Raw genomic sequence first — 144,179 nt, forward strand, 5'->3', positions numbered from 1 at the left:
GCTGTGGGATGCAGGGAGGATATTTGTGGACACTGTAGGGTAGCATTGTCATAAGGAGTTAACAAAAGTATTTCAGCAAAGTCTACAGAGGATTTAAAGTTCTGATGTTTATTTGTGTCCCAGCCAAGATCAGGACCCCATTGTGCTAGATGCTGTGCACATCCAGAGGAAGAGACAGCCCCAAAATTTAAAGCAGCAACAGTTACACTATATGGGTATTTCTCAGGCTGCAGGGTGCCGCCCACATGTAGGGAATGCAGGGGTGCACAGCAGGCAGCCACATGCCTGATGGGCACTTGGCCCCAGGGGCAGGGGACAGAAGAAGAAACTACTCACACCCTCACTGCTCCTGCCGCACCCCCAAATCAGTGCTGGTCCAGCTCTTCGTCTGTCCCTGTCTCCCCTCCACATCACCACAGGGATCTATCTGTCCACACCGAACCGTGTGCAGGCTCAGGGCCTATATTGCTACATCCTGGAAATCACAGGAACGTGGATTTGTGGAAGATAGCCACTGATGGACCTATTAGACAGGATGGGCAGGAATGGTGTCCCTAGCCTCTGTTTGCCAGAAGCTGGGATTGGGTGACAGGGCATGGATCACTTGAGGATCACCTGTTCTGTTCATTCCCTTTTTTGGTACCTGCCATTGGCCACTGTCAGAGGACAGGATACTGGGCTTGATGGACCTTTGGTCTGACCTAGTATGGCTGTTCTTATGTGAAAGGGAAATGCTGGATCACGGTGGGCTGAAATCAGATCGGTTTCTTTACAAAATTTGCACCATTATTTAGTTGCTTTCCCCCAGTCCTGGCAAACAATGTTGTAATGACTTTAAAATAAGCAGCACTACAGACTGAAACCTTGCAACAAATGAGTGTGAAGGGAAATCATTCACGTACACAAAACAATTTCATTTTGAAGCTTCCTGCAGTTTATAACTACCAATCTTTTCTTTAAATTATGGAATATTCCTTCAAAGTGCCTCGGTAAATTATACATTAGATTATTTTAAATTTCTTTATGATGTATTTGCTTCCATGCATGGAACAACTTCCTATTTCCTGCTACCAGTTTTGTCTTTGTTTGCGGGGTGGGAGGGAGGGGAAGGAGAGGGGGCAGGACGGGTTGTGCGTGTGGTAACTGGAAATGTTCATTTAAATTGATTTAGAAATGGTGAGATTACATAACATGGCGTGCAACATTTTCTCAAATACGACAAAAACTGCACATTTAAATATATTTAAATTTTCCATTAAAAATAAAAAGGTAAGATAACCTACATCCCTCACCAGGTGTGCCTACTCTGGTATTTGTATTGCAGCAACATCTAGCAGCCCATCATGGACCAGGCCCGTTTTGAGCTAGGTGCTGTACAAACACAGAACAAAAAGACAGCCCCGTCCCCAAGGAGTTTTTAGTTCGAACTACCTTGTCTGCATAAACTTACTGTGGGTGTTTGCTGCTTACCTTGTGCTGTCTTCTCTGCATGATCTGCACATTGGATTGCAGCTATCCTGTGTACCCACACTCTGCTATAAACTTTATCAACTGTATGTCAGCATCAACTCTTTCCTCCTGGCTGGTAGTGTTTACTCTGCGGAGAACAGAGGAGAGAACCTGCTGTAGAGAACAGAGCTGACAAACTCAGAATGTTCAGTTTGTGGAAAATGTCTACATTTCAAAATTTGGCTTCAGTCTGATTCAGAACTAAACCGATTTTTTTCCAGATTTCCCAGGTTTGCAGGTTGCCAGCTAAAGCTGGCTCTCCCTGGCTTTTATGACTCCTGGCTATGTGGCAGGGAGCCTGGAAGCCCCAGCATGGCTGGGCTGCCCCAGAGCCTTGGGCCCCTGACTCTCAAGCAGTCTGTATTACAGGGAGCAGGCCAGGGACTGGGCCCCAAACAGGCCTGAGAGCCAGTAGAACCCTGGGACCCTCCTTCCAGCCTGAAGCTGGCTCTCCACCCTGAGTCTCAATACCTCCCCTCGCTCCCCCTCCTATCACTCCACCTTGCAGTCGCTGAGAGCTTCTGCCCTTCTGCTTTGTGAGTGGTCACTCCAGGTGTTCTCTTGCACCTGGTGTCTGTGAACAGCTGCATCCAATAATCCTGACAGGCAGTAGCCCTCTTGTTCTGTTGTAGCAGCGTCTGCCTCTCCAGGTCTGTGAAGTCCCCCACCCACCCACTCTGCCCCAACACAACGAAGACAAGCAATTGGCTTCTAACAATAATTTCAGTTTTGTTCTTCAAATCCACTCATGGGGAAACCCAAACTGAATGCTGTGCAACAGACCAAACATGTTTTGTTTGCTTTACAATCTAAAATCCAGTGCTCTCATTTAACAAGGTTTATCACCTGAGTAAGTGTTAGCATGCTGTGGGGTCACATGGGGCCAGATTCTGCTGCCCTTACTCATACGGAGCGGCTCCTCACCCTGCGAGGCTTTCCACTGAAAATGCAGTGCCCTGAAAATGATTTCCAGCCTCCCCTGTACTAAGACAGCAATGGTCAGGTCACTAAGCAAGAAAAGTTGGTCCATGGATAAACTCTTGATTGGCTCCAGGCAATCAAAGCTTTTATTTAAATGAGGTGAGAGTGTTAATGTCCATGACCTGTCCAGGGACTGGAATCCTCTCTCCAGGAAGAGAGGCAGCCCAAAAGCAGCCGTGCAACCTTCCCTATGCTGCTCCTTCCTATGGGCAAAAGGATATATTGGTCTCCATGTCCATAGGTCGACAGAAAGGAGCCACTTTTGATGATTTTTGCCTTTTCTTGTACCTGGCAAAAGCAGCTCTACCCTGTCTGGATGGAATTTGCAAAAGCACTCAGCATTGGCCCAACTCTGCCTCCACCGACATCAACGGTACAACTATCATTCACTTCAATTGGGGTCAGTTAGTCTAGCGCTGATCGCTTTTGGAAATTCCACTCTGCTTTCTTTCAGTTCATGCTGTGCCACAATGCCTCTGTGGCGATGAGACCACGGCTGGAGTACTGTGCCCACTTCCGGTGTCCACACTTTGAAAAGGATGTTGGAATTGGGAGAGGTTCAGAAAAGAGCTACAGGAGTGATTTAAGCTCTAGAAAGCACCTTTTATAGTGAGAGGCTAAAGTAGCTCAAGCTACATAGCTAACTGAAGGGACATTTAAGAGGTGAACTTGAACATGGTCTACAGGTTCCTACATGGGGAGAAGACAGTTGGTAACAGATGGCTCTTTAGTCTAGGTGACAAAGGAGAAAAAGATGCAATGGCTGGAGGTTTGGACTAGAAAAATTCAAGCTGTCCCATTTTTAACACTGAGGTAATTAATCATTGGAACTACTTACCTAGGGACTTGGTAAATTCTTTGTCATTGGGAGACTTTAAATCAAGATTTAAGTCTGAAAGATATTTTAGCCAACCACAAGTTATGGGTTTTATACAAGCCTCACTGGGTGAAATTCTCTAACCTGTGTTACACAGGAGGTTTATAATGGCCCCATCTGCCCCTAACATCTAAGAACATTTGTCAGTCTGTGTCACGTTTTAGTTGACTATTTAACATCCCTGACGTGGTCAGAATGGAAAAAATGTGGCTTTGGCTTGAGGCTATTGAATAAGCTCCACCCACAATGTCAAACTGTGCTCACAGTTCTGAAGGCCTTTCTGATAAAATGATCAGCAGTAAAATAGTCATACTGGCTTCTATATTATTCGGGATCAGAAGTAAGACCCCGCTGAGATGGATGGTGGTATTTTACACCTGTATTAGGCCAGGTCCAACTAAGTGCTTAAGCACAATGGGATTGCACATGTGCCTAACATTAGGCATATGCTTTGGTGTTTTGCTGGATTGGGGCCTTATCCCTCTGGTTTGTTTGTATCTACATACTAGGGAGCATTGCATCAGGTTACACTTACAAGAGGTTATCTATGCATCTGTCAGGGCGAGAAACTTCACTTGTTTTTGTAAATGAGTATTCACATTTCCCAGGGCCCAGCAAAGTAGTGGATGGTGTACCACTGATAACCAGGATAACCTTACCCCTGCTTCTATCAACAGCATATTTCGACTTGCCGGCATTAACAAAAACCCAACGACTCCCCGCCCTGACCTTCCGAGTGTCTCCTGTCTATTCTCTGTCTCTCTTGGATTGTAAGGAATTTGGGGATGGAACTATCTGCAATGTGTTTTGTACAGCATCAGGTGCCCTAGAACTTTAAATAATAATCAGTGTCAATTACAGTACCTACTTTTCGCCATCCTTCTGCTTTGCCAATGGGTGCTCATCTGAATAACAGGTAGGGTACTTAAACGTAGGAGATTCCTGCTCAGACAGTACTACTACCACTGTCAATTTCAATATCCTGTTTGTTCATGAGAATGCAGCAGGCAGGCCGTGGGGGTGGAGGGTGGGGAAATGTGCTTTGTCTGTGAAGAAATATAGCACCTACGCTGGTTACTGAAAGCGGTAGAAGATGCGAATGATGATTTCCCCCCTCCAATATTGCAGCCCTTGAGCTGAATCAGTAGACATGCCCAGACTATAAGGGCAGTTAAAAAAAAAGTGTTCTTTTAAAGAAAGGCCTAGTTGTCCTTGTAAGTGTCCTTTTAATAATACAAAATAGGAGCAGGGAACTGTAACCAGGTTATTTGACATTAGGACAACTTCCTGTGGCACTGGGATTCAGAGTCAACAAGAGGCTCTTTGACACAGTTACATCATCTGAATTCTCATTATGCGGTTCTCTTGTTAGTATGGCAACATCCCCATTGGACAATATTTAATATTAGTATGCATATCAGTGCAAGCGCTGGTATTCAAACAATTTCTGACTAGACAGAACTGACTAGACAAAAACACAACCCCATCGAATTCATAGACATATTTTACCAAATTCTAGCAAAATCATCTCCAGAGTGATTTTCCCTTTCCTTCTTCCCTGCTTGCTTTTCTACACTCCCCCAGACATGGGAGAGAAATGGCTGGAACAGGCATATCTTCAGGGGCTTTTCCACAGCAGGGTTTGCTATTACTCAGAGAAACGGTTCTCGACCCCCCAGAGCTGAACATGGTGCTCTCTGCAGCACACAACCACAGAGGGGAACGCCTGATCCATCAAGCGGCCACAGCATTCCTGGGTGATATTTCACATGCTCTAAGCCACTCATTCTAGGGTGCACACAGTGATTTTAATGATATTTGGGCAAAACCAAAGAAACCTCAACACAGCTTAAGCTTAGAACTGTGTGCGAGATTTCTAGAGAGTTAAGGCAGAGGAAGGTAAGATCTTTTATCGGACCAACTTCTGTTGGTGAGAGAAACCAGCTTTAGAGCTACAGAGAGCTCTCCTTCAGGGCTGGGAAATGGACTCTGAGTGTCACAGTTAAATGCAAGATGGAACAGATTGTTTAGCATAAGTCATTTGCACATATTTTAAGGGACCATTCTAGGTGAAGTGGCCTGTTATAGGGCAAAAAAGGGGAGTCAGTGGGTTACAAATTGCTGTAATAAGCCATAAATCCAGTGTCTTTATTAAAACCACGATTTTTAGTGTCTAGCAAAGTTATGAATTTAAGGTCCCAGGCTCGTCTTTTGAAGGTGTTGAGCAGGTTTCCTTTGAGGACAAGGCCTGAGAGGTCAGATAGAGGGTGATCGATTTGTGAAAAGTGTTCGTCCACGAGTGACAGGGTGTTTTTGTCTTTTATCACTTTCCTGTGTGAGTTCATTGGAGAGTGCAGTGATTGTCTAGTTTCACTCACACCATTGTTATTGGGAGCATTTAGTACACTGGATGAGGTACACTGCATGTTGTGATAGGCTTGTGTGGGACCCATGGATTTGAAAGGTGTGTTGTGTGGGGTGTTGATCATTGTAGCAGTGAAAATATGTCTACAGGGTTTACATCTGTTTTTCTGGCAGGGTCTGGTGCTGCTTTAAGTTGCTGTGTCCTGGTCTTTGGGGAGCTTGCTTCTGATGATGAGCTTAGTAAGGGGTTGTTTGAAGGCCAGATTTTTGTCTGAAGAAAGTATGTACATCTGAGCTGCAAAGGCCTAAAAAAGGCCTACAAAGGAACATAATGGAAAGGTCATAATTACATTTACATTACCACGTGGGTCTGGTCCGGCTTTCAAGTGGAGCCTAAAGACTGAGAACACAGGAGGCAAATCATAAAGCACTCCAAATGTATTATTTTTTTGAAAATCTCATGATTTTAAGGCAATCTCATGATTTTGGTGGCCCTGACTTGTGATTTTTGTACAGCTGGGGTGGCGATACTGTTAACTTTACATACAGGAGTGATCAGAAAGGGACAATTCACGTGAATAAAACTGAACTTAAAGATGGTGCTGAAAATTATACTTTCACATCCTTTTCCAAGCATGAAGTTTAAATATATAAAAATGCTCTATAGAAATCATACACTTTACTATTTCGCTTTTATAACAATTTCATTCCAAGAGCAATACACTCAAAAGCTGCCTAAACTTCTTGAACTTTTTACAACTGTTAATGTTCACTTTGAAATATTGCCATGTATATAAAAACATGCAATTAAACATTTTTAAATATTCAAATCTTTGCAGAACTGTGAGGAAGGAATTATTAAAAAAAAGACTGAAATAAGATCTGGTTGTCAACAGCCAGATGCTTTTTCTATTTTCTTCTTGTAGCTCATTTTGGTTTCTGTGTGGGTGGCTCATGTGAACAGAAAGGTTATTGGGTAAATGTTTTGAGACTAAAGCAGGTTGTCCTTTAAAAACCTAAATTTAAGGCTGCATCTTACATGTATTGTCAAGGGTAAAACTTGTCTGTTTCTTACGATTGCTAGATAGTACCTGACCACGTTTTGCCTTGAAATAGCAGCGAGGAGATATTTAAGGCCCCGTTCTTAACTAAAGAGGTTATTCCCATGCAAGGGAATGAAAACTCTGCAATCTGAAGTTCTCCTGGGCGGTTGGTTTGCCGTGCCTCGCCCTCTCCCACAGTGAATGCCAAAGACCCTCCCTTATTAGGACCTCCCAAGATTTGCAGTGTACTCAGGGGGATCTGCTGGAGGAAAGACCCTTGCTGCCTCTTCACTGCCTCCCAGCCCCCAGCTCCCTGCAGTCACTGGCCCCTATCGGAATCATCATGCTCCCCCCAGCCGTGGCTGCCCCTGGAGTATTCTCAAGGAAGGGTGGAGAGGACACCTGCAAATTGCTGAAGACTCTACCTACAGCAGTTTTCTCCTACTGGCCCCTTGGATTTTGGTGGGGAGAATATTAAGGAACATGTCCAGGTCCCAACCCGTCCAGCACCCAACAAATCTGGTTTCTTGCAGTGCTTTGGTGGAAGGGCTTCTGTGGGGCCAGGACTTGGGGACATAGGGGAACATGTAACTGAGCCTAATCTTCCCACTTCCCTCCTCTCCCAGCCGTTTGCAGTACTGGAGAGGAGCCCGGAGGGTGAAAATCACTCCTGTGCAGAGGGCCAGCACAATGACTATGTCCCACTAAGCGCTGAGCGGGACGTAGGGCTTGTGCGGTCCCCCTGCAAAGGGGAGAATTTCACTCCAGCCAAAGTTTAAAAAGCACAAACTGTCAGACAGTTTCAGTGACATTTTTCTCACATCTGCAGCCTGTTTGTAATGAGTTCAGATAATCATCTGTTTAAACTTCCCATTCTCAAATCACATTCTTCCTTGGTGAATCACAGTAACTGTTCTCTTGGAACAAATCTGTTTCGACTTTGTCCTCATCTCCATTGTTGTAAACTATTTCAGCTATTAAGTTATATTTATTTTGAAGCTGCATTTCAAAGGTCATATGACTTACACCATTGAGTTTGGACCAATCCAGCACACTGCTTGTCAATAAGCAAAAAAAAAGAAGCCCTCACTGACTCTGCGGTGGATCTGAAAGCACGAGTCTCTGCTGGCTGAGTGAAAGGAACAGTCCCATTAGGATGGAGACAGTGTGTGTTTAACTTCCATTGACATTAATCTTTCATGTGCATCGAAGGCTGAACACATCCCACATGACAGCACGTCTTTATCACTATCAGCACTATAATTCTGAACTTGGTATTCCCCTGTTTATGAGTCAAAGGACCGCACTAGCTCTGTTAGCTACAACATAGGGCATTGGGAGCTTATGTTTAGCTAGTTATCAACCATGACCCCAAGTCCTTTTCAGTCACTGCGTTCCAGGGCACAATCCCATCTGGAAAGCATGGGCTATATTCTTTGATCCTAGATGGATAACCTTGTATTTGGCTATCCTAAATGTATGTTGTATAGTTGTGTCCATCTTACCAAGTGATCCAGATCTCTCAGTGACCTGTCTTCATCATTATTTGCCAGCTCGCCAACCTTTCTGTCATCTGCAAACTTTATCAGCAATGATTTTATATTTTCTTTAAGGTCTTTGATATAATATTAAATAGTGATGAGCCAGAAACCAACCTGTATAAGAACCCGTTAGAAACACCCCAACTAGGTGCTAATTCAACATTAGCTAGCACATTTTGAGGCCTAACACGTAGCCAGCTTTTAATCCATTTAAGTGGCGCTATATTGACTTTGTATAGTGCTAATATTTTGATTAGAATGTTTTGGGGAATTGTGACAGGCTGTCCACCCCACACAGAACTGAGCAAGGTTAAGGTGGCTGAGTAGGCCAATTAACTCCACAGGCTGCACCGGGAGCAGGAGACAGGGAGCAGGAGATTGATTAGGAACAGGCTCACCTGTGCAGGAACAGGCTGGGTCTATAAAGCCAAGTAGCAGGCTACAGACTGGGCTGCAGGAAGGCAAGCAGCAGTCACTCCCTGGGAAGAGGGAGAAGGGTTCTGGGAACCGGTATACCCAGAGAGAGAAGGGGAACCAGGGAGTAGGAAGCAGTCCAGGGAAGGAGCAGGGCAAGCAGAAAGAGGAAGCCCAGAACTGCTGAGCTGAGTGTCCCTGGAGTAGAGGGTTCCCACACCAGTGACTGAGGGAGTGGCACTAGGGCAGTGAATGGGCAGGCTGCCTAGGACAGCTGATGGACTGTACCCCAGAAGGGGGAATGCTGGAGGGCTATGTCATGAAGAGGACATGGTGGATCCCAGAGTGAGAGGTGCTGCAAACCAGAATCAGAGTGATGGTGTGTGAACTGCAGATGGGGGCATCGGCCTCAAGAGCTAATCCCCAGAATGACCAGGAGGAGGCACTAGACCAGTGGTGAGTGGTCAGCCCCTGACAGGTTGTGCCTTATCCAAAGCCCACTGAAGTAAACGAAGGACTCCCACTGACTTCAATAGCCTTTGCATCCAGCTGCTCCCTTGGACAACATGAGTCACAAGGATTTCTGCTTATCCTCCTTGCACGTGGGGTGGGCTCAGCCAATGAGGGAACCAGAACAATACCATGTGACTCTTGCCCAACCTTAACCAACCAACCCAAGCAATGTGACGCCTCAAACCAAGTGAGAAGGCAGCAGATGGAGAGAGCACAGGGTAGGTTGGTCTGCATGAGAGTGGCACTGAGTTAGGCTCTAAATTTAACTGTGAAGCATGTGGTAGACTGAGGAATTATAACCTCTATAATCATAAAACCTTTCTCCTGAACAGTTAATAGACCACAGAAAGAGTTAAACCCATCCCGACTCAGAGTTAAAACCCAGTCTGTCTATGCACATTGGAGACCAGCTGCAGACCAACCTGGGTGGATGCTACCCAGTTGATTGCACACAGTGCAGAATGTCTGACACCAGACCTCACAGGCACATGATACAAGCCTCCCCCCTGTGCCAGCAGCATATGGCCCTCAGAGCCCATGGGCAGCATCTTGAGGCCAGAGCTGCTGAACTGGAGGAGCAAAGAGGCAGAATTGTTTATAAACACAGCACATAAAGGATATTGTGGAGCAGGCCCTACCTTAAAACAGACTTCCTTGATCCTTGCATTGAGGAAGCCAGTCTCCTGCTAGATGGGGATGTAGGGGGCCTGGAGGGAACACCGTCTCAGATGGGATCTCCTTCTAACTGCGGGGGTCAAGACTGACAATTCATCCACCACTGAGGAGGCAGTGGCTCCGGGAGATGGAATTACAGTAGGGAGGAAGAGACAGGCTGTGGTGACAGCGGATTTGATCATCAGGAGTGAGAAGAGTTGGAGAGAACCGCCTGGTGCCTTGCCTGCCAGGTGCCTAGGGGGCAGATATCACAAGCCTGCTAGACAGACTTCTGGGGAGTGCTGGAGAGGAGCCCATGGTCGTGGTACACATTGATACCAATGATGTGAGGAGATGTAGGAGAGAGGTCCTGGAAGTTAAATTCAGATGGCGAGGCAGAAGGCTTTGGTCCAGGGCCTCAGTGGTCACATTCTCTGAAATGCTTCCAGTTCTGCACATATGTGCAGCGAGACAGAAGAAACTTCAGGGTCTCAATGCATGGGTGAGAAGATGGTATGAAGAAGAGTTTATTAGGCATCAGGCAACATGTGGGGGAAAGAGAAGCCCCCACAGAGGTGACAGGCTTCTCCTTAATCAAAATGGAACCACCATGCTGGCTTGTAACTTGAAGAAGATGTTGGAGGAATATTTAACCTAAGCCCAAGGGAAAGGCAGCAGAAGCAATGGAGGAGCACACAACTCAGACAGACACCTGTTAACGATGTTGGTGATACAACAGAATCTGTGTATCCAGCTATGTATACGATGCAAATTACAACAGAACTAGAACAAGGACATGGTAAGAGCACAGAGATAAATTCTGTTAAAAAAAAAAAAAAAAAACAAAAAACAAAAAGGATGTCAGATGAAGGAGTTAAATAAAAACAGACACTTGGTCAAGAATAAAAGTGATCAATGTCCATGTGCAAATGCAAAAAAAGTTGTTTTTTTACCACAGGGGGCAGGACAAATGGCAGTGGGTTCAAACTCTAGCATAGCAGATTTAGATTAAACCTCAGGAAACACTTCCTAACGGTAAGAACAGTAGGACAGTGGAACAGACGCCTTGGGAGGTTGTGGAAACTCCTTCCCTGGAGGTTTTCAAAAGAAGGCTGAGTCGCCCTCTGTCTTGGATGTTTTAGACACAACAAATCCTGCATCTTGGCAGGGCGTTAGACTAGATGACCCTGGCAGTCCCTCCTAACCCTATGGTTCTGTGATTCTAACATACTTAGCCTTCCATAAGGCGTTTGACAATCACACAACATTTTGATTAAAAAAACTAGAATGATATAAAATTACCATGGAACACATTAAATGGATTAGAAGTTGATTAACTAATAGGTCTCAAAAAGTAATCGTAAATGGAGAATTGTCATTGAGCAGGTCTTTTTCCAGTGAGGTCCTGCAAAGATCAATTCTTGGACATATGCTATTTAACATTTTTATCAATGACCTGGAAGAAAAATAAAATCATCACTGATAAAATCTGCAAACGACACAAAAATTGGAAGTCGTAAATAACAAAGAGGACAGGTCATTGACTAGATCCCACGGTAAACTGGGTGCAAGTGAATAATGTACATTTTAATATGGCTAAATGTAAATGTATACATCTAGGAGCAAAGAACCCAAGCCATACTTACAGGATGAGGGACTCTATCCTGGGAAGCAGTGACTCTGAAAAAGATTTGGGGGGTCATGGTGAATAATCAGCTGAACATGAGCTCCCCGTGTGACACTGTAGCCATAAGAACTAATGTGATCTTGGAATACATAAACCGAAGAATCTCGAGTAGGAGCAGAGAGGTTATTTTACCTTTATATTTGGCACGGGTGCGACTGCTCCTGGAATACTACGTCCAGGTCTGGTGCCCACAATACAACAAGGGTGTTGATAATCTGGAGAGGGGTCAGAGAAGAGTCACGACAATGATTAAAGGATTAGAAAACCTGCTTTAGAGTGAGACTCAAACCTGCTTTAGAGTGAGACTATTTATCTTAACAAAGAGAAGGTTAAGGAATGAATTGATTATAGTCCATATGTACCTACCTGGGGAACAAATATTTAACATTGGGCTCTTCAGTCTAGCAGGCAAAGGTCTAACGTGATCCAATGGCTGGAAGTTGATGCTGGACAAATTCAGACTGGAAATAAGATGTAAATTTTTTACTGTGAGGGGTAATTAACCACTGGAACAATTTACCAGGAGGCCTGGTGGATTCTCTATCCCTGACCATTTTTAAATAAAGATTACATGTTTTCCTAAAAGCTCTGCTCTAGGACTTATTTTGGAGAAAGTCTCTGGCCTATGCTGTACAGGAGGTCAGTCTAGATGATCACAGTGGTTCTTTCTGGCCTTGGAATCTATAAACCTATGACTCTAGGATTGCACTCCCAGCCTCTGGATCAAGAAAAGAAAATTGAGTGCAAAATGTTGAGACGGGTCAAAGCAGCAGCAAAAGTCAACAAAAGGGTAATAATGGGGGACTTTAGCTACCCACCTAGAAAATGGACTAATGGCCCAACGGGGCAGAGCTGAGAGAAACAATTGCTCAAGACTTTCAATGCGTGGTTCTTGGTACGCTAGTTCTAGAACGCGCAGGAGGAGAAGCTGTTCTGGACGTAGGCCACATCTACATTCGAAGCACCGTAGTGCTTCTTTTGAAGTCACTCGAAGCCGATGGGAGAGAGTTTTCATGTCTGCTTAATTACTCTACCTCCCATGAGAGGTGGTAGGTATGTCAGGGAGAGAAGCGCTCCTGCCAACATACCGTTGTGTACACTGGTGCTTAGGTCAGTGTAACGTACTTCACTCAGGGGGGTGGGTTATTCACATCCCATGGCGATGTAAGTAAGTTCTACTGTCAACAAGGTTTGAGTCTTTGGAAGTGCACAGGCACTAATTCAAGAAGTGACAGTAGTTGAGCCAGTAAGTAATAGTGACCTCAGTATAATTAGGTTCAACATCCAAAAATCAGGTAGGGTACCAAAAAGTGACACAGTGACACTAAACGTTAGAAAAGGAGAGTTAAATAAAATAAGAGATTTAATAAAAAAGGCCCAAAGTTAAAGTAAAGGAAGCTAACCACCTAGAGGAAGAAAGTCACTCTCCCTGTGCCTCAGTGCTCCCATTTGTGAAATGGGGATAAGGATACTGATTCCTTTGTAAGACATTTTGTGATCTACTGATAAAAACTGTTATGTCAGAGCTAGGTATTATTAGAAGTGACTTGGATGCTTCTTGATAAAACAATAGACTCTCAGAAGACATGTGTACCACTTAACAAAAAGGGAACCAGGCAGGCAACGAGTAAACCAATAGAGCTAAATGACAAAGTTCAAGAGTCTATTGAGCCAAACAGAAATCCTTCAATATTTGGAAATCTGACCCTAATGAAACCAATAAACAGGGGTTTAAATAACAGCAGGCAGCAAGTAAGTGGGAATTTAGAAAGGCCAAAATGGAGTTTGAAGTGCAGCTAGCTAAAGGGTATAAAAACAAACAATAGATTCTTTGGTATGTCAGAAGCAGAACAGCTGAAAAAGAATTCTTGTGTCCACTGGATAACCAGGGGTTAAAGGGAGCGAAGGACTTTGCTGAGAAGCTAAGTGATTTCTTTGCATTAGTCCTCACTGCAGAGGATGTTTGAGTTTCCTAACCCAGACCTGTTCTTTCCTGGTAACACAGACAAGGTGCTCTGAGAGACTGAAGTGACAGGAGAAGAGATGCTGGAAGAAACTGATTATCTAAAATGCAGTAAGTCACCAGGTCCAGACGGCGCATCCAAGTGTTCTGAAGAAACTCAAGTATGAAGGAGCTCAGTTGTTAGTAAAGACGCGCACACTCATTGGAAACAACCGCTGTTCCGGATGATTGCATGCTACAGATGTTGCACCTAGGGGTTACCCAGGGAATTATAGACCTGTGAGTCTTACATCTATACCTAGCAAGTGCTTGAAATGATCATTAAAATTAGAACAACACACCTGGAAGATTGTGATATGATAGGGTCTAACCAGCATGGATTCTACAAAGGAAAACTGCATCTCACTAATCACCAAGTTCTTTGAATGTATCAATGAAGTAATGGATAAGGGAGAATGGGATGTTGTAGTTTGTTTAGACTTGCTAAAGGCCTTTGACAAGGTCCTGCACAAGAGGCTACTGAAGAAGCAAAGCAGAGAGAGGGTGGGAGGCAAAGTATTGTCCTGGGTCCAAACCTGGCTCGGAGACAGAAAGCAAAGAGTAGGATTAAATGGTCAATTGACATCATGGCAAAAGGTGAACAGCAGGGCCTCAAGGAACCACACTAGGTCCCATGTTGTTTGATATGGTTTTTTATTAATGATCTGGAAAGGGGAGGGAGCAGTGAGGTACCAAAATTTGCAGATGAGACAAAGTTATTTAGGTAGTCAGGACCAGAGAGAACTGTGAGGAATTTCAAAAAGACCTAAAGAAGCTAGGAGAATGGGCAACATAGTGGCAAATGAAATCCAACGTTGATAAATGTGAAGTAATGCACACTGCAGCGGAAAATGTAGATCACTCACACACCATACAGTGTTTTAAGTTAACTGTATCAACTCCAGAAAGGGACCTGCATGTCATTATGGACAGCTCCATTAAGAGTTCTGTTCAATGTGTAGCTACAATCAAAAAAGCAAACAAGATGTTGAGATGCATAAGAAATGAGATGGTGAATACTACAGAGATTATTCTAATACCTTATATAAATCAATGCGGCAGCCTTACTGTGATAAAGTGTGCAGCATGGATCACCTCATCTCAAAAAGGATATTGCAGAACCAGAGGGAGCTCAGAGAAGAGCGACAAGAATGATTAGGGGTCCAGTAAACTCTCAGATGGAGAGAGATTGAAAAGATTGTTACCTGTGAAAAGAGATGAATAAGAGGGGATGTGATAAAACTGTATAACACAATGAATTCTCTAGAAAAGGTAGATGAGAAACTTCTGTTTTCCCTTTCTCATTACATAAGAACAAGGGGACATTCAATGGCGTTGAAAGGTGAGAAATTCAAACCCAATAAAAGGAAACACTTTTTCACATAACATGTAATTAGACTGTGGAACTTACTGCCACAGGAAGTCACTGGGGCCAAGAATTTAACAAGATACAAAAAGAGATTGGATGATTATATGGAAAACAAGAATATCCAGAGTTATAATGAATGATGACAAATTCTGGACGGGATAGTAAACCTCATGCTTCAGGGTTAAGCCCATCTCCAGCTATTAGAGATCAGGATGAGACCTTACTAGGGGCAAATGATCTACATCTGCTATTGCAGGGTTATTACACCTTCCTCTGAAGCACCTGGCTCTGGTCACTATCAGAGACAGGATACGGGGCTAGATGGATCTTGGGCCTGTTCCAGTTTGGCAATTTGTATGTTCCCAACCCAACTAAAAAATAAAACCTAGTGCTGAAAACTGACCACAAACTGTCTGTAGACAGCTCTTCTAGGATGTCAGCCTTCTCCTGTTAGCCATAACATCAGCATAACCCCGGTGACAGCAGAAGGGGGAGCGGATCATTTCTGTCATGGTTAGCTGAAGTTCTGGGACCTACCATGTCATCAGTTAAAAATGACTAGGGAAGGAGGGAAGCGCTGGGCACCTGGGGGATGGCCCTGAAATACGCACAGACGGCAGTTTGTCAAGAACTCCATTCTGCAGCTTTCTGTACATCATCTGCTGGGACTGACCTGAGCCTGGCCACCACAGCTGCTCCAGAGCTTTGCCTGAGTGAGCCTTGACATGGCCATCACACTCTGAGGCCTACGTCTCTATTTCTTGTGCTAACAGCCAATTAGAAGTGTTGCCTTTGGCCACAGACTTACCTGAGTTCTTGTCAAATGAAATATAACAAGCTCGGGTTGTTCTCTAAGGGTTTTCTTCTCTCTGAACAGAGACTTATGGACCTTTTCATGTTCAGTTTGTCGAGTCAGGTTTGGCTGGGAGGCTGGAAGGAAATTACGGCTGAGCTGACTGAATGGGGAGGACAGAACTCCAGCTTTTAGAAGGGAACTTCAGAGAAGTGCATAAAGGACACCACTGTAACACTAGCAAAGGAAGGCGCTATCGCTAGAAGTCCTTGATCTCACACACACAAACACGTACACATTAAAAGCGACGGCCTGCTAAAATCTGTGGTCAGTCTGAATTTATGAGCGTCTCCCGTACACACACCCGTTTTATGTATGTAACTCAGCCATTATTTGGTTTACCACATGCCTTCTGCATAACAACTAGATCAACTGTTACATCACACTTGCAACTTTCTAACGTTTTTCCTTCTGTTGTCCCATTGAAGCTGTGAGCTTGGTTTCTCTGACCAGGGTGAATTCTCTTCCAGGGTAAGAATGCTGGCTTGAGTCTGTCACAGGGGACTGCACGTGACATTGAGCATAAGGATCTGTGTTCTAAGTCAGTAAGGGAGGTATCATTAAGGGCAGGCAGCTCTGTGTGTCCCCATGGCTCATTAGAATCTCAGAACCAGGTAGGAGGCAGGAGAGGGCCTGCAGGGAATATGCCTTCCAGAAAGTTTTGTGGCAGGAGAGAATAAGAAACTGTCAATTAGTGGGGAGCCTTGAGACCATGTTGCAGGGGTAAGGAAGCAGATGCCTAGCGCTCTAAGGAAAGGGTTTCATGTGTGTGTCATCGTGATACCAGCAGTGCCAGAGGGCATACAGGCATTGACTGATCAGTGTCCCGGCCATCGGACTAGCAGGCAGTTGTCCCAACCTGCACTGTTGTGGTGTATGTGTGTGTATTTACAAGCGTACCTCCACTAAGGAAAACTGTTCTAGATAGCCAGGCCGAATCAATCTAACTTCCTCAGGATTTGTGGGCCATTGCTCACATACTGTGTGGGCACAGATGGTGTCATTATGCGATGCTGACATTATGCAATGTTGAAGTCTTAGATTGGGGCCTGTAACGGGGTCTGCTACTTGCTACTCGGCAGCACCTCCTCATGGCACATCTGGAGAGTTAGCTCATCACTGTCTGTTGCCTCAGTCACATGCTCTGCAGCCCCTCTTTCGCTCGTGTCCTTCGTGGCTTAGCCCTCCGGCCAAGACACATTTAGCCTCCCCTGCCGGGGCCCCATCAGTGTCTCTTTCCATAAAGTCTTAGGCAGTCTCCATCTCCACTGCACTGACTGCACCACTCCCACAGTGTCTGGTCGGGGAACCTGGGCCCACCCTCTTCTGCAGGTTCCAGTCCAGGGTCCCTCACACCAGCAGTTCAGGTCTATGCTCCCTTAGGCTTTACTGCTCCGACCCTGCCGTTTTTCAGTCTCCTGCGCTCTCCCTTGGATCAGGGAGTGTGACTGCAGGCTCATCTCACTGCCACCTCTTCTAGCCGCACTCCTTGGTTTTACAGAAGCTCCTGCGTGGGTGAGTGTCATTCTCAATTCGTATCATCGTCCCTTAACTGCCCAGCAGGTGCAGCCTATGGCTAATCGGCCTCTCCGGCTACTTTAACCGCTTCATAGGGCCAACGACAGATAATCCTGTTCGGCTCCTCAGTCAGATATGGGTGTTGTGGCGGAGAAATCCTGCAAGCCTCAAGACGACCCATGCTGATGTCCACACAAGTCAGGCTTGTTCATTCTGAAGGCACTGACGGAGCTGCGTTACGCACTTAAAGCGAGGATTATTAGAGAAACACCTGTCAGGGAAGGTCTAGATAATACTTAGTCCTGCCTTGGGTGCAGGTGACTGGACTAGGCGACCTCTCAAGGGCCCTTCCAGTCCGACGAGTCTATGATTAAAAGTCTCTCGTACATGAATAATACAGTGGAGCCTCCAGACACATTGTTCCACCACAGGAGTAAATTCTAAGTAATCAACCTGTTAGTTTAAGAGTCTAAAAACAGCAACAGGCCCTTTCCTGCCTCACTGTTCTTCCCCCCCCCCCCCACCCCGCCCCAGCAAAGGAATGGCATGTTCTTAACCCTTCAGACTCTGCCTTGGAGTTAAAACTGATTGAAAACTATTGGACGAGCTACATGGGGGTGGGGGGAATTGTAATTAAGCTAAGTTCTTGAAGACTGTATCTAATTCTAAATAGTTGCAAAGTCCTTTTGCTGGGTAACAAAAACCCAGGCACAAGTGGCCTGGTGGTCTCCGTTCTGTCCCTATCCCCCCCAATCCGCCCCCAGCCTCATTCCATCTCCATAGCCTGTCTCTGAATCCCCTCCCCAGCAGCCTGTGGCTAGCACACTTCCGCACCCCCCCCCAGCTTCTCTCTGCCCCTAATCCCCTCCCGTTTCCCCACAGCCTGTCCCCCGCATGCACCCCCACTCCTCATCACTCTGCTTTGCAGTCAGGCCACTCCCTCTCCTCCCTGCAACCTTGGTGCTAGCAGGAGAACACAGAGACCTTTCTCAGTTCCCACGCCCAGCTCTGCTGCGGCCAGTGGCAGCCAGGAGCAGCAATAGCTGAGGAAGTCCCGCTAATGCCCTGCAGTCCTGGGCTGCCGTACGCTCAGTTGCTCGGTCAGGATGGCATGCACACGGTCTGGTTACCCGTAGGAACTGGGAGGGGCTGGAGCATGCTCCATGCAGATGGACTCTTTGGAGAACTTAGCTGCCAAACTAAAATCTCTCGGCTGAGCATGTGCCAACGGAGATTTTTCAGAGGCTTATGATTTGGCTCAGTTTGGGCAGATTTTCAGTGAGATGCCAAAAAGTATCTCCCTGGCACCCGAGTGACTCCAGCGTCAAATTGCAAGTCCCTGCTCCAAAGCGTGGAGGCGCTTGAGCTTCTCAGTGAAACTGTTGTCAGGGGTTTTTAAGGTGGGCAAAACAATGGATTTTCCTTAACCTCACTCTCAGAAACGGCTGAGCCATTTTTTTTGCTGAAACTTTCAGTAAAATTCACCCTGCGGCAGACACCCAAAATGGGAAATTTCAGCCTAAATAGTTCAAGTTTGGTGCAGGTTCATAGATTCCCAGGCCAGAAGGGACCACTGTCATCTTCTAGCCTGACCTCCTGCATAGCACAGGCCAGAGAACTGCCCCAGAGCAATTCCTGTTTGAACTACAGCAGATCTTGATTTTAAAATTGCCAGAGACGGAGAATCTACCACAACTCTTGGCAAAGGGTTCCAACGGTTAATTACATTCACTGTTTAAAATTACACCTTATTTCCAGTCTGAATTTATCTAGCTTCAACTTCCAACCATCGGATCATTTTATATCATTGTCTGGTAGACTGGAGAGACCATTGTTAAATATATGTTCCCCTGAAGGTACTTACAGACTGTGATCAAGTCACCCCTTAACCTTCTCTTTGCTAAGCTAAATTGAGCTCCTTGTGTCTATTGCTATACGGCATGTTTTCTAATCCTTTAGTCATTCTTGTGGTTCTTCTCTGAATCCTCTCCAGTGTTTCAACATTCTTCTTGACTATGTGGACACTAGAACTGGACGCAGTATTCCAGCAACGGTCGTACAGGTGCCAAATAGGTAAAATAACTTCTGTTCCTACTTGAGATTCCCCTGCTTCTGAAACCTAGGATTGCATTAGACCTTTTGGCCACAGTATCACTCTGGGAACTCATGTTCACAACCCCTAAATCGTTTTCACAAGCCAGGCTTCCCAGGCTCATGTCCTCTGTCCTGTAAAAACACCCTTCGTGACCTTAACAGCCCCTCAGTGCAAACTGGTAAAGGGCTCACTATTCTGTAACACAAACTCCTTTCTGACAGGCCTAGCAAACTCATTATACTCAACACAATGCTTTCATTGTATTTATCCAAAGAGGGTCAAGTGAGGTATCTAATAAAAGCTTATGTCATACTGGTCCTCAGTCATTGTGAGATGTATCTACAGATATTTAAAGAGTTGTATATATGTACTGAAAAGATGTTTTAAAATCTGTACCCCAGGCAGGGTGAACAAACAGGTTCTGCTAGACAAAGGGATGTCAATTCACCTGTCTGCCTTGGGTTATATGTAAATTAGGCATTGCAAACCAACACTATGGAAGACCCATTTTGAACACGGAGTCAGCACAAGGATGAGTAGCAACCTGGAGCCAGCACACCAGGAAGGGACCCTTGGGGGTCACCCTGACTCTGGGAACACAAACAATGAGTTTGGGGCATATAAGGAGAAGCAAGGAGACATTTTGTTACCCTTCACCAATGGAGCAAAAAGGAAAACATGTTTTGCATTCATGCAAGGTGGATCCCAGCCAGGGTTGGTAACGCTGGGCATTTGCTTTAGGTGAAACACTGCTTCAGACCAGGAGGTTAGCCAGTTAAAGCTAAGTTTAGAGCAGGGGTTCTCAAACTGGGGGTTGGGATGCCTCAGGGAGTCACAAGCTTATTACGTGGGGGGTCGCGAGCTGTCAGCCTCCACCCCAAACCCCGCTTTGCCTCCAGCATTTATAATGGTGTTAAATAAAAAAGTGTTTTTAATTTATAAGGGGGGGTTGCATTCAGAGGATTGCTATGTGAAAGGGGTCACCGGTACAAAAGTTTGAGAATCACTGGTTTAGATTCTAAAGCCTTGTCTACACTTACCGCGGGTTCAACATGCGGCAATCGATGCATCGGTGGTCGGTTTAGTGGGTCTACAGAAGACCCACTAAATTGACTGCCGATCTCTCTCCCCTCGACTCCTGTACTCCACCTGAACGAGAAGCACAAGGGAAGTCGACGCGAGAGCATCTCTTGTTGACATAGTGTAGTGTGGACCGAGCGATAAGTATGTTGACTTCAGCTATATTATTCACGTAGCTGAAGTTGTGTAACTTAGATTGATCTCCCCCTGTAGTGTAGACAAGACCTAAGAAATGTGTTACAGTTTTGTTTCATATGTAACTATTTCAGTTTCCATTAGCTGAATTCACTCTCTCTTAAACCTCAGCCTTTGATAATAAACATTGGATTATTTTCACTATATTTCAGTGATGAGATGTTATAAAGGACCTGATCCTCAGTCAAGCGGTGTGTATGCTGTTCCCTTGGGGACAGCAAACCTAGTATGTTCTGTGAGTGTTCAGGGGCAGGGGCTGGATATGACAGGGGATGCTTTCAGAGGGGTTGGCTTTCACCGACTGTTAATCTGCACGGCAAATAAAGGCTAGAGCCCAGAAGAGACAGTTTGGGTGACTGAGAGACTGGTGGTGTCAGGAAACTGACATCCAGGTAAGCACAAGCAAATCTTCCTCTAGCTGGAGGCAGGGGGTAACAAGGTGACTCATCATTCTGGGCACCCCATGAAAGTACCACAACCTACACCCTTTGTTCCTAGATGTACATGTTTACCTTTAGCTGTATTAGAACGCATATTGTTTGCCTGCGCCTATCTTACAGAGCAATCTGGATTGCTTGATATCAGTGACCTGTTCTCTTCATTATTTACCACTCCAGGTTGTGTGTCATCTGCAAACTTTATCTATAATGATTTCATGTTTTCTTCCAGGTCCTTGATAACAACCACTCCAGGTTGTGTGTCATCTGCAAACAATCTATAATGATTTCATGTTTTCTTCCAGGTCCTTGATAACAATGTTTAAACAGTGTAGTGTCAAGAGCCGATCCCTGCAGGACCCCACTGGAAACACGCCAGCTCAATGATGACTTCCTGTTTACAATTACATTTTGAGGCCTGTCAGTTACCCGGTTTTTAATCCATTTATGTGTGCCCTGTGAGTTTTGAATTGTTCTAGTTTTTTAATTAAAATATCATGTACCACCAAGTCAAATGCCTGATAGAATCCTAAACGTATTTCATCAACACTCTCACCTTCATCAGCCAAATCTGTAATCTCATCAAAAAAAGCTATCAAGTTAGTTGGACAGGGTCTATTTTCCATAATCCCGTGTTGATTGGCATGAATTGTGTTATGCGCCTTTAATTCTTTATGGAGTCCCATATCATCTCAGCTGCTCCATGATCCTGCCTGAAATCAATGATTGCCTGGGTCATCGCATTTACCCTTTTTAAATGTTGACACATCAGTTTACTTCTAGGCTTCTGGAATATGCCCAGTGTTCCAAGATTTACTGAAAATCAACATCAATGATCCAGTGAGCTCCTCAGCCAGATCTTGTAAAACCTTTTATATGCAACTGAAAGCAGGCTCTTAATCATAGGAAGTGTCAGGCAACCATAACCAGAGGCATTGCTACCAGCCCTGTCTATATAACAAAGTCACAGTTCCACACTCAATGTAAAAAGCTATGTTGATGAGGATTAAAGAACTTTATCAAACTCTGTGTTGCTGGAGTTGGCCCATCACCACCTTAATCAATGACTCTCCCTAAGATGTAGGAGAGGATTATTTTCCTCAAAAATCACTAAATATATCCCAAACTTCATTTCGTGTATATGGGGGGAGAATGAGCATGACCGGGAGGCTGTGGACTCTATTGAGCTTGCCAACTTTTTGGCCCCCACTTTGCCCTGGGCCGAGCTGTGCTTGTTCCTGGAGGCTGTACGCAGCCCTGGGAGAAAAGTGCAGCTTGCTCCCGATCAGTGGTGGGATTATGATCTTATCCTCAACTCTGTGAAGGCCTTTCTTGGGGAGGGCAACGTAAGCACTGCCAGCGGGCTTGCACCTTCCTTAGTGCTCTACTCAAATACAGGGCGGAGGGGGGCTGTTGCATGGCATTGCTGATGCGGGGGATGCCACCGTCTGTTAGTATCCTCAACCTCCTCTCTAACGAAGGGAACCGTCTTTGCCTCATTGAACATCCACAGCTGTAAAGTGAGTCACTGCACGTGCCAGATCCTCTCCTACCTTTGTTCTGTGATTTCCTGCAGGATACTCACATGGACCTGATGCTAAAGCCAGCTGGCGGCTAGCATGGGGTAACAGTGTATTTCAGTCATCTCATGACGTCATTGGGTGGGGTGCGACCCTGTTATCCCCAGACCTACTGTCAGTACCAGTATATAAACCAGGAAGCCATGATGGGGAGCTGTCTGAGCCATACCACAGACTGCCTGCTTGTCTCTGCTCCAGACCCAGCTGGTTTGTCCTTATCTTCACTATTCGATTGCTGTCTGCAACCTGGCACCCAACCCCAATCTCCTTGTAACCTGACCCTGCCTGCCTCCTCACACCCGGCTCTCAGTTGCCCTATCCTGTCTTGGACTCTCTTCTCCTGGTACCTCCCTGGGCCTGACACCTAACTCCTGCTCCAATCACTAGGTCCAATCGCCCATGTCCTGATTGTGACAGAAAGACACAGCTATGGAGCAGCTGGAGTGGAAGGTTATGGAGGTGGAGAGGTGTCAAGAATCCATCCCTCTGCAGAAAGTGTCGGGAAAAGCGGGATGAGCTCTGGGCCCTTTACAACCATCAGGTCTGGGGCACATTTCTTAGGTCACATATCCAACTCCTTCAGGGGATGGATTCTGGCTCCTGCTTCTCATAGGCTGTGGAGAAGAGGAGGAATGCCAAAAGAAATATCTCCTACCTCCTGGTGGAGGATGGCACCCCCCTTGCGGATCCGGAGCACATGTGAGAAAGGGTGAGGGCTTTCTACACTGACCTCTTCTCTCCAGATCCCACTGATGCCAATGCTTGTGAGGCCCTGTGGGATGGACTCCTGATGGTCAGTGCTAGCAACCAGGACCAGCTGGAGTTCCTCTCACTCTGGCTGAGTGCTTGGAAGCCCTCCATCTGATGCCCTCTAACAAATCTCCAAGCATCGACAGGCTGACCATGGAGTTCTACTGCAAGTCCTGGGGCATCCTCGGCCCAGACCTCGCCATTTCTCTGGGCTGAGTCCCCGGGAGCAGGGTGCTCCCTTGCCATGCAGGCAGGCTGTGCTTGCTCTGCTGCCAAAAAAGGGGAGGATGGGGCTTTCACGGTGCCTTTCCCTTCAGGGGAGGGTGCTGGTTGTTAAACAGCTGGTTCTGTCCATATTCAGGCACCTGTTCAACACCCTTAATTCACCCCCAGGCACCCTGGCCAAGCTCTAGAGGAAGGTCCTGGAGTTCTTCTGGCCAGGGAAGCACTGGGTCTCTGCAGGTGTCCTGAGCCTCTCTGGAAGAAGAGCGCAGGGCCTGGTATGCATTCACAGCCTGGTCCATACTTTGTCTTCAGGCTCTGTGTAGTTTAGTGTAGACAAGACCTAGAAGAAGCTGAAGATTCATTAACTACTTTCTCAACATTACTTTCTATATAAGCAATTCCTGTTTACAACCCTGATGAGAGAATGAGCCCCACCTGAGGGGAATTGGGCAATATCCTATAAAGAGCAGAAGATGGCTGCAGGAAAGGGGAAAGGCAGGAGGCTGTAGTGAGACTGCAGAGAGTGAGAGAGGGTCCTGCAGGGAAGACCCTGCAAGCAGGGTAGGTGTTCCAGCTAGGAAGGGCTGGGAGTAGCCTGACCAAATTCGGGGAGTGGAGGCTGTACCCAGAAGTGGAGAAGTGGAGGCTGTACCCAGCGGAAGGCTGGAGGGAAGACGCTTGTGTTTAGTTCTGAACTTTAAGTTAACCAATGAAAGCTGTTGTGATTGGACTGGAAAAACCCTGTGTGGAGTTTAGGTGGGAAACAGAGGCGAGGGGCTGCATATAAGGGCGCCCATTAGGCAGCCACTCCTCTACCCTGTTGTTGCCGCAGGGATGTTCTGTGATTTCCCTCTTCAGTTTCCATGCTGTGAAAATGTTTGAGAACTCCTGCCACAGGGACCAGAGGACAGAAAACAATTCTGCGCACTGCTGCTCAAAACAAAAATCACCACCTACAAGTCACGTTCACTGACTGTGACAAGGCCCTCAAACTCCAGTCACTAATAAGGCTCATATGTATGCACAACACAGAATGCTTCTCTCCCCTCACTCCACCCTCTTCTGGGTTTCTCTCCCAAAGGAGATAAACTCCTGAAAAGATGAGCACATAGCATGCTTCCTGTCTGAGGACATGACTGTACCAGTCTACCTTGGAGGAATCATAGAGTCAGACCACTAGGACTGGAAGGGACCTCGAGAGGTCACCTAGTCCAGTCCCCTGCACTGAGGCAGGACTATTATCTAGACCATCCTTAACAGGTGTTTGTCTAACCTGTTCTTAAAAAATCTCCAATAATGGAGATTCCACAACCTCCTGAGGTAATTTATTCCAGTGCTTAACCACCCTGACAGTTAGGAAATTTTTCTTAATGTCCAACCTAAGCCGTCCTTGCTGCAATTGAAGCCTATTGTTTCTTGTTCTGTCCTCAATGGTCAAGGAGAACCATTTATCTCCCTCCTCTTTATAAAAACCTCTTACATACTTGAAGACTGTTGTCATGTTCCCCCTCACTCTTCTCTTCTCCAGACTGAACAAAACCATTTTTTTCCAATCTTTCCTTACATGTCAGGTTTTCTAGACCTTTAATAATTTTTGTTGCTCTCCTCTGGACTTTCTCCAATTTGTCCACATCTTTCCCAAAGCATGGTGCCCAGAAACTGAACACAATACTCCAGTTGAGGTCTTATCAGTGCTGTGTAAACTGGAAGAATTACTCCTCCTGTTTTGTTTACAACGTTCCTGCTAATACATCCCAGAATGAGGTTTGCTTTTTTTTGCAACAGTGTTACACCGTTGACTCATATTTCGTTTATGACCCACTAAACCCCCCAGAATATTAAGTTAGCTTCTGAGGATGAAGAAAGCAGCTCAGTGGTAGAAGCACTAACCTTTTGTCATCTCTTGCCATCCTCACTGAGGCATGGTTCATTGTTTAAGCTGAGTTTCTACTGGCAACTTGGTCTAGCATAACTATGCCTGTTACTAAAGTCAGATGACCTGGATAGCATGCAGGCAAAATTTATCCTCCTTTACCAAAACTTTTCAGGCAAGAAGTCAGCTGTCTGCCAAGGGAGTACAATATGAGGAAATTTCATTTCAACCATCTATATCATTATCCAATCAGTAGTTAGATACGAAACAGATGAATATAGTTTACAAAGCTACTTAACCATTACCTTCCACAACCTATTCCCCCCCACCCCCTGAATAAACCCTGTGACAACATACTATCGTATCTCAGACTGTGGCCACTGAATCTCTCTGACAGCCACTAAATATTCGATTGTCCTAAACAACTGGGTGGTTTGCCTGTATGGCACAACTAGCCCCTGAAGCAGCACCTTCTCCACCAGGGCATATGCCAGTTGTGCATATCTGCAAGTTTCCCTTCCAGTGGGATCATCTGGCATGCGATCTCCTTCATTTCCATAGACAAAGCACCTGGTTATGGAGGGGACCTATATGCAGGAGCCTCCACAGAAGTTCATTTCCTTTACAGGAAAGAATAACTTTTACATGGCTAACTCAGACAGAGTGTTTGTGATTCTTCCCCTCAAGCTCTCACTTGCAGAGGTGTTCCATTCTAAACATGCAGGGAGAAATCTTGATCCCATTATAGTCAATAGCAGGTTTGCCATTTAAATCAACGGGGCCAGGATTTCCCCCATGTAGCCCCAAAACTGACGTTCCATTAAACTATTAAAAATTAATTGTAATATACAATTCATTGCACCAACCTACACATTCTCACAACCAACACTTCCTTTATGCTAAATCAACCCACAAAAAGCCATACTATCTGTACTTTGACTAACAAAAAGCAAGTGTTTCCCTCCTTTTAAAACCTCAAAGTCTTGGCTTCAGCTCTGTTATCTGTCACAAGATATAACATTTGATAAATATCAAAGACATTGCATATGTTCTAAAGTGTGTGTCTGCCTTCAAATTTGGCAAGATTTCTACCAACATGCATACATAAGGCATTTCAAAAACTCCAGGCTCAACGTCTATTGCCAATAATTCTCCCCAAATGAAATATAATGTTATCATTGCAATAGAATATTAGGGGAAATATATATGTGACCTTTTACATTAAAGATAACAACTGAAAAGTCTGACAGCCAGTTAAATTTTTTACCAGAAATCAAGGGTGTGTCAGGAAATTAATGTATGTTTATCTGTCTGGCCCAGATTCTGCTTTTAAATACTGGAATCCTTTGCTTTGTTTTTTGGAATGCACTCAGTTTGGAAATACATAAACTTGAAAATCAAACCCAAGTCCCATACAATACACAGGAGTTACCATATAATGCAATTGTGCCTCTGTGAAACTGGCTGCACGATTTACGCATTTTGCCAAAAGGTTCAACCGCTCGACACTTCCAGATTTTACAGGACCCCAGTCTCTGCTATTGGAGTGCCAGAAGATACTGCCTGGATGATTCGAGCTGATGACTCTGGAGTTGAAAGTTCTAGCTCATCACAGAGTGGCCACTGGATTCCTTTGATGGAGAGCACACAGCAGTCATAGACTTTCAGTGTAATGCCAAGGGATGCTCTCTCCAGCAAGCCTCATCACAGTGCTGCCAAGAAAGCAGATGGAGCTGAAGGCACAGTGCTGCCCTCTAGAATCCTAGGGTTGTGGACAAATAGGTGTTTGAGACGTACACATCCCCCTTCGCCCCCCATCTGGCAGACTAGCAGAGCGGTCAGGGATGCTTAACTGCATTGGCCAGCTCGCGGGTGCAAGGAGCATTCCTTAGCTTGATCCATGGCTCCAGTGCTGTCCTGTCTTTCTTTGGTGGCCATAGATACTTCTCCTCCGCCCAGCCAAGGCACAGCCTCTGCAGAGGAGCTGGCCCACCCAGTCCACTTGCTAGTATACGGCACCCTCTCTGGCGCTGCTGACCACAGTCCTTAACCATCAAAGGAGACTGCCATGCAGTGGGGCTGCAGCACCATCCTCTCCAAATCACTCTACCGGCTGGATCTGCCAGGGAGGGGAAGAACAGCTAGAGAAACAAGACATAAAGACCATCTGCCTACCAGGACTGGAAAGCCGTATGCCTCCCAGAGGCTCTGAGAGTACAACGCAAGCTAGGCACACAGGCAGAGGATACTGTCACTGGACTTAGCTAGGGAGAGGTAGGGTCCCCCAAAACTCTTCACCTCTGTTAGCCCAGCTGGCCATGACCAGCCCAACAGGGTGTTCCACACTCACAGTGGGACTGCACAGAAGAACAATGCTCTGTGTGAAGAAAAGCATTTGCATTCACCCCAACCAGCAGAAAAAGCATGGAAGCCCCTGCAAGGCTGTTTAGATGACTTCTGGGAGGTGACTCCTGCTTAGATTTAGCAGCTGGGACAGACCCAGTGATCCCCTTCTTAAGCCATTGAGGGGCTCATTCAATGCCTTGCCTCCTGGGAGCACTGAGGAACCTATTCCTCACAGCCAGACTTGGGAAGAGCCTGATCCCCATCCATGCGCTTCTCTCCCCTTCACACCAGCTGGGCTGGCTGGTTTTGCCTCTCAACTCCAGAGGCTGCTACAGATCCTGCCTTGCTCTGCTGCTGCTGCTGCTTTGGCAAGAGCCTCTGCCACTGAGGGTGAGCTGCTCTCCCCAGCAGGGGAGCTGAAGGGACCGGCTGGCTTTGCTGGCCCTGGCTCTAGAAATCGCCTCACCTACTGTCTTGCTCCACTGAAGCAGTGAAGTCGTCTCTCGGGGAAGCAGCAACACTTACAGCCCCTTAGGGAAGCACTGCTGAGCAATTGCCCCCCATTAGCCTGTCGTGGCCAGGGGCCTTGTGTGTTACTCTGACCAAGGCAGTATTGAACTAGAGAAGCACTGCAAAGTGGGAAAATCCTGGATGGTGACTGGTCCTCATCCCGCCTGTCAGAGTGCTGGCACAGATCCAGCCCCAGACACAAAGTTTTATAACTCACAACACTTGAAAAACACCTCCCTTAAAAATCACCTTTATGTAGATCTCATTCTTAGCTACCTAAATTCAGGTCTGGAAAAAGGGTTCTGCTTCTCAAACCCATTGTGACAACACCAACATTTCACTAGAGTCTATCTGCGCAGATAAAATCAGTTTAAGCCACACGTCTTAAACAGGAGGTTTTAACTGATTCACTTTTGAAACTTGACCTTTATTGTAGTGCAGCAGAGCAACACAGTTTAAGACAAATACTGTACCTTTTAACATGCAAGGGTATAAAGAAATACACAAATCTTCATGAATCATCTGAAATGCCTTAAGGATATCGCAGGAGCAAATACGAGTGTAAAAAAAAAAGAAAGGAGATTGTTATCTGAAAGGAGGGCATTTTTCTGACAAGTTTAAAGATGGGAGTGCTTTAGAAACTGAGAAAACTAAACGTGTGTGTGTGTGTGTACACACTTCCCACAGCAGCAGTCTGATGCAACAGTGCTTTTACTATACTCCATAACCAAACAAAGTCAGCTGAAATCATAGGAAAAGCACACATGTTTAAAATGTCTACTTGCTGCTTTTGGATGTTCTCGTTAAAAACACCCTCCACCTAAACTTTCTGGTTAATATCCTCTTCACAGTTGAGTACAGATGTGGCTAACAGCACCTTGTGAAATACATGTTCAGCTGCAGGCCTCCACCACAAAGCACAGACACCTGCAGATGACATCACCCATTATCTAGCTGACACCAGAGGTTGATTAACATGCTGGAACAGGTGCCACAAACCCCAAAACTCTTAGAAAGCGTACGCTACCTCTCCTTAATAAAATGATTTAGACAGTTGATATTGATTCTGCAGGCCACTGTCTCCTTGACAGAATTTTAACTGTCACTATTATATTAGCAAAAAATTTAGAAAATCTCCTTACTGAGCCCTCTGGGGGTTATTTCTATGTAAAATGTGTGTGCAAATTTATATGTACATGTATGTACACAGGTGGGCCTGAGTCTTACCCACTGCTCTGGAAGTAAATTCCATTTACACCCATTTTGAGGCCCCCTTTACATTGCCAGAACTGTGTAAATGGGAACCAGACCCATAGGTGTACAGCAGAGGTAAAGATGGAGGTAGTATCTGCCTTTCTGATTCTTCTTAGCGTATGCAAAAGTGTCTCAGGTGGCACGGGACCAGGATTCTTCACTGAATTTGGTCTGCTAGTTGGATCACTAGCTTCCCCGGCCCAGGCCGGTACTGATGGGGAGTGTGATATGAATGCTGATCCATGCCCCCAGCCTCTCTGATTGAGATGGGTGTCTGTCTTTGGTATCAGCATACCACAACTTAGGGGTGATTTTAAAACACAAACACACACACACACACAGAGCCACTGTTAGACTCTAGGATCTGCGCTGGCTTATTGGTCTCCAGGTGGCATTTACGGTGTTGGTTATGACCTAGAAATCCCTAAATGGCCTGGGATGGGCGTACCTGCAGGATCACCTGTTTCTCTGGGCCACAGCTATGGTCAGCAGAGGGATGTGGGCTAGATCCCCTTTCTTATCAAAGAGAAGGGATAGAAGGTCTCTGTGAGGGCTCCAGGACTCTGGGGCTTGCTGCCACCTTTGGTCTGAAATAGCCTGATTTTGATGAATTTCCAGGCACGGCACTATCTATTTGATATGGTTTTAGGGGAAGGGACTATATGTTCCACATGGGGTGGAGCGTGATAAGAGTTTCTCTGTTGCTTTGATTTACTGAGGGGTTCAATTAATTTGTCACTGTTTCAGGCTGCAGGCTGGGTGAATTTATTTGTTATCTCTATATGATTATGTAATGCTGCTGTTGTCTATGTTAATGTGTTACCTGTAAAGAAGAATTCAGTGCTGATAAGTGCTCATTGCTATGTTGTTGTAAGTCTAATAAATTGTTAGGGTGCGTACGGCTTTTAGAATAGGCATTTTGTATTATTGCTTATCTCTAAATAATTCATACATATGGAATCCATTAGGGTGAGGAAGAAAGAGTTGATTGGCTAGCAAGACTTCGGGATGTGTAAATTTTTCACTAGTGGCGAAGCTACAAATGAGTTACACAAATGAGTTCAACTATACCTTACTTATCACAGTATACCACTATACAGACACAGTGTTACAGCAAACTACTAAAAAATGTGTAAACTTTGGCTTTGTGAAAAAAAGAGACACCTACGCACCAGGAAATCTCTCCTCACTGTGTAGGTGGTGGAGGCCCCGAGATAAGTTATCTCTAAAGGGCGACTCTGGGGATACCTAGATATCTTCACCAATGTGGATTCAGCTCACACAGAGAGATGGAAATTTTATTCTCTGCCAATTTATTTTAAAATGATTTAACAAAAAGAAATAAATATGAGACAAAAAGAATGGCCTCTCTGTTGTTCTGTTCCCAAAAAGTAGCAATTCTATCAAGCCCCACACATACTGGGACATGCAATATGCAGTTGATTTTACCCACAAGTCACTCTTGCTTCCCCAAGAACCATATTTATTGTTTTTAAAGAACAACAAACTCACATGACCCCTGCTTACCACTTAACTGTTCACGATCATTTGACTATTGACTATTTGACTATTATTGTGCGCTCCCCCAACCCACCTGTTGTCTCTCCTTCATACTTAGACTGCATCTGTGGCAGGAGCTGTCTTTGTGTTCTGTATTTGTACGGGGCTTAGCACAACAGGGCCCTGACCCCTGATTGGGTCCTTCAGTGCAGTCATCACACACACAAACACAAACACAAACACACACACACACACACACCCCACAGCATTAGGTTACAGCCAAATACACAAAACCAATTAGTTAAATTAAACTCCACTCTAGGCAAACCAGATAATTAGCAAATACATAATCCACACACTGGGCCAGAGTTTTAAAACATAGATGCTAAAATTGCCTCCCGCCTCCACAGTGAATAATAGGCCACAATAATGCACAGTTACTCTAAACTGCTACAATTCACTGCTGACCACCAATTAGAATTTTCTTCTACCCTTTCACTCCATTATATTGCCATTAAGAACTTCCCCATCCAACTATCTCCCATCCCTGCACCCATGCCTGAGGAAAGTGTTAGCCTCTCGATGTGTGTGGAAGGTTAACCTCTCCAGGCTCTGGCCCATCCCATGGTCAGGGCCTCATGGAGAAGGCCCTGCCTGCAAAACTCACCAGAGCTCAAGCTTGGGCTTCTCTGCTCACTTTAACCCAAGGAGTAAGGAATGAGGTGTGGGTCAATCTCTCAACTGACCTGGACCCATTCCTTTTAGGGCCTGATCCAAAGCCAACGGAAGTCAATGAGAGTTTTTCCATTGATATGATTAGGCTTTGGATCAAGCCCTCAGGGCTTCGAAACATCACCTTGGATTCTCTTTGGAAACCAACAAGACAAGCACAGTTGCTCATAAAACACTAGTGCTCAAAACAAGAAGTTACACCTAAAGATGCGCTGACTTTAACATGCCGTTTTGTCCAAATATTGTAGCATATAAAATTGCCCAATTTTTCCAGTGAACTTTGCATAGGGTGACCAGACAGCAAGTGTTAAAAATCAGGACTGGGGTGAGGGGTTAATAGGTGCCTATATAAGAAAAAGCCCCCAAAATCGGGACTGTCCCTATAAAATTGGGACATCTGGTCCCCCTAACTTTGCATCACAGGCACAAAACAGGCCTGTTCTCATCATTATTTACCATTGTATTCAATCTTTGTGACCTGCAAAGCTGTAAAGTTCATTAGCAATGCATGTGTATTTTCTACTAGGTCACCAATAACCAATGCCTGTGGGACCCACTTTAAACAGCCCCACTTGATGGTGACTTCCCATTAACAAAACCATTTTGAAATCTATCCGTTATCTGTGCACCTTTGAAAAATGCTTTAAGATATAAAGGCAAAGTATGATTTATTATTAGTATGATTATTAAAGTGGCATGAAAGCCTGAATTCCCCTCTCACTCCTAGGCTATACTTTCACTTCACAGTTAACCCTGGTGACTGGCACTCAGGTCTGAGCACCGAGGTTAGCCTAGAGGGGGTGTGAACATCTCCACTACAAAGCCCAACTGGTGTTACTGTGCCCTCACCATTTTTGCCCTGGCCCATGTGTGTTTGGGGGCATAACCAATGGTTCCTTAGGCTGAGACATCCTAGGATTATTTCCCAGTCAATTGCAGGAGAACTTGTCTATCCTTGGGGGGAACTGTGGGAAGGCACTGGAGGACTATCAGCACTTGGAGAGTGGTCAGTTTGGATGAGCTATTACCAGCAGGAGAGTGAGTTTGTGTGTGTATGGGGGTGGGTTTTTGGAGGGGGGTGAGGGAGTGAGAGAACCTGGATTTGTGCAGGAAATGGCCTAACTTGATTATCATGCACATTGTGTAAAGAGTTGTCACTTTGGATGGGCTATCACCAGCAGGAGAGTGAATTTGTGTGGGGGGGTGGAGGGTGAGAAAACCTGGATTTGTGCTGGAAATGGCCTAACCTGTTGATCGCTTTAGATAAGCTATTACCAGCAGGACAGTGGGGTGGGAGGAGGTATTGTTTCATATTCTCTGTGTATATATAAAGTCTGCTGCAGTTTCCACGGTATGCATCCGATGAAGTGAGCTATAGCTCACGAAAGCTCATGCTCAAATAAATTGGTTAGTCTCTAAGGTGCCACAAGTACTCCTTTTCTATCAGCACTTGAGTGATTTAGTCTGTGTCCTTATTGCAAAGCAGTTGGGTTCCAGTCTAATTTTAAATGGAGCCGGGGCTCTAACCCACATCCCCAGCTGGGTAAGCTAGCCCAGAGTTAAAGCACCTCCAAACTCATGTCAAAGGTTTTTCTGTAAGGACAGAAGGGCGGGTGGGCGTGAGCAAGAAAGGATTGGGCTAAAAGCTGGGGAAAAACCCAGGTTAATTGTCAGTGAAGACACCCCCGCAGATGCAGTCCCTACCAGGTAAGGATTGGTGCAGCAGTGTGTGGAAGCTTGTACTGCCACTATCTGCTCTACCTGATCTGTGTATAACAAATACAGGATCAGCATTTGGGATTGTCAAGTTGGCACCAGTTAAAAGACTTAGACCTGGATCCTGTGTGTGCTTAACATCATGCAACGTGAGCAGTCCCATTGACATCAACACTTACAACAAGACGACTATTCGCAGTGCGTAAAGTTAAGCATGTTTGTAAGTCTTGGCAGGACTGGGGTCTTTCTCAGTATTTTTACTTTTTCTTACTCAGTGGGTATATGAAGTTGTGTTATGATTGAGGCAGTATGTGCTGAGTAACCAGTATGGCAAATATACTCTGCCTGGCAGACATTTTTGGCTGGATGAGGCACAGCTGGCTTTAGCTCAATTCATATGAGAAAATTGAACTAAGAAAGAGAAAAACACTGAAGTTAATGTTTGCATTTCCACCAGCTACAAAAAGGTTTCTCCGGCTGATCTACCTCACAGTGCAACTTGGTGCAGCTGACTTGTTAACCAGATGTTTTACATCAAGTCTGAAGGCTTTCCATATGACACAGAAAGCTTAGACAACAGGCAAACCTGACTGCATTAAAGAGTAATCTGAGAGTAATTTGTCATAAAAACATCCAGAAGAGCCCCAGCTGCAGTTAGATGCTTCCTACAAATCACAGCATAGGCTTCATGGTTCTTTAAAAAAAAAAATACTGCCTTAAGTTATCCTAAAAGTAAGGCAATAGTAATACACTGCTACTTTGTTTATAGTAGGCTGAGAACGTGTTGGCTGGATTTCCTGCACTACCAGCCAGGCCTACATTCAAATGCAAAGCCAAAACATATCACACCGCTTCCTATTGGAGGAGATTCATCTTTGTCAAGGTTTGCTATCAAGAAGCGAGTGGACATAAGTGGAGAGAGCAAATATCTTGGAAGTGGCAGAGTCTTAGTTTTAATTTCATGGAATCATAGCAACTGATAGTAAAGTAACGGTATTTCACTTCGATCCGAGAAGCAATGTGCCAAGCCAAATGATAACAACTTGCCATTCCCATTTAGATTCCATGAATTTTTCCTCTGCCTCCAAAATCTTACCTATAAAGCATTATTTGAATAAAATAACTCTGAAAGTGGCATAGGCACAAACAAGTGGTTTAAGGATGAAGTTTACCTCAAAACTTAACTCTGTTGCTTTTAAGGTGTTAAAGCTACATCCTTCATATTATTTTAGAATCCTGTGGATTTCAAAGTGAAGGTTTATTTGGCTTCTTAACAACAATTATACAGTGAAGTTTTCAAAATAAGGACATATTGATCTGAGAAATCGTTCTGGGAATCTGAATGTCAGGGTGATGAAGAGACCAGTCTTGATCATTGTATTTGCTGTTAGATAGACTGAGAGCGAGGGGGCCCAACTTACACACTCCTCCTTTTCTTCCCTTTTGAGGAATAAGATTTTTGCCACTGCCACATTGCTCATCCTATCATTCGCCGTAGGGGTGGTATTGGGTGTCTGAAGATAAATGCTTCCGGCTAAGATTTTCAAAAACGCGTAGCTATAGCTAGGCTCCCAAACACCTGTACAAATATTAGCACATGAGACTGAGGGCTGTACATGATAAATATACTAGGCTAGCCGGAAAGTCCAGAGAATAATACATGCTCCTCCATCAAGCACAACACAAAAGCTCCATACACCTCTGCTGTACAATCTGTATCTAAACTAGACACAAACATTTCCATAGCTGACAAAACTGACAACACCCTGCATGACCTTTCTTCTAAACACAAAAAGAACAGTAGCAGGCACAGAGGTGCTTTGAAAATCTGTTGTTTGCTACCCTCTTGTGGATAAATGCACAATTCAACTTTCTGAATTGGGAGATCTGTTGGCTCAGGAGACTGGTAGAGGGATGAGGCCCAGGGTCCTAGATGAAGCTTATGGTAATAGTGATTGATAGGCTTTGCCATCCCTTGGGTATTTGGTAGCCATGTGAAAGGAGCTGATGAGGCTGTTGGGGAAAGCATAGAGAAAATGCCTATGCTCTATTTTATATAGAGGAATAAATTCTCCAGGATTGTCAATTTGAATTGAATGATTTCATGAGCACTAAAAGAAAAGGAGTACTTGTGGCACCTTAGAGACTAACCAATTTATTTGAGCATAAGCTTTCATGAGCTACAGCTCACTTCATCGGATTCATCTGTGTGGCATGGATTTACAGGATCTGTGCTACCCCTGGCCTTGAAACAGCCTCAATACCTGTCTCCTAGCACCCGTTTCTCACATTGAGCTCTGCCCCGAGAGTACCACTAAAGGGGGGAGGAATAGCTTAGTGGTTTGAGCATTGGCCTGCTAAACCCAGGATTGTGAGTTCAATCCCTGAGGGGGCCATTTAGGGATCTGGGGCAAAAACTGGGGATTGGCCTTGCTTTGAGCAGGGGGTTGGACTAGATGACCTCCTGAGGTCCCTTCCAACCCTGATATCCTATGATTAAAGGAGACTCCTGCTTAGAGACTTTTATTCCCTTCAGGGATCAATTTTCAGAGTAGCAGCCGTGTTAGTCTGTATTCGCAAAAAGAAAAGGAATACTTGAGGCACCTTAGAGACTAACCAATTTATCTGAGCATAAGCTTTCGTGAGCTACAACTCACTTCATCGGATGCATCCTTTTCTTTTCAGGGATCAATGCACTTCAGCAAGTATCTGCAGCAACTCCATGCAGCCTTTTCAAAACAGAGCAGGGTTTATTAGTCAGCTGGATCACAGAGTTGGGAAAACCTCAGGTTAACATAGAGAAGCAATACACACAGGTCTTTCCCTTCCTCTGTTGTTTCCAACTGATGAGACTCAGCTTATAGCAAAAATTAGTCCCTATGTGCATAACACTACATTTTATAGCATTACATTTCATCTCATTTCTATACTCCAGTTCTTACTGCATAATATTGATCCTCCACTGTATTGACAATGCCCCCCAACTGAGTCATCAGCAGATTTCATTAGCACTCTCCTAATTTGTGCCAAGGTAATTAATGAAAATATTAAATAAGATTGGTCCAAGCCATATCCTTGAGGAACTCCACTAGTAACCTCCATCCAGTCCAGTAGTTCTCCTTTCAGAACAACCCACTGTTATCTCCCCTTTAGCCAGTTCCTTATGAGTCTTACAATTCTTGTACAAATCCCCATCTTCCCCAGTTTAACTAATAATTTCCCATGTGGTACAATGTCAAATGTCTTACTGAAGTCTAGATATATTAGATTTACTGCATTTCCTTTGCCACAGTGCAGATGCAGGGACTTCCAAACCATCACCACATTGTGAAGAAGGGCCTCATTTCATTCCCAGGAGGTATAGCAAAGCTACACTCTGCACGTCTTGAAACCCTCAAATGGATTTCAAACCTTTTGATTAACTTGTGAATGTTGATATTTCCACACAACAGAAAGCAGGCACAATCTACCTGTGGTAAATTCAGGTTGCCTTTTCTCCCATTTGCTGTTTACCTCCACGTCATTTATAATGCTTTCCTTGAGACCTTGTTCTAAACCCTTGGATGTTATTGAGGTCTTTGTAGTCTGGTGGCCCTGTCTACCAGCCTGGGGACAAAACAGTCAGCCACATCCAAGCTCTGTTTTAGCCTTCAGGCCAGACTCTTTTAGTCTTCAGCCACACAAAGGCAAGAAATAAAAGGGATAGTCCTGACGTGGGCTGGTACTGCAGTGGCCTCTGCCCCCCAGGGGCTCAAGGGTCCCTTAGCCTCACGGGGACCATAGGGCCTACAGGCCTTGTTGCAGCCTTCTACCATTGCTCAGAAAAGTATTTGTCTCTCCCAGCCTCCCCACCATTATAGCAGTGGGTCCTTACTTGTATCTTCCAGCTTGGAATCAGAGCCAATCATTAGCTGCTGCTTAGCTGGACCGGCTGGTTCCCTACACACGCCTGCTGGGCTTCTCCTTAGGCCAGGACTTGCTGCTCCCTGGCTCTGTGGGACTTTAAAGGGTCTGACCGCCCTAATCCAAGGTCAAATTAACAGGTCTATAGTTGCCAAGATCACTCGTTTCCCCTTTCTCACAGATAGGTACTATGCTTGCTATTCTCCAGTGACACAGGACTCCCCAGTTTGATAGATTTAGTAAAAATCCTTGCTAGTAGACTTGCAATGCCATACAGCACTTCTTTCAGAATTCCGGAATAGAGATTATCCCGCTCTCTCTGATCTGAGCACATTAAACTCTTAAGTTTTGCTTCCACCATGGATGTGGTCACTTAGATTTCTAGATACTCATTTCTATCAGCCATCCTGCCTTCATTCCCCTCATTGAAAACTGAGGCAAAGTATTCATTTAGGTTTTGGGTCATACATCGATTATCCTTAATCTCTACCCCATTCTCACTGCATAGGAGCCCTACTTCTTTTCTTCTTCATGCGACTATTTGTTCTAATTTCCTTTGCAAAGTCTAACTCAATTCTCACTTCCAAGAGGTAGCATTCTTTGTTGATCAGTCCCTTTTTCCATTCCTTGTAGGCTCTCTGCTTGCTCCAGACATCCTTTCTGAGGTAGTTATTAACCAAATTAGGTCTGGAGCACCTTCTCTACAAGTATTTTTCCCCCTTGCTTGGATGTGAATTTCAGATCATTTTTTTCCTCCTCTGACTTAAAGAACTTCCAAGTCTTCTCCACATTTAAGACCTTGAACTCTTCAGTCCAGTTGACTTCACTAACTAGTTCCCTTAATTTCTCAAAGTCTGCCCTTTCGAAATCAAAAACTTTAGTTGATGACCGGGTTTTGTTTATCATTCCATTTAATTTAAACTCAATTCATGATCACTTGATCCAAGGTTATTTCCTATGACTAGCTCTTTTATAATGTCCTCATAATTTACCAAAAACAAGTGTAAAACAGCATCACCTCTTGTTGGTTCAGTGACTCTCTGATGCAGAACTCTGTCAGTTATTACATCCAAGAATAATTTATCCCTACCCTTATTAGTGTCATCTGTTCTCCAATCTATACCTGGAAAGTTAAAGTTTCCCATAATGACACAATTCTGATAGAATTTCTCTTTCTAATGTAATCCACAGACCTCTTGGGGATTTTAAAGACAGTGTAACTCTGGAATGGAGTGGGGGGTGGGAACTCTAGACGATCAGGCTGGAAGGCAGGTCCCTAACACATAAACACCGTCTGTGGGATGGGTTTGCCATAAGGGAGCCCTTTGGTACACTCCAGTACTGCCTCCCCATGGTCTTCATTGTCTTGTCAGTCCTCCAGCCCACTCCTCTAGCAACAGAAGAATTCCACCAAGATCACCTGATCTATTCTTTGAGCATCTTCCCCACCCAGTGCAGTTGTTCACAGTGTGTTCCAGTGGGAATCTGACAGCGTCATCTGTCCCAACATGAAGGATAATCAGTGGATTTTTCACTCTCCCCATGAGGATTCTTTTCAGTCTCAGGTCAACATCTCGTATCCTCATTCATGGTAGACAGTGCACTCCCTGTCCTCTCAATTCTTAGCGTGGAGTCCCCAGTCACACAGACCTGCCTCTTTCTGATGTTGATGTGATCCTCAGGTTCCCCCTCTCTGTTCTTCCTTCTGTCTGCAGACCATTCTCTCACAGTCCCCTGTATATTATCCTCCTTCCTAGGGCTCCAGGTCCATCGTCTCTTCCTCTTTTCTGCAAGGACTGGCTTTCCTTTTCTTTTTTCTTGCCACCCCATTTTCTACCTACTTTTCCTCCCTGTTCTCCAGTGCAGCACACCCATTCCCTCAACTCTGTTCCTTCTCCATTAGCTGATCTCTTCCTCTGCCTTGCCCTTATGGTCATGTTCTTCCATGGTTCCCCTCCTTGTCTAACCGTCTGCCGTCCAGGTCCTCTTTGTTGGCAGGTGTCTGCAAATTGTGAGTTGTCTGTGCAGCCTCTTCTCTCTTCTCCTGCATCAGACTGTCAAATCCCTGACTGAACTCCGCCATTGACACCAGCTAGTCCTTGGATCTTCTCTGCCAGAAACTCTACCAGGAAATATTTCATTCATAAGTGTGCTGCCCCTCACTACGTGCAGCTGGCACAGTCCAGCCCATAGTCTTGGGTTGACAGGAACAAACATCACAGCTGAAGCTGGGTGGCCTGGTTTACTAAGTAGCTCATGTTTTTAAAAGGAGTTAAAGTTCTGCTGGGGTTTTTTGGTTTGGGGGCAGGCCAAAAAGCAAGATCAGTAAGGGGTTAAGTGAAGCTGGCACATTCAGTCTACAGAAAAGGGAGATGTAAGCAGTTGCACTTGCTGCCATAGCACCCTCTGGTGTGGGAGTATGGCACTGCGGGGACCTTCACCTCTAGGACCCTCCATTGACTGCCACTTTGGCCCAGCAATTACCTGGTTCTCTCCACCACTTAGTCAAAGGCTAAGTCACATATTGCTCAGGACACCTTCCAGGGTAGCAATGGTCCAATTAGAAGCCCAAACACGCAAAGCTTCTGCCTCTCAGGGGCTACTCTCCAACCCCATCCTCTAAGCTCAGTCCTGAGTCCAACAATGGGCTCAATAGTCCTTGTGTTGGGGCTTTAGGCCCCTTCCTTGAGGCTAGTAAGGGAACCTTGACCCACCCTCTGATCAGGGGTCCTCTGACCCTTTAGCTGTGCTGTTGTTTCCCAAGGCCATTTCCTACCTCCAAGCCCCTTGTGCTGTTTCCCATAAGCCTGTGGTTAGTACAGCCTCTCCTCTGGATCCCAGACTCCTCCCTTGGCCCTCCCAGCTCCTTGCTCCAGCCCTGGGTCACTGAGCCACAGGACTGCCTTTTCCAGTTCAACGTGAAGTGGCCCTTGAAATACGTGTTAACTTCTTATGCTAAAGAATTTGTTCCACACTGTATTTAGCTGTGACACTCTGAGTAACATTTCCAAGATATGAAGAAGAGCGCCACATAGCCCAAGAGCTTGTCTCTCTCACCAGTAGAAGTTGGTCCAATAAAAGATATTACCTCACCCACCTTGTGTCTCTAATATTACTTATTAGTATGTACGGCTACAACAACGCTATTTATTAAAATAAAATTTTTGCCAGAAATGGAGTTTGTGGGGAAGTTGGTGGCTGCCTTGTGCTACAGAAGCCTTCTCTCCCATTTCAGGCATTGCAGATTTTGGAGGCCACATCCGTTCTTGTGGTGCCGGATTGGCAAAGAGAGATGTCATTCCAAGCTGCCGATGGGAAACCAGGCATGTATGTCACAGAAGTTTCTGAATGTATGGTGACTAAACAGTACATCTTACAAGTGGAGTGGTTTGGTGAGCTAACAAGGTGGCCCTGAAATAGATGCCCTTCCCCGAAACGTGACAAATAAATCTGGAGTTCCTGCTACAGAAAAAGTTTGCAGTAATTGGCATCTGGGATTGGGTCAGAATAAATAAGGGAATCAACAGGATGTTGCGTTAGCGTCCACATGGGTTAGTGCTTCTGCATGGCTTCCAACAGAGCCTGCATGCAAACATGAATAACCCCACTGCCAGCCCCCTTCTCCCTCTGGCAAATTTCTGGGCTGAATTCAAATTCCCAGTCATAGTTGTGACTGATTTTGTCACCCATGGAATGCATGGATGACATTTAACAGAAATGAACTACATTTGAACCTCTTCCCCCTCCCCACCCCACATTGTTCAGTCTTTTCAGGCAGCTCCTTACCCAGGGGATTTGTACCATATGTAACGGGACTGTTGCCCCCTTACTAACATTCAGTGGGGGTGTTTTGGTTAGCTAGCTCCCGGTACTAAAAGGGGAAGGGTCTATGGGAAACCAGGACCCTGAGACTGATAGTCCCCAGGAACAATGGGGACAGGCCGATGCTTCAGGTCAGCCTGAATGACAGGGTGGGCAGGCTAATCAGAGAGTCAGGAGGTCAGGGAGGTCCCGTCCTCCGTGTGAGCTGGATTTGCCTGGGTCAGACAGAGTGGGGTTGAGCTAAGGAGAAAGCAGGGGACCAACCTAAGCTGGGGAGCAGAGCTGTGCCAGATCCAGAGGGACCAGAAAAGCAGCCCAGAGAGAGCAGACCCTGTCCTGGGAGCAGAGCTGCAGCCCCAAAGCTAGAGGCACAGCCCAGAGAGAGCAGACTTGCCCTGGGAGCAGAGCTGCAGCAACCAGAGCCAGAGGGGCCAGAAAAGCGGCTGGGTGCGATGAGCAGCTGGGGAGACCGAGGGGGACCCTGGGCAGCAGGCCTAGCACAGGGAGACACCTCAATGAAGAGGCTCTGCAGGCCAGGCTTGGATCATAACTCCTACCACTTAGAGCGTGTGGCCACCACCAGAGCGAGTGTCCAACCCGCAGCATCCCTGCGGCACAGCCAGGGCCTGAGCAGGAGGCCTGGGACTTTACAAGGAGCAGACTGTGAACTGCCCGGATGTTCCAGAGACACTGTTTGTGATGTTCCCTGCCACAGAGCGGGGTGATGTGTTTCCTTTAACCTTTCCCATTTTTCCTTATTCTGTTTAAAATTAATTATTGATTAAATAACTTGCCTTTGCTTTAACTTGTATGTAATGGTCAGTGGGTCAGAGACGTGCCCAGTGCAGAGAGAGTACCCTGGAGTGGGGACACCCTAGCCCCTGTCCTAGGTGACCACAGCAGGGTTGGGGGTCGAGCCCCCCAGGAATCCTGGGCCCAGCCTTGTTGGGGTTATGAGGACTCTGCCAGACAGGAGAGTGGAAGGGGAGTCCTCAAGGGCAGGGAGGTCACTCGGTAAAGGAAGTGGGAGCGAGGACTCAGATCCTTTCGCTAGCCCACTTCACCAGGGTAGTGCAGAAGCCAGGAAAGTTCCCCACAATAGCGGGACTATTCGCCTGCTTACACATACATACAGGGAAGATAATATAAGGTTCTGATTTTAACAAACTGGTCTGTACTAGCAAAATGTAAGCCTTCCCAGGCTTGTAGATGCCTGTTTACCTATTGCATTTCCTTGTCTCCATTTTGAAATCCACATTGCGGTGGGAGGTGACATGAAGGCACTGGGATTCACTCCACCATTACTGGATACACGCTGCTAGCCGGGACTTGTAATAACTTTTGCATTGGTTCATAGAGCAGAAATCCCTCCCATTCTTATATGAATAAACATAAAAATTGAGCCAGAAACTTACCAGGCTCTGGGACAGCTTCTTCCTCTTTTGTCTCCGCTGCCAGTTCCGTGGTGGGCTGTTCCCCCGGGGGATGGGACATCCAAAAGCTCCTCCTGAGTATGGCCCCAGGATGTGCTGCAGCTGCTCCTGTGGCAAAGCCTCCTCTAGGACCAGTTTCAGCAGCAGAGTCACTTCATTTGCCTCATTCGGCACCTGCTGCTGGCTCCCATCGATTTCCATGCTGTCTTCTGGGGCCAGCAGGGCATCAGCCGAGCTGACCAGGTCATCATGTACCACTGGTGGCTTCATGCTTGGTGCATTCCCCAGCACTCAGTCGAACTCATCATAAAATAAGCATGATGTTGGCGAGTTGCCAGAGGTGTGGTGGTGGTCACTGGTTGTCCAGTACTCGGTCTTGAGCCTCTTAATCTGTTCCCTGCACTGGTCACCGGGCTGCTACATTTCATAACACCACTAGCTTCTTCGCTATTTGCTGATATGCGTGGTCATACCTGGTACTCTTACTAAAATCAGTTGTTTTGCTGGCCTTGCACCTGAGATTAACCAAAAGCTGGCTGTGCCCCCATGACCACGGTGCAGTGCGCTTTGTAAAGGACTTCTGGTCGATATCTAGTGCAAATGCCAAAGGTTCTCCTCAGATGTGTTTGCAGCTCTGCAGTCAGAATAAAATGGAAGGGTTAAACACCAAGCTGCTGTAGCAGAACAAGGTGAAGGGGGGTGCGTCAGTTTCCTGAAAATTGTTTGGAGAGTCTTGGGAGAGAGAGGACAAAGGAAGTCGGCCTGTAGCACTGCGGGATACTTTTAGTGGACTCCAAGTACCCAAGTCTGGGGGCGGGAGGGACTGCTTCTACACTGTAAAACGATAGGGCTTAAACCCTGGGTCCTGGCTTGACTCGGGCTCTGATCCTCCACTATCTGAGCCCAAGTCCAAAAATATTTTGTATAGATGGAAACCAGGTTAGGGCTTAAGCTTGAGTCTCAGCCTGGGCTTACAATGCAATGCAGATATAACCTGAGGCTCATCTGATTGGTATAAGAACTGCTAGTCCGGCACTAAATATGGCACATTTCCTTGTCATGGGTGAATGATACTGTTCATCTGGAGCAACAGAGCCAAAAGTGAAAGGAAAAAAATAAAGATCAATTTTATTGGTCAACGCAATGCAAGTTGGTTGGTTGGTTTTTATTTTTTGGTTATAGTTGCTTAGACCCTAGGTCTGCTCAGCTGCTAAAACTGACCTATGTGAGTAGACCCACCGCAGCATTACAGAAGACTAATTTAAAAAATCTTGTTATTTCTTGTAGTGGGCAAAATTGAGAATTCCCAGCAGATAAAAGGTCAATGAGCCTAGTCATAAACCTAAAGTTAAACACACGCATAAGTCTACAGAACAGAGCCTTGATCTGGAATGTTTACACCCAATTTCAGAGTGCATATTCCTATAAAAATAAAATACATGGATTATTTTCATTTATGAAGAAATCCTATTTTTGTATTATGAGTAGATTGAGTTGGCTGGATCTGACCACTTTTGTTATGTGTTGGGTTGGAGTGTTTATAACTTTGCAAACTATGTTAATAAGCTATTACAGAAGGTTTTTCCTAAATGTGAATGTTGCAGCCATGCACACTGGGGTTTCCAGTCACAGTAATTTTAATAATACTGGTTCTGATCTTTGGACAAGACCCTACCAAATCTCAGAGAGCTAACTGGAAACGCTTTAAAAAGTTGAAATTCCACTAAATTGTATGTATTTTTTTAAATAAAAGATTAAATGATAGTAGGAACTTTGGAGTAGGAACCAAGTATTTTGTGGGGGGAATCATTATGTATTGAGCATGATCAACAGATGTGCACAAACAACCTGATCAACAAAAAAGCAAGCACATATCATCCACCTGGCTTGCACCTGGAGCCAGGCAGGCAAGCCAGCAACACCTACCAGTACAATTCTCAGCAACAATCTAAGTGTTATTGTTACTTAAAAAGTCTCTGATATCATATCTTATGTTGTAATAGCAAGTTGGCAACAGCTATTACAAATTCTTTATCTCTAAAACACTTCTCACTCTTTAATGTTTCAAGGAATAAGAGCGCACTTTGTCTCAAGGCACTCTTAGGAATATGGTCCCTACTATTTCCAGTGTTTGATTTGACTGAGACTAGTTGAAAACATCAAAAGCAATTGCTTAAAGTTATTGTTTGAGGCTCTCTTACATCAATTCACTTGGACTTACCTGGTCGTACAAAAGAGAAGTATGCTGTGATGGGTGTACCAGGCCTTCCTGGCCTCCTGCTAAAGGTCCTGCAGTCCTGCTAAACCCTCCCCAGGAAAGGAAGTTGGGTCCTCCAGGACTGCCTAGAGAGGCCTTGTGGAAGCAGCCCATCAGAGACCAGCAGTCTTAGCTAAAAGGAGCTGCTGGGACTGGGTTCCTCTTCCTGCCTCACAGGAGCTCAAGGACTAACCAGAGTTTGGCTCTGGCTGCAATTACTTAAGCTGGCGGAGAGAGGATCTGAGAACTGTAACCCTGAGCTAAGGGGTGAAGATAAAGGGGCCAGGTGGCAAGAGACCCAGGGAAGTAGCAGTAGGGAATTGATGTGAGCAGTAGGTGACTGCTGTTTTCGGGTCCCTGGGTTGGAACCTGGAGCAGTGGGCAGGTCCAGGTTCCCCCCCATGCAAAGTGGTGTAAACCCTGAGAAGGTGACAAGGTCCGTTTGGAAGCCTAAGAGAAGGACTGAATTTAAAGGACCCAGAACTGGGGCTGTCGACTGATGAGGGCAGATAAACAGTTTGGTGGGATTCCTGTTACTTTGGAAGGGGTTTGTTTTGAGTGTGTGACTTGGCTGAAGGGGCAAGCTATTGAAAACCCACCAAGTGAAGCTGACACCCTATGGCATGCCAGGAGGGGGAAAAGGCCTGCAGTACTGCAAATAGCAGCAGGGGGTGCTCAAGAGATGAGTTCCCCCATCATATGCTTATACCATTATTTAATTGACAATATGGTTCCTTGAAGTCTCACTAGGTAACTTACTGTTACGGATTATAGAGAACAAAGAGAAAAACAATCCTTGAGATGAAATCTCACCACTTCTTTTCAGCCCTGATAACCTTGGGATAAGGGTGAGCTGTCCAAGAGTGTGATAGCTCTTCTAGATTCCACAGGTTCCCTCGCATGCTCAGCAAACTCTGAGGTCTCATGTGAAGACTTCAGGCCTTATACACTGTTTTCAGTGATCACTGGAAGGCGACACTTAGGGCTTGTCTACACTGGCACTTTACAGCGCTCCAACTTTCTCGCTCAGGGGTGTGAAAAAACACTCCCCTGAGCGCTGCAAGCTTCAGCGCTGTAAAGTGCCCGCGTAGACAGTGCAGCAGCGCTGGGCGCCGCACTCCCTGCCCTGGTAGCTACGCCCCTCGTGGAGGTGGGTTTTTCAGAGTGCCGGGACAAGAGCTCTCTCCCGGCGCTGTGCCGCGGCTACACAAGAGGCAGCATCAGTGGTTTGAGCATTGGCCTACTAAACCCAGGGTTGAGAGTTCAATCCTTGAGGGGGCCATTTAGGGATCTGGGGAAAAATTGGGGTTTGGTCCTGCTTTGAGCAGGGGGTTGGACTAGATGACCTCCTGAGGTCCCTTCCAACCCTATGATTCTATGATCTCTTGGAAGACTTTAATGTTGCCAATGAAGACGCGCCCTTAGATGCTTGCCAAGGGGATCTCAGATTCTTTGCTGCTTCTGTCACTATCCAGTAGGTGGAAGTAGTGTATAGCAAATGTTGTTGATCCATAGAAGCAGAAGCTTTTTGTATTTTATTAATTTAATAGTTGTTTCTTATTTACCTGGACTATTAATTGGAATTCTCCCTCTTTTAAGCAATTTCTCTTAATATTTCAAAGTCATACACTGGTTAGGTGTATCTTTCACTATTCGTTTTCCTTCCTGTGCCATACAATTATGTCTCTTTTAGAATGCAATAATCACTTAAAAAGAAAGAAATCCTTTTGGTAGTTTCCCTGCATTTAGTGGACATGGGCCCAGAGTCACAAATGATTTAGGTGTTGCAGTGCTGGGCATTGCAGGACCTAACTTTTAGGCACCTAGAAAATTACAAGAACAATACTTGTATGCAGTGTCTGCTGTAGTTGTGTTGGTCCTGTGATATTAGAAATAGGGTGGGTGAGGTAATATCTGTTGTTGGACCAACTTCACTTTGTGAAACAGAGAAGCTTTTGAGCTTACACAGGAACAACACTGTGATCCACAAAGCTGAGCTCTGGGAGGACCCAGGTTCCCTATACAATGAATGGGGAAAGGTAGGTGTCTAAGAAGGGGTGCCACAAAAGGCAGGCCCTAGATAGGGAGCAGCCTAAAGTAGCCAATGGGAGATGGGAACAACAGAGGTGTGTGCTAACTCTTGCCCCTTTCTGCATGATGGATGGGTGTCTAAGTCCTGACTGGAGTGAGGCATTTATTTCTACAAATGGGAACCTGCAGTCAGGCAGCTTAGGCCATGTCCACACTACAAGAACAGTGCAACTTACATTGGCATAGAGCCGCTGGAGCTTGTATACACCTGGGGGCGTGCATGGCCGGCGGCTTGTGCTGGCGCTGCATGGAGCCACTAGGCATGCTGGTGTCGATGCAGAGTGTGGTGCACCTGGGTGGGTAGCCCAGCGTGTCACCTGCTGGTGTCTGGGGCCCACTTCAGGGGGAGAGCCCAGGCATGAAGCCCCCCTGTGAGGAGGAGTCAGTTCTGTGGGGTGGGGCCGGGTGGGTGGGTGCCAGGCCCAGGGAGGGAGACTGGGCCCTGGGGGGGGCGGTCTGGGCGGGAGCTAAATCACGGGGGCGGGAGTGGAGGGCTAGGCCCTTGGGGGGGTGGGTCTGGGTGGGAGCTAAATCACGGGGCTGAGCTCTGGGGGGTTGCCAGTCCCAGGGGCGGGGGGCTGGGCTCTGCGGGGGGGGGTGCCAGACCCGGGGGAGGGGGTGGGGGGGGCTGGGCTCTGGGGGGGGTGCCAGACCCGGTGGCGGGGGCGGGGGTGGCAGGCTGGGCTATGGGGGGGTGCCAGACCCAGGGGGGGCGGCCTGGGCCCTGAGGGGGTCAGGCCCAGGGGTGGGGCTAGGCAAGGGGGAGGGGCTGGCAGCGAGGGGGCGGGGCCCGCGCGCTCCCGCACTGCCCGGCGCGCTCGGAGTTCCGCCTCCCAGGTGTTGAGGTTGCCATGGGAGCACTGACCCCGCCCCCTCTCCTCGGCCATCCGCTCAGGCTTTCCAGGGCGCTCCCTGGGATTGGCTGCCCGGCTGCAGGAGCCCAGCCAATCGGAAGGCGCCTTGGGCGGCACTGCGCCGGCGCGGGGGATTTGAATCGGCCGGCCCGGGCCGTTGGCGCCTGAGCTGGGGAGCGGCTCTCGCTGGCTGTCCCGGGCGGCCATGGAGCTGGCGGCTCGCGCGCGGTGAGGGGCTGGCGGGGCCGCGCCCGGGGCCGGCGCTCCCGGAGGGGCTGGAGCGGAGCTGCTGCCCGCCGGACTCGGCCCCGCTGATGGGGGGGAGCGGGCCCGCCCGGGGGGCCGGCGGGGGCGGGGGCGGGGGAGGGGGCTGTCACGTCCCTTTGTGGCGTCGGTGCCTGGCCCCCGGGTCTTGACTAACTTTTGTGTGTGTCGCAGGATGTTTGAAGCCCAGATACAGCGCTACCAAGGAGACGACCCCCTCGATCCCTGGGACAGGTTGGCCTTTGCACCGCTTCCCTCATAGCGCGTGTCCTACGGGGCCGCAGGTGCCACCTCGGTGACCTGTTCCTCTCGTTCCAGATACCTGCGGTGGGTGGAAGGCGCTTTCCCGCCTCAGGGCGGGCAGCCACGCTATTCCGCCTCCTTAGAGCAGCTGGTGAGCGTCTTCATCGGGGAGGAGAGGTACCACCAGGATCCGAGATTCCTGAAGTACTGCATTAAACTGGTAGGGACGCTTAGATAGGTAACTAAGTGGTGAAAATATGTGGGGCGTTTACCAGCGTCAGAAATAATTTGAAAATCAAGGCTGTCAATTAATTGCAAAAAGAACCGGGAGGACTTGTGGCACCTTAGAGACTAACACGTTTATTAGAGCATAAGCTTTCCTGGGCTACAGCCCACTTCATCGGATGCATAGAATGGAACATATATGAAGTGAGCTGTAGCTCAGGAAAGCTCATGCTCTAATTGGTTAGTCTCTAAGGTGCCACAAGGCCTCCTGTTCTTTTTGCGGATACAGACTAACACGGCTGCTACTCTGAAACCTGGAAAAAAAATTGGAATTAAAAAAATTAATCATGATTAATCTCAGTTTTAATTGCACTGTTAAACAATAGACTACCAATTAAAATGTATTAAATATTTTGGATGTTTCTCTTCATGTCTGTCTCTCTCTCTGTCTTTGTGTGTGTATGTATAAATTTCTTTTGTTGTTTTTACAGTGCAAATATTTGTAATAAAAATACTTTGATTTCAATTACAACCCAGAATACAATAAAATATAAGTATATATTTTTTATTACAAATATTTGCACTGTAAAATTGATAAAAGAAATAGTATTTTTCAATTCACCTCCTACGAGGACTGTAGTGCAAACTCTGTTGTGAAAGTACAACTTACTAATGTAGGTTGTTGTTGTTACAGGGTTTTGTTTTTGAGTGCAGTTATGTAAGACTTCAGAGCCTACAAGTCTACTCAGTACTACTTCTGTTCAGCCACTTGCTAAGACAAATAAGTTTGTTTACATTTACAGGAGAAAATGCTGCCTGCTTCTTATTTAATAAAAACAAAACAAAGAGCATGAGTTAAGTGAGTTCAAGGACATAAAGATAGAAAGGATTACAAGTAAAACGAAATATGCTTTCTAATAACTAAGACTTAACAAGCTACTATCTTGGTTCAAAGTAAAATCCTTATCACATGCTTCCTGCAAGATGACTCAAAATGGCTAACCATACTTTTTGGCCAGGACCTCTTCCTAGAAGAACAAAGGGTTCGCTTCCTATGTCTCCCCAAGCAAAAGATCTTAGGTGCTCTCTTTCCCTTACTCTATAGTCCAGTTCTCAGAGACTCCAACTGTCCCCATGGTTGGGTTCAAGGACCCATCTTTCTCAGCTTGCAAAGCACTTCCCTTCTGCATTTGTCCAGTGATGGATGCCTAAAATGGCTCTCCGTCCTTGCTTATCTCCCAAAGTTTGATGACCTTGCTTTAGGGGGCAGGAACCCCTCCTGTGTACTCAGCTTCCTCATGGACACAGCAAGCTGAACTCATGCTGTTCTTCTCTTACTGTGGGCTTCCCATCCCCCTGTATGTAAATGGAGCTTCCATTATTTTGATTCTACCATGATTAATTTACATAGGAGACCAGTAAATAGCTACCCACAATCCTGTCTGCATGGGAATTGTTCCTTTCTGTGTCTGGCACACACAAATTTTAAAACGGAATATCAATGAGTATTAATGTCATTGTACAATGTATGCGTTAATAACCAGTGTTACTGGCATTCGTAAAAGACCTTACATGATTATAACAATAGTGAGCTGGGGTACACTGGGCTAGTAAGGCCAGCTGAAACTCACTGCTAGATATCAGGGTGCCCTCTGCCCTTGAGCTGTTCTTAATGTCACACTAACATCACATTTTTAAATTCTAGTGTAGACAAGGCCAATGGGGGGGGGGGGGGAGGGAGGAGTCCATACTACCACACTGACTTCAAATGTTAATCTGTCTTAATGAAGCTTGAAAGGGCTTTTCAGTCTTGTTCCATTAATATGAGTGGAGAAATAACCTTTCTACCCACTAAGTGCTTGAGAGGTGGGCTTCTGGGGAGCAAGGCTTACTTCCTCCTTCCTCCCAAGTTTCCCTCTGCATCAGAAAAGTGGTTCAACTGTGCTACTAGAAAAAAGGATAGTCTTTCATGTGTAATGTACAGGATTTCTATGTATGCCATAGACATCAGAATCAATCAGTTTTATAATGCAGAATGTTGGACAGCCTTAAAAAAAAAATCACTACTTCTGTCTGTAAATCCTTTTTGTCTTTTAATGTGCCGATGGGTATGTATGTTATGTTCTGTAGGCAGAATTCATCAGTGCTCCTAGTCAATTTTTTGACTATATCTACAGCCAAGGAGTTGGTACTAGGTCATCTGCTTTGTACATTGCTTGGGCCCAACAGCTTGAAACTGAAGGGAATATACAGCATGCCGGTGCTGTTCTTCAAAAGGGTATTCATAACCAGGCAGAACCAATGGAAAATCTGCAAGAACAATACAGGTAGGGTTTTTTATTTGCTTTTTCTTGGCACACACATCTTCAAAATGTGGTATTCAGTGAAGTACTGAACCTGCCTAAATATACATCTTCCAGCAGGGATAAACACATCTGAATTTCCTGTAAGAGGTTCACACAAGTTAAACATCAACACTTCCTCACTGTTCAATATGTCTAGACTTGTGGGTTACTTTTTTCTACTGACACTAAAGAGTTGGACTGCAGTGTCTTATTTGTGAAGATACAATGGGTCCAGAACTTAAGAACATAAGAATGGCCGTACTGGGTCAGACCAAAGATCCATCTAGCCCAGTATCCTGTCTTCCAACAGTGCCCAATGCCAGGTACCCCAGAGGGAATGATCAGGTAATCATCAAGTGATCCATTCCCTTTAGTTCATTCCCAGCTTCTGGCAAACATAGGCTAGGGACGCCATTGATGGACCTATCCTCCATGAATTTATCTAGTTGTAGTCTTGGCCTTCGCAACATCCTCTGGTAAAGAGTTCCACAGTTAACAGTGGATTGTGTGAAGAAATACTTCTGTTTGTTTTACAGCTGCTGCCTATTAATTTCATTTGGTGACCCCTGGCTCTTGTGTTATGAGAAGGAGTGAATAACACTTCCTTATTTACTTTCTCCACCCCAGTCATGATTTTATAGACCTCAATCATATCCCCCCTTCGTCGTCTCTTTTCCAAGCTGAACAGTCCCAATCTTATTAATCTCTCCTCAAACGGAAGCTGTTCTATACTCCTAATAATTTTTGTTGCCCTTTTTTTAATCTTTTCCAATTCCAATATAACTTGTCAAGGTTTTTTTTCTTGTATGGTCGGCGTGTGGCTGATCCAATGGTCTGCTCTGTACGGTGTCATTTTTACTGCATAGGTCCATTTTAAAGAATAAAATAGCCTGGTCCATGTCAATTAACATGCTTTGGAAGTACTCTGTAGGACATTTCAGTTATAATGGAGATTCAAGCAATTGGTTATCCTAGTGACACTTGAATTATCATGCTGTTACAGTCCAGCTTCTCCTTTATCATGATCTTGCCATGAAGGGCCTAATTCATCACTACTATAAGCAGAGATACCTCTTGTGTAATCAAAGGTGTGGCGTCCACTTATGCCAGTGATGAATTTGGCCATTCATCTTTGATTTGTGGTCTGTTGGAACCACAGTATTAAGTCAACCTTAACTAACTTCCATCTCTCTTCAATCTAGACTGTTTCAGAGTCGTATTTCTCAAAGTCATCCGCTGACGCAAGGTGAGGCTAATGCTGATCTACCCATGAACTACACTCACTCAAATAGAATATCTTGCCATAGTGTTTTTAATGTAGGTTTGGGTAAACTCCAAGATTTAGCTTTTTGGAACTAGAAGGCTTATTTCCCTTCTAAGATACTGCATAAGATGTGTAGCCATGTTTGTGGCTTCTGCTGCTTCCTCCCCTAATTGTTTCATAATCTTAAGGAGTTTTGCTCCCTTCCCCACTCCCCCAAAAAAGTGTTTGTGTGGAGGGGGGGGAATTACTAGTGGCTTCCTTAGTACTAGCTCAGCTGCACCAGACATGCTACAAGCCAATGAGAGAGAGAGCTCTCCCGTCTGCTTAATAACCACCTCCGCAAGAGGCGGTAGGTATGTTGGTGAGAGAAGTGCTCCCCCCTTGACCTAGTGTTGTCTACATGAGTGGGTTGAGGTTGGTATAACTGTCACTCATGGAAAAATCCACTTTCCTGAGCGACTTAGTAATGCCAAACTAAGTATGTAGCGTAGACCGGGGTCGGCAACCTTTTAGAAGTGGTGTGCCGAGTCTTCATTTATTCACTTTAAGGTTTCGCATGCCAATAATACATTTTAACATTTTTTAGAAGGTGTCTCTCTATATATTATATAACTGAACTATTGTTGTATGTAAACAAGGTTTTCAAAATGTTTAAGACGCTTCATTTAAAATTAAATTAAAATGCTGATCTTACACTGCTGGCCCGCTCAGCCCGCTGCCGGTCTGGGGTTCTGTTCACCTAGGCCGGCAGAGGGCTGAGTGGGGCCTGCGGCCGGGACCCCGGCTGGCAAGGAGCCGGCAACCAGAACCCCAGACCGGCAGTGGGCTGAGCGGCTCAGCCCGCTGCCAGTCTGGGGTCCCGGCCCTGTCCACATAGAGTAGGTACCTACCTTCTCCCTGGTTCTAGCCGTTCTCTTCCTCTCTCTCTGCACTGAGAAGAGGGTGGGAGTGTGCTGAGAACAGGGCTGGGGGTGAAGGAGCAGGTTGAGGTGCAGGGTCTGGCCAGGAGCTAGAATGAGGGAGGGGGCTCAGGGTTGGGGCAGGAGGTTTGGGTGTGGAGCCCTTACCTGGGCAGTTCCCATTTGGTGTGAGCGGTGCAGGTGGGAAGTGTGTGTGTGCGGGGGGGTTGGGAAGGTGCAGGAGCTCCTGTTTGGTGCTCAGGGTGGGGCTGGGGTTGTGGGGGGGGTGTAGGACAGGAGGCTGGGGTGGGGGGCAGGGCACCGGGCTGGGTGTGTGTGAGGAGGGGGCAGGGGTCATGTGTGTGCTCCCAGCCCCCTGACCTGAGCGGCTCAGGACAGGGGGCTGGAGGGGATATGCCCTGATTCCACCCTCCTTCTCCAAGATCCCTGGAGCAGAGAGCACGCTGTGGCTCCGCTTTTCCCTCTCCCCCTCTGTAGCAAGGGCTGCCAGCTGATCGGCAGGGAGGGAGAGAAGGAGGGGCAGGAACCCAGCATGCTGGGGGAAGAGGCAGGGGGAGGGGAAAGCTTGCCTGCCCTGCAAGGAGAAAGTGGTGGGGGGTGGAGAAGAGCAGGCCGGGCAGGATTTTTAATGGCAGGCTGCTATCTGCCAGGGTCAGCAGACTGGGGGCTTGATTTTTGCTATTGTTAATGGACAGCAAAGGCGCACTTTTTTTTTTGGTAGCTTAGTAATGTCCTTAAATTGTATCTACGTTGTCTGTTCTAGTTGCTGCCTCAAAACAACTTCACAATTCCCAGACTCCAAATCAAATGGCTCCTAGAAAAGATGTCTCAGAATCTGGTGACCCAGCCTGTCTCTCCAAAAATCAGGTATCTCAAAACTTCTAAAATCAAAGACTTGAGAAAAGAGCATCTTAGTAACTATTTTAGAGGCCTACAGGATAAATTCAAAATGGTGAAATCTGAGTAAACAGACCACCCGCTTCCACCTCCAACAAACATGGTATTTAGGGTACATGGGCATTTAGATTACATTATGCCTTAACATAAATGTACAGACAAGCTAGTATCAGGACACAATTCCTAGCCACCTTCACCCCACAAATTTCCATATATTAGAAGCAAAGCATGATCTAGCTAGTATACTTCAGTAGTAGGGTAGGTTATATAAATTGCAACAAACAGCTACACAAATTTTGATTCTTAGTATAAAGATTAAATAAAAGTAATTCCATCTATTTCAAATATAAAACTTCTGACAGGGTTAAGAAAATAGCTACAAGAATGATTTAAGATCTCGAAAACCTGCCTTTCAGTGAGATTAAAGTAGTACATAAGAATGGCCATACTGGGTCAGACCAAAGGTCCATCTAGCCCAGTATTTCTAGCAAACAGAAGCTAGGGACACCATCCCTGCCCATCCTGGCTAATAGCCATTGGTGGACCTATCCTCCATGAATTTATTTAGTTCTTTTTTGAACCCTGTTATAGTCTTGACCTTCACAGCATCCTCTGGCAAGGAGTTTCACAGGTTGACTGTGCGTTGTGTGAAGAAATACTTCCTTTTTTTTGTTTTTAAACCTGCTACTAATTAATTTCATTTGGTGACCCCTTAGTTCTTGTAAAGTAAAATCTAATTTATCCAATAAATGGTTGAGTCACCTCAACCATGTTCTACAAGTACCTGTGTGGGAAGAAGACTTGTGATAGCAGAAGACTCTTTAATCTATCAGAGAAAGGCATAATAAGACCTGATGGCTGGAAACTGAAACTAGACAACTCTTGTCTAGAAACAAGGTGTTATGAGGGCTTGTCTACGCTTACCGGGGGATTGACGCACGGCGATCAATGCATCGACCGCAGATCACTCCCATCAACTCCTGTACTCCACCGGATCGAGAAGGGTAAGGGAAGTAGATGGGAGAGCATCTCCCGTCAACATCGCGTAGTGTGGACCCTGTGGTAAGTAGATCTAAGCTACGTCGACTTGAGTTACGCAATTCACATAACTCAAATTGCGTAGCTTAGATTGACTTTTCCCTGTAGTGTAGACAAGGCCTTAGAAGTGGTGGATCATCACCACCACTTGGAGTCTTTAAATCAAGATTGGATGTCTTTCTACAAGATGCTGTAGCTTACCCACTAGGTATGGGCTTGATGCAGGGGTCACTAAATGAGATTCTGTGGGCTGGCTTTGAAGGTCAGACTAGAAACGTGATCATAATGCCCTTAGACTTGCAACCTACCTACCTAACCCAGTAGTCAAAATTACTACATCAATTTGTTACCTTTGTATTGTCAACAGTAAATTTAATATGCCATCGTGCTGCCCATGTTATCTAGTTTGGTTAGGTTCCTTTGGTCTTGACCAACCTAATTTTGTCCTTGGCAAGCTTTACTCCCTCACTGGCTGCCTCTGCTTCCAGATTACTGCTGGTCCTAAAACAAAACTTTGTGCACCCTGCTGTTAGCCTCTTGTATGATTAAAAACTTGACCTTTTTTCCTACTTTGTTTCTTAGATTGGTATTGGATTCATGACAGTACGTCACTTGTCAGGTGCTGACTAGTTCTCTTCAGAGCCTCTTGTGAAGGACCCCATTAATTGGTTTTCCTTAATCCACTATTAACGAGTCCTTTCTGCATGCACTACAAAACAGTTTGTTCTATTTTCAGCCTTTCTCTGTAGTAGGGGAAAGAGACTCTGGCAGCAGGACAGTATACGGAGTAGACCGGGGAGGCACTGCATAGGTGTGTGGGGAGCCATGTAGGGTACATACTCTAAGGGTTGAGCTGTATCTTTACTTGCCTAAGCAGTGCTTCGCTATCTGCACTGCTACTTATCTTGCGTGGAGGGCCATGTACTGCATGTATCAACACCTTGCTGTAAGGAGTGTTCAATGTAGATATACCCTTATGTTAAATCTTTATTTGCTATTACAAACTTCCGTGAACTGTAAAATGATCATACACTTAACTGAAATAATCGCATGCTATTCTCCTGCCCCTGCTTGGGTCACAAGAAGGACTGAGTGTAGTAACCCTGGCCCTGGCATTAGCACCTGCTGCATCTGTGGTGTAGCAGCATAGAATGCTGTCTTGGGGGTGGGGAGCCAGTGAGAGGACAGCTCAAGCTGGAGGGTAGGGGACAGCTTGGAAAGAACCCAAAGGGGTCAGTTGGAAAGTGGTTGGAGAAGGGGGTGAAGAGAGGTTGTGCTGGGGTAAAAAGAGGATTGACTAGAGGAAGCTGGACCATCAAGGGCACTGTGGAAGGAGCTTGGCCATGAGGGGCAAAAAGCCTATGGCCAGTATGCAAATTCCCCTCCTTGTGCATCAAAGCTCTACAGGTTATGGAACTGGTGCATAGCCAACTATATCCAGATTTTCAGCAGCCTGCTTTTCTAGGCATCCCGAACACCATTGCTAATGCCCTCAGCAGACACGTCTCCCACAACTGCAAATGAGATCTGGCCAGTCAGGGCCTCCATCCCCAGAATATGTCTTGGCCAGAGATTGATCTCTTCACCACCTCTGAGAACATTGTGTCCTCTCTTCTGTTCAGGGGAGCTGGGTACCACTCCTTGGGGATGCCTTCCTTTTACTGTGGGAGAGGAGTATAGTCTAGGCCTTTCCTCCAGTGCCCCTAATTCTAAGGGTGATGAACAAGATCAGGCAGGACAAAGCAAGTTATTCTCATAGTACCTACCTGGCCAAGCTTGGCACCATCTGTTATGTGCTTCAGTTCTGTATCCAGTCATTGACCAAGCTCCTGGCCATTCCTGATCTCCTGTCTCAGGAGGCAGGGCTTGTTCTTCACCACAGCCTGGTGGTTCTGTCTCTCAGAGCCTGGGTCCTGAATGGATCTCCGCTATAGAAAGTCCCTGATCTATGGAGATGCCGCAGGTTTTACTAAACAGTAGAAAAACATCAATCCACACTACTTAACTGCAAAAATGGAAGCTATTCGCCCACTCATGCGGTCATTACAATCTCTGGCCTGAATTGGTTCCTCTTTCTGGATTACTTGTCAGATCTGTAGACCTCCGGTTTATCCCTCATGTTGATCAATGTACATCTGGCTGCTATATTAGCCTTTCATCCCCCGGTCAAGGAATTCTCTACTTTTGCTCATTTGGTATTGTCCAGGTTTATTAAGGGTCTGAGTAATCTTTCCTCACATTAGACAGCCCACTCCATCCTGGGACTTCAACCTGGTTCTCAGCCACCTGACGAGACCTCTGTTTGAATCAATGGCTACCTGCTCCCTTAATTTATCTATGAAGATGGCCTTCCTAGTTGTCATGTCAGCTCATAGGATTGGGGAGATTGGTTAAGATGAACATCTGATGTAACCTTGGGTAGGAACCTGGGATGTGGACATAAAGACCTTAAGAACAATGAGGGGGGGCAAGGCAGGAGGGAGGAGAAATCTGCCACCAAAGCTCCAATCTGTCCATCTATTCTGTGGGGGGAAGTTCTCCCCAAAACCTCACTGTTCTCAGCAGGACTTGTACTTCTATACTCTGGATTTTAGAATGGCTGTAGCCTTCAACTTGGCTAGGACTAAGCAGTGGAGTAGATCAGCTAGACTTTGGTCTAAGGGGACTCCCATTTCTGCTTAGACTTTTGACATGGGTATCTACAGCTGTTACGAGTGCAGGTGATCAGCCCCCTAGGGACTCAGGGGGACACAACCATATCGCAAGTGACCTCTACTGCAATTTGTGAAGAATATTCCAGTTTGATAGATGTAGGATCACCATTCCCCCACACCCCTATTCTTCAGTCCATACTTTCTGGAAGCATTACACCCTGCTCCATATCTGATCTGATGTGGCACTTGGATCTGCACTACTGTCTTCAGTTTTTGATCCTGTTCTGATGTCCCCTTGGGATACTGCTCGGAAGCTAACTGAAGTGGAGCACCCATGGGGACACTATGTGAAGGAAAGGTTACTCCTCCTGTGCAGTAGGTGTAGTTATTCAAGCTATGTTCCTGTGGGTGCTCCACCCCTCTCTTCTACTTCCTGTATGTGCTTCTTCCTCTCTGCTTTGGTTGTGAGTCTCAGCACACTATTACTGAAAAATTGCTTACTTTCTCATTTTTACCATATAATAAAATCAATTGGAATATTTAATATTGTACTTACATTTCAGTGTATAGAGCAGTATAAACAAGTCAGAGTCTGTATGAAATTTTAATTTGTACTGACTTTGGTAGTGGTTTTTTATATAGCCTGTTGTAAAACTAGGCAAACATCTAGATTAGTTGATGTATCCCCTGGAAGAACTCTGCATGCCCCCAGGGCTATGGGTACCCCTGCTTGAGAACCATTAGTTTAAAACCAACAGCCATTTGTAGTGGTAGGTTACTCATTTGCTACACAGTTGTCCTGGAGGTGTTGAAAACCTGACTCTCACTTAAGTACATGAGGCTTTGATCAAATGGCAGCCTTGTGGTTCCACTTGCTTACAGTCCTTCTTGCTGGTGCTGAAGTCCCTATACCCACCAATACACCATTTAAAGAAGTAGTTTGGTAGCATATAGGAATCCCTGAAATTCTGTAGTGCAGGACACAATGCTTGCCATCGCAGGGGGAGGGAAGCAGCTCCCACCAGTCATCTTATGATGATGACATCCATGCTTTCTTCTGCTTTGATAGTGCTGCATCTTTTGAATTTTCTTTTAAGGATACATGCTGTGATTCACTTCTGTGGACAGGACTGCTTAAAAACTGCCTGTATCCCACCGTTCATCTTTAGTAAGTGCTTTAAGAGCCTTTCTGCTAACCATTTGTTCCTCTTCAATCCCATTCAAAGTTCTGCAATAGCCATTGCCACCACTTTGCCATCCATTAGAGCCTCTGTGAAGCAGTTTATGGAGTCCAGCTGAGTCACATTGCTTGCAGTAATAAAATCATTTGTTTCTGTTGCTTTTACCGTCATTGTACGTACATATGTTCTTGGTGTAGTATTCACTGTGATTGTGTCATGGGCGCGAGCGTCTTTTGGGCTAATGCACCTACTTCACTTTCCATGCAACATTCTCACTAAGTGACTGCTTCATATAGTTTCTCTCCAGTCTCTTATGTGGAAACTGCTTAAGGGATGCCCTTGGGCTTCCAGCTTAGCACACGAGAAGCAGCTGTTCTCGGAAAAACGTGCCATGGGACCTAGTATAAGGCGAGTCTCTCCCATAGCTGGCACTTGTCCCAGCATCTTCCTCTCCAATCTTGCCTGATTCAGTTTATGGGTGCAGGTCTTATAGCACGTAAGGCACCACCAAGTATTCTCTAAAGATTCAGCTACTAATTGGTACTCTTTGTATCCCCTGTTGATGCCTAAGAACGATGACCAAAGTAAAAGGATTTTGATATAATTACAATCCCAGTGTAATTTAATTGTTAAGTAAGGATGTGCATAGCATTTGTGCATGGATTCCAGGAACTGCTGGTGGCATGGTGATGTATTAACCTGTGCCTCATTACAACTTTTTGGCATAATAAACAAAGCTGATAATTAGGGCTGTCAAGCAATTTAAAAAAAGAAAATCGTGCTGTTAAATAGTAATAGAATACCATTTATTTAAATATTTTTGGATGTTTTCCACATTTTCAAATACATTCATTTCAATTACAACACAGAATACAAAGTGTATTCTCACTTTATATTTTTGATTACAAATATTTGCAGTGTAAAAAAAAAGAAACAAAAGAAATAGTATTTCAATTCACCTAATACAAGTACTGTAATACAACCTCTTTATCATGAAAGTTGAACTTACAAAATGTAGAATTATGTACCAAAAAAAAATGCACTTAAACAAAACCATGTAAAACTTTAGAGCCTACAAGTCCACTCAGCCAATTGCTTCAGCCGCCATTCCAGAGGATGAGCATCCATGCCAATCACGGGTTCTGCTCGACAACAATCCAAAGCACTGCAGACCGACGCATGTTCATTTTCATTATCTGAATCAGATGCCACCAGCAGAAGGTTGATTTTCTTTTTTGGTGGTTCAGGTTCTGTAGTTTCTGCATTGTAGTGTTGCTCTTTTAAGGCTTCTGAAAGCATGCGCCACGCCCCGTCCCTCTCAGATTTTGGAAGGCACTTTAGATTCTTAAACCTTGGGTTGAGTGCTGTAGCTATCTTTAGAAATCTCAATTCAGCGAATTGAAATACTATATCACCTTCTTTGTGTTTTGTCAAATCTGCAGTGAAAGTGTTCTTTAAACGAACAACATGTGCTGGGTTATCATCCAAGCCTGCTATAACATGAAATATATGGCAGAATGTGAGTAAAACAGAGCAGGAGACATACAATTCTCCCCGAAGGAGTTCAGTCACAAATTTAATGAATGCATTATTTTTAACGAGTGTCATCAGAATGGCAGAATGTCCTCTAGAATAGTGGCCAAAGCATGAAGGGGCATACGAATTTTTAGCGTATCTGGCACATAGATCATAGAATATCAGGGTTGGAAGGGACCTCAGGAGGTCATCTAGTCCAACCCCCTGCTCAAAGCAGGACCAATCCCCGATTTTTGCCCTAGATCCCTAAATGGCCCCCTCAAGGATTGAACTCACAACCCTAGGTTTAGCAGGCCAATGCTCAAACTACTGAGCTATCCCTCCCCCATAAATACCTTGCCACACTGGCTACAAAAGTTTCATGCAAACACCTGTTTTAAATTTCAGGTGACATTGTAAATAAGAAGCAGGTAGCATTATCTCCCGTAAATGTAAACCAACTTTTTGGCTGAACAAGAAGTAGGACTGAGTGGACTTGTAGGCTCTAAAGTTTTACGTAGTTTTGTTTTTGAGTGCAGCTGTATAATAAACCTCTTACATTTGTAAGTTGTACTTTTGCAATAAAGAGATTGCATTACAGTACTTGTATGAGGTGAATTGAAAAATACAAATATTTGCACTTTATATTTTTTTATTACTATCTTATTTTTAAAGTGAGCACTGTACACTTTATATTCTGTGTAACTGAAATCAGTATATTTGAAAACTTAGAAAAGAGCTTTCATGTGATACCCAGCTTGACCCATTTGTCACATATCAAAATTTCCACCCCTTGGTGGAGGACCTGGCAACTGGGACCTGGAGGCAGCAAGTACTCCCTGAGTTACCCCTTCTCCCCGCAAATGCACAGAGGTGCACACCATTGATCAAATTATGATTCTGTAGATTTTTACGAATCAAATGATACCTTCTTACCTTTCTATCATTAACCAGCCCATGGAATTACATATATTCCCAGACTAAGAAGGTTCCAAACTGAATCTCAAGTGGAGTTAAGTACTCCTCTCTCTTTGAGAGGTGGGGCTTAGCCCCCACCCCTCTCTTCAACATTTACTATTAACTAGCTTAACCAGCTCCCTGTGCTCAGTATGCTGGCTCTTATGAATCGCATTTTTAGGCACCTGACTCTTCTCATGCATTGTGTAGGGAACCTGGGTGCCTAACTTTGGGGTTGTGAATTACACTAAGGTCTGGTCTGCACTTAACATTTACACTGACATAGCTACAGTGCTCAGAGGTGGGAAAAATCCAACCCCCCTGAGCAAGGTAGCTGTCACAACCTGATTCCCTGTGTAGAAATAGCTAGCTTGACAGAAGAATGCTTCCTGTTGACCTGACATTGTACAGGGAGGTGGTGTTCCTACAGTCGCTGAAAAACTCCTTCTGTCTGTGTAGCATTACATCTGCATTATAGGGTTCTGCCAGTATAGATATGGCACCATTGTTATGCTGGGATAGTGTAGACGTAAGCGGTGCAGTGCCAAAGTCTCCCTTATGAATCCCACTCTCTCTATGATACTTAACTGTAGCTGTTCTTAACTGAAGACTTGGACAGGGCAGGTTGTGATTCCAATTCAGCGCAGGGAATTGAAACTTCAGCCCAACTACAAAGTACTCTTGCTTTGTATAGTATTGTAGTGGAGCACAAGCTCTGCTGTAGTTAAGGTCAAGACCAGCTTTCTGTTTAATACTCAGATCTTCCAAGTGCCCTAAAATCCACATGGTTATACAGATTGTCTTTGAGTTCAGTGTGCCTTATGGGGGTGTGGAATTAGGTCAGTGATCCATATTTGGGGCCATTTGACCAAGGAGTACCTGAGATACAGCTTCACACCCCACAAAAAAAAACCCAGCTTTTCTAAAGGTTGACATTTTTTGCCCCCTTCTTTTGCACACAGAGATCAAACCAGAGCAACCATCATCACACCTTGGTCTCAAGTGCTTGAGTTACCCTAACAGTGTAAATGCCACTCACCAACCCTGTGGGGAAAATCAGATTACAACAGTAAAAGGACGATTAGTTTAGTTCTCCGGGTGAGTGGGGGCCTAAGCAGTTCTAAACCTTGTGAACCTACTGGATTATATTGAGTGCATGCAGAGGGAGGCTAAAGGGTTTGAAAGCTAGTTACACCTCATGGGACCTGAGTGACTCAAGGGAGAACATTGCAGCAATTGGACCTGTACACCGCTTGGGCGCTGAAAGGTCAAATCCAATTGTTGGCACAAATCTTAAATTTAAAAAAAAAAAAAAAAGACATGTTCCTCCAATATGTTTCTATCAAAAGGCTTTGTTTACATGGGGAAAGGTAATCTGAGTACAGCAGACTATTCAGAAAGCCCTGAAACTATTTTTGAAGAGAGAATAAATTACACATGCCAGTGCTGGGAGGGGAGGGTGCCTGGGGTGGAAGAGTAGGTGGGAATATGAGGAGAGGGTTTGGGATGCAGGGAGGGGAGGTGGTTAATTGGGGATGGATGAATAGGAGAGTGCGTGGGTGTGTCTAGTGAGGAGCAGGGGCTGGGGGTAAGGTAGACTGGGAGGTGGGGGTCACTGGGAGCTAGGTGAGTCCTATGGGACTGTGGAAGAACAGGGACGGGGCATTTGTTCAAGCCTACATACCTGTCTTGTGTGCAAGAATCTGTGGATCCCAGCTTCTCTAGGAGGGTCTGACCCCTCCTCCCCATCCTCTTCTATGAGCTGGGATCTGAGGAGATGTGTTCCTTTGGGCGTGTCTGAGCCACTCAGCTTGCCCCTGCAGTGTGTGTTGGAATCTGGGGGGTCAGTCCATCTGTGGAGGTCTGAGCTCTTCTCCCTGCCCCCCATGTATGCCAGGATCTGGGGAAGTCCTGCTCCTCTGAGTGTGAAGCTAAGTAACATACCGTGTGAAATCGAGGGTTGTATGTAGCAAGCACATAGCAGCTGTGTGGTCTAGTGGAGAGAACAGCGGTCTGGGACTCGGCAAAACTGGGCTCTATTTCTGGCTCAGCCACTGACCTGTGGGATGACTTTGGCTAAGGCATTTTAACCTCTGTGTGCCTCAGTTTCCTCCATTGGTATGTTGCGCATAAAGTTTCTCTCCTTGAGATCTACTGATGCAAAGTGCTATGTAAGAGTCAGGTAATATCATTACCTGGCCACAGGAGCATCTGAAGTGCACACTTACATGATGATTACACCTGCCTAAATGACCACTGACTCCTACTGACGTTACTTTCAGTTTAAAAAAAAAAAGCGCAGACTAAACTAAATGACAAAAATTCTTTGTTAACACAGAGTTAAGGTTGCCTGGTGGTATTTTGTGTCCTTCCAGGATGTCAAGTTCAGCAAATTCAAACTTGTGAAAACCAGGAAATAGAGAATTAAGGTGCACACTCATGCCCTCTTTGAGCAGTGCCTCATTATGCTCGTAAAACATACTCATACTCTGCCTTTGCAGTGGTCTGAACAGAAGTTACCTAAACCTGCCCTTCATTGAGTTTGGGGAAGGGTAAGTGAAAGTATAGTGTTAAATGGTGCATAAGGGGGAAGGATTTAAAACTTCATAGATGTGGGGTTCTGTCTGTGGCGTTGGCTAAGTGCAGGTCACACTCATCTGCCTAATTGCTGACAGTCCCCATGGCAATAAGTCACCTGTACCTTGCTAGTGACACATGCTACACAACACAGCACTAAAATGAAGTGTACTGGATCTCTCAAGGTATGCATGCACCTCTTTTTCCTTTGATCTCTCCCACACACAGGGCTCAGAGGGAGGTGCTCATATATTACTCCTGAGGGCATTCTGCATCAAAAAAAAAAAAAATCTGCGCACGATATTTTAAAATTCTGTGAAATTCCACAAATTTTATTTGTCAAAATAACACTCCATAATCACACCAGTTTCAATTATTTTGGTAATTTATTTCAAAATACCTGTCAGCAAGTATGTCTGTAACAATACAGACACACACAAAAGTTCCCCTAAGAGTAGAGTTTTAAAGAAACCACTATGACTACCCAGTTCCTGTTTCTCTGCCCCCTCCTCCCCAAGACCAGCTGGGGGGCCAGACACCCACAACCCCTCCCCCCTAGAGCCCAACCATAGTGCCCCCCCCCACCAATACACCCAAAATCCCTGCCCCCGAGAGCCCAGATACCTGAGCCCCCCTTGCCCAGATACCTGCCTCTTCTTTCCCACCCCCCGAGCTCAGCCGTTGTCCCCCAGACCAGACACCCTCTCCCAGAGCCCAGGGATCCAGAGGGAGAAACGGCTTGATGCTTGGTCCCATGGTTGCATGGAGTTTGCTGTGCGCTGCCGTCTCCTTCCCTCAGGGTGTGCTGTGAACTGCAGCTGCCAGGAACCCCCTTGCTCTCTCCCCATCCTCCCTACAATGTCTTCTATTTATGAATTGAGCTCTGCCGGGCCCAGCAGCCCCTAGTGGTGGCCAACAGCACTGCAGCCCATTTCTGTGGGGGAAAGGATATTCTGTGTGCACAATGTTAATTTCTGCAAAATTCTGCATTGTGCAGTGGCGCAGAATTCCCCCAGGAGTAACAAATGCCCCTGGAGAGCTACAGCCCCCCACTTTGCCTCATATCACAATCACAGCTCTTCCAAGCTGCTCTGATTAATCCATCCACCATTCAATACAGCTACACCTAACAGGGAAAGCTGCTAGAGTGCATGGAGATAAGTCCCAATGGCTATTGCCAATTCCATGGAGGCTCTGGGTGTATACCTTAAGTCTGTATTTCCTGGGTTTCACCAATTTGAGGTTTGCTAACTTGACGTTCTGGAAGGGTATGAAATACCACTTGGCAATCTTAACTGTTAACTCAGTTTGGTTTGGTTTTGTTTTGTTTGTTCCATTTAATGAAGTTCTGCATAGTTGTAGCTAATCAGTATTGGAATTGTCTTGGGCCTATCCACACTTGTCAGTTAGACCGTTATAACATAACTGAGGTTCCATCCCTATTGTGGGGGGGCTATAATTATACTATACGCAGTCTCCAAGAAAGATACATCTAGATTTGCATATAAATTGGATACACTGTTCAGCTCAATCATGCTACTCTCTTGCACTTCAATGGTTCAGGATGGGAATATGGTTAAAAGATGGCTTGCTTCCACGTGAAGTGAAAAGCTATGGACCACTTTGTGTTGAACTCCATTGTCGTAAATGGCAGCATGGTGTAGTGGTTGTGAATGGCACTTGAGACTAAATTTTGCACCATGGTAAATCTCTGAGGCCAGTGTAGTTGGGGGGGGGGGAGGGGGAGGGTCCTCTCTCCACAGGAAGGAATAATGGTAGTGTGGTCAATCATCACTGTCTCACATCATTTGATAATGACCTTCGTGTCTCATAGGACCAGAGTTGACTGGTTCTAAAAAGGAACGCTGTCTGGCTGGAAGACTGTGGTGTGATGTAGAACCCTGAATGTATTAATATAGAGGAGAAGCTGTGCAGTGGCAATCCTCTGCTCTGTCAGACCCACATGCCTTTCTACTGTAGGGAGGGGATGAGGAAGCCATCACACTACCACACTGGGGCAGTGAGAGGTAAACAAGATACAAGAGTGAGATTTGAGATAAAGGATTGAGGAGAAGAGACTGAGGAGGCTTCTGCTGCCCCCACAAGTCCCTCACTTTAAACTAAGGTTACTAAAAAAACTTGAGGATCTGGTGAGGGGAACAAACCATGAGTCTGTTTTCTAGGTATGCTGTCCATTCATTGATGGAATGAAACCCTTAATAGCTGGTATTGGTTTAATAACATGGCTAATTTTATAGCTCTACCTATGTCTGTTATGGGTCTTCAACTAGCTCAGAGTCATCAAAATTTGTAGCTTGGGAAGGTGGGAAGATCAATATGTCTTACATCTTTCAGATTTTATATTCTGGGCATCACAAAGTGTTCAACAGTGAAAAGTGGATTTCCTGAATTCTTGGCTGAACAAAATAGGTGGACATTTTAAGACTAGGCTCTCAAAGCTTCTTTCTACCTTTTTAGGATCCAAATCTTTCTGCAGCTCAGTCTTCTCAGGATGGAGCAGAAAAAGTGTAAGTAGCACTAATACACACTCAAGTGTGCTAGACAAATGTGCTTTAAAAAATAATCAAAGTCCTTCATAGTGAACTTGAATGCATCTTTCACACTTTTTTCTCCACAGAGAGTATCTTACCTACATTTCAAAGTCAGCAGTTCTTCCAAAGCTATCTTCAACCTCCAATGAATTTGAGCAAGTGGCAATGTACAATAAAAGTATGCTCATCTGTGAAGGTTCAGAGCTTTCATTTGAGGAAGTGAGAGCGAAGATTGTTTACCGAAAACAAGAAAGACTGAGACGACAAAAAGAATGGGGTACTCTATCTACTTCCCTTCAGAAATGTCCTTGTCCTTATCTCCAGGGAAAACTAGTTGGTTAAAGTAACTCTTCATCGCTGACCCTATTCAGAGGCCTGCATACACTTCCTAGGCCAAATCTGACATCCCCTCTCCTGTCCAAAGAGTAGAAAAGGCATACATGGGACCCTGTAAACATCAGTGAATGTGTCAGATGAATTCCTTCTGTGACTTGAGGAACTTTCTGGGAGGCAGTGCCATTCAGCCCACCTGATAAGAGAGCAAGAGAATGGGACTAGGATTCCCTAAACTGACTTCAGTGGCAGTGTCCAGGATTCCCTAAACTGACTTCAGTGGCAATGTCCAGTCAATCTTCTCAAACCCATCTTTCCAATATAGTACAGCACGCTCTCTCCCTTCTCCCCTGTGGGGTGGAAGGAGTGGCACTTGAGGGGCCAAGAGCAGCCTATGTGGTCTAGCAGCTGATTACCTTCTTCTTACAAACCACAGGAGGCTTGACTTTCCCAGATTTACTGGAGATAGTGAAGCGAGCCAGGAGGTATTTGTAGACAGCTTTAAACTTGACTCTCTCTCTCTACATTTCTCACAGGTCCATTTTAAAATATTTGAATTTCCCTTTTTAAATTGAAAATTAAGCACAAATTCCACTCAGCACCATACAACTGCATAGATCATCTCACACCTTCGCCATCCTTATTGCAAACAAATCCGTGCTCAATGACAGTAATGGAAGCGACACCCAGACAACCTTAATTCTTCCTTCTGCCATGCAAAACACACAAACGTACTGTACCTTTGCCTAGTAAACAATAACTACTCTACAAACCATGCAACGAACATAGTTCACAAATCAATTTTAGAGAAATACAGAACCCCAAAAGGGAAAACACCTAAATAAAATCACAAGCAAGGAAACAGTCACCTAACACAAACATTTACCCCGAGAAGATAGAGTTCTGTGACACTGGTTGTCTACTGTTGACTAGCTCAGAGTAGGGCTGGTGGGAGTGTGAGAAGCTGAAGTATGTAGCTGTGTGGTTTTATTTCTATTTCCTGATTAATTTAGTTTTGAACACATTATTTGCCTGCAGCAACCTAAATTGTAACAGCTTTTTATATATCAGTATTTTATTTAAACTAAAGCACCTCATATCTGAGGTGGGGAGAGAAAAGCCTAAATGGACATTCATTGCCTGTTTTGCTTATTATGGTCTTACCACCTTCAGAAAAAGAAGAGAGGGACTATGCAAAGAGAAAAGAATCTGCCATCCTTGAAATGCAGTTCTTGCAACAGAAGCTGGAACAGCTCAGTCAGCTGACCAAAGACTATCCAGAGGCTAAGCTGGAAGAGGCATCCATGCTACAGTCTGTTCCAGATAGAATGGTGGTAAGTATATACTCTGATCAGCATCAGCACTTTTGTATCAAGTAGTAAAGTTTAGCTTTCTTGCTATGTCTAACTTGGGTGTCTAACTTTAACCCACATGTTTTGCTAATTTAACTTGGAAATCAAGATTCACTGACGTACCTATTTTCCTGTTTTGTATTTGTCTGACATGGCTTTCAATATGCAATTTTTAAAACGTTTTTTGTAACTATTAAACCAAAAGCCTACTTAGACCGCCAAGGGTTTATTTTTAGCTACATGTGAACGTTACCTTTGTATGGTAAGACTGATTACTTTTTTGTTTCTGGATGGCTACAAGAGCAGTTTAGCAATGATACAAGAGTTTGCCTCTATGTTTTTTTTTTTTTTTTTCTTGCAAAGGTTGATCCATGTGTGAAACCAATTCCTGCTCTACAGCAAGATTGGACAGCACCTTCTCAGGCGACAAATCTGCAAACCTTATGGTGCCTGGAGCAAGACCAGTTGCAGTCAAGGGCTGCAGCAAGTACTTCAACAGCAGATACTTCTGTACCACAGCCTGTTGAAGCTACTAGCCATCAGTCTGTGTCAGAGTCACTATCAATGGTAACATATGAAAAGGTCACAGGCGAAGCTAAACTAGATCTTGGAGAACTCCAGAATACTCTATTACAACTTGAGCTCAAGAATTGTGATGCTGTGTCTCAGCCTATTCAGGAACATTCCGCCTTCAGTCATGGCCATTCTGTTGGACAGCAGTAAGTACAAATGGCCTTTCTAATTCTTGCTTCAGATGTTGCTCAGACTCTTTTTATAATTAGACTACATTACTTTAGCTGTGTATTTTGCTCCTATCCTTGATAGGTTGAAACTCTCTGCAGCTAGTCCTACTGTGAAACTATTGATGGCACTAAAGGAAATCAGCTGGTCTGAATTAAGTGTTAAATATCCAGTTGGCCTCTTTTATAACCCAAACTTCTTGTCACACATCTCACCCAAACTCCCTAGTGAGGATTCTTTTTGTGGAACTAATACCCCCAATACTGAATATTACTACAAAGTATCTCTCAAGGATAGAAAACTGTGACACCAATGCTTTATAGGGATCATTTTAGAAAATGCAATTCTGCTAATATGTATAATATAGTCATTGAAATATCTAACTCTTCCAAGTCTCAACTTTTAACTTGAAGTACTACTTCTACTTCCTCTCTGCCATGGTCTGTATCTAAGTTATGGTAATCAAAGTGCTAAAGTAATCTTCAAGTACAACTTTAATTATTCAGCCCCAATATCCTTAGCTTGTCTATAATACACCATTTTGGGGGCAAACAGGGACAAGCTGGGTGAATAAGCAATGCTCTCCTTCTGCTGTGCAGCTCTGAGGGGGGAAAAAGCTCCACTGTTCTCACAATCCTGCCTTCACTTATGGTATGCCAAAGAATTAATTATTGGCTCATGTAGCTGTGAGTAGAAGCTTAAGTGTGCAACTGAGTTGAAAGAAGAAGGAAAAAATGAGCTGGAGAAGTAAGGTGGCCCACTACAATGCAAGGAGGAAAATTAGAAAGACTTGTATGGGATGGTGACAGACTGAACCTAACCATGCTGCAGAATTGTCGTTGGATTCAAGCTACATCTAGCAAAGCTTAATAACTGGTCACACTCCCATAAGGCATCAAAATGCCTTAGAATCATAGAAGATTAGGGTTGGAAGAGACCTCAGGAGGTCATCTAGTCCAACCCCCTGCTCAAAGCAGGACCAACCCCAACTAAATCATCCCAGCCAGGGCTTTGTCAAGCCTGACCTTAAAAACGTCTAAGAATGAAGATTCCACCACAAGGCATCCAGATCAGACTGAAATGAGGCATAAATTTAACAGTAAGAGTAATTAACCAGTGGAACAATTTACCCAAGGTCACGGTGGATTCTCCAGCACTGACAATTTTTACATGAAGATTGGATGTTGCTCTAGGAATTGTTTTGAGGAAGTTCCATGGCCTGTGTTACACAGGAAGTCAGATTAGATGATAACACTGGTCCTTTCTGGCCTTGGAATTTTAGTTGTACCCACTGAAAGAATGAACTAAATGAATTCCCCAACTTCTTTGTAGACTTTGAGCCCATTAGTAGACATGCTAGAAATCTGTAGGGAACATTCCTTCTATTTAGGATTTATGGGACTCTGAGTTTATTACCTATATTTTGTGACTTATGATTCCAATACTAGGCATCATTGTAAGACATTTCAAATATAGTAATAGCTATTAAAATGAACTGCTGGACCAAATTCTAGGGAACATTTGCAAAACCCAAATCAAAACTTCAAGTGGTCCAGTGTTTTGAAACTGACAACTTTGTAAACATCAGTCTTAAGCAGAATATTGCATAGTTCCAGGTTTTTTTAGTAAGACTGTAATGACTAGCTCCACTGCTTCCAGTTCATCACACTGCTGTTTTGTAAGCACACCCTGCTTTCCCTTCTTACAGTACCCAGGCTGCCCCGGGGCTTCTAGCATTGCAAATGCTGAGCCTTGCTGAAGGAGGCTGCTTGTATTATCCAGATGTGCTCTATGGGTTGCAATGAAGAAGACTTTTTTTTTTTCTAAGATTGAGAAGACACTTCTTGCTTTCTTAAATCCTCCGTGTTAATTGCTTTGTTAATATTACAACTTCTATGTTTTCAGCTTTTAAGTTACTTGTTTTTACCAGCTGCTTACATTTACCCTTCTGAATCCATCCCATAACAGTGTTGCAGTTTAGGGCAGTAGTTCTCAACCCTGGGGGTACGCAGAGTTCTTCCAGAGGGTACATCAACTCATCTAGATATTTGCCTAGTAGTTTTATAATGGGCTACATAAAAAGCACTAGTGAAGTCAGTACAAACTAGTTTCATAGATAATGATTTGTTTATACTGTATACTATACACTGAAATGTAAGTACAATATTTATATTCTAATTGTGTGCTGTGACACCTTTGTATTTTTGTCTGATTTTGTAAGTTTTTAAGCGAGGTGAAACTTGGGGGTACGCAAGACAAATCAGACTCTTGAAAAGGGGTACTGTACAGTAATCTGGAAAGGTCGAGAGCCACTGGCTATGGGGATCTAGTTGTTTGACTGCAGCTTTCCTAAAGAAAGTGCAGTTATAGTGCGAGCATGGGGATATCACTGTCTGGGAACAGCCCATCATGAAACCGCTACAATACTTATTGATCAGGAACTCTCCTCAGGGAAAGACAAACATCTTTTATTTGACGCAAGCTGGGAGACATGATGCTCAAAAAGCTGAAGTGTGTTACTGGAAGTGTCTGAAATGAAACTAGAATACATTTAAAGAGGGGTGTTTTTTTTTAACCCCTCTCAGACTAACACTCTTACCCTTTCCTTTGAAGGCACTCAAATGTGAGCACTCCTGGTCTCAAATTAGATCACTGCACAGAGATGAAAGAAGGTAATTACTGAGCAGTTTCAAAAACAGTGATCCCATTGCATGTGTCTTATTTATTCTGCCTGAGGATGCATACAGTGCAGCTCTTCCTGTGTCAATGAGTCAAGTCTTCTTACTTGGGAGTTACCAATATTTAATATAGATATTTAGAGGTCAGTTTATGTTGCAGTTATACATAATGCCACTGTATGCACTTGAGACAAGTTTAATTGATCGACATGCATAGAACAGCATTGTACTCCAATCTTTGTGTCTGCAGATCATAATGCTAGTTGCATTAAATAGTATAGGAACACTGGTGCTTACCACCAAACCATGGAAAATGATAGGTTCCAGAATCTGCTTTGACATATTCAAAAGTTGTTTAAACTCTCCTGTTTTTAGCACCTAGAATTGGAAATGCTTCTGTCAGCTTTGGAAATGCTTCTCAAGCCACCCCGAACTCCTCACTGGGAGGAGTGATGCAGGCAACTCCGTTCAAAGTGCAGCCCTCACCCACTGTTCATACTAAAGAAGCACTGGGTAAGTATGTGGGGTAAAATCCTAGCTCCACTGGGCTCTTTTGTCCTAGATTCCAGTGGAGCAAAGATTGCACGATAGCCTCTTAAAAACAAAGCTACTTACTAGAAACTGGCTTTAGGATACCCATGCCTTCGTTGGCAAAGGGGAACCATAAGACTACTAGCACAATATGAATTCTTTCCCATTTGGAATGGGTTGGATGATCTGGAACAACATGATGTGTCCCGTTTTAATGTTTTGTGTTGGGGGATGGTACAAAGCTCTCCACTTACTGAGCAGCCTAAGTACTGAAAGAAATGCCCATGGTCTTAATAGAATCTTTCTCTGGATCTAAATTACTGTTGTTATCCTGCTGTGGTTCTGTCTGAAGCAAAGCCTGAGATCCTTTGTGTCTAATGCTGTTGCCAAGCAGTTTCTGTTTCCAAGTCAAGAGGAACTATAACAGACTGGTATAGTGGAGAGCTAAGGAATGGACAATTTAGTTGTGTAAATGGTCACCTTTGGTCTTCAGCAGCTCCTTGTGACAAAACTGGACAACAGCAAGTGTGCCTCCATTTTTATCAATCTCTGGTGGAGCATTGGCTGTCTAGCTCACTTCTTGGTCCTTTGTCACAACCTCAGCGCTCTGGCTGGGTTGTTGGTAGTCCTGTCCCCTTTCAGGGTGCTAAAAGGTCCAGCGCCTCAGGAGGCCAGCCTTCGTAGCTAGGCCATGCAGCTCTTGGTCACTGAGTATGGTTCACTTACTCAAGGTCTTAATAAACCCTCTTGTTGGGTTTAATAGGGGAACCAAGTCCTATCCACTTACTAGGTTTCAGGCCAGGCCCCTATATAAAGCAGTTGGTACTAATCTCTCCCAATTCTTTGCTGTTTCTCTGGCCTGCTTCCTTCTATGTTCATACTATAGACTATTCTTCAGGTTCACCCCTATGGTCCTCTTCTTCCAGACATTAAATATAAATATTTATAATCCGTAAACAAGGAAATACAGAAATACTGATCAGCCTATTGTCATACGTAGAGCAATACAATCCTGATCCCACTGTATCCCTTTGAAAACTTACTTGTCACCAGTTTTTGTCTTTCAATATTAAAGCATCTTAACCACTGACCAAAAAACTGACTGCAGTTTAATTCAAATTGTATATATCTCAGAGAAATGAAAATTGTTCATTGGCTCGAAATGTCTTAATCTCTTCAGGTATTGGAGGGATCCACTAGGAAATAAAACCATTAACTATACTTTAAGCCTCATTGAAACACTAGGTAACTTCATGGTACTCAATAAGATATAAAAGTCCACTCTTGTTTCCATTATTTGTTGTTTTGTTCAACACCTGCTGAAGGTGTTTAAATACAGAGTCCAGAAAGACAGTCCAATGATTAGTGCTCTCTTTCTTACCTTTGACGTTTGTCCATAATGAAAAATCCTATAACTTTTGAAAGGTGCTTCTGCAGCTGTTTTGACATGTTTATTTTCTCTTGTTAGGATTTTTAATGGACATGTTTCAGACACCTATCCTGCCTGAAATGTCTTCTCTTCAAGAAAATGAGGAGAAATTTGAGGCCTATTGTAGAAAAAGTGGTATGTATTTTATCCACAATCACACTGCAACCCAAAATAAATGTTTGTGCCCTATTTAGTTTTGGTGCGGGGGGAGAGCAGTCCTTTGGCTATGCATGGGAAATGGAAGAAGCTTAATCCCGAAGAATTTCATATCATGAATCTGATTTACTGGAAGGCTCTAAATTCTTGTGCAAAGGATTAGGAAAAGTATAAGCACACTTATGTTGCCTACGAAATGCTGTAGAAGAGTGTGCATTAAATTGGGTTTAAATAATTTGTTGCTTCTTTGTAACTATTTCTCTGGCACTTGAAACACAATTCCAGAAAAGATCTAGTTAATACTCTGTTTGATCTGCAAAATTTCAGCCTGAAGAAAGGTCTGCCTCACCCTAACTTTTCCTTCTCTTGTTACTCTGAAGTTTGTGTGCAGGTCAGTTTAGCATTTTTGTGTTGGGTCGGGGAGGGACCGCATTTAGACTATGATGTGTATAGTGTTCTTCGCCAAATGTTAGTATCCTAACTGCACGCCTTCATTAATTATACAGTTAACCTGGCAATTTAGCTGTAGCACAATGCATTGGCATGCTGAGATTGGAATGGAGACTGATTTCCTCCAGTCCTGTACTTCTGAGCCAGCGTGCTCTCAATTCCTAGTAGGGTTTCAGTTCTCTGCACAATAAGCCCGGTTATGGCTTTGGAGTGGAAGAAGCTCCATTAATAAACTCCTGTAGTCTTTAGTATAGCAAAAACTAAACTGATTTGTTCCACTGGGTGAAAACTCTGAGGATGCTTCAGGTAGATGGCTGAGATGTGAAGAGGCAGGACCATGTGGCCTTTCATTTTTCTTCCTTCCCACCTCAACCCCTTGCTGATCCTGTTAGCTTGCCCTTTCTTAGAGCAGACAGGAATTTTCTTTAGAACCTATCAGGTCTGTCCCTTACAGCTGTCTCAGGCTGAGAGAGATGCTCTTTTGCTCCATCCCCACCCTGGGACTGAGAATAGTCTTCTGCCTAAAGGATGCGTATGTAATATGCTACTGGAACATGCGTTATGCTGGAGTAGCTAGCATTTCCATTCCCATCAGTTCTCTGATTGTGTAGGGATGAGGATGTAGCCATTTATTATGTTGCTTTTTAGGTAAAGCTGAAACAATATTGACTTAATTCTTTCTTTGTTTTCTAGAGCCTGGTAAAAGCATGAAAGCTAATGCAACTGCCCCTGTTGTGTCTGCTTTTTCCGTTTTTGAAGATGAGAATGAAAAAGAAAACAATAGGTAAAGAGAAGCTAGTCACAAATTGAATCTCTTGTCTCCGGCATACCATGCGGGGTCAGTAGTGCCATTCCATTTAGTCCTGCTATGACTGCATTAGCACTATCGGTCTGTTTAGATCTTCAATTTAGGAAGTGTACAGAGGAAATAAGGTTCCCAAAGATTGGGAAAATGCCACATGAGAAGGCCTTGGCTGCTTCTCCATGAAATGGCTGAAGTCTTCTTGAACATAGTTACTGTGATCATGGTTCTTGTGTGGCTTGCCTGGTAAGTGTGAGCAGCTTACTTTCTGAGACCATGACAGGTATGCAGACCAATTTTCTAGAAAGCTAATACCAGCTCTGGCCTCTTAACTTTTGTGTAGGTTATTCTGCTAAAATGACTTCTAAACAGCAGTTTCTGTTAGGTTCCCACAGCAAAAAAACAAGCTTGCCCGGGTCAGAGCCTTCGGAGAACATCCCTTACTCAGATGTGCTGAGCAATCAAAAGTAAGTGTATGCTTATTTCTAACAAAGCTTAGCCTAGTAGAGTAATGTGGAATTGGAGGGCCTTGAAGTGGTTGTCTTTAGTGCTAACCTGTAGTGATCTGCAGTTCTATTCCAGCATTGCAAAATTGCTAATCTGTATCTGCACAAAGAATCCCTGGCATATTAAATTTTGTCTCCTAGAAATGTCATAGGCAAGTCACTGGACATCTGCAAAACCTTGAAGCCCTGGGGTATGTTTCCGGGAGTGTGACTTCCCCATCCCATAAACACAACGTCCTTCTACTGAAATGTTTTTATAAATGGGAAAACTATGGTAACACATGGCCCAGATGTTGCATTTAGTGGAATTAAATGTTGCCAGTTCAAATGTCACATGGCTGGAAATGTGAATTGGAGGCCAAAGGATCCCAAAATCAGGTCCTTGTCCACTGTTGCTGGTGTCTGACATAAGCCCTCCTGATTTATGTTAGTCATTGAAGCCCTGCTTTGACTTTTAAAGTATTTTTCTGGCCTTAGGAACTGCCTACAAAAATGACTAGAGGCATGGAAACCTCACTGAGAGAATGAGAAGATTAAGACTTCTCGGTTTAAAAAAGAGATCATTAAGGTGCTTAGTGGAATTCAAAAGAGGGGGTAACAATTATGCAGATAATGTGAATATCCACAGCTGCATTTGCTAGGATAACAAAAGGAAATAAACCTCATGCTTCTGGGTATAAGCTATCCACTGACAGATTTCTTCCTAACCCACCTGGGCAGCTTGTTCCTTAAATGTCTACAACAATCTTTCTTGTACCTTCCTGTGAAGGTTGTGGTCTGGCCACTGTCAGAATACTGGATTAGATAAACCAGTGACCTGATAGGTAGAGATAGCTCTTGTGTTCTCAGAGCTAATCCACTAGCTTTGGAGGGGACACTGCTGGGCTGAATCTGCCTATGTGGAACCTATGACAGAGGAGCTTATTGATCAGAATTCTTGGTGCATGGACATTTTCCCTATATAGGTCTCATAATTGTCATAGCTCCAGTCTGCTGCCTTTGCACCCTCAGTAGCAGCTCATTGCACAGCTCTGCCTTGAGCTTCTAGGGTGGGCTGCTGACCTTCAGGGATTCTTGGCAGCTTTTCTCTGCTCCTCTCTCCTTTCTTCTCTCTTTCCCCTTCCTTCTTCCCCAGCAGTCCCCAAGACCAACAAAATTAATCTGAGGAGAGAAGTTGTCCCTGGAAGAACTGAGCTTCACTCCTCTGAGTGGTCGGGAGCTGAGCATGGGTCTGCACGTGAATATAATGTGCATCTGTGTGGGTGGGGAGGTGGAAGAGGGTGCTTCAGTACTACAATGACTAGAGTAGTCGGGGGCTGTAGTGCCTTACTAGTCCTGCTCCTTGGCCTCTGGGCTGGGTTAAGCTTTGGAATTTGGCAAAGTCCAAGTGTTCAGAGGTGGCCACGGTGGCTTATTTTTGCTAGCAATAGGGAAACTGTATTTCTGCCTGGAGAAGGTCGGACCAGAATACATTGGTTCTCTCATTTGTGTCAACATGTTGAGGGTCTCGATGACTGTTGGCTGGAAAAGCATTGTGAGGTCCTGCATGAACTGCAGGTATCACAGACTTATCGCTAGCTCCCTGGTGAACACTGCTTGATCCTTCTGTGTAGGAAGGAACTCGGACAACAGAGTTCTTGATGGATGACTCCACTGTGTGGGCTCTGCACTGTAATAACAAAACACTGGCGCCCAGTCCCAACAGCACAAGAGACTTTGCACGAGCCACACAGCTTGCTTCAACCCCCTTTGGCTACCTGTCAGCGCACTCGTGGCAAGCCATGGAGGACAAAGGTAAAGGGTTACGTTATAAAACGACGTGTATTTGATTCACCTCTGCTTTACACCGGCCCTGTGCCAGCATCACTTCCCAGATCTCAGCAGCTACTTGGAGTTCCTGACCCGCAACATTACAGTATGTGGGTGCTAATTAATTTCAGGAAAAAGAGTAGCAGGGAGAATGAGCCTACATAGCAGCAAAGCTCCTCTGGGAGTTGTAATTTGGTGGGGGAGAGAAGGTAGCAGTTTCCCATTCTGCAAGGATTCCCTGATGAGCAGTTCCTAAAAACCTCCTAAACTACTGTTTCCTGAAAACTCCCTTCAATAGGAGTCAAATCTTAAGTTCCTTGCTTGTCTGTTTCTCCTTCATGGTTGCTTCCATACTTTTTCTCTTGTGTGGAATGCCCTCCCTCAAACCCTAACGCTGCCACACCTTCCAGATCCCTCCTTAAGAACGGCTCCTACCATAGTGCTGACAGAGCACTGGCAACTGACTGGGCAGGCAGGGACCTGAGCCTGTTGCCACTGATTGTAGGTCTCATTAACGAAACATTGCTGTTCCTTACTAATTGTACACACAGCCATTCTAAAGGAAATACAAGCTTGTATTACTGCTGCCCCTTCCCCACGTGTCTTTCCACTCTGTTCTGTCTTTGTCTTTAAATTGAATTGAAGGTTCTTTGGGTCAAGAACTCTGTCCAAACAATAAGTGAGAGCATGTCCGTAACATAAGGGTAAAAAATTTAGAGCTTGTAGTTACCAAAATCATTAGCAAGCCAAGAAATTCAGAGCTGCATTTAAACTTGAATAAAAGACATTTCGAAATGCAGCTGAGATTGCCCAAAGAATCCTGTTTGTACCCCTGTCCAAATGCCAGCTTCCATGTTCCCTCAATATTGGCTTTTAGATGTAGTTTTGGGGTCAAGAAACCTGTAGAGGGGATCTAAAAACATCTCTCAGCAGGATATTAACATCTGTTGTGTCGAGTGCTGAAAAACGTTTGCAAGTAACGTTCTGTGCTAAATAATATAGAAGAAGCGTTCCTCTCACTTTTTAACGTTTGGAATGAAGAAAACTTAAACCCATGGATTTGTACTTGTTACTGCAAGAGCAGAAGCAGAACACTTTTCAAAATGGGTTCAGTGCCTATTTAAAAAGCTTCTCTGATTCAGTGTGCAGTCAACATTCTGGGACTCTGATGCTGTCCACAGCAACGTTTTTCAATTAAATGTTTAACAGTGACTTCTAGTGCACGTAGGCCATAATCGTCAATTCTGGACAGCTAAAGTTAGTCATGTAAATGAATGACTTGAATTTTAGAGGTGCTTTTTGCTCAGAACTCATGGAAGTCTAGAGGAAAACCATTGGGTTGGGAGTTCTCACTACTTTGTTGAATGGGTTAATATGTTCCAGTACTTCTGTCCCAAAATTTACTAAAATCTCAAGTGAACTTCTTGCTAGCTAGTCACACAATCCATAGCAAATGTTTGTGCTGAGTTATACTGGATTTTATTGTAATCACTTATAGTTCACAAACTGCTCTTTAGCAGTGGGACAAACTTGTCATGCACTTTTATTCAGAAAATGCAGTCCACAACAGTGATGGTAAGATGGTTCTGGATTCTTCTGAGGAGCAGTACATGGAGGCATCCAATACCAGGAAGCTAAGGTACAGTACGACTTGTTCAGATGTTTGAGATTTCAAATGCCTAAATGAAGACTTCTTGAATGATAGCAGATTCGGCACCTCTTCCACAGTTAATGGATACCTGCTGTTTCACAGATGCGTTTTTCTACATGCTCTAGAATCCACATGCTTACTCAGATTGTCTCAAAATTTTGCTGTGCCTCATGAAGGGTCTGGGTAGGATTAGTTAAGCTTAGGGTTAGAGAGATAAAGCTCCCCGAAAATCATGTTATCAAAATCCTGTGCTCACAATATTTTTTTTTGCGCACACCTGTGGCTCAAACTGTCACTCTAATCCTTCCCAAATTAATATTGCCTGCTTTGAATTGATCTAAGTTAGTGCACAGTACCCACTGCCCTTTGGGAAAGAAATATTTCAGAAATTATGGGGGTAAAGTTGGGGACTGTAACATGGGTTGACCCAAACTGACCTGCCAAAGAGTGAAATGCATTTGTTCAGCAAGACATCCGAGTAACTGAAGGTACGTCTACACTGCAAAAAAAACAACCTCACAGTGCCAAGTCTCTGAGCCTGGGTCATTTGAGGTAACGGAAAGGATTAATTAAGGACCTGCTGAAAGGGTCCTGAAGGAAGCAACAGGAGAAGATTCTAGAACTGCTGTGAGCAATAGTCACACAGGTCTATTGTAAGACCTTTGAGCATGGGAAAAAGTTTGGGTTGGAAAGCCAGAGCCAGAAGGCTGAGGGCCTGGGAGAGCAGACTCCATGGGAGTAGAAAAGACTCCAGCCAGGAAGGGCTGAGAGTAGCCTGCCAAGGCCAGGAAGAGATCCAGAGACCAGACTCAAGGCGGAGAAGAGACAAGCCCCAGGGCTGAGCATTATTTTGTGTTTTAGGCCAATAAATTAGGCCCTGGGAAGAAGGGGTATTAATGGACAAAAATAAAGCCTTTGTGGAGTTGGGAGACAGAGGCAGGGCTGCTGCAGAGCTATACCTGGCCAGAGGGTACTGTAGGACAAGCACGCCCATTGAAAGATCAAGTATGTCTTTGCTCGGAGTCCTGTAGCTCTCAGAGGTGCACAAGGGTGTCTTCTTGCAATGGGGATTGTCGGTAACCTGTAGGCATATTCAGTAATGTTCTCCAGGTGTTGGTGAGAGGTGAGTGAAGGCAGTGTCTCAGAGGAATTCTCAAGTTAAGGGTGAAAGGGTGGTATCATTTAGCAAGTTGGGAGTGAATTGTGTCGTGGGGTGACTTGGGCTAGGCTCAGTGTTTGAGTGTAGGCCAGGTGCAGGTCATTCCTCTCTGCTGTACCTGAAATAAACCAAAGTTTTGCCTTGACAAAGAAGGTGCTGGACACTGGGAGGGGAGCACTGAAGGTCAGTGTTCTGTATCATTTGTAAATGTTGGGTGCTTGCTAGTATGTGTTGTGATGGGGCATTGCTCAAAGAAGGTAGTGAAGGTTGCATTACAGAGGTAGCATGTATATACTTTAACTTTATTTCCTGGGTTTTCAGATATTTGACTTTAGCTACTCTCCACATTCTGGAAGGACATGAGGCAGCACTACGCAAATTTCAATTCTATATTAAAGCCCTTTTGGGTAGTTAGTTAGGGCTTCCACACAACGCTAGTATCCCAAATAGCTACATGGGGAACCCTGTGGATGGCAGAGGAGCCTCTTGCAAAAGCTCTTGCTTTTTTTCTCTTTCAGTATGAATATGCTGTCCTTCACTGTCTGGGAATTTGTCTGGGGTTGTCCATGCATCTGGATAAGTGATGCTTGCTTGTTTTAAATGGAAATAGATAATCTGGACCACAACTCTGCAGCAAGGGATGGAATCTGTGGCTGGGGAATCAGAGTACATGGGGGCCCTACCCGTTGGGAAAGTTCTCCTGAACCCTAGGCATTAAAGCAGTTGACTCAAGCCCTGAAGCGTGAGGATGTGTTTCACATAAATTTTTTCAAGAACATACAAAAATGCAGTGAGATTAATTTAAAGGAATACAGATACATGCCATTATTGACATTGGGGCAAAAGAATGCAAACATAAGTTTATTGTTTTAAATGTTTTTATCTTTTTTGGGACATAGGGAGGGCCAGTTCATTATTGGCAAGTAACTTAATGTTTTTTGTATTTAAATATGTAGCCCAGTGTTGGAGCAGAGCCCAGAACAAGGATATCTGTCAGGAAATGCACCCTCTGCAGCTGCTTCTCTAGTGTTAAACCAGCAACTAGCTACTGAGAAGGCTGTGTTGGAGACTTTGCAAGCAGCCAGGGGATATTCAGATGAGGAGATGGTGTTAACTGCATGTAAAGAGTCAGTCAGTACTCCACAGGTTCCCGTGTGTGCAGAGGACAGGACATACCAGAATGTTAAAGCTCCAGGTACTAAGGATCAACAGTATCATTCCTCTGTTAAAGCTGGGATTTAGGTAGCTGTATATACTTAGTATTTCCTTCCAATGCGCAGCTGGTCTGAAGCAAGCAACTATGAATCTATGAAATGTCTTGCAATTTCTCTAAAAAGTGTTCCTTATGAGTAATGATCCAACAGCATGTGGAGGGATAAGGCTGCATATTTCCTGCATCTTGTGAGGTGCTGAGTGCCCTCAACTCCACTGAATTTGTTGGAACCTGAGGATTCTCTCAGCTCCTCTGTCAGATCAGGTCCAAAGGTTTGGCTTTATTAATGCCTGTGTCTTCAGGTAACAATAGCTTTTATATTCCTTTTATTAAACTGTTTCACCCACTCAGCTAAATCTTGGATCATCAAAACCAAGACATACATAAGGGTTCATGGTAGGATAATCTGTCATTCATGCTTATCACTAGATTGTAGACTTGTGTTCCTCTATTTACTCACATTTTACATACAGCCTACAAATTCTCTCTCCCTTCCATGAAGTCATTGTTGAAAACCCTTGGGACGAGGGCTTAATTCGCAAACTTCTATCAAGGCTACCTAAACCACTGAGTGCCTACTCTAATACTTTTGAATGGAAATCCAGTCTTCCCACTGTCAAACTGAAGACTGAACTTACACTGGGTAAGAACCGCCATTTTGACACATTGATTGCACTCTGTCTGAAAATTGCTTTGGATACACTGGGCAGTAAAAAAATAAATTCTTTTACATTTATTCAGAAAACCTTCCAAAAATGGCTCGCAGATTGTTTAAAGAACTTAGGGTTCAACAGTGGACCAATTTAAAAATTGCTGTATTTGGATATTATCAGCCTCTCTGTCTCTGAGAGGGAACCAATAAAGTACTTGACATGGAATTCTGAGGCTTGTATGGAACAACAATAATCCTATTTCAACAGAGATGTTGTATGTTATAGTAATTACAGCATACCTGCATGACTTAAATGTTAGTGTTCCCACTAATGGGATACACTTTAGAGTCTGACTACTCACATGCAGTTGTAGGCAAGCAGCAGACACCACCAGTTTGGTTAACCTAATATACCCTCTCTACACACCTGCTCATCATTTGAAAGCTTATGATGTCTACTTTAAGATGAGGTCTGATGTGGAGTTGTCAAATGGTGCTGTTACCATAGAAGTAGGGATAAACAATGACACCAATATGTTAAAATGACCACTTTGAAATATTTGCATTTGTTTCTGTTAGTTTACTGACTATATATAATTTCAAGACTTAAAATTGGATTTCTTTGTGGCCTCAAAACATCACAATAACAATCTAAATGGTAAAAACAAATCTGATAATAAATTTGTGTAGGTATCATTGAAATGTAATAGCACTGGTGACGTTTCTAGTCAACTTCATTATCATCTTGTTCATTGTTATGATCTCTGTCAAGAATGCTTGGGTTACCACAGTGTTCATTGCCTTAGCATGTACGCATTTCTGTGCAGGGAGGATGATTCTGACTACAGACACAGTTGATTGTGCAGTGGCCCCTACTGGTACAGGAACAAATAAGGTCTTATAGAAGCTGTGATACAGCATGGCCAGAGGGCAGCAGGAGAGTGTTAGAAGGGAGCCTTATTCCCTGTAGAGGGAAGAAAGTTTGCAGATTAATTAAAGCACCTGAAGTCAGTCACCTGATAAAACCCCCCTGCTTCAATTAGACAAGGGAAGGAGTTGAGGCAGAGTGGATTGGTGTTGGAGCAGTTTGGAGGAGCTGAAGCAGAGTGGATTGGTGTTGGAGCAGAGAGCAGTTTGGAGGAGTTGAAGCAGAGTGGATTGGTGTTGGAGCAGAGAAGTGCTGCGGTGGGTTAAGAAGACCAAGGCCCTAGGTAAAGGGACACCTGATTTGTGCAGAGGGAGGGCAGGAAGCCCCACAAGCTGAAGGGCAGGAGAGGGAAGTAGCCCAGGGGAAGGAACCGCTAGTTCAAGCAGTTTACCGCTATCCCTAGGGCTCCTGGGCTGGGACTCGGAGTAGAGGGCGGGCCCGGGTCCCTTGATCTCCACTCCTCTGCTCTAGGACACTAGTGGGGCAGTTAATACCCCAGTTCAGGGTGAGAAACGGTGCCCTGAACCCTCCCCAAGAAGAGAAAGCGCGAGACCCATCAAAGGAGTGCTGGCAATTTGCCACAAAGCTCAGATGCTTTTGGGTCTGGAAGAATACAGGAAGTATTTGTCATCCACACTTTTCCATCTGTATTGCAATGGTGATCCAATATCAGGTTTACCTATCCAAATCTTTGTTTTCCAAGATGCTCTTTTGACATGCTGTTCAAAACCATCCTTGCATAGTGGAAGTTTGGCCACTGACTTGTCCTTGTTGATGGGTAGGTTGCGGTGCAAGCAATTCAGGTCTCTGTGGTTCTCCTTTTCTTTCTGAGTCTGATCATACAGCACTGTTACCAACTTCCTTGCTGCAGAAATTGCAGCTTGTCCATCACTCCCAGTTTGTCAAGATCTCTGAAGTGGTAAGCTCCCTTTGTTTTGACAGCATTATTAAACAGATTTTTTTCCCTAGACCCTATTAATGAGTGTACAGCAGGAACTATGTTGCAGAAGTCATGAGTGAGTGCGTCCCAAATTGCATGCATAGGTATGAAGCGATGCTTGTTAACTGTGCTGCTAATTTGTTCTCTGTATGTTCCATTTTTGGAAAGTAGTGAACAGTGAGGACCAAAATCTGTATCAGGTGACCTAATTATTATGGTATCTTTGATACCAAGAGACCCAAAAGCCATATTGAGACACACAGCATGCAGAAGCATCCTTGTATCCGTTTCATCTTGAGTACTGTACAAATCTTGAGCTTCTTCAATTCCTGTTCTGGAGATGGACTTTGCTGCTTCACCACTAAAAAAGCCTCCAGCAAGAAGGAGTGTTTCTGTTTGGGTGTGCTCCTACACTCTGTTGTCTTTTGAGCCATATATTCACAGAAGAATTTTACAGGTGATTGCTTGTTGGATGCCATGTTTAGAAATTTTTTTCCATGAAGGTACAGAGCATTTCTTGCGTCCAACCTTAAATCCTGTCCGGCACTGACTTTCTGTAGTTTTCATGCCCCTCCCCGCCCCACAGCCCCTTTTGCTCCTTTCTGCCCCCACTGTGGCCCCAAGACAGAAGAAACTCTGTCGCTGTGCCACGGCCCTGGGCCACAGTGGGGAGTGAGAGCGGGCGCTGGGGCTTTCCCTGCCACCCCATGGCTTCTTCCCGGAGAGGTTGGGGGTCACTGGAGCATCCCCCGCCCAGGAGCTTCCAACAGGGTCAGGGCCCCGGGGAGGCCTTCAGCCAGCAGTAGCAGATTTTTTCCGGGGGCCCCTAGTTGGCCGGGGCATGGACTCCAGTCGGCCCAGTGGCTAATCCACCACTGATCTAATGTATGACATTTGCCTCCAGCCATCATTTGTATGGCAGTCCTGGCACCTCTGATGTACGCTGTAGTTTCTTTGTTGCATGCTCTTAGTTCATGGATTTTTTCAGCTTGAGCTTCCAGCTGAGGGCCTAATTCAGCTTTGTTCTCATTGTTCCATCAGCATCATCAGTGGTTTGAGCATTGGCCTACTAAACCCAGGGTTGTGAGTTCAATCCTTGAGGGGGCCATTTAGGGATCTGGGGCAAAAATTGAGGATTGGTCCTGCTTTGAGCAGGGGGTTGGACTAGATGACTTCCTGAGGTACCTTCCAACCCTGATAGTCTATGATTCTATATATACTAACGATATACATATTTTGAACTATGCAGTACAATTTGCTGCGACTGGTACACAACCTTCAATGCCAGACTGCTCTTGTTAGCAAACTTAAGCTGAAAATATGGATAACTATTATAATCACTAGTGAGATACTTCAACAATTAAGACTATGCCATGAGAAAATATTTCATGTTGGTATATTGCAAAATGCTGCTATTTGCCATTTTTTGCCACGTGCTAAACAGCTGCATCATTTCGGGGATGGGGGGAATACTTGCCCATGCAAAACCAGTAAAAAAAAATCTCTTAATACATTGTCATTTGGTAGCTTTGACCAATAAAACACCATCTTAAGGTGTTGAAATTAAGCAGTAAAAACTGTGGTCATAGTCACATTGCAGTATTTCTGGAACTGCAAACAATGAAACTAATTTTGGATACCATTGTTTCACCTCGTTTACAGCACTTCTTGACAGCTTCACAGCATACCACCTGTAAACATACATAAAATAAGCTTGCAAATGATATATGATGTGGATTTGTGTAGACTGGATACACTAAACTCCAAAATTACTGTCTTTTTTGGAGAAAATTGCCACACACCTCCTAGAAAGCATTATTGTAATTGCAATATGAGGGTGCCATGGAGCTTCTGAGTTTTTAAACTTATTTAATACCTGTTTGTTACACAGCACCGAGACCAACAGTAAAGGTGTTTATAATGCACCAAAGCAATAATGTGAAGTGCTGCTGTAATGTGCTTGGCCAGTTCATTCTGTCTAGAAAGCTTTGCTGAAGAGGAAGTTTTGTAAATAGAACTCATTAATCTATTGTATCTTTCATCTCCTTCCTAAACTGCCAAAGGTTCTAAATCATTCCATGTGGATTGCTTACTTGGAGAAGGGGCTTTTGCTCATGTCTATCAGGCTTCTGTCCTGGATACAAATAACCCTAAAAATAACCAGAAAGTAATATTAAAGGTAAGTGGCTTTGGTTCTGAATAGCTTGTCATATAACTTTTAGAGCTGGTTTCGCTGAGGTCCCTTAGTAATTCAACCAATAGTCTGAGATGTGTAACTAAGTGGATTCCTTAAAGTGCCTAACCTCTAAGGCAGTGGTTCTCAACCAGGGGTACACGTACCGCTCAGGGTACGCAGAGGTCTTCCGGGGGGTACATCAACTCATCTAGATATTTGCCTAGTTTTACAACGGTCACTAGTGAAGTCAGTACAAACTAAAATTTCATATAAATGACTTGTTTATACTGCTCTATATACTATACACTGACATGTAAATACAAAATTTATATTCCAATTGGTTTATTTTATAAATATATGATAAAAATGGAAAGTAAGCAAATGTTCAGTAATAGTGTGCTGTGACACTTTTTTGTATTTTTAAGCAAGTAGTTTTTAAGTGAGGTGAAACTTGGGGGGGTACACAAGACAAATCAGACTCCTGAAAGGGTACAGTAATCTGCAAAATTGGAGAACAACTGCTCTAAATGAACTTTGTCTGGCTTCAGTTTCCAGTCATTGGTTCCTGTTATGCCTTTCACAGCGAAGTTAAAGAGCCCTCCAATACCTGGTATTTTTTCCCTGTGAATATACTTAGGTGCTAATCAAGTCAGCTCTCAATCTTTTTGATAAGCGAAAACGATTGAGTTCCCATAATTCACGGTAAGGCAGCCTTTTTCCAGCCCTTGAATATTGTTACTCTGAAACCTGTTTTTTTGTTTGTTTCTTTGGCTCTTCTCTGCACCCTCTACTTCAAAGAATGAGAAAAGCAAGTTTTTAAATGTGATTTTTTTTTTAACCTGATAGTGGTTTCAGTACATAGATTCCTTTGTTCTAGTACTTAATGCGAAGTGGAAATTGGGTTTCCAGTGTTGAACTAGCCTCCTCTATGGCTATTTGTCATAAATTGTCACTGTAAGCAAGATGTGTACTGCCTGCAGTAGGCTTAAATGACAATTTTAGTCTTATTTTAAATAAAAGACAATCTATATAGAAATAAGAGCTTCTAACCACATGAGCAATCATATTGCTGTGAACTGAATGGTTCGAGCACTTTTCAAGATCAGTCATAGAGTTCAAGGCCAGAAAGTTCCAGATCAACTAGTCTGACATGCTGTATATCACAGGCCACCAACACCACCAGGCAGAGAATGGAAGGACTAAGGTGTAGCAAGACCCTGCCATGGCAGGGAATTAAATGAGAGATACCTGTAATATTAAATCTCGGCAAGGTGGAAGTTGTGAATTAGCCTAAACAAACATTCTTCTTTGAGTAGCATCCCTATGGGTGCTCCACTGTAGGTGTGTCTGCATCCCTGCGCTGCTAATCAGAGACCTTCAGTAGCAGTGTCCCTTCACCCCACACATGTGCTGCCACCCCTCATGCTCTGCCATGAGGCTATCCAGTGTTGTGCACACAAACCCTCCTCAGTTCCTTCCCAGTCACCCCTGGCTAGAGATGGAGCTTTAGCTGTCCATTCGTGGATTGTTAACTTCTTTAGAATTGTTAGTTTTTAGCTACCTTTTGGAGCTTCCCTTTAACAACAAGAAAGAAAGGGATAAAGAAATTACTTATTAAAAAAAACCCCCATCCCTTTATTTTAGAGTTTGTTCTTTTCTTCAGGCACCTGTCTGGGGATTCCCCATGACAGGGTATATCCTAAGTACACTTAATAGCAAGGGTATTCAGTTTTTTTCCCACCCAACTATTAAGAGATTTCTCAAAGGCATCACAAACCTCTTTCTCCAATCCAGACTTCCTACCCCACAGTGGGATCTCAATCTAGTGTGAAAAGGACAGACTAGACTGCCATTTGATCCCATGGCCACTTGTTCTTTAACTCACCTTTTCATGAAGACCGCGTTCCTGATCTCCATCACCTTGGCAAGAAGGATAAGGGAGATAGCGCCTCTGATGGAGCATTCTTCCCTGACACAGTCACACTCAGACCACATCTGAAATTTACCCACAAAGTGATTTCCGCATTTCATGTGACCCAACTTATTTACCTTCCCACCTTTTATCCCAAACCCCATCAGGATAATAGGGAAGCCATCTGCCATACTCTCAGCGTAAGAAGGGCCTTGGCCTTCTATTTGGACAGGACAAAAGTTTTTAGAAAATCTCTGAGACTCTTCCTCTCCATTGTGGATCGGTCTAAAGGCATAGCAGTTTCAGCTCAAAGACTCATCAAATGGACCTCAAACTGTATCAAACTCTGTTGCCACGTTCACAATTTAGCACCCCCATCCACAATCTGCACACACTCTACGAGATTGGTCTCCTTGTCTATCACCTTCTCCAAGGGTATCTCTATATCCAAAATCTGCAGAGTAGCTACCTGGGCATCTGCTGAACTTTTGCTGAACACTATGCCATACTAGAGGACTCTGCTGCAGACACCAAATTCAGCACCATGGTTCTATCATCCATAATAAATTTGATTCAAAAGCCGCAGCCTCCGGCGGAGGGTACTGCTCAGGAGTCACCTACAGTAGAGCATCCATAGGGACACTTACTCGAAGAATCAGAGGGGTAGCCGTGTTAGTCTGGATCTGTAAAAATGGCAGAGAGTCCTGTGGCACCTTGTAGACTAACAGACGTATTGGAGCATAAGCTTTCGTGCATCTGATGAAGTGGGTATTCACCCACAAAAGCTTATGCTCCAATACGTCTGTTAGTCTATAAGGTGCCACAGGACTCTTTGCCGCTTTTACTCAAAGAAGAAGTTACTCACCTTGTGCAGTAATGATGGTTCTTTGAGATGTGTCCCTATGGGTGCTCCGTGACCAACTCTCTTCCCCTCTGCTTTGGAGTTCTTATCAACTGTGTGGTAGAGAAGGAACTGGCTGGTTAGCCTTGTGACAGAGAACGGAGGGGTGTGGGGGAAGCAGCTTATTCTCAGGCCAAACAGATGCAGCTGCCAAAGTTCTCCAATCAGCAGTGCAGGGATTCAGACTCACTTACGGTTGAGCACCCGTAGGGACACACATCTGGAAGAACCATCATTACTGCACAAGGTGAGTAACAACTTCTTCTAATGGTTCTAGAACTTATTATCTAGATAAGAAGAAAAATGCCCAAGCACTTAGGTCACTGTAATTATATGGGAAGATTTTCCCATCTTCCTTCAATTTACTAGAGAAACCCATTGGATTATATCACTATTTAATATGGAGTGTTTGGTTACAGGTGCAGAAGCCTGCAAACCCTTGGGAGTTCTATATAGCATTTCAGCTGATGGAGAGGCTTAAACCAAGTGTGCGACATCTCTACATCCAGTTTTATTCTGCTCACTTCTTCCAAAACGGAAGTATATTAGTTGGTGAGCTATACAACTATGGAACTTTACTGGTAGGTGCACTAAGACTTGTGGGCTGAAGAGGCATATTTGTAACCTTTTAGGAATTAAAATACATTACAATGCATAGTAATCCATTGTTCCTCTTCGCTTTACAAAAACACGTGTTGTAGGTTTATTTTCCAACACTCTGTTTTGGAAATACGGAGCTACAATGTATATTATGTAAAGCTATCTTTTGGTGTGGTTGACATTCTTTCTCTCTTCCCATCCCCATATCTTTGTTTATAGAATACTATAAATATTTACAAAAAGCTTCCTGAAAAAGTGATGCCTCAAGCACTAGTAATCTATTTTGCTGTAAAAATTCTATATATGGTGGAAGAGCTCCATAACTGTGGAATCATTCATGGTGACATTAAACCTGATAACTTCATACTTGGAGAAAGGCAAGTATTTCCCTTTAGTACCAAAACTACTACCCTTTTCTACTGTGGTTTTAATAATTATGTGGCAATCATTTACTCATTTGCTGCAGGCTTTTGGATAATGACACCTGTGACATAGACAGTCTCTCTCATGGTCTGACAGTCATTGACTTGGGTCAAAGTATAGACCTGAAACTCTTTCCTGAAGGAACTGTGTTTACAGGAAAGTGTGAGACATCTGGATTTCAGTGTATCGAAATGCTGACACAGAAACCGTGGAACTACCAGGTATGAGATTACATAGATGTAATAACCTGAGCACTTGGCCCCAATCCACAAATTTATGATTTAGGAGCCGAAGTCCAAGTTTTAGGTGACCTGCAATCCACAAAACCCCTGTCAAACCCTGTTGGTGCCTAAACTCACGCAGCTCTAAGTTTCTGCCTCTGAGCATGCGCACTTCCACCTCATTGAAGGTGTCGGGATGCCTTGTATGGGGAGCCTAGACGCTGAACACAGGCTTCGTGGATTGTAATGTTTATGTGGGATTTTGGGTTTTTCTGAGGTTTTTTCCCCCTCACTCTCTAGGTGCCTAAACGTTAGGTGCCATGATGCTCAATGTTGCAATGCCTAAGTCCCTTTGTGGATCCGGGCCTCGGTGATTAAATTCTGGCCATCTGACATGAGTCCAGTGTTTAAACTTGATAGGCAGGATTCTGCTTGGACATAGCAAAACAGGTTTGTATTTCTATCTGCTGTAAATTCCACTGATAACTAAGATCACAACTGTTGTTATATAAAGGCCTGATCCTGCAACTTCTGCTCAGATGACTTGTCCAGCTGAAATCATAAGGTAGCACGAAAGTATGTTCCCCGAAATACTTGAGCAGCATGAGTTTTCAGATCACCTTTTAAGTAATAGTGCTAAATTATTAATCTGGACTTCTTCACAATAGACCCATCTCTCTCTGTTTAGACTGATTACTTTGGAATTGCTGGAACAATATACTGCATGCTCTTTGGCACCTACATGAGGGTGAGAAATGAAGAAGGAATCTGGAAAACTGAGGGAGTCTTCAGAAGGTTGGTATCACTGCATCTTAAGGGGAGCTCTTCAGGAGAACTTTTTTATAAAATGCAGCTAAAACTACTCGTTTTAGATGGCTAGAGAGATTTATCTTCTGCACCCAGTTCTGGGGAAGCTGCTAACATAGAATTAGCTTTTTAACTGTCTTAGTTACCCCCTGATGATTTAAAACCCATGATTCCAGGCTGAAGTGTGGCAAGTTCATACGCACACGTGCTGCTTGAGGAGGTATTGTACTTGATGCAGGAAGTCTTTCAGGCACAAACTGCTTTTTCAGCAGAGGGTGTGCCAGATTCCAAGAAGTTAAGGAAAATTTACAGCAAATAGACTTAACACACGACAGTACACTAGTCAGCAAGTTTGACTGGCTTCTTTGTAACATGTTGCTTAGTTAAATTGCATTATCTTGTCTAAGGAGTAAGGTCCACAAATGCCCCGGGTTGGAGGTTCCTGGGTGGATGAAAACATTGGCCTGTTTAAGAAGGCAATGCATTCTATGGGAGAGAGGGAGGCTAGAAGGAAATTCAACTATATAGTCAAGTACCATAACAGGACAGTTGTACTTGTTGCCACTGTATGACTAGAAAATACACTTGTTTCTTCCTCTTACAATGGGTTTCTCTAAGTGTAGGTAACTCACTTGTTTGCTGTAACTGGAATAAGTGTACCGAACAGGTCCACTGAAACTAAATATATTGAGAACAGTCTGGATATGCTGACTCTGTAATGAAGTGCTTGTTTTTCTCTTCTAGGATTCCTAATGCAGAATTGTGGAATGAGTTATTCTGCAGCCTCCTGAACATACCAGACTGCCATCACCTTCCATCTTTGGGAGCTTTACGCAAAAAGCTAAGAGACTTGTTCCAAAAGTCATATGCTAAGGAAATAAAGTTCCTCCGCAATAGGCTTGTGGTATTGCTCATAGAAAACAAACGTTCACGAAAATAAGCCTTGAATTTAAAGACTTCTGTTTCTCTTAATATGGAGAGAAGCTTTCTACATATACTTTTAAAATGTCATGTCTTTTCAAAATACACTTGGTTTGCTACTGATCTTTGAGTGAACTTTGTCCGAGAAACTAATCTACACAAGCTATATGACTTTTTAGGAAATTCTGACTTGAATTTTTAAAGTTACTTTGGCGGACTTCAATGTGGGAGACCAGCTAGAGGTCTCATGCCGCAGTAGCAAAATCTCCTTTGCTTTCAGAAATGATGATTTTTTCTCTACCACAAGGTATTGTCCATAATAGTTACATCATGTTGGGTACATGATGCATAAAGATGAACTGATAAACAGGTGGAAGGTAGTGGCTGCTTTGAGACCAGTCATTGTGACCAGTTAGGTTCATTATGGGCAAATGGAGGAAAGGCCCAACCAGTTCATGGATTCCATGGCCAGAAGGGACCATTGAGATCATCAAATGACCTCCATAACATAAGCCAGAGAACTACTTTGACCTGAAACAAAATGTTTCCTACTTGGAATCCCTTTTAGAGCATCTGACAAGGCTGTAATGTCCATTCAAATTGCTTAAAATGGGCTTTTTGTGTAAAGAAAGCAAATCTGACCTGAAAAAATGTGGAATGCAACATAAAAACTGGATTTAATATCATCTCTGACAATTGCAGGAATTTATCCAGAATAGATTAATGTCTATCCTCGTGTGAAGTTAGGGCTTCTGTTCAGACCGCCAGAACTGATTAGAATTCTGGACCAGCTCTCTGCACAGGAATTGTAATTGTGTCTGTAAAGCTTAGTGAAGGTGTCAGGATTCTTTATCTGGTAGCTGCTGCTCAGAGGTAGAGACATTAGGTTGCCACTTTAGGAACAAAAAAAGAATTATACTTCCATCATGCTTGGAGATGTAATTAAATGCTATGTCCTTTTGTAGACAGGAATGTGTTTCCAAACCTAAGCTCACCAGAGACACAGCATCTCCAGCCATCAGAATACTTGATTACTGAAAGAAACGGTATGTGGAATAGTGACACTGCTGCCTCCCTAATAGGCTGAATGCCAGCGAATAGATGCTACACCATAACTCAGAAGACTGGCAAGATTAGGCAGAACCTGCTTTACAATTAACTCGGAAAGAGTTACTATTTAATGTAGCTTTCCTCAGGAGCTTGAGACAATAGTGCATGCAACATGCTGATGGAGACCTTTTGTTTCCTTTTGTTTGCTCAGCCTAAGAGACCTGTAGGAACTGAAGCAGGTGTTGAGCTTTCTGATCTATGTCATACAGGGCTTGAAATAAGAAGAAAGTATTCTCTGCTACTGTAGCATAAAGCTGCTTTCCAGCTGGAATCTGTGCTGATCTTTATGCACTGCTGGAAGACTGAAACAGTGTCCAGGACACCATGTGCTGCATATTATCAATTCTGTGCTTCAGAATAGAACAGTGACCTCAAGGGAGGGCATTGCCCTGTCAGTGACTGGCTGGGTTAAGAGCACTTGATTCTTCAGCTAGCCATTCACCTACAGACAGTGACTGGCGTAGAAACAATCACTACTTTACCCCTGGACACTTTCTTGTCCAGAAGTTTTATGGAGAGTTCCCGTTACAGGTACTGTGACAGGGAAATGGATTTGTGACAGTTTGGGATGCCCATCCTGTTCATCAGACCACCCTTTCCCTGTTATTAGTCTTATAGTGCCATCTGATACCCAGCTCCATCTCCCACATCACACAGAACCAAGAGAGGCAGAGTTCAGAAAGCCAGTTGCAGCTGCGGGTAGAAGTCTCCTGTTCCAGGGCTGACAGTACTACTGGGCTGAAGACAAATTGTAGCAAGCAGAAGGCTTCCTACACTTTTAGAGGGAAGTAGGATGGAGCTGATATGGCCTGGGGAGAGGAGAACGTAACTGACACAGGCTACTAATTGATAGCTTAGAATGTTATGGGAATTTTAGTCACATTTGTAACTATTATGCAGCAACATGACTCAAATTACACGCTTATTCTAGCAATCTTGCCTTGCCAAACTCACAGAAAGCCTGGAGGGGGGAAAAAAGTAAAGTCAGTCACTAGAATCTTAATTAGATATGTGAAGGGTAACCTATTTCACATCTAGCCCAACCTCTGCCAGCAAAGGGAGAAAAAGCTTTTATGGGCACCACCTTCCCTTTCAACACCGCAGACCTCCATTGCTTACTTTGTTCAAAACACTCGATTCTGTTGACAGAGAACAACTGACCTACAGTATTTTGCTAGCACTGCAGCAGGTCTAGTCTCAAATGCCTCTAGAAAGGAGGCTTTCGCTATTTTTGTGGGAGACTTTTCAAAGGATGTGCATTCCTTCCTCACCGCTATTTATCTTTTGCTCCTTCTGTTTGTCTTGTCTACTTGATTTCTGTTTTGTACCTTAAAGGCTGTAGCCCCTCCTCTATTTAGGAGCTTCTCTACCCACCTAATTTTCCATGGTATTGTGGAGTTTGCAAATTGAAACTTAATTAGTTGTAGTAAGAATTCCCTTGGAGTCTGTAATTAGAACATAGAATTTAGAAGAGAAATCATTGCTTCACTAAAGAGCAAATTACAAAGATTACCAATTTGCTAGCACACAAATGTAGCCTGTTGGCAGACGGCTTATACTGAGGTACCAAGGCATCACCCTCTGGTATGTAAAAACACACAGAATGCTTTGTGGACTCTTGTATTGGATTTTTAAATCATTATGCTCAGCATAAGATATTGATGCTTTCTTAGTACATTTTACAGCGCTTGTTGCCTGGAATACATTTCCAGTTTAAGAAGTGACACCTTTTGTCCTAGGTCTATAGAAAGGAGTTAGGGTAGTCATTTCTACCTTCATGGGGAGCAAGAATTTTTGGAAAGATTGTTCTACGTTTTTGTTTCTGCAATAAGTGAAAAAGTGACTGCAGTATGTAACTGGAATAAGTATCTAAAGCACCCACATGCACTTTGTGTTATATGTAAGAGTATCTTAATTATAAATGCAAAAATTGGCCTGGTCTTTTAAATAAACAGGAAGCTCAAAAATTCCAACTAGAACAAAACATGCATGCCCAGAGACCTCAAATTTGAGACTTGAAAGAGAAGCGATAAGATCAAAAGCAATTAAAAATAGTCTGTGCTTATTTTGCAATATTGTCTATGTTCTGACATACTGCGGTCAGAATTTGTGTCATAGGAAAAGTCTGAAGAAGAGTTTAAGGAATACCTGCTTGTATAGTTACACTCTCTTGCAGAGACAGGTTCGCTGTCCCATCAGGAGTAGCAGTAATTTCTTCCTCAACCTCTGGATTCATTGTTTTCACATCAGTCTCAATTTACAAAGGCAAAGACAGAATGGATATAGTCTTCTAACGAAAGACAATTTACAGCTGAACACTAGTATTACCAAATCTGAGCCATCCACTTGGTTTGATGTGGAAAGTTAGAGATGCGTTCACTAGCCATGTAGTATTCTAAATTGCACTTGAACAATCTAATCTGACTATGAAAGAAATCTGCTAGTTAGGCCATCTACCAGTGTCTGCCAAATGCTGCACAGTTCAGCGGGAGCTATGTGGCATGTCTGAAGCCACAAGCAATGCACATTTGGCACTATTTTAATCACTAGTGGCTAATCTTTGTAAATCTGTTACTCCATGATTTCTGTGCCAGGAGAGTTGAGCATACAGGGCAGCTGTGCTTTCTGAAATAAGAACTTCAGTAAAGCGGTATTTACACTGAGGTAAATGAAGCATTATTCAGCATTTAATCCAAGACAATTTAATTCATCTGCATTTTTCTGTATTTACCCCTTGTTATTTGCAAGTGTGGGGGAACTTAAGTGTGAGGGAGAATCACTTATGATTCTGTCTCCATCTACCGCCAGCCTCCTGCTTGACCCTACACTGAATTCATAAGCCTGTATTTATAACATTCTGCAGTTCTGGGAAAGTAGGATGGCACAGCTGTCCTCATGGCATGCTGGAGCAAGGAGGGGATGAGCTGGGAGGGGAAAAAAACTTGGGCACAACAAACAGAATCCCCTCCCTCTTATTCTGACTGGAAAGGATAATCTTGTGAACTCTGAGTTTGAGAGGGTTTGTATGCAAAATAGTTGTCTAATGTATCATTCATTGTCCACTGAAATGCAGCTAAACAGCATCTATTCTGCACCAGAAAGCTAAGTTTATATATTAAATATTAACCTTTATAGACTTTAGTAGATAAAGAATGGCAATACACAGGAAAAAAGTCTCTAAAATGAGTGAAAATACTATACTACAGCTGTACTTAAACAAAATTAAAGCATTCACCAATTTTCTGTTCAGATTAGATTTCCCCCCAGGAGACCTACTAAAAATCAATGGTATTTACATGAGTAAGGAAGTTTGGAAGTTTCTGAAAAGCCAATATGCTAAAGTGCCACAGACACTTTAAAACTGGGTGATAGGACCGTTCTTAAGATATTTTCTTGAGTCCAGCCTAATTCTTAAAAAGTGCCATAGAACTTGCTGAGAAACTCAGCGTTTTCTCACTTCCTAAATAAGATTTTAAACGCCAGTCTCTCAGACTTCCACAGGCGGTGATATTAATGATTTCTTCCCATCTCATGCAGACCCAGAGATTATGATAACTGCTCTGCAATTTGGAGGTTCTTCTTCGAGTGATTTGCTCGTGTGTATCCCACAATAGGTGTGCATGCTTGCCAGGTGCACCGGTGCCGGAAGTTTTTCCCCTAGCCATACCCATGGGTGGGAGCGCTCTCCGCGATCCCTGGAGTGGCGCCTGCTTGGCGTGGTATAAGGGAAGCTGCATGCTCGCCCCACCCTCAGTTCCTTCTTGCCGCTAGTGAAGATGCGAAGATTGGAACTGCTCTGATCCAGCTTTGTTGTAGCTCATCCCCAGAATTGTTTGTTCGTTCAGTGTTAGTACCTGTAGTTAGTTAGCTGTTTAATTAGTGAGCCCGGGCCGGGGCATGCCCCGCACCCCGGGGTTTAAGTCATGCGACTCTTATAGGCGTTCTATGCCAAGAAGTGACCCGCATGCAGACTGTTTGCGCTGTTTGGGAGAAACCCATTTCAATGAAAGGTGCAAGATTTGCAAGTTGTTTAAGCCTTGTACCAAAAGAGAAAGGGACATTAGGCTCCGGGCCATCCTGAGGGGGTTGGTGCTGACCCCGACTCCAGCACACCGCTCCGAACCGGCACCGTGGCATCAGTACGCAGCAACCCTCCGGTGCCATTGACCAGTTGGCACCACTCCCCGTCTGTGCGGCATGCCAAGAGGGCCAGGAAGACTCCCTCTTCACAGTGGCACCGAGGGAAGTCTGGGACAGAAGCTAGGCCCATGTCAGGCAGTCCTCAATCCCCACCGGGCCCCAGGCCTCCAACTCACATTGAGAGGAGTAGCCCAGCCCCTTCAGAACAGGCCTCACCGGATGTCTGTATGCCATCCACGTCTGAAGCCCTCCAGGCAGCCCGGGATGTTATGTCTATGCCGGTGCCCGGAGCACAGCCAATGTCAGTCCCATGCTCCAGAGGCAAGCTGCCGCTGGGATCTCCGCAGTTGCCTCTGGCCCGGTCTCAGTCGAGGGAATTTTCCCAACACCATTCACCGCCCAGCAATCGCTCAGGACAGAGTCCATGTGGATCGCCCTTGACACCGACCAGACTGTCTGCCTGGGTTCCATCCAGCCGGGACTCTTGGTGCCGCTCATCCTCAAGGAGTGAATATCGACGGGACCGCGGCGGGTGTCAGCAACAGTCCTCGTCTCAGAGAGGGTACCGCAGTCGGTCACAGCACGGTTGTCAATGCCATTCCCACTCGGACTCCCGCTCCAAGTCTCCGCCAAGACACTGCAGCCCTGGGCGTCAGTCGCCACGTCTCGCCGTTGCGGGTCTGCCCGTCGAGGCCGTTCGCGGAGCAGCTGTTACCGTCGGTACCAGTCCTCCACGTCGAGATCACGATCCCGGCACCGCTGTTCCTTCCGGTCCAATGAGAGCAGCAGATGTTACGCCAGCCCGGTCTCCAGTCTTAGTCGTCCCTCAGTGGGCCAGGTCTTGCTACCCGAACACCCAGCCCCACCGGTGCCACAGCAGGTGCAGTGGCACAGAGCGTCATGGCCAGCCCAATGGTACCCGTGGGCACCGTGGCCTCCGGTGGGAACCCGCTCGGTGGCCGGAGCTTCGGAAGCACCGTTGGCCTCCCACTCCAGACCCCCAAGAAAGGAGTCGGTGGGATGTACGTCCTCGGCACCGTGCCCGGAGTCTGACCAGGTGGTGGACCCTCCGGTGCCAGATGACACCCAGAGTACCGCACCGGCCTCGCCCCACCCGGAGGAGGCGATTGCGGCTCCGCCCCCCTCTGCCCCACAGAAGGACTTCAGGGCCTACCAAAAACTCTTAAAGGGGGTGGTAGCAAGCCTCCACCTCCAAGCAGAGGAGATGGAGGAGCCCTCAGACTCCCTGTTTAATGTGTTGTCCCCGTCGGCACCGGGTATGGTGGCCTTGCCTCTCCATAAAGGGGTGGCTAAAATTTCAAATGCCCTGTAGAAATACTGGCTTCGTTGTCCCCCATCTCTAAAAAGGTGGAATGCAAGTACTTTGTACCCACTAAAGGGCATAAGCACTTGTATACCCACCTGGCGCCCAACTCTCTAGTGGTAGAGTCGGTCAACCACAAGGAACAGCAGGGTCAGCCTGCCCCGACCCCAAAGAACAAAGATTCTTGGAGACTGGTATCTTTCGGAAGGAAAATTTATTCGTCTTTGAGCTCCCAGTTACAAGAAGCAAACCATCAGGCTCTCCTGGGCTGATATGAATTCAATCTGTGGGGCTCCCTGCCCAAGTTGGAGCACTCCCTCCAGGAGTGCAATAGGAAGGAGTTCAAAGCGCTAGTGGAGGAAGGGGCAGCAGCCGCTAGGGCGTCCCTGCAGCCAGTTTCGGATGCTGCGGACACAGCCACACGATTAATGGCCTCCACAGTGTCCATGAGACGGGCGTCATGGCTCCTGCTCTCTTGGCTGTCCAGCAAGGTACAGTCTTCCATGCAGGATCTCCCATTTGATGGGAAAGTTCTGTTTGCGGAGGAAACAGATACAAGACTGCATGGCATGAAAGACTCCCGCATGACCTCCAGACTCTGGGCCTCTATGTCCCGTCTCCAGCAAAACCTAAATTCAAGCTGCAGCAAACTCCCACCCAGGCCGCCCTCCTGAAGTATGAGGCTGCCTATAAAAAGCAGCGGGACTATAAGAGACGCCCTCAGAGGCAGTCTCAGCCTGCCCCCCAGCCTGCGTCCTCCAAGGCAAGCAGGCGGGGAAAAGGCGTTTTTGATGGGACGCTTGGGGGCATCCCGCCAGTCCTCACCAGGGATCCAATAAAGTTACCCTTCTCCAACCAGTTGTGTGCTTTCCTCCTGGAATGGTCGTGGTTAACCTCGGACCGATGGGTCCTCAACACCATCTCCCGGTGTTACACTCTCCAGTTTTCTTCCTCCCCGCCCAACCACCCTCCAACCCCGTCCCTATTGGGGGACCCCTTGCACGAGGCTCTGATCGAGCAGGAGGTGGGACAGCTCCTAGGACTAGTAGCGGTAGAAGCGGTGCCTGAGGAGTTCATGGGCAAGGGGTATTACTCTTGTTGTTTCCTTATCCCAAAGGTGGGCTCAGGCCCATCCTGGACCTGCGAAGTCTGAACCAGTACATTGCGGAACTTGAGTTTCACCTGGTCTCTCTGGCCTCCATTATCCCCTCCCTGGATCCCGGGGACTGGTACTCTGTCCTCGATCTACAGGACAGGTACTTCCACATCCGCATATTCGAGGGGCGCAGGCACTTCCTCCGTTTCGTGGTGGGACAGAAGCATTACCAATTCACGGTCCTCCCGTTTGGTCTGTCCACAGCCCCCAGGGTGTCAACACAATGCATGTCGGTGGTAGCAGCCTAATGCAGATGGCAGGGGGTCCAGATATTTCCCTATCTGGACAATTGGCTTGTCAAGGGCACCTCCCGGTCACAGGTGAGGGATCACGTGGCACTCCTCCTGTCCATGTGCACCGCCTTGGGCCTGTTGGTAAACAACACCAAGTCCACGTTAGTCCTGGTTCAATGCATAGAGTTTATTGGGGCGCTCCTGGATGCAGTGTCGGCCAGCACCTCTCTCCCGCCAGACAGATTCAAGACCCTGAAAGGTCTCATTGACTCGGTCACAAGGTTCCTGGTGTCAACAGCCAGGGTTTGCCTACAACTCTTGGGTCACATGTCGATGTGCACGTATGTGGTCCATCAAGCCAGACTCAGGATGAGGCCCCTCCAGCTTTGGTTGGCCTTGAAGTTCTCCCAGGCCATGGACAGGATGGACATGGTTCTCACTGGGCCAGACTCTGTGATCACCTCCCTACAGTGGTGGTCCGCCCCAAACAACATGCTTCAAGGGGTCCTGTTCAGGGACAGGACCCCATCATTGAAGCTGCTGTCTGATGCGTTAGACCTGGCTTTGGGGGCCCATGTGGGGAACTTTCAGACCCAAGGCCTGTTGTCGGCTCAAGACCTGACCCTACATGTAAACATCAAGGAGCTCAGGGTGGTGCGGCTGGCGTGCATGGCCTTCCACATGCACCTAGAGGGCAAGGTAGTCAGGGTCCTCACAGACAACACGGCCTCTATGTTCTATAGCAACAGGCAAGGTGGGGCCCGATCCTCTGCCATGAAGCCCTCAGGCTGTGGGACTTCTGTATAGCCCACGACATCCACCTGAAGGCCTTCCACCTACCAGGTGCCCGTAACGAAAGGGTGGATCGCTTGAGCAGAGACTTCCTTGCAACCTGAGTGGTCCCTCCACCCACAAGTGGCCCACCGGCTCTTCTGAAGGTGGGAAACTCCCCAGGTGGCTCTATTCGTGACTCGGCAGAACCGGCAATGCCCCCGGTTCTGCTCCGGGGGGGCCTGGGGAGGGGCACTATCTCCGATGCCTTTCTCCTGTCCTGGTCAGGCTGACTTCTCTGTGCCTTTCCCCCATTCCCTCTAATCAGCAGGGTCCTGGAGAAGATAAAGACAGACAAGGCCCAGGTCCTCCTGATTGCCCCAGCGTTGCCCAGGCAGCATTGGTATGGGACCCTCACGGGTCTGGCAGTAGCTCCGCAGTGGCCATTGCCATTCCACCCGGACCTGTTCTCTCAGGACCAGGGCCGCCTCCTCCATCCCAGCCTAGAGGCACTTCACCTCATGGCGTGGCTGCTCAGTGGTTAGGCAGAGAGGAAAGGACGTGCTCAGAACAGGTTCAGCGTGTCCTCAAAAGTAGATGGCCCTCCACTTGCCAAGCTTATTTGGCGAAGTGGTCCCGTTTCTTTAAGTGGGCGGCGGACCAGGGTGTCTCCCCTGTGGCCATCCCAATCCAACTTATCCTTGATTACCTCCTCCATCTGAGGGCCCAGGGCCTGGCGCCCTTATCAGTCAAGGTGCACCTGGCAGCCATATCAGCCTTCCATTCACCAGTGCAAGGGCACACGGTATTTTCCCATGCTATGACTGGCTGGTTCCTTAAGGGTTTGGACCGTCTTTTTCTGTATTTTAGACCCCCGGTCCCGCATTGGGACCTAAACCTGGTGTTGGCTCATCTCACAGGGCCCCCGTTTGAACCACTGGCCACATGATCCTGGTCTCACCTCTCGTGGAAGGTGGCCTTCCTGGTTGCAATCACATCGGCCAGGCGAGTCTCGGAACTCAGGGTCCTGATCTCCGAGCAGCTGTACACGGTCTTTCATAAGGACATGATCCAGCTCCGCCCACACCCCACCTTCCTCCCGAAGGTGGTCTCCACCTACCACATGGGTCAGAACATTTTTCTACTGGTCCTCTGCCCCAAGCCTCAGGTGTCCAGTGAGGAGCACCATCTCCACACGCTCAATGTGCGGCGGGCTCTGGCTTTCTACCTCGAGCGGACCAAGCCGTTCAGAAAGTCCTCGCAACTGTTTGTCGCCTTGGCTGAGCGCGTGAGGGTCCAGCCAATTTCCACTCAGCAGCTTTCCAATTGGATCACTTTGTGCATCCGCTCCTGTTATGAGCTGGCGGGTGTCCCCCTGCCACTCATTGTGAGAGCACACTCGACTTGGGCACAGGCCTTGTTGGCTGCCTTCGTGGCCCACGTCCCCATCCAGGACATTTGCAGGGCCTCCATGTGGTCTTCGGTTCACACGTTCATCTCGCACTATGCGATTGTTTCCCAAACCAGGGATGACGCCGGGTTCAGCAGGGCTGTCCTCCGTCCTGGGAACTTGTGAACCACCTCCAGCAGATATAGCTTGTGGAATACACATGATCAGTCAGTGAAGAAGAAAAGATAGTTACCTTTTCTGTAACTGGTGTTATTCGAGATGTGTTCCTCATGTCTATTCCACAACCAGCCTTTCTTCCCCTCTGTCGGAGTTGTCTGGCAAGAAGGAATTAAGGGTGGGGGGAGCGTGCAGCTCCCCTTATACCGCGCCAGGCAGGTGCCACTCCAGAGGTCGCGGGGGGTGCTCCCCGCCCACAGGTTCTGCTAGGGGAAAAACTTCCGGCACCGGTGCATGTGGCAAGCACGCACATCTATTGTGGAATAGACATGAGCAACACATCTCAAAGAGCACCAGTTACGGAAAAGGTAACTGTCTTTTCTGAAAACCAAATTAGGCCCTTATGATATCAGTGCAATTTGATCGTGGGTTAGCACAAGTATAGCTCAGGGTCTAATGGGGCCTACAAAAATCTATTAATGGTGATTATGCGTGACCTGCAAAGAACCCAGCTTCACAGTCAACACCTCACTTCCTCTTTCAAAGCTACTTCTAGCTGGTATGTTTAGCCTTCTGAGTAGTAAGAGCCTGATAAATGTTTCAAGTCTCAGAATGCGATTAGCAGTCAGGCTCTGGCCCAAACACCCTCTGTTGTGAGGAAACCTGGGATCTCATGAGCAAACTTCCCAGTATGAACACACACTGATAGTTTTGGGGAAAGCATAAGTGTAAATAAAATTAAGAAGAATCGAAGAAAGGAATGTGTTAAGTTATGCGAACTGGGAAATTCCAAAACAGCCAACAGAGTGGGAAGATGTCTGGTAGAATATTAGAAATATTTTATATATTTTATTATTATTTATTAGAAATATTTTATTTTGTTATATTTTTTTATATAATTTATTGGATCACTAATTTGAAGGATAGTTTCAGTGCATGGCAGGGTAGGGGGATGTCAGAATTATCAATATTAATGTCACATTTTGGCATATATGTTAGAGAATTCTTGGAGCAAACTTGTAAAATATTGTTAAACATGCTAAATGCCAAGGTGGCATAAGCCTGGATATTGTCCCATTCCAAAGCAGCAGCTCACAATGCAAGATGGAAATCTGGCATCCTACTAGTTTACAGTGTTGTAGCCGTGTTGGTTCCAGGATGACTTGAAGAAGAGCTCCGTGTAGCTCAAAAGCTTGTCTCTCTCACCAACAGAAGTTGGTCCAATAGAAGATATTCCCTTCGCCACCTTGCTGCTAATAGCCTACCGGTTTACACAGATACGTTAAGAGCACCACACTACAGCACTAATGGAGAAGTCATAGCATAAGTGATTAGAGTCATGACAGATTCATTTAAGTTAATAAATAAGCATTTAGTTTTATTCTTTCTGAATCACCTACATTCTTATTAGGAAAATCATTACCCTCTGTTTGTCAGCAAAAGCCCTGTAATCATTATCATGTGTATGCACATTATAATCATCCACTTTACAGAGATGAGCGATAAAGGTTTCTCCCCCCACTCACTGCCATCTTGCCCTCTGAAACTCTAGAGACACTGCAAGGTCAAATATGGTCCAGAATTAAGGGGTTGTACAAATAAGATTACAAAAATTATGGCCAATAAAATCTTATTGATTTTATTCCTATGGAGATGGTTTATGTATTAAAACTTTCACCTACAGCATTTGCAAGCCAAAGGTTGCAACATTTTAATCGGAAAGTTAGAACATACTGCAATCAGAAACTGAACTGGCCAAGGTGTTTCCCTGGTCCTAGCTGAGAGAAATACTAAAGTTATGTTTTTAACCCAACAGTGTTTTTTATAATGTTAAGAAGGTCCTCTCCATGGTTTAGAACTGAGCAGCAACTTGGAACTGCACTACTTCTGCTAGAGTGAATGGGGGACGCTTTTCTCACCCACACGTCTTTTTCCTTTGGTTAATCCCCCTTCTGACCATTCTACTGAGAGACAGCCAGCCTTGCAGTGTTTATAATCTTTATAGTTGCACTGTGAGTTATGCCTAAGGAGTGAAAGGAAATTCACATTTCAGCAGGTCATTCCATACAAAACACTTGTTCTCAGCAAGAGTCAAGTCCTCCGGTTTACCTCTGGAATACCAATTCAAGACGATTGGCAAATTCCTCTCAGATTAAGTAGTCCTCTATTGTACCTCAAAAGCTAGGAGCAATTGTTAAAATCTGTGGGCATGGCATCCGTACTATAAATATTGAGTAAATGTTCAACAAAAACGATAATGAGCACAAAAACTGAGCAGGTCTTTCTGCTGAGTACTAGCCATTTCCTATGAGTACCAATGCCCTGAAGTTTGTGGCTGGCCAAAGGAAGTTAATGCCGTAGCAAAAGAACGTTGTTAGCTTCAGGATCACATTCCTGTCAGGAGAGTTTTATGGCTATTTTGAGAGATTTGACAGTGAAAGACTTCTGATTTACTTGGCTTGTTTTGGCAGCAATTTGTGTGTGGTTTCTCATTTGTATGGGTTTTCCTACAGAGCTCCTGGAGACAGGCCTGTAAAATGCCATAGAGATTGTCAGGGGAGTTGAAGGGCAGGTGTAGGACCAGAAACTCCTCTCAACCCTCTGAGCTGAATTTGAATGTAATACTTGGCAATCTGTGTTTCTGTCATTAAGGTTACTAATGAGCCCAGCACACAGTGTGCATTAGGAGTTTTGGGAAGCCTTGAAGAATGGGGTTTGGCTGAAGCTTGACAGCAAATTGGTCAGGAATGCTTCCATAACACAGGAATGGTCATTCGAGAGTTCAGAGAAGCAGTGTCCGTTCTACTGCTCTCAGAAACTGGGGTAAAGCTTCACTCAGGAAAAGACATAAAAGTGAAATAAATCTGCCTTCATCCTCGTTCTGTGTGCCGTTCACAGCCATGAACTTAATAGTAGAGGGCTCCATGTCAGCTGAAGGATCCACCCAGGGGCCAGTGGTGGCGTGCTCCTGACTGCATAGTGCACCTTCCAGGGAGATGGTCCAACATAGCAGCACTTCATGGAGGGTGCTGGGGACCTGAACGTCACTGAACAAGCTGCTAGCCACCGAAGACAAATCAGGGCATTGCACAGCTAATAAAGGTCGCATTGGTGCACCACAGCAGAGGAACAATCGTACTGTAAAGATGAGTGGATGATACATGGAATCACGGGCTCTCTCAAATGAGAGAGATTTACTAAAAAAGCAACTACAAGCTATCGCCCCAAAGAAACAGGCTTCCACACACCTTGAGCTTCAGCTTTATCTTTTTTTGTTTACCAAGGTACAAATTCTGTCTTGTACTTGGTACAGGATACAAACACTTCTAGGGATAAATCCACAAAGGTATTTAGGTAACTAACTGCCATTTTAGGCATCTAAGTCCAAAAATTGGAACCTCAAAAGCCCCACTCAGCTGCTACCTAACCCTGTTGGAATCTGTAGTCCCTAGACACCTACATTTCCACTGGCACGGTGTCCTAGGTGCTTACATTTCTGATAGCAGGTATACGGAAAGCTACCAAACTTCTGACACTGTTGACTCAGTGCTGAAGTCCCAGCAGAGTCCTCAAATTAGCTCTTTCCCCACCTGCTGGGCCTAATGCAATAATCAACAGCCCTAATGCCTGGATAGCACAGTGGCTTGAGCACTCCTTTAGAACGTAGGAGACCCAAGTTCAAATCCCCACGCTCTCTGGAGTCCTGCTTCCTAAATGAGTGCCCTGGTCTGTTGGGTACTCTGGTGTGTAGTTTTCTCAGTCTGTCTTATTGAAGCTGTTCCACTTCATATCAAACATGTAAACATTCATTGGCTCAGAGAAAGAACATGGCTGATTGTCTGTCGCAGTGGTTTAGAGACCCAGGCTCTGGTCCCTGATCCAATGAATGTTTAAATACTCCATAGAGTGGAGCAGCTCCACTAGCCATGATTGTGGGGGGTGGGAGACCTGCGTTCACACCTTGCTCTGAATTAGGCGGCGGTAGGCTATGAACTGCTGTCTCCTGCCTGAGAGCTCTAAGCGCTGGGCTGTGACTTTGTAAGCATGGTGGTGGCACAGCCTTCTCCATGGCTTTTCTGGGGAAAGGGACTGAGTTTGTTCAGGCACCTGCTCCAGGAGCGGGTTCACAGCTGCGAATCCCAGGTGGAGCTAGGTGCCTCCCTCTGACCTGGACTTGGGCACCATTCTCTCTTTGATGGGCAGGGCTTAAGCCCTAGCCCCTCCTCCAAATTTCCTATTGGCTGGCTTCGGTGGCTTCTGGCTCAGTGTGCTGGCTTCTGTGAATCCCATTCATAGCCACTTAGCTCTCCCACTGCATGGTCGGGGCGGGGGAGCCTAGCTGGGGGCTGTGAATTCCACGGGGTGGCAGTGTGCCTCAGGCTAGCTGTTGTAATACTGAGCCTAGGTCCCCTTTGTGGATCTAGCCCCTAGTGGTACACTGCAAGTAAACATACCATTGCAAAGCCAAATGCTTGACGTTTGCTGTTTTATTGTACCTAGGGATGGCCCACAACTATTTTGGAATCACTGGAATTGTTTCGAAACTCCTTTATCCCCCAGGGAAAACACAAAGGCCTCTTTGTTCCTATAGGATCATTCATGTAATTGCTCCATTTAAAAGCAACCTCCAAAAACTTACATTTTATTAAGAAAACACTCTTCAGAAAGCTCCCACCCAAGCATAACGTTGTTCTGTATTTTATTCTTTGAAGACTAAATAAATGTTATTTTCTTTCCACCCTGGGAGACCTCTACCAATCTGTAGGCCTTGTTCACAATCAACTATCTGTACCAAATCCCCAGATGCATGTAAAGATTCTTTTAAGTTATCTAATTTTGTTCCAATTCTCTTCACACAGGAACAAGGACCGATGGCATATATATTTGTAATGCAGTTATCAGTCGGGTTTGATATTACTTCTGCCCTGATGTATTTTACTGTCTCTTCTTTACAGCACAAAGAAGAGACTATGGTGAACAAAGGGCCGTGCTAATATAGAATTGAAAGGAGTGATACAAGTTGGGCATCAGTTCTGAGATGTAGGTACCCCGACAGTGAGAACTAGATCGGTCTGTACACTCTGGTATGCCATTCTAATGACACAGTCATGTAGCAGGACAAGATAGCTGTGTTACTCTCCAGTTTTTTCAGGAATGGGCTACGGTTTGATCTACACTTAAAAGTAGGTTGACATAGCTACATTGGTCCATGGTGTGAAAGAAACACACCCCAGTGCACACACAGCTGTGTCAGTGGTAGATGGCTTCCATCAGCGTAGCTACCATGTTCGGGGAAGTTCCTGCACTGAGACAAAACATCCTTTGCTGGCGTAGGCTGCGTCTATACTAGGGTTTATGCCAGCATAGCTACTGTGATGTAACTATGCTGGGGTAGTGTAGACATACCCTAAATTTTTACTTCTTATCCCTCCTCCCTCCCAAAGACAATCAAATAGGAGCTGATTCTGCTCCCATTAAATCAATAGCAAAACTCCCATTAATGTCAATGGAGTAGGAGAAGGCCTATAATTAGGAACATATTGTTGTTAATAATAATAATAATAATAAATAAATGTATTTCTATTATCATGGTGCTAGAAGTTCCAGTCATTGGCCAGGACCCCATGGTGCCAGGCGCTGTACAAACACAGAACAAAAAGGCAGTTCCTAGCCCCAAAAGTATACAACTTAACTATAAGACAGGAAACAACAGGTGTATAGAGATAGACAGTGGAGTACAAAGGAACAATGAGACAATAGTGGTCGATATGATCGGCCGTGGTCTCAGCACACTGGCAGCCTAACTGTTGTCAAGTTTTTTTGTAGGCATCCTGGCAAAGGAGTGTTATTTGGAAGGCACATAATGAGATCGTTTTGCGGATGTTTATAGGAGCTCCAGCCAAGCCCGAGGAGCAGGTTGGGAGAGAGCACAAAGGGGCTTGTTTGAAAATGTAACAAGTGGGTGATGGAGACTGGCATGATGGGTCAATTGGAGGCTGAAGTTTACCTCTTGATAGTGATAGGTAGGGTAGAGATACGCCGTGCAAGTGGTTCAGACCGCTGGGCCGTCCAGTTTGATGGCCTGTCACCAGCAGTGACATGATGCAGCAGAGGAAGGTGCAAAAAACCTCAGTGGCCCACAGGGGAATTCCTTCTGCTAGGGCCTGACATTCCCGAAAGCATGAAGTCTTATATCCCTTAGGATAAAAAGTGACATTGAGGATGTTCATATTCTCTGTACAAATGCCTAAGACTGTTCTGAACCCTACTAAATTCTCAGCCTCCCTGATATCTTGTGGCAGTGAGTGACACAGGCCAATTGTGCATTAAGTCAAAAGTACTTCCTTTGGTCATTTTTCAGCTTGCTTCCATTTAATTTCATTGACTGTCCCCTGGCTCTTGTATTCTGAGAGACTGAATATTGACTTTGGCTGGAACTGCTGGGCATTCAGTCCTTGTGAAAAACAGATTACTCTATTAGGTGCCTCAGATAGGGAAAGACAGACCAAATTTGAGTGGTGTTGCGACCCTGTGTGCCATGTCGCTGTTTCCTCTGAGAAAGATTTGATTTCCCCTCCTGCCCCCTCCCACCCCCCCCCCCCCCCCGGTTGAGAACCTCTGCGTTATCACAGTGCAATGGGAGCTGATTGCATGGGGGTAAATAACCATACCAGCTGCGAGAATGTTGAGAATCAAGCCCTGAGTTTCATTCACCAAGCTAACCTCAGCCTCTCATGAAGTGAGCTGTAGCTCACGAAAGCTTATGCTCAAATAAATTGGTTAGTATCTAAGGTGCCACAAGTCCTCCTTTTCTACTTGTAACAGGGGCAGGTTGTCACATCAGCTGCAGAAATGGAACAAACAAAATAAACAGTGCAGGACTCTACGGTGGAAAATGATCCAAAGCAAAAGGGTTCTTTAAGTTAAGTCAGGGCCTGACTCACTGCTGGATTACTCCAGTTTCATGCTGATATAATTCCAATGACTGCGAAGGAGTTACTCCTGATTTACATCAGCATGCGTGAGATGATCAGTCAGGATAACCGTTTCCCATGGCATTACATAGGTATTAACTAGTGACCCAAAGGACCCTCTTGAACTGGTTTTACACTGGTGTAATCTGATCATTTAAAATGGAATGACTCCTGATTTACACTAGTGATTAGTAAGAGATAAATCAGGCCCATGGCCATTCTAGCAGGGTTCGATCGTGAAATCATACACATAACACGGCTGTGTTAAACCAGGCTTGAAGCGTTCGATCTCCATCACAGTGAGAATGCATCCCCTGCTGCTGTTCATTGTTTTTACCATCAAATTCATTAATCAAGGTCTCCTCGACACCCAAAGCTATTCCATACTTAATGGTAGATGTTATATATGTAGCAAAAGCAACATGTCATGAATATTTCATGGCCCTTTCAAGGCTGCACTGTACAAGCAGTTCCACCTGACCCACCCAGGCATACCAAACGTGCACCTGTTTTCAACACTACACCGTAATTTATCACAGGCTAGGGAGAGACATGTAGATAATTACAATCCTCCTGCTATGGAGATTAGGGGAAGGAAATTGGCATAATGGAACTGCACATCTTCAGATGTTTCTACCATCCGGAGAAGCAAAAGTGGAAAAACACAGCCAAGATTTACCGTTGACTGAAAAATACTTATTGCTATTGCAGTATGAACCATCTAGCCAAGAGCAGGGCCCCATTGTGCTAGGTGTTGGAAGAGGTAGTCCCTGCCCTGAGGAACTTACCGTCTAAACAGTCAAGGCAGACATGAGGTGGGAGGGGAAACCGAGACACCGAAGAGGGAAATGACTTGCGCGGCGTCACCGTGCAGGTCAGATGGACTCGCTCGTACACACGCTATCGTGACGTATCTCCCCCACTGGACAAGGTGTCCCGTGCTGTTGGCTCAGCAGTGGGTGGTTCACTGCTAGGGCAGGAGTAGGTAGCTCGCGTCCCGGCGGTATCCCAAGAGCCGCCGGGATACAGCTCCATGTTTGACTGGAGGGGTTTGTCAGGCCCTGGAGAGAGGGTGCAGTGTGGTCACCCTTAGGCAACACCATGCTAGCGTCCAGTTTGCAGAGCAGCGTTGCCGGATGCTGGGCATCAGGGGGCTTCATGCTTTTGGAGACTGAGAGAAGGAGCTTCTCTGCTCACCGCCCCAACAGGAAATGCGCACAGCTCTAATACGGCTCCAGTGGAGGCTATGCCACAGCCATGCTCCTACCCAGCAGAGCAGAGAGCACTGCCCTCCCCAGCCAGGGCCTCAAACTCGCAGCCCTTTCATCTGGACACTAGTGGGCCCTTAACCTCGGCCCTTCACATCTGCCTCTGAGAAGCAAGGGTCACTTGGCACACTGAGCAATGGCAGAGTCCTGATTTCCAGGCGGGCCCACTTCCTGGGGCACGAGGAAGTGGATAGAACGGGAATAGGAGAAGCAATGGCATCGCCAAGCACGGCTGCTAGATCCCCACCAGAACCATTAGATGCAGCTCTCGGGTGGGAGCTCTTGAGGCAGTGAGGTTTATTCCAGGTGCCCCAGATCTGCCTGTTCACAGAGGGCCAGATTCTGCCACTCTCACCGAAATAGTTTATAACCATGCAAATAGCCCCTCTGACATCACTGGGGCTAATCCCAGAGTAAGGTCCTACCAGCATGAGTAAAGAGCCGGGCCCATAAAAATTATTTGCCAGATCCGATTTACACCAGTGCTGGGGTAAATCAGCATTGCTCCATTGAGATCAGTGGGCAGATCTCCAGCTGGTGTCAATCAGGGTAGCTAGATTCAAGTCAATGAAGCTAAGATGATTTATACCAGTTGAGGATCTGGACCCATCTGTAAGCTTGAATCAGCAGTTTCTATTCTGTGCATAGCTATTAGAGTCCAGCGTCAATTAGCCGCTGTGCTTCCTAAAACGCTTTCAGGTGGAAAAAAGCTTCTTATTCAAATGCCCTCTTTATATTCTGTTTTTGCACAAAGCTATCTGGACAGCAATTACACTGCATTGTGCCCGAGTAAAAGAAAATGATTTCTGTTGGCCATGTAATCAGAAGAGCGGGACGATAAGCCATTCTGCATGCATGCTGTTTCTGGTTACGATTCAGGGCTCTCATTAGAGAGATTGCGTTTGGCCTTTCATTAGTGACATTTCCAGCTTTCCCTGATAAGTTTTAAATCACCCTTTCTCTTTACTAATACTGATGACTCTCTCTAGAACCTGCTCGATGACCTATCGTCAATAGCCATTGAACTCATAGCGGAGAAGTGGGAGACGTGAAATAATGTGAACTTTAATCATTCATGCACCGAACTCCAAAATATGAAAACCGGCAGCTGGTTAATGAATGGTGATGAGACAAAAGCTGTGACAAAATGGTCTTGCATCTCAGAGAATTTTGGCTCAATTAGCAGTGCAGGGACGTGCATAGCCTGACACTCCAGAGGCGACGTTACTCCACTGCCAGGTGGATGCCTGGTCGATCGTAGTTTACGTGGTCGGTATGTTGTCTAATCCTGACCCTGTCTTCTTTCTTCCTTGGGAGTAATAATGGGAACATTTAGCCCCTGATTGCATGGGGGTATGTATGTGCAAGCGCGTGAGGCAAAATCTGCTAAACCAACAGCTCTATTCTGGAGCTCTCGCTTGGTGTCACTTTAGGGCTCGCGTGGCTCCTGTCCGCCCACGCTGTGGAGATCTGGCCCAACCTCCACCGACTGCAGGAGGCTCTGGGCAAGTTCAGAGCCTGCTGGGGATCTTTCCCCAAGGCCCGGGAGGTGAGGAGAGTGGAGGAGTCATGGGGCCAAATTCAGAAGTGATGCCTAAGGGGCTATAAGTTAGAACTTCTTACATTCTCCCAAGCCCTCTTATAGTCACCCAGCGCCAGCTTTAGGGACCGTCTTCAGGGAGGACACCAACATTTGGGGGTACCACATCATTACGTGTGAGGGTGCTGAATGCCGGGTTAGGTTTGGAGGTTTTTTTGGCTTGCATCTTTTGGGTGTGGGGGGGTGCTGAAAATGTCTTCCGCCCTGGACAGCAAAACACCTACAGCCGACCCTGCTCTGACCCCCTTCAACTCACCTAGACCCCCTTCCACATTCCCTGGCTGCCTTAGCTACCCCAAATCATTCAGGTGCTTTTGCAGTTCTCCCGCTCCCCAGACAGCGAGCTGTACCAGGCAGGCACCACATCTGTTGAGTGTGCGGCACAGAAAACCCTGGCGTTGGTTAACTGCTAACGTAAGATAATAACAAAGCATGAAACGGGACCCCTGAAGCTGAATGTCTATATTTTATCTCGCACACTAGGCTGGGCTAAGCAGGCCTATGCCATGCATGCCCCCACCATGCAGCATGCTAGTGGCACGCTGAACACTGCCTCTAATAGATGGCTGCCCTGCTACTGTCTCCTTTCCTTGTTCTGCCCCTGGATGGAGTGTTAGCCTTCTGGGAGCTTGAAATCCTAACGTCTGAGTTACAAACCATTTCGTCCCGATACGCATTCAGCCTGGAGAAAATCGCTGCTGCTCTCAGGCTTCACGGGGATGGGCTGAAGTATACCAGTCGTGCATCTCCTTTCCAAGGGATCAGCATGCATGTCACTCAGAAGAGAATAGTAAATATGGGGGTGATTGAATCCTCATCTACCTGCCGGGGCCCTGCCTGTGAGCGACCTATGGATGTCCACACACTTCATCTGCTCACAGTCACTAGTCAACCAAGAGCTAGCCCTGTAACTAGGAATAGATTTTTGTTCTGGCAGGTTAACCCAGACCTGTCTGCTTATTCCCTCCTCATCTGGGTACAGCCAGCACTCAGGATGGGCTGATCTGCAAAGCAGGCATCTATCTGGGTGTGACAGGTTATCCCCCACTCCGGGGTGCCAGCTGATGTACTGGGGTACCACTGAGCAAGCCTATTCCACCAGTCGGGGCTCCCTTCCACTGCTCTGCTGAGCCAGGCCCCCAACCCTCCTCCAGCACACACACAGGTAGGGACACACCCAGCTGCAGAAAGACACAGACACTGAAATCAGCTCTGCATGGGAAGACTCAGCTCGGGAATTGCCCAGCACTCAAGTGCACGCCCCCCTGGAGAGTAAACCCAAAATTGTATTGTCTTGCGCTGCACAGAGAACTGTACAGCGTAAGCTCATGAAATTTGCTCCCTCCCTCAATGTGGAGGAAGATATGCACAGCTTTTTGCCCCCCAGTTGTGAATTCCACAAACTGGTTTAGAGAAAACAAAATCAAGTTTATTAACTACAAAAGATAAATATAAAGAGATTATAAGGGATAGCAAACAGATCAAAGCAGATTACTGAACAAATAAAACAGACAAGCAAACTAAGCTTAATACATTAAATAAACTGGTTACAAGTAGTAATTCTTCTTTGAGTGCTTGCTTATGTCGATTCCAAGTAGGCATGTGTGTGCTGCGTGCAGTCGTCGGAAGGTTTTTCCCCTAGCAGGACCTCTTGGGTCGGCTGTGGAGGCCCCTGGAGTGGCGCCTTCATGGCGGTGAATATAGGTCCCTGCCGACCCGCTGTCTCCCCAGTTCCTTCTTACCACCAGTGATGGTCATTGGAACTGTGATCGCTTGCCTTCGTAAGTCCTTCCCCTAGTCTTGTAGTTAGCCTTTGTAAATAGTTTTCTAGTTATAGTGGTTAGTAGTTAGTTACTTAGATAGGAATGAGGTTTTTTTCCCCACACCAATTTGGTCTCCCTTTGGGGTTCGGGGCATGCCTCCATCCCAAAGGTTTAAGCCCTGCGGGACCTGCAACAAGCCCATGCCAACAGGCAACCCCCATGACTCTTGTCTCAAGTGTCTGGGGGAAGAGCACCAGACAGAACGGTGCAGGATTTGTAAAAGGTTCTGACCAAGAACCGAAAAAGTGTGGGACTTCAGGCTCAAACAGATCCTGATGGAAGCAGCCCTCTGTCCCCAACCTGCTCTGGGCTGACAGGATCCGGCACCAAGAATCTCAGTGCAGAGTGCTCCGGCCTCTGTGCATGAAATGATGCTGTGGAAGGCCTCTGGCCAAAGAGACCCACGGCACTGGAGGCGGTACGGCACCATTCGCACTCCCCAGTGCCACACAAGTGGCATAAGAAGGTGGACGAAGGGCGCTTGCCTGCACTGAGAGTGACCGGGTTGGACAGCGTGGCTACGCAGGAGCACTCGGCACCGAGGGCATGAGAGCCGGCACTGTTGACGTCCCTCCTGAATCCAGGGCCGAGTTTGGGGCCATAGTGGAAGAGGGAAAGGCAGTGGCACGGACCTCTTTACAGGCACCACTGGACGCTGCAGATTCTGCCGCGTGAACCTTGTCTTCTAGTACAGCCGTGAGGAGGAGCTCATGGCTTGAAGCGTCAGGCCTTCCTCCTGCAGTGCAAAACACAATTCAGGACTTCCCCTTGGATGGCACGGGCCTGTTTGCAGAACAAACTGACTCCAGGCTCCACAGCCTAAAGGACTCCTGGGCCACATGGGCATCACTAGGCCTGCATACCCCAGCTACCCAGTGCAAGCACTTTAGGAGCTCCAGGAGCTGCCAGCCATTCTGTCTTCGCCAACCCAATGGTCAGTCATTTCCTGAAAGATCTGGGCAGGCTATACCTGCGGGTTAAGTAACCAATCGCAGCGTGAGAGCTTAACCTGGTCCTTTCCAGACTAATGGGGCCCTTGTTTGAATCCCTGGCGACTTGTTCACTGCTCTACCTATCATGGAAGGTGGCTTTCCTCATCGCCATTACGTCAGCAAGGAGAGTGTCAGAGCTTAAAGCCCTCACCTCCACCCCTCCTTACACCATTTTCCATAAGACAAGGTGCAACGTAGGCCTCACCCGGCCTTTCTCCCAAAGGTTGTGTCCCAATTCCATGCCAGTCAGGACATTTTCCTACCCATCTTTTTTATCCTAAGCCTCACATGGATAGTCGAGAACAAATGCTACACTCCTTGGACGATTGATGAGTGCTGACTTTTACATCGAATGCACAAAGCCGTTCCGTGAGTCGAACGAGCCGTTCACGGCAGTTGCGGACTGGATGAAAGGCCTTCCGGTCTCGTTGCAGAGGATTTAATCACGTCTTGCATCCGCGCATGCTATGATTTGGCCAAAGTACTGCCCCGTGCATTAACGGCACATTCCACAAGAGCGCAGGCCTCCTGGCCAGCGTTCCTGGCCCAGACCCTGATCCAGGAGCTCTGCAGGGTGGCGACGTGGTCCTCGGTTCACACTTTTCCCTCTCATTATGCAATTACCCAGCACGTCAGAGACAATTCAGCATTTGGCAGAGCGGTGTTCCAGTCAGCGTTTCCATAACTCTGACCCCACCTCCTGGGTAGGGCTTGGGAGTCACCTAACTGGAACTGACACGAGCAAGCGCTCGAAGAATAAAAACGGTTACTCGCCTCTCGTAACTGGAGTTCTTCGAGATGTATTTCTCATATCCAGTCCCAAACCCACCCGCCTTCCCCTCTGTTGGAGTAACCGACAAGAAGGAACTGAGGAGGTGCCGGGTCGCCAGGGACCTATATTCAGGGGGCTCCACCGCTGACCTGACGGTGGGAAAAACCTTCCAATGTCTGTGCATGCGGTGTCCACACCTAATTGGAATGGACCTGAGCAACACATCTCGAAGAAGAAGCTACGAGAAGGTGAGAAACTGTTTTTTTTCCAGCCAGTCCTACTGCTCGGGCACCCAGTGGAGCAGTACAATGGCAATAGACACACTCAGGATTATGTGGTACGAAGGATTTCTATATCTGTCTAGCTGAGCTGCTATTATTATTATTAAAGTAGGATCTAGAGGCTCCGGTGGGCAGGGCACTTTGTAGATCCATAGTAAGAGACAGTCTCTGCCCCAGTCTGAGTAGACAAGGCAGACAAAGGGTGGGGAAAAGGAAGCATTATCTCTCGTTAACAGCTTGGAGAGATGAAGTGACTTGCCCAAGGTCACACACGAAGCCTGTGGCAGAGCTAAGAATCATTGAGTGGGGCCCTGTCAGCATCGTGGATCTGAAATTCTGAAAAGCGTGTATTAAAAAAAAGGCAATGTTGGCAGTATGTCCCCTGGAGGAGGGGGAAAAATTGAAATAAAACCCGTGATTGCAACACTAACCAACACCCGTAACACTGTCTGATCAGACTGCGTATGGAACCCAGATGTTGCCCCTGCATCTGGCTTAACAAAAAAGGCACTGAAAGAAAACTATCCTCTGATATTTTCCCCGTGAGGCGGATTTAATAATAGAGTGAAAGAGCAAGCACAATTGGGTGAGCATTTCTGACTGGCATCATTTTTCTTATGAAAGAGGTCGAGCCAGAAAAGGTCAAGTTAAGGATTTCTTGACGCTGTTCTCTGGGAGAATACATGCGGGAGAACAGCTGGAGAGTTGGTCACAGATTGAGGAAAATCACTTTCAAAGAATATTGGCAAAAGCTCTTACATGAAGAGGGCGTCAGCTCCTCTTGGGGTGGGTGTTGGCATGTGAGTGGATGGGAATGTGAATACCATCAGCACAGCCGCACCAGTTTGCACCAGCTGGGGCTCTGGTCTGCTTCTGTTTAGTTGTGGGGGGATGTGATGGGGTGTGCACCCTGCCCTGGCCCCGGAGGGGTTAATACAGGTAGGAGAGGCCAGTTAGCCATAGGCTGCAGCTGCAGGGGAGCTAGGACGCAGTCAGGCTGGATTGGGGATGAAGTGTGTGGGGGGGTGTCTATAAAGCTGGGAGCCGGCACCAAGGAAGGGGGCCCACTGTGAGGAAGCTGCAGACGCACTCCCTGGTACGAGGTGGGAGAGCAGGAGCCTGTCCCAGGAGTGTGGGGAGCAGTCCAGGGAAAGACCAGGAGGGGCTGGGCTTCTGGGAGAGGGTCACTGGATTGGAAGCTGGTGCAGACCGCAGGCCCCGGTGGTTTCCCCACAAGGCACTGCAGCTGTGGCAGCCTGGGGCGGCCCGTCTGGGGACTGCCGGGGATGGTGGAAGGAGACAGATAACCCCCGAGGAGAGGGGGGCCTTGGCTGGAAGGCTAAGCCACGAAGAGGAAAGAGCACAAGAGAGACCCTGGAGCAAGCGATGGGACGACAGGTTGAGCAACCGCAGGCAGGGGTGTCAGAGCATGTGGTGAGCTAACCCATAGCTTGAAGCGGTTTCCATCCTATCCAGGGTTTACAGTTTGGTTCCGTGGCTCTCAGCACCCCCCACTGTACACACTGGTCCAGCTCCCTAAAGCTAATCCCCAGATGGGCCACTAGGAGGAAAGAGAGCCCCCCGTTACAGGGGTCCATAGCAATCCGCCTCAGCCTACGAGCACAGCGCAGGTCACTTCCTACACCGCCGCAAATGCTGATTCAAGTGGAAAACCCTCCACTAAAGAGCACCAGGAAGCTCTTAGCAACTCTACAGTCCATTTGCATAGATATTAAACACTGGAGAAGCTCAATTATCTGCCTGAGATGGTGGGAGGTGGGACCAGTGAATAAACCAGGGTGATCAAGGGTTTTCTGTGGATGGGCATTCATAGATTCATAGATATTTAGGTCAGAAGGGAACATTATGATCATCTAGTCTGACCTCCTGCACAACGCAGGCCACAGAATTTCACCCACCCACTCCTGCGAAAAACCTCTCACCTATGTCTGAGCTATTGAAGTCCTCAAATCGTGGTTTAAAGACTTCAAGGAGCAGAGAATCCTCCAGCAAGTGACCCAGGCCCCATGCTGCAGAGGAAGGCGGAAAAGCCTCCAGGGCCTCTTCCAATCTGCCCTGGAGGAAAATTCCTTCCCGACCCCAAATACGGCGATCAGCATTGAGTGATATGACCCTGTTTCACATACAGTAACTGAGACACAATCTAATACAGAAACAAGAGCTGGAGTGTCGTACTGTTTGGTACATAGGGCCAGAGTGTGCCTTTGGCCACAAGTCAATAAGGGGGTATAACGCCCCTGTCCCCGCTCCCCCCATAGGCCTGTGCAGGCTCCACAGACCTAGGGCATGAACATGCATTGAAAGGCAACTCATTTAAAACTTGGAAACGCTATTAAACATGACAAATCCCCCAGTCTAAGTGAGAAGCAGGGAGCAATGTGTGCCCTCCAAAGGCACAATTCCTTCCCTGCGCTGATGCTGGGATGATCCAGCTATGCACTCACACAAACACCTTCTGACAAAGCCATGATCCAACCCTTAACCTCTCTGCCTCAGGGTCTGAGCTGTTCAGTGGGCTATTACTTGCTTGCCTACCTGCAGGGAGGGTGGCTTCATTAGTTATAGCTTTTACAGGGGAAAAGTGCTAAGGTGTAAGTGTAACTGGTAGTGTGGACATTGCCTTTAAGGGCTGAGCTTCCCAGCCCTTGTTCCTATGCACAGCCAGGTGGAACCTGGTACAGAATAAAGCCAAGCTCTTGCAAGCAGCATAAGCCCTGAGCGCTCACCAAACCCCACAGTTACTAGATGCTTCTTCCTGCTCGGTGATCCCTCTCTGCGTTCTAAAAGCTCCTAAAGAGGCAGAGGTGATGATATAGAGCTGCTGTGTATCTAGCCAAGGTGTACACACACACCAGGCCTGGAGTCCTAACACGAGAGGCTTGGAACACAGGACTACACACAGAAGGGTGCACAGAATAGTTTATTTTATTACGATCGGAAGTACGGGTGCACCGTTTTAGCTCCCCAAAAGAGGGTCAGAATGGCAGCGTGGAGTGTCCCAGCACGACTCGAGCGCTGAGAGACAAACTCGTTCCTGTAGCATTTTTAATAACCACCCTAGCTACTAAACTCCGAACGATACCAAGCTGCATCCCTGCTGCAGAACAATAAACTGAAGAGCTCTGGGGCAGTGTTAGATGGATGGGACGGTGCTCACTCAGTCTCTGTCTTTGGTTCCCTACAGCCTGTGGACCACTGTAAGTTCATCACTCTAATTACTGAAGCACTCTGCAATCCGCCGACAGGTGCTAGGCTGCACTCTCAGAGGACCCGTAAATCAGAGTAATGAAGGGCAGGCTGAGCTGAATCCCCCGCCCCGCTCGCTAGGTTATTGCTCTGAAATGACAGTATCTCAGTCCGGAGACCCAAGTAAAGAGCTCGGCCACTCCAGTGACTTCCCTTCAAAGAGAGGGCTGGAACGAAGGAAGCAGGGGAACGACAACTAAAGAGCCTCAGCGACGGGTGATCTTCTCCAGACCCAGGTGGCCTGTCTCTTCGCTCTACGCCATGGGCTGGCTGTGCAAAGGGGACGTAGACTCAGCATTGCAGCACCCTGCCATTGAATAGAAGCCACAGCCCCGAGCCAGGTGCCCAGGCTCCCAGTGCTGCTGGGCGTTAGGTGCCTGAAAATGGGATTCAAGGGAGCTGGAGCGGGGAGCCCAGCTAAGCTCCCCGGGGATCAGCCCAAACCCTCCTTCCAAAGGGAGTTAGGCACCAAAAGCTGGGTCAGAGGGAGGCGCCTCGTTCCACTCAGGCGTCCCAGCCGCGAGCCCTCTCCTGGCGTTAGGGGCCTACAGCCAGGGCAGTGTTTTTTCAGGGAACACTGAGGAAGAGGAGGTGGTGGTGCCCTCTAGCCCAGTGGTTAAAGCACTTGCCCAGGATGTGACAACCAGTGCTCAGTTGGCCCTCCTGCCTGATGTACCGCTGGGACTGAACGTGCATTCCCCACCCTTCGGGAGAGGGTTTCAGCTACGGGGATATTCTGGAGCAGGGCAATCTGTCCGGTTGGAGCTGCTCCTCACTGGGGCAGGGAAAGTGTGAGAGTGGCCTTGTGGCCTAGTGATTTGGGCGCTCAGCTTGGATGTGGGGGACTCATCTTTGCTCCAATTACTATTTAATTGTTTATACAAAGTGGGGCAGCTTCTCCGGGAGAGAGTGAAAGAGACGCCCCCACCCCCCACCCCACCCCCCGAATTCCTCCCCAGCCAGGCTTGGCAGAATGAGTTTTTTCTCGAGGGAATGTCAGTGAAGATTGATTTCACTGCACACACACAAACCAATATAAAATATTTCCATGGGTAATTGAAAGTTGCAGGCAGGCAAAACAAGACAAACGCTGCTTGAGATCCTACTGGAGTTTGATGGAAGGACAATTGCTTTGTATACTTTGACATGTGATGTTGACAATTAGCTTTTTAGTGGTTCAAAAGCATTAACTTTTTGCATCTCAGCGTCTGCTTTCGTTAAGGAATTGTTGTTTGAGGCCCCCCGCATTGTTTGACCTTCCCCATAATTATGCACAACTGTGAAAATTCAAATGGATAAACAATTGAAATAATTCTTAAAAATAAACATTGTCAAAATTATAGCACAATAAAAATTGAATTCTGCCGACCCTCCCCAGAGCCCAGCGACTAGCACACATGCCTCACAGGCAGGAGCTGTGGGTTCAAATCCCTGCTCCGTGCCAAGCAGAGCGGGGAGTTGAATGAGGGTCTCCCATGTCACTGAGTGCTGTAACCACTCAGATCATGGCTGTAAGTGGGGCAGGCTCCTTTCCTTTGGCATTTTGTACAGGCCCAGTCTGGCAGGTAGCCTTTGAGAATACCCACAGGGTCAGACCAGCGAGGGGGAGCAATGTATGGTCTGAGCATCCTGCCGGGGCTTGGGCGTGAGCTAAGCGCCAGGTCTGGGGCGCGATAGTTACTGTGGAGTTTCAGTGCAGCCTGTGCACCTGCCCAGCAGTGGATTTGTAGGCATCTAGGAAACTTTTTTGTCAGAACCAAAGGTGTTGAGGGACTTTCGGGTTCGTCACCAGGCTGGAGACTGTTAGAGTAGCAGACTTCCTAGCAGGATGTTCCATGGCAGAGAACCTAGCATCAAACCTGGCTTGTTTTTAGCTCTGCCCTGGGTCTTTTCTGGGCATCTTTGTGGTTGCCGTGTCCCACCTGGTGAACAGAGGAGCTTGGACAGACGTGGATGCAGATGCAGCCTAGTCCTGACCCAGTAAGGGCTTTATGAGCTAGAACCTGGATGGTGGCTTGGGCTTGGTCCTGAAGGAGGAGTGAGAGGCTGGGGACAGGCAGGTCATTTGCAAGATTGTTAAAGCAGGTTTTTTAAGAATTGGCTGAACCACTGCATACATCAGAGATTTGGGTACAGGGCCTCTACTGAAGAATGCAGTACAAATATCAGCCAACAGGGTCCCAGCTGACCTTCACTAAATTTCAACAACCAGCGAGGGGAGTCTAACTCATATAGGATGGGCTAGTTGTCCCTCAGACTCTATTATTGTGTTAGCGAGAGAGGCTCAAATTCTGTAATGAGGGTGGAGATTCATCTGCTTTTTGCTGTCCTTTGTCCCTGACAAGTTCTCCTTTAGCGCCATGATTTGTTCAGAAAAGCGAGACATGAGCTGGGAGTAGGACTTGAGTCTGGGAATTGGTCAAGGTAGTCTGGGTTTATAGTTGGTTGCCTGTTCGGAATGATTTCTTCTGTCCATATAAAATGGCAGGATTTATAGGGAGGAAAGTAAGGTTCTCTTGGCTTCTGCTATGGCTGTGGTGTCTTTCTGCAGAAAATCCATGTGTTGCTGCCATAAAGGATCAGAGAGGGTCTTGCACCAATGGTATCTTAGTCAGCTGCCTACACACTTGAGAACTGAAATGCCCTTGGGAGGCTGGTTTGATGGGGTGACTGGCAGTCAGAGCTGTGGGTACCAAACGTTAATCCTTGAGATGTACTTTTATACCACTGCTGCAAAGAAGTCATTAGAATCTGAATTTTAACACACCTCACAGTTTGTTAGACATTAAAAAAGCCTTAAATATGACACCTATAGAACTCTTCCTCTGTAGGTCTCCAAGCTCTCGATAAAGGTCCCCACTAGTTAGCAGGGCACTCTGCTTTCAGGGGAGTGTATATTGAAACTAAGCTGCCTATAACTGCAAAATTGTATCGTCCATTAAACAAAACCATTATATTTAACATTACACATGCAAAGCTATGTTAAGGCTACACATTATGAAGGCGGCAAAGTCAAGCACTCTAAAGGTAGGAAATGCCAAAATTAAGGTTGCCCGTGTAATCTTAATTTGGCCACCGTGTGCATATGAATTTACGATACAGTCTTTAAGTGCATGATCACACACCAGTTTTTCAAGCCCCACTTATAATATTTAGACTTTGAATTGTATCAGCTGGTACTAAATCACTTGAGCCTGTTATTGTTTAAATATTCTATCGTGAAGGTTTCCAAATGTGTTCTTCATCTGCTCTTGCTAGCAGGGTGCAGAATGCTGTTTTAATGGGATTAGTTCTTTTGCCAGCGAGAGAGTAAATGATCAGACAATTCCCTGCAGATTAGATAAAGTCCTGGCTTGTATCAACACAAAATGCTCTTACTGTGTTACTTATTGCTTTGTTGTCGTTGGTCTCTTTCCGCGTTAGAGAATACTAGCATTCCTCTCTCAAGCTGTGTGTGTACAAAATATATATTCAGTTTTCATGCCGAGATTGTAAGGATGACATCTGTCTTCAAAAGAGCTGCCACTTATTTTTTGCAAGGAATTTCAATGTTTTCCCCTCTTTTAAAAAATGTTTCCTGCAAAACTTTTTGGGGGTTTTTCTGGACCAAAAAAAAAAAAAGTTTTTCCAAAATTTAAAAGAGAAATGTTTTCAGTTTTGGGTGTCTGGGTTTTCGATGGAAAAGCTAAAAAAAAAAGGATCAAACTGCCATTATTTAGGAAAAAAATGTTTGCGGGGGAACCCCCCAGCCAGGCAGCTCGACTACACAGACACGTATCTTAGTCTTGCAGAATCTGCATGGAAATTTACTACCCCAAGTGCAATGGTTCAAATTTTCAGTGTGCCTAAATGAATGAAGCGCTTAAGTCCCATATTCAGAAGTGACGGAGGCACTTAGGGCTGGGTGCACAAAGGTCGTTAGATGCCTAAGTCCAACATTTAGGTGGCATTGACATTCTCCAAACCACCACTCAGCTGCCACCCGGAGGAGCCTAAACTCTCCCAGGCATCTAGGTTTGTGCAAAACTGCCTCAATCCTTATGGCCACACCCCAGTTCCTGAGCTGCTCAGGGTGGGCCCTTGCTCTTGATTTAGCTCCAGCTGCATTCTCGGACTAGGTGTTCCCAGGTTCTCTTCCCCATGAGGCCTGAGCTAGCTGGTGTTCTCAGAGCATGCCCACTGGATCGAGCTGTGCACAAAAGACAGCCAGGCGTGAGCACACTGGGAATTTTTCAGGCTGAGGCATGTGTCTGTCCCCTGACTGCCCAAAGCCTGGTGGTTTGGGCACTCGTCTGGGATGTGGCCGATGGAGGGTTAAGTCTGAGCTCCACTCACTAGTTAGTTAATTATAAAAAGGGGAACAGCTGCAAGAGGAGAGAATGGGAGAACACCCAATTGCCTGGTGATTTGGGTGAGGAGAGAGGCCTGAGGTCAAGTCCCTGTTCCAAATCCAACGATTTGATTCTGGGTCTCCCACACCCCGGGTGAGTGCTCTGACTGCTGGGCTATTGACTGCAATGGGGAACCTCTCTCTCTCTCTGACTTCATAAGGAAGGGCTGGCCTGGCTGATGTGCCTAGCTCCAGGAGAGGGCTCGCAGCTGGGAATGCCACGCAGAGGTCGGAGGGGCCCACGGCCCAGGTCAACGGGGGTTAGGCGCCTTTGTGAATCTGGGCCCTGAGCTCTGCCCCTTTCCTCTGAATCTCACTCCTGTCTAGCTTAGGGAACTTTTACACCTCAAATGCCACAGCAGCGTCACGATAGGTAACCCACCTCCGCGAGGGGCAGTAGCTACGGCCTTGGCTACACTTGCGAGTTACAGCGCATTAAAGGAGCCCCGGGCGCCCTAGCTCACTCCCCGGCCACACTGGCAAGGCGCGTAGAGTGCTCTGACTCCCCGGCTACAGCGCTCCGGGTGCTCCCCCTCGGCGAGGGGAATAACATTTGCTGCACCCCCGCTGGAGCGCCACGGCACCAGTGTGGACGCCCTGGTCTGTTAGTGCGCTGGGATCGGCCTCCAGACGTGTCCCACAATGCCTGTGCTAGCCCCTCTGGTCATCGCTTTGAACTCTACTGCCCTGCCCTCAGGTGACCAACTGCCAGACCCGCCGTTCAAATTCTCTGGGAATTTTGAAAACCCCCTTCCTGTTTGCTCAGCCAGGCGTGGAGTGCTCTCAGCGCATCTGTCCCGGTGACCATGCCTCCACACGCCAGGCGATCCCCAGTACTGGACCTCATCAGTGTTTGGGGGGAGGAAGCTGTCCAGTCCCAGCTGCGCTCCAGCCGTAGGAATTGCTGTACCTTCGGGCAGATATCAAGGGGCATGAGGGAAAGGGGCCATGACCCGGACGCACTGCAGTGCAGGGTTAAAGTGAAGGAGCTGGGGAATGCCTACTGCAAAGCCCGCGAGGTGAACAGTCGTTTCGGTGCTGCCCCCGTGACCTGCCGTTTCTACAAAGAGCTGGACGCGATACCTGGGGGTGACCCCACCTCCACTCTGGGGACCACCATGGACACTTCAGAGCCCAGTGCAACAAGGCAGGAGGAGGAGGAGGAGCAGCAAAGTGGGAGCGAGGGTGCTGAGGCGGAGGAAGACACCCCGGAATCCCTAGATGCATGCAGCCAGGAGCTGTTCTCAAGCCAGGAGGAAGGTAGCCAGTCGTGGCAGCCGGTGCTTTGGGAAGGACAAACACCAGAGGAGGTTCCCAGTAAGCAGCTTTTATTTTGGGAAGGAAGTTATTCGGTGCGGGCTCTTGGGGCATTGAGGGTTAGGGCTGCATGCATGCCTAGATGCGGAATAGGGCGTTGACGTGCTCTCTTACATCACGGTAATCAGCCTCAGTGATCTCTTCAAAGGTCTCATCCAGAACTTGGGCAATGTGCTTGTGCACGTTTCCCAGGAGACCCACTGTGGTCCTTGTCCCAGTCAGGCTAACTTGTCCGTGCCACTGTGCCGGGAGGACCATTGCTGCACACGGGCCAGGGTGGAAGCCGCATTGCAGTAGAAGGCCCTCCCTTGCTTCCCAGGTCACCCTCAGCAGTGAGATATCTTCCAGAACTCCTGTGGAAAATGTGGGGACAGTGTTCAGTGTAAGGCCCCCTGCCACTGTTGGCTCTCCCCAAGGCACAGAAACCCAGAGGACAGTACAGCCGTGAAACAATCAGTCACGCTTGCCCCTGTGCTTACTCACCATTTTGGTGCTCCCGTGGGTTATGTGCACTTGCTTTGGGATGGGCAAATTATGCTATTGTGTAGACTATGCTTGCCCTTAAGTACGGGGAAATCATTGCTCTGTCTGGTGTGAACAATGCTGCCTCTGTTAAGTGTTGCATTTTGCCTTTACAAATGCAACCTTGAGATCTCAGGCGTCCGTGTTATCACCGGCCGAAAGACTCCAAAGAATCAGAAAGAGGCCACATATAAGCAAGGAAGACATGTTGCATGAAGTCATGCAGCATTCAAGTAATGAAAACCAAAAAGTGCAGGAGTGGCGGGAGAGTGAAAGGAGGGTCCGCCAGCAGAATGCGGACCACCGGCACCAAAGCACGGAGCGGCTGCTAAGCATCATGGAGCGCCAAGCGGACTCTATCCAGGCGCTCGTAGCCATGCAGGCGGAGCACTACTGCGCCGGGCCCCCCTCTGCAGCCCTTGTCCCAAAACTCTTTCCCTTGTGCCCCCATGTCATCTCCAACCCACTTTCCCCAACATCCAGGTTCTTACTGCCACCAGCTGCCTCCAACACCTGTAGCTTCACCACCCAGCCCTGAAAACTACGACCCTGACCCTCTGCACTCAACCCCCAACACCACGCAGTGTAGCCACCCTGAAGTGCAGCACTCATTGCACAGCACTCCAGGCAGGGCATACGCAAATCTGTGATTGTTCCGTTCCCCACTCCCTTACCCTTTCTGTTTCCCAAGCTGTTGTGTCTCCTTTCAATAAATGAATTTTCTATTCAATAAATGGATTTTTTGGCTTTGAAAACACTCCTTATTATTGCATTAAGTAAAAGATACCTTAGCCCAGGAAAGAAACAGGCACTGCAAGTCAGCGTAGCAAACACAGATTCCTACTAACATTGGAACCACTGCACTTCACTCCCGTGCAGGGCACCAGACATTACTGGTGGCTTTCAGCCTCAAATTGCTCCCTCAAGGCATCCCTAATCCTTGCAGCCCTGCGCTGGGTCCCTCTAATAGCCCTGCTCTCTGGCTGTTCAAATTCAGCCTCCAGGTGTTGAACCTCCGAGTTCCATGCCTGAGTGAATCTTTCACCCTTCCCTTCACAAATGTTATGGAGGGTACAGCACGCGGATATAACCGCAGGGATGCTTCATCAGCCAGGTCCAGCTTCCCATACAGAGAGCACCAACGGCCCTTTAAACAGCCAAAAGCACACCCCACAGTCATTCTGCACTGGCTCAGCCTGTTGTTGAACCGCTCCTTGCTACTGTCAAGGCTCCCTGTGTAGGGTTTCATGAGCCACAGCATTAAAGGGTAAGCGGGGTCTCCAAGGATCACAATGGGCATTTTGACTTCCCCTACAGTGATCTTCTGGTCTGGGAAAAAGGTCCCAGCTTGCAGCTTCCTGAACAGACCAGTGTTCCAAAAGATGCGTGCGTCATGCATCTTTCTGGGCCAGCCTGTGTTAATGTCAATGAAATGCCCACAGTGATCCACAAGCTCCTGGAGAATAATTGAGAAATACCCCTTCCGATTAACGTACTTGGAGGCTAGGTGGGCTGGTGCCAGAATTGGAATATGTGTGCCATCTATCGGCCCTCCGCAGTTAGGGAAACCCATTTGTGCAAAGCCAGCCACAATGTCATGCGCGTTACCCAGAGTCACAGTTCTTCTGAGCAGGATGCGATTAATGGCCCTGCAAACTTGCATCAACACAATTCCAACGGTCGACTTCCCCACTCCAAGCTGGTTAGCGACCGATCAGCAGCTATCTGGAGTTGCTAGCTTCCAGACTGCAATAGCTACCTGCTTCTGCACCAGCAGGGCAGCTCTCAATCTCGTGTCCTTGCTCCGCAGGGTGTGGGAGAGCTCCTCACGCAGTCCCGTGAAAGTGGCTTTTCTCATCCGAAAGTTCTGCAGCCACTGCTCGTCATCCCAGACTTGCCTGACGATGTGATCCCACCGCTCAGGGCTTGTTTCCCGAGCCCAGAAGCGGCGTTCCACAGTGGTGAGCATGTCTGTGAATGCCACAAGCAAACTCGTGTCATATGCGTTACTCGAGTTGATATCATCGTTGGAGTCCTCACTATCAGTTTGGATCATAAGGAATAACTCGACGGCCAAACGTGACATGCTGGCGAGACTCATCAGCGTACTCCTCAGCACTTCGGGCTCCATTCCCGCAGACCGAAAGGGAAGACAGAGTGCGCAGTACAAAAAACGGTGAAAGATGGCGCCAAATGTGGACGGAATCACAGGGATTGCTGGGATGCGAACCGATGCATCACGGGGCGTTGGGACAGGACCCAGAATGCCCCGCACCCCCTGTCTCCTTCCCACAAGCCACAGCGCCAGAATGGGAAGAGCTGCTCTGTGGGACAGCTGCCCATAATGCACCACTCCCAATGCCGCTGTAAGTGCTGCAAATGTGGCCACACCAGTGCGCTTGCAGCTGTCAGTGTGGACACACGGCAGCGCTTTCCCTACTGCGCTCTCCGAAGGCAGGTTTAACTCAAAGCGCTCTACATCCGCAAGTGTAGCCATGCCCTAAGAATTCTTCCATTGACCTTGCGCCATCTACAAGGGGGTTAGGTCGGCGTAACTATGTCTCTCAGGGGGTGGATTTCACACCCTGGAGGGACATCTCTATACCGAGGTAAGTGTCTGGGGAAGACCAGCCCTTACACAGCTCCCCACTCACTTGCTGGCTTCTGAGGATCCCTTTTTAGGTGCCTAAGGCTGGTCTACAGCAGGTCAGTTTAACTACATTGGTCAGGGGTGTTAAGCTGGGTGCCCATGTCGACAGCGTTAGAATTCTTCCATCCACCTAGCTACCACCTTTCGGGGAGGTGAATTACCTGCGCTGATGGGAGACAAGGTCCGCTATCTACATATGCACGCACACATGCTCATCGGGGCCAAATGTCTTCAGGCATTGAGTTCAATAGTGTTCTACCAGCCGAGAATTTGGCTCATAAAGATCACATTGGCAGACAGGCACTGCGCAAAATGAAGCAAGCGTGACTTCCCTCGCTACATCCAGCTATCTGTTAAATGCATGGTATGTAACTCTCCTCTTCCAGCCATGCTTCACTGCAGACAGGAGGGCAGGGGCAAAGGCTTCTGAAATCTAAATCGAACCCCTTAATGACTTGATGAAAGAGCAGCGGAAATGAAGTTTGTTACGGGGGCAGCAAAGTGCTTCATTCTCTCAGCCACTGCCTCCCGAGCTAAGCTCTCTTTGTCTCTTTAATAACGTCATTCCAGCCCCGACCCAGGATGCAGCTTCGTCCGGGTCTGGGGCTGATGTGTTCGGAGCTGGGCATGGATGCGAGAGTCAGTTCTCTGGCACGGGGATCAAACCTGACGATCAGGTGCCATTTGCCACCCATCTTTTAAGACAAAAGAGCAGGGCGGAAATTTGCTGGTCTTTTTTATGAGCTGCAGCATCTTCTGGTGTCAGTCTGATGGCCGGGGGAAAGGGCGAGAGCAGGGATTGAGCTGCACTTTACAGGCATTGCTGTTGAGTGCTCAGGATCGATACAGCATGAGGAAGCCTGTTTGGAAGGCCGGCATTTCATTCCCCGCTGGAGCTGCAGCGAGTCCTTCCATAGGTCAGTGGCTCTCAGCCTTTCCGGACTACTGTACCCCTTTCAGGAGGTGGATTTGTCTTGTGTGCCTCCAAGTTTCACCTCACTTTTAAAAACTACTTTCTTACAAAATCAGACATAAAAACACAAAAGGCATAAAAAATACACTGCACACTATTACTGAAAAATGGCTGACTTTCTCATTTTTACCATATCATTATAAAATAAATTAGTTGGAATATAAATATTGTCCTTACCTTTCAGTGTATAGTATACAGAGCAGTATAAACAAGTCATTGTCTGTATGAAATGTTAGTTTGTACTGACTTCGCTATTGCTTTTTATATAGCCTGTTGTAAAACTAAGCCAATATCTAGATGAGTTGATGTACCCCCTGGCAGACCTCTGCATACCCCAGGGGTATGTGTTCTCAACCAGGGTACCCCTGCTATAGAACACCCTGCCCTTGCATTTGGTAAATCAGATATGGTAGACCGCTCTGCAGAGGGAGATCTCCTTCTAGACTAGTGAATTTAGGGCCCAATCCTGCAAAACCCCCATTGCTGTCACTGGGCGCAGGAGGAAGGGCTGCAGGATTGGGTCTCTTCTAGGGAGCTGCTTCTAAAAAACATAAAGTGAGAAAACTTTGGTTTCCTGACTGATTTTTGCAGCCTTTCATGGCTACATTCATTTCTCCAGACATCAGGATAAAACATACAGCTGTGTTATTTGAGACATTCAGACATTCAGTTTTGAAATTTACCCTATCTTGCATTATAGTCAGAAAGCTTTTAGGAAAATACTAACTGACTTCAGGTTTACAACTAAATTATCACTCCTCTTCCCAGGATGAAAAAAATAGATTGGAGACCCCTGTTTCAACCCTGTCCACAGTCAACAGACAATTTGCAATCATGAAACATAAAAAACTGGCCTTCTCTTTGCTCCTTTTTTTTGCAATTAAGAAATCTTGTGATGTGTTTATGCAAACTGGGCCAGATCCTCATCTGGTGGAAATTAGCATAACACCACTGGCTTCAACAGAGCTACACCAACATATATTGCCTGGCCAGAATTACATGTGCTTACACCAGGTCTGACTTTAGCTCATTGTCATACATACTCATGCTCATCTAAATCGGTGAACCAGATGGTATGTCTGCTAGGGACTGGCAAACAAGCTAACTGTACCATCACTAGTTCTGTTTGAAAAGCTGATGACACCTGAGGGTGGGGAAGTAACAAAAGACTGCAGAGAAGTCAATGAATCATTAGTCTTCTAAAAAGCAAAGAAGAGTGATCCTGGTAATTACTGTTCCTTAAGTCTAACATCCATCAGCAGTAAAATAACGAAATGAACTACAAAAGAAAGCATTTTCAATATTAAGGGCTTGATTCTCCTTAGGCCACTTTACACCACTCTGGTCATGTAAATGAGTCATTAGTGGGAACAAGGCCCCAAGGGTCAAATCTTGAAGTCTTCACACAGAACCAGGTTCTGACACCCTTACTCACGTTGCGTAGTATCTTACTTCATGGCCTAGAATGTACTGGGAGTATATTACAGCTTATCGTAAACTCTTGCTCTCCACATTTATTCAAATCTATGGGTCTGCCCAAGCCTCACACACCGCTTAGGCCTTCAACATGTATGTATTAAAAGGAAGAGAATAATAAGCTGAAAGATATTGGTCCCATTCCACTCTCTTTGCACCGTCCAGGTGATGTAAAGGTAGTGGAGACCTCCTGCAAGTTGGGCATGCTCCTGAGGCTGAGTGGATAAAGCCAGGTCCTACACCTCCCTCCCTGCAGCCCACGATGGAGACTAAGCTCTGAGAGAGGTCCATCCTGCTTAGCTCACGAGAATTAGCAGCTCCCTAGCCCGGAAGTGCCAGGCCTGGAGGCCAGCAGTACCAGCCCTGCCTATGTTCTACAGAACTTTCTTCGTGCCAAGCATGAGTCTCTTTCTCTCCTGCTTCTCACAGTCTGATTGCTGTGCACTTTTGCTAAGTATTAATTTGTCTGCATCTAGAATTGCTTCCTTACTGGCCTCGTAGGTGGATGTGCCTGAAATTTCATTCAAATGGATTGTCTCCAAGCTTCTAATCAGACTAACAGGTCTATTGTCTCAGTGATCGATGACAAGGTCAGGCAGCGGAAATAATCATTGTGGGATGGCTCTGATAGGCTGGGCTCTTTGATCTGCCAGCTGCAATATGCTGGAGAACTATAATGGAACGGAAGGCCCACCATGGAGACGCATTTCTCCATGCGCTCGAGTCAAACATCCAGCTGTAGCTTTTGCAAGCAGCGAAGATCTGGGGGCGGGGAAACATAATAACATGTTTTTCTCAGGCACTGCTGAAAGTGAATCGAGGTGGGCAAGATGCCATTCCTACACTAATGCCAGATAAAGTCTCTGCACTTCATATTAAAGCCATCAGACCAGAATTCTGCTCTCAGTTAGAGGTGGGTGAATCAGCCAGCCTGTGAAGTGTCTCTAGATTTACATCTGTGAGAACAGGGCCTAATCTGGCCCATCCCTGAAGCAATACATTCTCATTTCAGACAAGGGTATGTTGCAGGGGGTAACCTCGTTAGAAGAGTCTACTGATCTGAGAGAGGGGATTATATTTTCCAGTTGCATTGATCCTAGTCGCTTCCCTGTAGAAGAGCAGATGATTAGGGCCAACCTGAGGGGATGTACTGAGAGGGGTCATGAAGTTGCTGAACCAGAGCTTGCTACTCTTGGCCCTGATTCAGCAAAGTATGGAAGCACGTGTTTAACTTTAAGCACATGAATGGTCCCATAAAAAGTCAATGGGACGGCTCAGGTGCATAAAACTAAGATGGTGCTGAAGTGCTTTGTTGAGCCAGGGTCATTGTCCTGTTGATGTTGATGCTGTTACGGCATGTAGCCACCTGGGACTTGAAGGGAGGCGCATAGGTTAACATAGGGGGGAACAGTTTGGAGGAGACACCAGGAAGTCTGCCTGTGTGCACATGGCTAGAATGCTGGCTGCAGCTGCAGCATCTGTAGATGTAGATACCCTGGAGGGGAGGGATAGGATACAGAAGGACCTAGACAAATTGGAGGATTGGGCCAAAAGAAATCTGATGAGGTTCAATAAGGATAAGTGCAGGGTCCTGCACTTAGAACGGAAGAATCCAATGCACCGCTACAGACTAGGGACCGAATGGCTAGGCAGCAGTTCTGCGGAAAAGGACCTAGGGGTGACAGTGGACGAGAAGCTGGATATGAGTCAGCAGTGTGCCCTTGTTGCCAAGAAGGCCAATGGCATTTTGGGATGTATAAGTAGGGGCATAGCGAGCAGATCGAGGGACGTGATCGTTCCCCTCTATTCAACATTGGTGAGGCCTCATCTGGAGTACTGTGTCCAGTTTTGGGCCCCACACTACAAGAAGGATGTGGATAAATTGGAGAGAGTCCAGCAAAGGGCAACAAAAATGATTAGGGGTCTAGAACACATGACTTATGAGGAGAGGCTGAGGGAGCTGGGATTGTTTAGCCTGCAGAAGAGAAGAATGAGGGGGGATTTGATAGCTGCTTTCAACTACCTGAAAGGGGGTTCCAAAGAGGATGGCTCTAGACTGTTCTCAATGGTAGCAGATGACAGAACGAGGAGTAATGGCCTCAAGTTGCAGTGGGGGAGGTTTAGATTGGATATTAGGAAAAACTTTTTCACTAAGAGGGTGGTGAAACACTGGAATGCGTTACCTAGGGAGGTGGTAGAATCTCCTTCCTTGGAGGTTTTTAAGGTCAGGCTTGACAAAGCCCTGGCTGGGATGATTTAACTGGGAATTGGTCCTGCTTCGAGCAGGGGGTTGGACTAGATGACCTTCAGGGGTCCCTTCCAACCCTGATATTCTATGATTCTATGATCTCTGCAAGTAGTTCTCTTACTAAAGTGCCAATTTCATTGTACAAGCATGGAGCCCTCTCGTGTTATTGCCAAGCATGCAATACATGAAATACTTCATTGTTACTGGCTAGACTACATCTATGCCACCCGTAGCCTTTGGTTCCAAAGACACAGGACTGTACTGCCTGAGCACAAGAAGAGTTTCTTTTTGTTCTCCTACATGCTAGGGCTTTTACTACTCCGGTGTCTATTAATAGAATGCAAATAATGGACAGAAAGTGCAGACGGGGGATACAAAGTCTGGAGATCTCAGGGTACCTAGCTTGGATACTGAAGCTCCTCCATAGTAGCATACCCCTGAGCAGTTCAGCTTCTCTAACCCTGTATTCCCTGGGGTCTCTGATGGTGTGGATTAATCGCAGTGTCGCTGGTGTTTTTTCTTATTTGGTTATGTAGCCAGTAGGCATTGGGCAGATACCACCATTTAAGGTGTGCTATTTAGGATACACTAGTTGGCAACAACTTCTAGTCAAGACAGCCTTGATTTGAATGAGTTGTCTAAAGTTGACAGTCTCCTGTATCCCTTTCCCATTCCCTCCAGTGGTCTCATTGAAGTTGCTGGTGGAGTAAAGCACCATGCAGCTGGAGTGAAAGGATCAGAACGTGACCATTGTTTGTTGATTTTTTTTCTGAGTATTGACTTCAGTGCAGTGATAATTAATAGCTGCAGTTTTTCTTTACATATCGGGCCAGATTCTGATTAGCTTCATACATCCGCACAGAAGGGTAAGGGGCCACTTTCCTCCCCTCCACAGTGACCAGTGTCTTCCATGCTACGTTACCTTGCTCCTCTGCCCCGGCTACATCTGTCACAGTACCGGGAGAACAGCTTCCATGGGGCTACTGCGTTGCCAGCTAGCCGGAGGTGGCTGGACAGGGGCAGAAAGTGGGCAGAGCCACCCCTGCAATGCACCAACTAGTCTGACTGCCAGAGGGGAGGAATCTGTGCCAGGGATGGGATGGTGCAGATTTCTGTCCTTAGGAATGAGGAGGGATATGGGCACCAAGAGTCGTTGTCTCTTTTCTGCTCTGCACCAGGGGCAGGACAACTATGCGCTGCCCCTTGCTCAGGGCTTAGGGCAATGCTTCAATGCAGACCTTAACGAAATAGCTGATTGGCCGTGTTGCACGGTGGCTTGATTCTAATGTACTAGCCCTGCTAGTTTAAAAGTATCTTAACGGGGAAGTACGCTAAAGTGGGAATAAAGGGGCCGTGTACATGAGAATGAGGGCTGGTGTTTCTAGTTCCATTCACTGTATTTGTACCCTCACTTGTGTGTGTGTTTGTTCTGTCTACGAGTATCTTAAAACAATACCACCTTAGAGTGTGTACATTATGCCAAAGCCCCTCTTTGCTGTAAAGCAAATTGTTCGGTAAGGGAGGCTGGTCATGCTACCTTGGTGACCCTGCGTGCGGAGAGTGATCAGTGCTTCATTCGTGCACATCCCAAATGTTCAGTGGGAATGGGACCTCAGGCTGTTAGTCTTTCATTAGTCTAATTGTGGGTGCAGAATAGTGTGGCCATAGGGGATCTAACAGTCCATTTGCTCCTGACAACCGATGGGATTTTGAGTTTAAAGTTTAGTTTACTGACAACTATATCAGAATTTGGAGCTACTACAGAGACGAGCGAACCAAAGTGTGCGTTGTCGTTGCTCTGCATCGAGCGTCCCTATGGGCTGGTCTACGCTGAAAGCTTGGGGTGTGTCTACGCTGAAAACACTCCCGCGAGGCAGCTCTGCTGCGGTAGCCCTTCGGTGCAGATGCTACCGACGGGAGGGGTTCTCCCATCCCTGCAGGTAATCCAGTTCGGCTGATGGAAGAATTCTTCTGTTGACCTAGCGCTGTCTGCACAGTGACCTAGGTCGGCTTAACAACACTAGTTGGGGTGTGTGTGGATTTTTCACACCCCTGATGGCTGTAGTTAAAATGACCTAATTTTCTAGTGTAGACCAGAAACGTATTCCCACTAATACTCTCTCGTCACGCTCCTGGGAGCCGGAGGGAGGTAGCTATGCCAACCTAACCCACGGTGTAGATGGCGCTAGGTGGCCGGAAGAATTCTTGCATCTGCATCTCGAGGAGGTCGATTACCCATGCCACATTACAGACCTGAAGAAGAGCTCTGTGTAGCTGAAAAGCTTGTGTCTCGCACCAACAGAAGTTGGTCCAGTAAAAGAGATTACCTCACCCGCCTTGTGTCTTTTCAAAAAGAACAGGAGGGCTTGTGGCACCTTAGAGACCAACAAATGTATCTGAGCATAAGCTTTCACGGGCTACAGCCCACTTCATCGGATGCATAGAATGGAACATATATGAAGTGAGCTGTAGCTCACAAAAGCTTATGGTCAAATAAATGTGTTAGTCTCTAAGGTGCCACAAGTCCTCCTGTTCTCTTTGCAGATACAGACTAACACGGTGGCTGCTCTGAAACCTGTGTCTTTTGTTTACCAAAGACAGGACATAGAGACATTTAGTGGCCAGATAATAGGCTTCCAGTAAACGTAATCATTATGTCAAGCGACAGGCCACACTCGCCCTGGCAACATGTTACAATCAGCAAGGACAGGAAAAAGACCCTGCCCCCACCCATGGGAAAATGAAACCAACGAAGGAAGCAGCATTTAACTAGCCACAGAACCGACCCCCCAACCAGCAGCCAGCGGAGTGTTAATCCTGTCACTGCAGAAGTCCAGGAAAAATGCTTCTGATCACTTCCCCGTGGGCAAAGGAGCCTGCCAATGTGTCTGTGTCACAAGAAATGAATTTTGCAGCCGTGGTTGTCGGGAGACGTTTCTCCACGTACTTGTGTGCTTTGGCTGGCCATTGTACGGCCGTAACGAGGAATGAGAGAGGGAGGGAGAGAGGCCGTGTCTCCCCTAAAATCAAATCAGATTGTGGTTTGCAGCAGCAGGTAGTTTTACTCCAAAGCCTACTTTGATTTGATTGGCAAATTAAACCATCACAGGCCCTTCTGGCACATATACCTGTCTTTGCATGCTCTGACTGCCGCCTATTATTTAAAAGCTTCATTCCCCATCATAAAATCACAGCAATCGGTCTCTTGCCACTGCTGCTGTGAAATTTGCCAGGCTCTGAGAGTTGCAATACAGCTATTCTGGCTTGGCTGACAAATTAAATTGTTTGCCGTTCTGATACAAATAGATACAAAGCCCAGACCCAGCCTCTCCCAATTCTTTATCAAATTGATATTTCAGAGTGCTTTATTCACACAGTCTTCCATATGTTGTTCCTCGTGTGGCATGTTGGTTAACTGGATTTTTCTTTTATTTCACTTCGGGAATCACTTGTAGGGTAATTAAAGCCTGGCTGGACATGCAAATTCAGCTGACATTTCTTTCTGGTTGCTTTAATTAGTGTGAAATGCTAGCTACAGGATATCTAGCTTACTATGGGTCATAGACCATTCTGCAAAATTTGGTCTTTTGCATTTTGTCTAACTGCCACAAGCACTTTGGAGAATAGAGATTTGGAAAAAAAACCCAGATTCCCTTTCTAGGGATAGATGGACAGTTAAAGTTCCTGTTGTTCACTCTCTCTGTGTAGCCTGTTATCAGGAACAATACAAATAACTAAGGCCCTGGGGCCCCTGTCATGGGATGGGCCCCGGAGAATCTCTTCCAGCCTCAGCAACTGCATGGTCTTAGCACGGCTGTGCTTTATGCTAACCCTTCAGCTGGTTGCTGCCGGGAGTGTTACGGACAGCCAGTAGCCAGCTTCCCCCACCCGCTTCTGGGAACTGTACTTGGTGAGGATGTCACCTCATTACAGGGTGTGGAAGAATGGGCTCCGCACTTGAGCGCCTCCTCATGGCTGGGCGTGGTGCATCAGGCTCTCTCCACTCTAGGTGTCTCTGCCCATGGTCGCTCGGGCCCTGAGTTGGTCATTGTTCCTGTCACTCGGCCCAGGTCACAAACTCCAACTCTTTCAGGGTAGCAAATCAAAGGGCAAATGTCCTTAGGAAAAGGTCCTCAGCCCCAACTCTGTGCCCTGTGGTCCTCGCACTTCTCTCTCTGTCGCCCTTGTCTGGCCTCAAGCCTCCTCCCCAGGGACTGGTAGGAGAACCCAGGCCCTCCCTCTCTACCAGTCCAGGCACCCCAAGAGAGGTAGTGAAGCTTCACTGTGTCCGACCCCTTGCTGCTACCTTTCTTGGACTTCTTCTTATCCAGCCTTTCTCAGGCCTTCTCCCACACAGCACCTCCAGGTTCACCCTTCTTTCAGGGCCGGGACTCTCGGGCCCTCCCCGGGAATCCCCTAACAAAATCCCAACCCATTAAATGTAAATATAAACTCACTTCCGCCCTCCTGGGGCGTGACCGTATGCCTCTCCTAACGGGGCCATGCTCTATTCCCTGACTGAACGCCTCCCCCAGGCGATTCCCCCGGAGGTTCAGTTCCTAGCCAGTTTTGTCAGAGCTTTCTACCAGAGCCTGCCGCACTCTGGTGGCTCCTGAGTGTCTCCCCTGCCTCCTGGGAGACACTCACAAGAGGACCCAAGGCCAACTGTCCCCTGGGCCTCCTCCTTGACCCCGCTGGTCCTTCCAGGCCCAGAGAGTGACTGCAGAGTTTGTTACCTTTCTCTGTGCATCTGGGCTTCCTCTCCCACCCAGCTCCTTCCCCAGCAGGGTTTCATCATTAATTAAGCTTGGCCCACCCTCCAGGCTCAGCCAGGTCACCTAGTTGGCCTCTCAGGCCCACATTAACCTTTTCTTGCCCATGTGGGGTGCACACCCCATTATGCTAGGCCTATTTGATAGATTATGGGTGGGAACGATGAGCATTAGGCCTAAATCTTCACGCTAGTAGCCATCGTCAGCAGCTGACGTTGGAGGGGGCATTTGAAATCAGAACGGGACAGATCTTCAGCTGGTGTCAATGGGCGGAGCTCCTTTGAAATGAATAACATGGCACCAATTGACCTCAGCTGAGGATCTGATGATTTCAAGTATAACAAACTCTAGGTCAAGCACTCTTTTGAGCTCACCCCTCAGAACATTGCTGACTTCTGGGACCGAATGCAAGCCAAGCCTCTTTGAAGTCAATGAACGACAGCCCGCGGCTTGGAGCCGGTCAGACGCTCGAGTGCCAGACCATTTGTTCTGTATTTCGCCCTCGTTGTAGTTAGTGCATCATTTCACTGCCAGTTGTGAGTTCTGCAAACACAGGTGTTGTTCTGTAACTTATTCTCTGAACGGTTTGACCTTGTTGTACAATGTGAGCATGCTTCCTGTTGTCCACTCTAGGCTGAGACTTGGATGCTGAGGGGGAGTATGGGGAATCGCTGGAAGACAAGCCAAAGAGGAAAGGAGCCGGTGATCCTGGGCATCGCACTGAAGGACAGGAGAAGCAGCGCTGGGCTTTGACATTAGACTAAGACAGCTGATGAAATCCACAAAAAAATGGCAGGCTGCTGGCCATCTGGTACCTGCACTGCAAACAAAGCAGCGGGCAGCTGCGAGCTAGAGGGAGAGACAAGCTGGCATAAGCAAGCAGGCGTTGCTTGGCTGAGAAGTGCAAGTCTGAAGCAAGTGCTGCTTACCAAGAGAGACCTACATCCCGCACTGGACTGAACGTGGCTGCTGGCCATGGAATGCTTTGCTCGTTGGCAGCCGTGGTTGAACCTGGGACCTCAGGATCCTAAAGCACAAGCCTCCACTGCTGGGGTCTTTTAGCTCCGTTAGCCAAGCTCCTCTCTCTCTGTCTGTGGCCCAGCCACCGCTGGAGGGGGACAAAGCAGCACGCTGAGTGGGGTGAGTGACTGTTCCCCCTGCATGGTTTGTATGTGACCATTCACTGCAGCGACTCGATGGCCATTGTCTACGGTGCTGTGTCCCCGCCTTTTCCTTCACTCTGCGTGCGCTGCGCTGTTCGCCGTCTGCGATGTGTATCCATCAGTGTGGCCTCCGTGGATGAAGATGCCCTCTTGTGCGGCCACTTCCCGGAGGGAACCAGCATCCTGCTGAAAAACAGGCATTGGCCCAGCGTGTACCCAGCTTCATCAGACTCGCGCGTCAGCACGAAATAGTGAGCTCGGCCGTGCTGAGGCACTGTCACTTCCCAGAGGCCTGGCATGTGGGACAGGCAGAGCTGCTGGTCTGTGGATATAGCCGATAAAAACCCTGCGGGGTCACTGGTCAGGGTTTTGCGTTTGATGAAGTTGGGGTGTGTATTTCTTCGGGGTGTCTGCTGGAGGTGGAAGTGAAAACTGGGTGTGGGCTTGAAGTGCGTTGGGACCGCCGGGGAGGCCACCTGAAGGAATGCACAAGCCTCCCCCCCAGCTTCTTCCTCCCATGCTGTTGCTAGTCTGCAGCGTTGCTAATGATACCAGTGCTGCGGCTCTTGGAGCTCAATGCACAGCTGAATGCACAGAGCGTGCAGTGGGCTGGTTCAGCAGACCTCGCCGTTATTCAGAAAGAAAGACCACAGGGTTGGTTCGCTGGCAAAGGTGCTCGTCCAGGTTTACTGTTGACTATGCATGGGGCTAGTGCCCCGGCTCGGTGGTTACAGATACAGGAACACATGTATGCTTGTGACAGTGGTATCCAGTCAATCAACACACCAGGATGCTGTTCCCTAGGCTAGGACAAAGAGGCCCCCTATGACTTCTCCCTTTAAGCGGTGATACAAACAAGTTACATAGGACGCTCCAGATGTTGCTACCACTCTTGTACCTGCTAATTCGAACAAAACATTCTCATCCATTATGCTGTCATCTCCTCCTTCTCTGACGAGGGGTCAGTGTGTTCTTGTACCATCTCTTGAGAATTGATTTACATAGTTACTTGAGAACTCTGGGTGTTCTTGTACCATCCTCTGTGGTCAGGAATGTGCGTACTAGGTTAGCTGACACCTAATGTGTAACTGTTCTGCTAGGGCCAGGCCAACTCTGGTTCACAGCCTTTGGCTCAGACTCTTAGTTAAGCCTAGGGCTCCAGCAAGGCCTATACAGGCTTTTGAAGTTTTGGACAGATGGCTTTGCTGCAGACTTGTCTGTCCCTGAACATAGATATGGTTTGTTCATCTATATTGTTAATATCGACCATTGATCTCTATAGCTATCTAGATCTATTGGTATATATATTGGAGACAGATAATTGTGTGTGTATTAACCCAGTGGAAGCAAAATACAAACAAGATAGAGCAAGAAAGACCTACCAAAATACACACTGGGCTCAGCTGGGCCTCCCTTCTCTAAGGTTACGCTCACAAAGAGTGTGCATCAAAAATGGAGATTTCTGTGGTCAGCGACGTGCAGGCGGCAGGTTGTGCCTCAAAGCGCTTAGTGCCGTTCATAGCGTAAATCTCCCCACTGGATGGCTGCACTGGTTAACAATGGATGCATCTGTACCAAGTGTCAGGAGAAGCCACCAGGGCAGAGAGGACACACATAGGATCACCAGGCATGTGCTATGAATGCACTGGATGCATTTACAACAAACACCCAAAGCAGAGAGCTGGACATCACAATGCTGGCGGCTAGTTGTTCTGCTGTCTGCCATATCCCTCTCCTGCTCTTGCTAGATAGCTCAAGACAGACAGGAAGATCTTTATGGGCACAGTCAGGGGCTTGTTATCTGAAAACGACATTCTTTTCCCTGGTCCTCAGAGGCAAAATGCAAGCCAAAAGGCTCCCTCTGAACTGCGTGGTCCTGCCAAGACGTACAACATGAACCGCGGCTCAGGATTTCTTAAATATCCTGGGGAAGATTTAAACCTTCTAGGGGAACCAAGTACCAGAACAAAGACATGAACAAAGCAGGATGCAGAAGCTGGAGATTCTAAAAGCTTGATACTTCCAAGTGCTGAGCACTCTCCGGCCCCTATCCCGCACAACATCTACGCCCCTGCTGAGCACGGAGCATGCAAGAAGCCCCATTGCAATTGGTGGCCACGCTGCTCACGTGCTCAAAGTTAAGCATGTCCTTGAGTGCTTTGCAGGATCGGGTCCAGAGTGCTTTGCAGGATTGAGCCCGAAATGTGCCAGCTATTAGTGCTCTCCTTTGCTGCAAACCATTCGTTTGTAGCCGGGCTGCGACAAAACCTGCTCCTGAGATCGGCAGCGTGAGCTGTGGATCTGCTCGGAGCCGTTCCAAATGGGCAGCTCGACACCCAGCCATGCTGAAGTAAAATGAAGTCACGTGGTGCCCTGAACGGTAGATCTCAGATCTCTCCAAAGGTCACTTGAACAGTGCCTCCTTTTCCGTCCTGTGTTGGAACAGATCTGAAGCAGAGCTCTGGGTAGCTCAGAAGCTTGGCTCTTTCGCCCGCAGAAGTTGGTTCAGTGAAAGATGCCACCTCACCCACTGGGTCTCTCTCATATCCTGGGACCAACGCGGATACGACAACACTGCAGACTGAGAGTGTGTGTTGGCTTTACTGAATCTCTCGTTTTGGAAATAAAACGAAACAAAATTCTTAAAAGATGTAAAGGTTTCATTTTGACATTTTTGCAATGAAATGTTTTGATTTTTCTGTTTTAAAACAAATTTTCATTTCAAAATTTCCTTTAATTTTATTTTAAACAATTCAAATATGTTAAAAATATTTTAATATTTGTCTAGACAAAATCGAACCATTTGACCCAAAGCAGTATTTTTTCCATTCACCCGAAACAATTTTAATTTTTCTTTTGGTCTGACTTCACTTTTTTTTTTTTTTTTACTTTTCAGAATTGCCAATGAACCAAAAAATCCATTATTCACACTGCTCTACTCACAACAGCCCTGTGTGGTAAGCAGTCATCGGTATTATTGTCCCAGCTTCACATGTGGGGAAACTGAGGCAGTACTTTAGCACTAGCAGGAGAAGAGAGACAGCTACTGTTAATTCTGCTAGAGCCAATGCAGCTCCCGTAGCACCCTCATAATGTGAAAGAGCAGATACTTATTTTTATGTGAAGACTCAGCATTTCACAGCAGCTCCTTCCCAATTGTTTCAGGCATTTGGTGGTGGGGTGGGGGGAGCAGAGTGAGAAATAAAGGGGGGGGGGGATCGTTAGAGTGCATGTGTTTGGGGTTCATTCACTTAAATAAAAAAATTCTTAGTGGCTCTAGAAAGTGCAGCATAAAAATAGTTGTTTTGTGTTAGGCTGTGTTGAAGTCTATTGGCAAATGGACTCGTTTATTAGCTAGCATCTCTACTACCTCACCTGCTTTAATGTCTGTGGTGGTGACTCAGTGAAAGACTAGCTTCCTAACAGGGTTTAGCCACAGGGTCAGAGAGTGCCTTTTAATTTAAAAGGCCAAAAAGAACAATGCCACACTGTTATGTGTTGTGGACTAGCATACGCAGGCCAGCATTATATATATATAAATAATATGATATTAATAGGTATGATCCACACCATATATATATCAGTACTCATTAAGCACCAATAATTAAGCACAAATATTGTAAGAGTGATTTAGCCTATACAATAATCCTGTTCATTTGTGCTAAGTATCCCATAACTCCTTGCATTTGTTGAAATCAGCATTTGGCATACGCAGATACATTTGCAAAAAGAAAAGGAGTACTTGTGGCACCTTAGAGACTAACCAATTTATTTGAGCGTGAGCTTTCGTGAGCTACAGCTCACTTCATCGGATGCACACATTTGTTTCACGCTTTAGTACAAGCTAGGGAAGGACCTTCACGGCCGAGCACCTGGATTGCTAGTGTCCAAAGGAGCAGCACAGCAGGCTGGGGGAGTGGGATACACCGATGGGTTGGATTTTAGTGAGGGGCAAAGAGTTGTGTCGCTTATAAAATCACCCTAGAAGTGCTACTAGCTGAAGCACGTGGCTTGGGGCGCATGGCTCCTGTGTCAGGTGGATGTAACCGTGCTGCACAAGCTGGCTTCCCAGACACTGAACCTTTACCTTCCCAGACACCATATCAAACCTTTCCCTGTACTATCCATTCTTCTTGGCGTTTACCAATACACTTGGCCAACACTGGTTATTTGGTTTCTTGATTATATTTCGGTGATGGAAGGGGCTTTTCTGTTGCGGCAGGAACATCACCTCCAGGAGCAATGTTCCATCACCTTAGCTGTGTCTACACCAGGGCTTAGGTCAGCATAGCTGCGGCACTCAGAGGGCAGATTTTCAAACCCCTGAGCACCGTAGCTTTGTTGACCTAAGTTTTTAGTGCAATACAAACCAGACCTTAGATTGTAACAAGCTCTCTGGGGCAGGGATTGTCTTCTTGTTCTGTTCATACAGTGCCTTGCCCCATGGGGACCTGGCCCATGACTGGGGCTCTGAGCTGCTACGGCAATGCAAATAATCATTTTGAAATCATTGCAACCCCTATTTTTCATGGGAAAGCTTTGCTGAAAATTTTTGCTCAGCTTTAGTGCTTCACAGTAGTTTGCGGCATGCCCTGCGAAGACAGATGGTGATGCTTTTGGTATTTAAAGGGATCTTTCCTCTGCAGCTCTTGCTTGGAATTCGGGGATTTAAACTCTCATGTTCTGGAAGGGTACGAACAGTGCAGGGCAGAACACTTGTGCGAGTAGCTCGGACACATGTGATGAGCCCAGTGAATTCAGTGGGACTGCTTGCATATTTAAAGTTACTTAGGTTTGCAGGGTCAGGGCATTAGTCGGCAGTGGATTCGTGGGTAGAGATCCCTGGTTCAGCAAAGCATGTCAGCATGCGCTTGACTTTAAACATGGGCTTCGGTCTTATTGAAGTCAATGGCGCTTGAGCATACACTTCAGTGGGTTGCTGCCTCGTGGTCTCAAAGAACGAACACAGTACACTGCACTTCTTGGAATAAGAGTGTTAAAAATCAATACTCCCCTGTATTCAGTGGTGGGACAAGATCAGAAATGAGGCTATTCAAAGCCCACCCCAGCAATCGCCTCCATCAGCATGGTTTGGTTTTGCAGCTTTCTTGGGACAGACACATATTCGTACGATGGAAGCCCACTGAACTCCAACGCATGTGTCCCAAGGAATGTAGCTACATGGCTGGCAATTGCGTGGGTGCCAAAAGTTTTGGTGTTGTGATAAGATCACCAGGGATGGACATAAACTGAACATCAAGCCAGAGCACGGTAAGGACCCAGCTAGAGATCAGTCCAGGAGGCGCTCAGTTAGCCAGGAGGCTTTGGGATTTGCCATGATGATGATCCACCACTCTGCAGTCCAGAAGCTAAAGGTTTCTCCAAACAGGTTCTAAAATATATAACCGGTGATGTGATCACAAGTGGTTCAGATGTGGTCTTCTATACACCACTTCAGAGTGGGGATCTAACGGAAGGATGTTAGATTT

At 46.2% G+C, this 144,179-nt stretch overlaps 1 protein-coding gene across 1 annotated transcript; it reads left to right on the top strand.

Annotated features, from left to right (window-relative positions):
- The first annotated feature begins 48,142 nt into the window (after window positions 1–48,142).
- On the top strand, window positions 48,143–91,999 carry BUB1 (BUB1 mitotic checkpoint serine/threonine kinase). The gene is made up of 25 exons (XM_077812087.1): window positions 48,143–48,206; window positions 48,417–48,476; window positions 48,561–48,705; window positions 50,841–51,037; window positions 52,258–52,301; window positions 54,003–54,106; window positions 66,537–66,586; window positions 66,697–66,887; window positions 68,117–68,277; window positions 68,659–69,014; window positions 71,650–71,708; window positions 72,090–72,227; window positions 73,714–73,809; window positions 74,974–75,064; window positions 75,468–75,549; window positions 77,202–77,382; window positions 78,949–79,036; window positions 81,164–81,402; window positions 81,923–82,063; window positions 86,004–86,119; window positions 89,349–89,510; window positions 89,749–89,906; window positions 89,996–90,173; window positions 90,862–90,968; window positions 91,725–91,999. The coding sequence occupies exons 1-25, from the start codon at window positions 48,184–48,186 to the stop codon at window positions 91,918–91,920; spliced, it is 3,363 nt and encodes a 1,120-aa protein (XP_077668213.1). The 5' UTR covers window positions 48,143–48,183; the 3' UTR covers window positions 91,921–91,999.
- Window positions 92,000–144,179: the final 52,180 nt, after the last annotated feature.

Source organism: Eretmochelys imbricata, chromosome 3, assembly GCF_965152235.1.
Source record: "Eretmochelys imbricata isolate rEreImb1 chromosome 3, rEreImb1.hap1, whole genome shotgun sequence".
In the NCBI taxonomy this organism is placed as follows: domain Eukaryota; kingdom Metazoa; phylum Chordata; order Testudines; family Cheloniidae; genus Eretmochelys; species Eretmochelys imbricata.

Excerpts from the sequence above, each read along its gene's own strand:
- BUB1 (XM_077812087.1), top strand. The coding sequence starts at position 48,184 with ATGGAGCTGGCGGCTCGCGCGCG. Across the intron at positions 66,888-68,116 it reads GAGACGACAAAAAGAATGGG|AAAAAGAAGAGAGGGACTAT; the intron begins GTACTCTATCTA and ends TACCACCTTCAG. Across the intron at positions 90,969-91,724 it reads ACTGAGGGAGTCTTCAGAAG|GATTCCTAATGCAGAATTGT; the intron begins GTTGGTATCACT and ends TTTCTCTTCTAG.